The sequence below is a fragment of the Alosa alosa genome, chromosome 9 (genome assembly GCF_017589495.1).
Source record: "Alosa alosa isolate M-15738 ecotype Scorff River chromosome 9, AALO_Geno_1.1, whole genome shotgun sequence".
Taxonomy (NCBI): Eukaryota; Metazoa; Chordata; class Actinopteri; order Clupeiformes; family Clupeidae; genus Alosa; species Alosa alosa.
This window is the reverse complement of record NC_063197.1, coordinates 15536833-15681011: the sequence shown is the minus strand read 5'-3', so window position 1 is coordinate 15681011 and position 144179 is coordinate 15536833. Positions and strand designations below refer to the sequence as shown.

Here is a 144179-nt window from a genome sequence, read left to right as displayed (position 1 = left end):
ATATTTTATTCTGCAATACTGGAATGTATCAATTACACTGTTTATGTGTAGGCCTACTAGTTGTGTATCGGCTATTTAAGAAATCCAAAAAGGCATTGGCTACAGTTGCCTATGGTATAATAATGCTTGTATCATTAACCATGGGTTACACACACAGAGAACCGTCCAAATAAAGCATTACATGACTGAAGCTTGTGAAATAAACATAAAATCCGTCACTGATTTTGGTGAAAATACTAGACAGTTTAGGCAACACAGCCCCTAAGTGGTGTTAGAAAGTAACACAATTTGGTTGACATTTGGTGAAAATAGTCACTCAGCCTACTTTTTCAAATGGCAGCCCATCAATATCAGGTTAATATGAAATGGGCCTCTTAATTCTTCCATTTACTTAGCAGCTAAATTGCAGCAAGGAACCAATGTCCTCCATTTAATTTGCAGCTGTGCAACCTTTATCAAGACATAGGCTAAAGCACATTTAATTTTAATTTGACAAGTTATAATTAGGCTATGTCTATTGCCGAGTTGAAATTGTAATATCCAATTTTATTTAACACAGACTATTTAAGGGGTAAACTGCAACAACTCTCTGAAAGTTCTCATGAATAGGCTGCATTGTCAAATCAATGCAGCTGGGCAAGTGTGTAAAAGAAGATAAGACAATGACAGCACACATTCATTATCTAAACCTTTAAAAGTAGCCTATAATTGTGCGGGCTGAGCCAGACATGGATTTATGTGTTACACTGTAAGTTCTAAACTTGCAGCTGGTGATACTGACTTATGCCAAAGTTCCTTATCTGTGGGTAGAGATACTGTCTAGTAGAGCCAACCATGAGTGTAGAGTGTGTTACAACATTTAAATGGACTACAGCCTAGAGTGGCCTGAGGTAACTGTCATCAGGAAATAATAAGACTTTGATCATGTGCTGTCGAAATTATCAGCAAAAGGCTTCAGGACGTGAACTCACTGACCTATATTTCAATTAGTGCTGACTACTTCAGTGCATCCAGGTCCAGATAGCATGTGGAATTATTGATGGTTGTTTTCAGTTTAGCTTACTTCAAAGACATGTATTGCATGCTTCATGGCTTGGTAACACAGGATTGGCCTGCATGGACATTGTGCATTGGATATTTAAATCATGAAACATGGTTAATGTAATCATTTAACTTCAGGTGCTACCTGTCAGATTTTTTGTTTGTTTGTTTGTGTGTTTATCTCAAGAGAGACAATCTGAGCTCCTGAAAATGAGAAGCTGAAAATAGCTCTTAGCAAATATGTAATCACTCATTACTTTTCAGTACTTGGCTATTCTGTACAAATTAAAACTAATAAACACAGAGCCATTTACCACCACAAGAGGGCAGGGTAACACCATAATTTGTTTTAAATTGAAACTTCCATTCAAAAGACAATATATAAGTGACAGTATTTATAGGATTGAAAGTAGGAATAAGTACATGCTCCTGAGTCCTGTTTAAGACATTGTCAAATGCTAAGGGATACATGTCACCACATGTTTCTTTTATTATCGTTCTCTTCCAGTGATTTACAAATGAGAAGTGAGTTTGGGGTTATTTTAGGTGAATTATAGATTAGATTAGATTCGATTCAACTGTATTTTCATTGTGTAGAGTACAAGTACAGTGACAACAAAATGCAGAAAGTCTGCCTGTCTGAAAGACACTACCACAAATGGTGAAAAAGACTCCAGAATGGCCACAGTAAGATAACTCTCTGCTCAGAGAAGGAACTCTCATCTTTGACCAAAGACATAAAATGCTTTAGGAGGTCATAAATTCCAAAATATTATTAGTTACTCCTTTAAGGAAGACCTTCTCTGAAATAGATCAATCTTGAAAGCCACAAATCCAGCAATTGTGTGGGCTGGATGTGAAAACACAGAGGGATTGGGTGTGAAAGCTTTGTCACAAACAATGTGTCCTTTTCTACAGGCAATAAGCCAAATAGCCAACACCCTAAACAGAGGCCGTTTAAAGACCAAGAGGATCTTCAAAGACAGAATTAAGCCCATGCTCTTTCAGTTACACTGTGTGTGTGTGTGTGTGTGTGTGTTTGCGTGCGCGTGCGTGCGTGCATGTGTGTGTGTGTGTGTGTGTGCGCGCGCGTGCGTGCGTGTGTGTGTGTGTGTGTGTGTGTGTGTGTGTGTGGTTTGTAAAAAGTGATGAGAATGAATTATTAGAGATTTGGGTCTTATGACAATACTCTAATGAAGCTATACATATTCAGTCAAAATTGTAGGTTTAAATTAGTGTTTTTTAGTAAGTATTTTACCATGGCAGGAGTTGGGCCTATTTATTTTAAACTCTGCTTAGACTGATTCTTAATGCAATCCCCTGTTTAAATTAATAAGCAAAATGTTAGAGATTCTAAGGATCCCTATTGGAATATAAACTATCCCTGCATAACATCACATTGCTGCAGCATGTCTTCTAGGGCATGACTCAGCAGACAGCTGCTATGGTTAATAGCAATGTGTGCTGAGTGGCATGACAATGTATAGCTATTGAAGTGCTAATCACGACTCTCCAGCACAGGAGAAGAAAGTACAGAGATAGGCGTGCGCTGTGTGGACCGCCCAGAAGACCCGACCCCGATTGGCTCCACGAGATGGCTGCCACAGTCTTGGGGCTTATAATCTCTTTTTCCCAGGGTGCAGTGCTCCCAAGGGAGCTGAACACATTTCTGCTTTCAGGGGGCAAAGAGCAAGGAGGGGAGTGCAGGGGAGAGCACTGGCTAGGCTCTGCCAGACATCTGCTGTGAATACATTAACATTCAGCAGCTCTCCAAGTGGCTGTCCCGGTTCCCTTGGTTCTCTGTCTTGGAGGTGATGCCAGGGCATCTGAGGAAAGCACACTCGTTGGAGCGGGATAGAAGCAGATTGTAAGCCTATTTTTGACCCCAAGCAGAATTCAAGACAAAGGAGAATTGCAGTGATGATCAGAAATTGTTCAAAGCAAACTCCACCAAAACATATGTGCATGCAAAGAAAACCATAGCTTTTTTGTTGATTTTTACAAGATATTTATAAGTAGGTATGTGCCGTACCATTATGTACAATTACTTCTCTGAACTTGAATATTGATGCTACCAAAGCAGTTGTTCATGCATAATGTTTTAGAGGGCATTCAAATGCATATTTATTAAATTAAAAACCTGGTTTGCCATGGCACCCCACATGAATTGTGTGGCACTGCTTGAGTGGATATGCAGTGTGTTGTGTTATTGCAGAGGAGGACCAGCTTAATTAAAACAGTGCTTGTTCCAGAGACAGCGTTTCCCAACATGGCTGCGAGATAGAGTCTGAAGCCTGTGGGAGCCGGTTAATTACACACATATTGATCATAAATAGCATAAAACTAAAAGAAGTCATAAAAGAATTCCACAGATGAAAAATAATATCATTCAGTCCTTCCAATTTCATGCTTAACATGTTCTCTGTATGTTTTTTTGTTGTTGTTGTTTCTTTGCCAGCCTGAACTACAGTACATTTCAAATAAACTGTTGTGTTTAAATTAACCCTTCAGTTCTTCTCAGTGTTTCTTTATAACTGTACAGACATCACACTGTCTGTACACACAGTTAATCTCATCTATTAATTTACTTATTCACTTGGCTGACCTATTATCCAAAGCAACTTACAACCCGCAGTTAACAAGAATTTTGATTTCACAGCCTGATTTCAGAAACTGTGGGTGGAAACTTGGGGTAATAGGCCGCTTGAACAATGATTGCATTTTGGAAATGCATGTGGCATGCATGCAGTTTTGTGTGCTCATTTTAATTAGAAGGGAGAATTCTGTTAACATTGACTGTCTAAGTGCAGTGTCACAAATATAAATATATATGAAGAATGGACATTGTGAGTAACAGTAACTACAGGATAATATTACAAAATGATATAATATTTTTACAATAAATACATTATTATATAATAATATTATATATTATAAAGAAAATATATATTCACATTTAGGAAACACTTCAACTCTATAATGCAAGCTACAGTAGTGGTAAAGTATTTCCTTTTAAATGTACCAATACAATTACACTGCTAGAACTCGATGGAAAGAAAAGGCCAATCATTTCCATTCCCCAGCATTTCCAGGCTGTGATAGCATATAGCTTCCAGCAAATCTACAATCCCATGAGGAAGCCTACTGAACCATTTGCCATTTTTAGAGGAAGGACGGATGGGGAGAAAGTATCTTTTACAACATTTGCTCTCTCTGCTCCTGACAGTCTTGTACATTAGCTCTTGTTTTCATCAAGATGCATATCTTGATGCATATCTTGATGAAAGACTAAAATCACACAGAATTTTATTCAGTTAAAAACCCTGATTTTGTTAATTTTCAGGTTCACTTGTTTATGGTGTCCCTGAATTGCTGAAACTTTATGTGTCCCCCTGCATACCAATATATCAGAGGCTCTGAGGAGGAGTGAGGAGAGTCCATCCCTAATGCACATTATGTGTGCTTTCTCTGCCATGGCTCTCAGTCCTCCCTGTCAGTCCATCAGTACCCTCAACCCCCCTACCCCCTTCATCTCATTGATAATGTGTCGGAGATGCAACTCTGTACAACATCTGGAGCGTCATTAATGCAATGACAACGTGTGAGCCACTGGAAGATTACTTTCAGAACTGACCAGATGGTCCAGATTTAGTGTATGAGGACAGCTATATGTTTGCACCAACGTTTTTATTAGTGGAGCCTGGCAGATGATGACTGCAGAAGAATGCAGTAAACTCTTCAAATAGTTATTCTCACCCTCACAGAAAAAGAAATGGATCATATCTAAACCTTTGTGAAAACAGTTGAATGTAGATAAGAGAATTTTTCAGAGAATTCCCGGAAATCTTCACTTACAGTTTTAATGTGCACCACACAATAAACTCCAGACAGAGATTTGAAACCGAACTCGGTTCCTCCCTCCCTTCTCCTGTACTTATGATTTGACTGAAATCAAAAGGGCCCAATCCCTGACTTTGATTCTTTGATTAGCTGTAGGCAGTGCCTTGCTGAGGAACATCTCCTTAATACTGCCCTGACTGCATTTCCAGTCTTTGGTGGCAGCTAACCCATCTGGTGCATTCTGCTCAGAGCTTATTCCCCTCCACTGTTAAACTGTTATCTGAGATTTACAGTAATAGACATTGAAGAGTTGAGTCTCCATACAGCTTACACACACACACACACACACACACACACACACACACACACACACACACACACAAAATATAAAAGGGTATTTTTTTAACTCAAGGGCATACAGCTGGATGCATCATCTAAGTATGATATTCTACCTTTTTATCACACACTCACGCACTCACAACACAACAACAACACATTACATTTATATAGCGCTTTTCTCGATACTCAAAGCGCATCACATGGATGGGGGGACCTCACTAGTAACCACCACCAATGTGTAGCACCCACCTGGGTGATGCACGGCAGCCATTATGCGCCAGAACGCTCACCACACACCAGCTTGAGGTGGAGAGTGAGGGAGTGAATGAGCCAATTACAGTGGAGGATGATTAGGGGGCCAGATTGAATGAGACAGGTTGGGAATTTAGCCAGGACACCGGGGAACCCCCTACTCTTTGCGATAAGTGCCATGGGATCTATAATGACCACAGTGAGTCAGGACCTCGGTTTAACGTCTCATCCAAAGGACGGCATCTCCTACAGTGCAGTGTCCCGTCCACGGATATGGGGCATTGGGATCGATCTTGCACACACACACAGGTACGCACATACAAGCATGTACAAATGGAGGAGGAGATGGAGACAAATTGACAAGCGTGATTTATTTCTGCGGACAGGATACAGGACTAAGCGGTGGTCATATGTTGTACAGCTATGCGGTATATCTAGTATTTGTTTTGAATTGCCTTACATCCCTTCAACACTCATTTCTGAATACTGTAACCCCAAATTCTAGCCATATGATGTGTTACTTGTGTGTGCAAAGTTATTAAATATAGTGTGTTCCAATTAACCTCTTTCTTTCTGTGTCAAGCCCTTGATAATAGATCTGGGATTTGGCCAACTTTTCTGTACTGTGGCAGTGCTTGTTGTGACAACACAATCTAATTCAGAAACAGAATAATCATGGTAAATGGGCTGAATTTTACAAATGAGTACATGGGTATCAGCAATCCCTCTGTGATTTCACTTAATGAATAATTTGGTGCTATCAGAATGAGCTAATGCTTTAAATGTTCTGAGTGTGTCCTGAAGAATGTCATGCTGAGGATTAAATGCTTACTTTAGAGTCATGCCATTAAACAAACAGGCAGTGCAGAATGTTATTAGCAGTTTTGTCATTCAGAAATCAAATCATTTGCCTGGTTTAGAGTAATCCCCATTGACCCGAGTACCCCATTAAGTAAGGCTGTAAATAGGCTAGGCCTCTGAGGTCAAAAGCATTCGTCTGTATGAGGTCAAAAGCATTATTTCTGTCTGTCTCATGATGTTCACAAACAAGGCCTCATGGCACTGTGGCTCTCCTGCTGTTATCTCAGAAGATGACACACACTGATGAAAGTCCAGATAATTAATTATTTGGTGCATTCGGTAAAATATTGTATTTGTTGGCTTGGTCGAATTGGCTGAGATTTCGGTGAGGAAGTTTTTCCTACTCTGACCATTGCTAAGAATTAGAAGAAAAAGATGTTTGCATCTGGTTGTGAAATCTGATGTATTTTTTTGTGTAGGCCTATTTCAATAACTTATCAAACAATATCAAACCACAACTCAGTAGGTGGGCCTGCCTGGAATTTCCTTATAGGGAGAAATTAAACAGAATGAGAAAAGTACTGAGGTATGTTACACATGGACTTTGTGACTTTTATAGAAAACCCTTCACAACTCACATACACAATATGTAGCACATGCAGGGATGTAGGCGTGAGATATGAGGCAAAATAATTTGATTTTCAAACGCAGCAAAACGTCCTAAAATCAACAATATCATAGTGCGTCACATCAGAGTACCTCAATTCCGTAATGGCAGGGACGAACTGGGACTAAAAAAAGGCCCTGGACTCTCTTTCAAAAAGGGCCACTACCATCGTACTCGCACACACATTAGGTGTCTAAATGGCCTTGAGTGTATGTTCATCTTTTTAAGACTAACAGGCATTGCACATACTGTATAAAGCCTACAACTTGGTCAGGTTGGTGCACAGTATCACCAATATGTGTATGGATTATGGACCTAGGGTTAGAACTATTGCAAATATGTGGTAGTTGTGGTAGCAAACATCTAGACAAGTAAACAATGCAACTCATTCTTCATCATTCAATAATGAGGCATTGAGGCAACAACCTGTCTGTTTTGCGCAAGAACAGAAAACACTGTTGGTCACACTGAAAGGAGGTGCATTTCACTTTAGATAGCCCATTATCCACATTAATCGTAGACTAACATCAAGGGCATGCCAAATGTGTGTGTGTGTGTGTGTGTGTGTGTGTGTGTGTGTGTTTTCCCCCTCCAAACATGCCTTTACACAGTAAAAACTGAATTAAGAATGCTCTTGCTCTTTATTTTTATTCAGGTTAATATTTAGCTTCAAAATTCATTTTGACAGAGAGAAAATGACAGAGATCCGGACCTTGGTGACCCCATAGCTGGCCTGTTTACATGCTTATTTGCATCTCGTTGTCAGCTTAAGAAAAGGCTACATGGAAGGAAGCGAAAATAAAGTTGACATGAAAAAAGTCATGTGACGTGATTTGTCCCTTGTGCCTATCCTGCTATTGAAAAGGCGATAACACACATTTTGCTAGTTTTTTTGTTTGTTTGTTTTTTTAAAGCAGTGATGACTGATAGCGTAGATAGGTTACTAGCCTACACAGGCATAAGTGAAGCATAATATTATTTATTTGGAGAGCTACACTGGGCTGGCTGATAAAGTAGGCTAGGCCTACTGTATATTGAGCCAGGCCGACAGCCGTTGGATGGACGGCCGTTCTGGACATTACCAGAATGTCCAGATTGCCAGTCCACCCCTGCTTAATGGTAACCTCCTGACGATTACCAAAAGCATCCTCGGCATGCTTCAAACAGGACAGGACATGAATAAATGAAACAAAGGCAGGCAGAGGATTCAGATTTAGAACAGGCGTTGCCCATTGGGTGTCTGTGGTGAGATGACAGAAGCAAGGGCAGCCTATCTCAGAGACTGTGATCCCTAACCGCCTACTTGCACGCTTCAAATACTTAGTTCAAGTGTATAGTGCAGATATTGGGAGCGGCAGTGTAGCCCACTGTATAGAACACGGCGCATTTTAGGACCACGCTTGCACGCTTGCAAGTACCGAGCACTCGCTGTCGCTGCACGCCCCACTCTCTGATCTTGTTTTGCGAAGAGATTCCAGTTGAAGAGGGATGCTAAGCAAGTAAGACAAACGGATCCAGCATTTCCTCAATAATGAAAAAGGTAGCCTAATAATGTATGCTACATAAACGCAAATGTTTATGTGTGACGTTTTGTTGTGGCGTTGTTGATGTAGTTTGACAACTAGTGAACTACTGAATGCTATCTTTGAAGCTCACAGTGAGATGGTCAAAAATTCACATGTGACTTTCATTTCCTCGTGATTTTTTTATCAAGTTGGTAGGCCTATAGGAAATCTTAGTGTGTATTAAAAGTTAAGTGTTCTTGTCACGCTGCCTGAGCGAGCTGTCAGTGGGACTTCCTCGAAGTTTTTTTTTTTTTATGGACTGGTAGGCATGTGTCATAAAAGGCTACTTGAATAAGTAGGCTACATAACAATTAAATAGCCTACACTTACAATACAGGCTATAGGAAGGATTGTGTTTAGAATTCGTATTCTGTTAACCTTTAAAGACTCAGTGTATTGCGGTAGAACAGTTGTCAAAAAACATGAACGTATAAGCAACTGCTGAAAACAAAAATGAAAATGGCAATAATTTATCATAATAATTGCATTTTATAATTTTTAATTTTCTTATTGAACCTCAGTGTGTTTTTGCAGATGTTGGAAGTATGTCTGCATTGGTGACTGGTTGAGGGATATGCCAGCAGTGGCCTGTTTGCGAGCGAGTACATAAAGGCTACTGGTGTATCCCATTTATGCGCAATTAGATTAAATTAGATTAGATTAGATTCATCTTTATTGTCATTGTGCAGAGTACAAGTACAGAGACAACGAAATGCAGTTTGCGTCTAACCAGAAGTGCAAAAAGCAGAAAAATGCAATGTGACATAAAAAGTAGTTGGTGCATATACAGGACAAAAGATATAGTGCAGTGTAGACAGTAGTATACAGTTGTTTTCAGAAGGTGGTTTAGGGTAATATACATTAAATATAAGTATGTGCAGTGTATTAGCAGCAACTTAAGAAGAAGAACAGAATAAATATGGCTATGTAATATGAACAATGTATGAACAACATGTACAGATATGTGCAATCTAGTGGCAGTAGATTACCATTATAATAGTAGTAAGAACAATATAGATATGTGCAGTGTATTAACAGAATATATTGCAGAAAAACTGAATAAATATGGATATTTAGTATGAACCATTTAAACAGATATGGACAGCTATGTGCAGCGTGGTAACAGTACCAATGTAGTGCAGAAACAGTAACATTATAATAGTATTAAGAATAAGTGTATGTGTGATGTCCGCCTCCTTGTTGTCCCTTTCAAGGCTGCCATGGTCGTGGACACCTCAACAGGCACAGGCAAGGAGGCATCAGGCGGGGGCGGGGCGGGGGGTGATGGGGGCTTAGTTCGTTGGATGTCACCGGGATGCAGAGCTAGAGTTTAGTAGGGTGACAGCAGCTGGAAATAAGCTTCCTCTGAACCTGCTGGTTCGGGTGTGGAGAGACCTGTAACGCCTCCGTGAGGGAAGTGGGGTGAACAGTCTGTGGTTGGGGTGAGAACAGTCTTTGATGATGATGCGCGCCTTACGCAAGCATCGCTTGCCCTTGATGGCCTCGATGGAGGGGAATGAGGAACCGGTGATGCGTTGGGCAGTTTTCACCACCCTCTGCAGTGCTTTCCGGTCATGGGCAGAGCAGTTGCCATACCAAACTGTGACACAGTTGGTGAGGATGCTCTCTATCCAATGCCCATCTATATAATGCCCATCAAGATTAAAAACCTATGAACTAATAGGCCTACAGATCACACCATATAGGTTTTGTTTTCATTGTAGACCTATTGCTGTTTTTTTCCTTTGCTTGCCTTTTTGATTCCAGTGTTATGGATTGCTCCTTGCTGGGATCTTGCTGGGTACATACTTTTTGGTGAGTCAACATAGAGCCAGACTAACCAATCCTCGAGCCTCATCATGGAGATCTTCACCATTAACCTTGGATGGTTACAACAACATCGTTGATAATCAGGTAGTGTAAAACAGCTTAGTGTATTTGTATACCAATGTATCCAGTAAAGCAGCAATGGTAACATTTGGCAATGTAATTTTATAACATTTGTGAAATAGTTTAACCATATACCAGGCCTATTAGCCTTCACCAGACATCCTCTTAACAAGCACAGCCGCCTGCTGGCCCTCCGTTCATTACTCTCTGCTTCGGCTGAAGCACAGAGAATTGCTAAATTGATCTGGAGACCTTTCCGACTGGGATTAATCTCCAGATGCTGGTGAAAGCAGCTTCAGTCTCCAGATTCCCCTGTCAAGAAAATGCCCTCGAGGGGCTGAGGATGCTTTTAGTGGTATGGGGTGGAGGGTGGACAGTTTATTAGCCATTAACTCACACCCAGGAGTCATTCAATACACAATGGGAAGGATCAATATAAGAACCCCACTCCTCACTTCTTCACTTATTGAGCCTGTTCTAAAAGCAAAGATTCTGGGAAATCTGTGCTTGACTGTGTTTTCTATTGTACTAAAAGTAGTACTACATAATTTTCAATGATGTATCAAAGTCGGTATATTGTATGTTCTTCGCCTCTGTCCCCCCTACCCTGTGTGTTTGTTTTTTTCAATACACTATTTTTCTTGGCATGAGATATGTGGGCCATATTTGGATGTTGACTGTAGTTAGCTATGTCAAATGTGTGTGAAGATCCTGTTGTTGATAATGGTCCAAGTTAAGGGTTGTTTTCCTTTCTATGCCTTTAAGCCAGAGACATGCATCTTGAGATATTCCAGACAACAGTGAATCTAATAAACATTGTGGTACAGAAATACCAGTTCAAGTAAAAAGCATTATGGTAGCGGAATAGCTGCTACTAATAGCAACACGTAGTTCTTAAAACAGCTGTCTTAATGAATCAACAGTATGCTTTCATGGTTTGCCTATTCTGCCTGATAGAGTAACAAGGACTATAATGCAAACTCTCAGGCAGAGGTGTGAGTACATCTGATGAGAAAAGCAGATTAATTGACAGACACATGCTCATAGACAATAATCATTAATTATTGGCTTGGGTAAAGGGCAGAACAGATTGATGATGGCAAGTGAAAGCAACTCATTCTTTTAACTGAGCCAAAGTAGAGGAAGGCACAAGCATTGGGTTGTTTTTTCCCCAAAGGCCCTCAAATTTGAACATCACACTGGATGTTCTTCTCCCCTTGTAAGTTGTGAACGCTGTACTTATTATCTAACACAGCATGTCCTTAACATCCATGCAGGCTGGAAGTGTGTCTCTTGGGCTGCATGAATAGCTCCAGTCTATATTTTGACAATGTGAATGGTCACAAGAAGTAGGCCTTCTTTTCACCAGATCAGTGGTGCTGCAGCTGCATGTCCCTCTCAACAGGAACCCTGCCTGGGTGAACATAGACGAGCCTGATAGCAAATTTGAATTTGTCGTTTCCAAACGTCCGATTTTATGACTTTCTTGGGGCATAACAGCAATTAATTGAGCAAGGAGGAGGAACACATGCATTTTGCCCTGTGGAACCTGTAGATACAGAGCTTTTTATTGGCAGAAGTCGGCTTTATGTTTGAAAGGGGTTTGGAAATTGGGGGAGTTTTTTGTTGTGGCCATGGTGTGATGATCTAACCTGGCTAACGTCAGTCCTCATCTCATTGAGATGGGGTCTGGGAACTAGACATTCATTTTCTCGTATTTGAAACCTGGTTTACTAATGCCCAGAGCCGTTTATTGGGTGCTACAAATGTCTAACAAATGCGTCTGTACATAGCTCATAACGGCTTCGGTCTGTCGTCATCGTCTTGCTGCCCTCCTCCGTTTTGTGATTGGTTCCTTCGTTGAGGTGAAAACGAAGTCCATAGAATCCAGGCTGCCTAGCAGCGTGAATAAAATCGTGCGCGTAAGGCAGCATGGGAAAACCCAAGCTACTTATGATCAGGGAACACTGAACCATTCCTTGAGCGACATTCCATTCCTTGACTCCTTGAGTCAATCTTCCTGAACACAATGTTCATTATGTTTTGCCTAAATTATGATTATTTAATTAGATTTCCCCCTCTTTTTATTTTTAAATACATTTTGAGAATTGATATGTTATTTCATTTATCACTAAAATACAGTACTATTTAAATGCATCATTCCAGCAATCCCATAAACCATGGAGTTTAACCTGACATTTCATTTATTTTTGCTGAGTCATTCATGAGCACACATCATATTACTGGAAATGTCAATGGTGTCTAGAGGTAAAGGATAATGTGAGAACTTGCCACATGTAATTGTTCTAAAAGCTAAAAGTTTTTCCCATTCAGAGCCTTGTGTCGGTATGGATTGTAATGAAGTCCGATTTGGTGAGATTTGGTCCGATTTTTTGAGTAGCCCCTGAATCGCTATCTCCATTGTTTTCAATTCCATTTATTGACTGATGGGCAGAAACCAGGTTGTGTATGTTTACACACTGAAGCATTCTGTTGTGTGAAAGGCAGTAGGACATCTCCTAGCAGAATGTGATGTGTTCTCTGTCCTCCCCACACTTCCTTGTTCAGCCCCTGAGGATGCACTGCAACTCCTGCTCCCTGGTGACAAGCTCTGGGCACTTGACGGGCGGCAAGCGGGCAGAGGAGATCGACCATGCGGAATGAGTGATCCGTATGAACGACGCCCCGACCCAGGGCTACGAGCCAGACGTGGGCCGGCGCACCAGCCTGCGGGTGGTGGCCCACTCCAGCATGGACCAGCTGCTACGGAACCGCCACCACCTGCTCCAGCCTGGTCAGGACTCGGTCTACGTGTTCTGGGGCCCTAGCTCTTTAATGAGCCTGCCGGGATCAGGCTACAGGAGACTGCGGAATATGAAGAGAGCATTGCCTCAGCTCAAGATATACACCGTCTCCCAGCAGAAGATGCAGCAGCTGGACACACTCTTTAAAGACGAGACTGGGATGGACAGGTGACACACACACACACACACACACACACACACACAAATCCCAAAAACAGAAAACACCACCCCCCTCCACTATTCCTGCTACTGCAGGAATAGTTTACGCCCTGAGGTCTGTACAACTCCAACAAAGGTCCAGCTAATGGCAGCAGTTAATGGCAGTATCTGAACAAATATCGGTAATTAGAAAAAAGGAGGATTTGGAAAAATGTAGTGTGCAAAGTTTGCATTTCATATTTTTGACACACATGATCAGCGATCTGTGATCAGTAGCAGTTAGTTGTTGAGTTATACATTCCTGAGGCTTAATAGAAAATAAAAAGAACTGGCCACACAAACCCAGTCTTTAGTACTTTGGTATTGTGGATTTTATTCTGGCACCCCACTGCCACGCCAACTTCATCAGAGGATAGGGTTACAGCGTGTATTTTAAGACATGTATTAGTATGGAATTTCAAACGTGAGCTGGCTGGTTAAAGGTCAGCTACCGCCACAGAACAGGTCTCTACATTGTACAAACAGGAAACTAAAAGTTTAGAAAACAGTTCTGCCAATGTGGATGTCCTTCTTCATCTAGTTATATAGAAAAAAACAATAACATGTATTACCAGGCGAACTCCCATCCAAATAACAACCAAGCCTGATATTTCCTAAAGCTGCAAGATTTTTTTAATCATATTCACTGAAACCGACACTATGCTCCAACAGAATAACATAATTCTGTCTGTTTTAGAAAAAAAAAACCTGTGCTTTTACCTCCACCTTGAGCCTGTTATTTGTTTTTCAAAAATCCACCGCTCCCAGTTCTTCTGGTCCAATCAGTGAAGGGATGTGTGAGATCTGACTGTCAATCACAGTCTGGTGCAAACGCACTGACGAGCACAAACTCGATGATAGGGTGCTTGGTGGTAGTGGGGGAGGGGCGTGAGTTGTACACATTCAAAATTTTGGCTAAATCCCCTCAATCTGCCAGACTTGCCGGCTGCAGCTTTAACTTCCGGGTGTGCTCAGTGTGGTTCCAACTGAGAGTTAAGCAAAGTTGGGCCTACTTGATACTTTGATGGGAGACTACCTGCATGGGAATACCAGCCAGGTGCCTTAAAACATGTAAATTGTGTGAACAAGAAGATTCAAGTTGGCAGAACTTTTGTAAATCAAAAAAAAAATTTCCCAATCAAAAAAAAAAACTATTGCATCCAGATGTGTTTCTACAGTGCAGATGATTCCTCCTTGTCGAGCCAAACACCACATTGACAGATGTACACCTCGTGCCTACACTGACACTGTAATCCAATACTGTAACCTAGAATAGAGGTCCTCTTAAGTTCACTTTTTCTGTTTTTTTTCCCACCCTGCAGACGAATATCTCAATCCTGGCTGAGTACAGGATGGTTCACCATGATTCTGGCCATTGAGCTTTGTAACAGGATTGACGTTTATGGAATGGTGTCACCTGACTTTTGTCAGTAAGTCTCTCTTGAATTAAGTACTGCTTTTCGTTACCTCAGCATCCCAGGTGTCATACCTCCAAGCCAACTCTGATAATGCTGAATTAGATACATTAGTTCAGTACCATTTTAGCAGTGCTGCATAGTTTTCAGTGATTCAGTATTTTACCAATGTCCGTAAATATACATACACCTAGCTACACTTTCATACATTTATATTTTGTTTATTTTTCTTTGTTTATTTAATTACTGGCACCTGCTGGGTTCAACACGTGCAGCTGATAAAAATCTGCATGTTTTAAACCCACCAACATAATAACTTCCCACCAATGTAATAATTTCCCACCAACGTAATAAACCAATAATTATTACGTTTGCAGGAAGTTATTACATTGGTGGGAAGGTCAAAAACGTCATTACATTAACTTCCCACCAAGTTATAAAATGAAATCACTAATTTAGTGAAATTATACTGTATCTGTTTTATTAGTTGTAAGGGTATAGTTGTCACCATCTAAACCAATCTCATGACTAAAAAGCTTTGAACCCCCCATCCCCCCTTTTTTACTTTCTACCTTTATTTATTATTCACCTTTACTACCGTCACCATCTAAACCTCATGACCCCCGTTTTGTTGCTTTCTAATGTCTATGTGCAAATGATTCCACATGCACACACAGAACAACACAAACACACAACAGCGAATAAGTTCCCATCCGGACAGCACTTGTTCTCAGTTGCACAAAATGTTCTACCCCACACACTAAATATAAAGATCAGATCAAATACACAGATAATAGTTTGTGCATCAGCAGCATATCAGATCATTAGAGAGAGAGAACTTCAGAGAGGCCCAGTGAGAGAGAAAGAGAGAGAGAGAGAGAGAGAGAAAGAGAGGGGCTAGGCCTCGAACACACAGAAACAGAGAATCTCCCACTTCAGACATGTCAAAGACCTCTTTATATTCTTCTCTTACTTTTTTGGCACAGGAATCCCAACCAGCCTGTCTCCTATCACTACTACGGGCCATCAAATGTCTCAGAGTGCATCATGTATCTGTCTCATGAGCGTGGTCAGCGCGGAGGCCACCATCGCTTCATCACCGAGAAACGGGTGTTTGCCGACTGGGCTCAAACTTTTGACATCCACTTCCACCAGCCTGACTGGACTCCCATGCTGTCCACACAGAACGGCATGAGTTCCCCGGTCGTCCAAGCGTCGTGAGACTGTGTGGAGTGTCTGGTAGTCTGTGAACACTAGTACACTGTGAAGACACCTGGACAAAAGATTGAGTTTCTCCTGTACTGTTCATGCTGTCAAAGTAGCAGGATGAAGCCTACAGACCATCTGAATCCAATTACTGCTGCAGAGGACTCTGCTGTGTGAGGTCTGAGAGATCAGCAGTGTTGGAGCAGCCAAAGCCAAGGCACTGTTAGCTGTAACAAGCTACATTTTTGCTAAGGCTATCACAGTGAAAGAGAAGTGAAAGTTTGTATTGTTTTCACTTTTTACTTCAGGATCATAGTGATGCTGCTTTATGTAATCAACAGGAATGAAAGGATTGTTAATGAGGAAGTTTCTGGCTCAGATCTGTATTTTTGGGCAGCAGCAAAGAATAGAATGATTAGTGGTCAAAAAACATCAAATGCCGTCACATTTTTACTATACATAATTATGACCACCGCACTAGCGAAGCTAAAGACTGGGCTGCATGAAACTTGGTGGTGGATGACACGGAACCATTGATTTTCGTTTTGATCCATAGCCTACCTGCCGCACCGGACCCCCAAAAAGGAGGTAGGGCAGATACAGTTTTTTGTGAATATCTCGAGAACCGTAGGCCCTAGGATGTCCAAAGTTTTTTTGTATGTTGGTCTTAAGGCGCCATCTCAACTAGGGTTGGGCACCGAAACATGGTTCTAATATGGCACCGGTGCCGATGCACACGGTAGTAACTGCATCGAATAACAACGTGGATTTCGGTGCCTCATTTCGGTGCTTAAATAGTGTTTTTTTTTTTTTTTTTACGAGGCATCACTGCATGTCATGCGCCATCTCTAACGTCTTGCTCTGATAGCAACACATCTAGATACAGTTAGCTAACATAAACACTGGATGTATAAACCAGAGGGGTGCACACATAGGCGAGTAGACAGTGTTTGACAGCTTGCGTGAGCCAAAGTAGCTTACTTTAAAGCGATATCGCGAGCTCCTGTCAAAATCTAGCAGTGGGCCTAACTACACACAAGCAAAAGGCTATGAAACAACATCAACAGTAGCCTTTACGTTACACAATATCCTTGCTAATGCGCTAACTGACATTTTAAATGTTATCAGCAAAGTTGTAAGGTGAAAACTTTATTTCACGGTGTGTTCTAAACAACATAATGACATGATATTAACAAAGATCCTTGATTACTAGCAAGATAGAGCAACGTAATTCGTTACTATGGGAGCAAAACGGGACAATAAAAATATACATACACCCAGTTACACTTTCATACATATATTTTTTGTTTATTGAATTACTGGCACCTGCTGAGTTCAACACATGCAGCTGATAAAAATCTGCACATTTTAAACTCACCAAACGTAATAATGTAATAATGCACACATACACACATAAACACACACACACGCACACACAGACACACAGTCAAGTACGCATGAACGCGCACACACACATAAACACACACACACACGCATGCACAAGGGGCATGCACACGCAGGTGCACACATATACACAGACACACACACAGGCATGCATACACACACTAGCACACACATGCACACACACACACATAAACACACAGTCACACCCTTACCTCCACACACACTCCCAAGCAAACACACACACACACACACACACACAAAAGTTGCAACTGTAGGGGATGGAGTAGAAGACAAACTGACAAGCGTGATTTATTTTTGCGGAGAGAATGTGCAGGACTGAGCAGCAGTCATATTTTGTAGGTTACTGCTATGCAGTACATCTAGTTTAAATTAGTGATATGAGAACATGGTATCTAGAGAATGTAGAAAAAGATTTGTCAGTAGCAGACAGTGTTGGGGAAGTTACTTTTAAAAAGTAGTGTTTGCTCGTTACATGTTACTTCTTTAAAAAGTAACCCGTTACTTTACTTAGTTACCCTCTATGGAAAGTAACATTTTACGTTACTCGTTACTTTTATGTTACTTTTATGTTGCTCGACTTTGGGCAGAACCCAATATCTGTTCCTAAATGTGTAGGCCTACATAAAGTTCTACTAAGGAGGACATGACAGATATTTCTTTAGGACTCTTTATTAGAAAAAATGCCACAAACATAACACTTGACAAGAAAACATTGGGCTATTATAGGCTTCAACACCACCACTAAAGCCCTATTAAACAATATCAAATAACATAGCCTCGATGCATCTTATGCGCATATAGGTGAAAGCAAAATACTTAAGGGCTTATTTTATTTTATAGCCTTATACTCTTTCATTAAACAGGCTTCCCTGAAATTGGTGCAAAGCTAGTGCAAATCATATCAATTGGCAGGCAGTTGAGTTAACGCAGTGGACAAAAGTTTCTCACCAGGCACAGTGTACACCTTACACTCACATTCCTCCCCTTAGTGTCAACAAGTTTGAAGTAATGGGAATACCTCCATCCCTCAAAAGTTAGCGTTGTCTGCTTCTCGCTTGCCATGATTGCTCTTCATGCTACCAGCCTCTGTCATGTACATAGACAGACGTGTGGAGCTTGTGACTATTGCGCAAGCGCGCAACTGAGAAAGCAGTGTCGCTGTCAAATCTGTCCCTGGGAAAAGTAACGTTGCGCTGAATTGAAAAAGTAACTATGTTTCGTTACCAAATTTTCAGTAGTAGCGCCTTACACTACTTTTTACCCGAAAAGTAGAAAGTAGTTACGTTACTGTAACATGTTACTTTGTAACACATTACACAAAACACTGGTGACAGATTACCAATAATCATGAAAACTTCAACTAATCCTATAATAATCACCCAATAAAACTTGCCAAAAGAGATAGAGCACATTACACATTAAAAAAATGCTGGAGCCACATGGGATCACTAAAGGAGAAATCTAGCTGAGTCTTAAGCTAGAGGATATCCTCTTAGACTTTATGCTGCATACTCTAACTGATGCATACTGCATTGCTGTAGTGCTTTGCTGCATGATTTAACAAACCTGCACAGAATAGAGAGACCCAAAAATAAACTATGAATGTCCTTGTGCCACTACTGAAACTAAAGTGGTAAAGGGATGACACAGAGACGAGCAGAGAGCACTCATTCATCAAGGCCTTGAGGATATGTTGTGGAATGTTAAAACCAAAATTTGTACATATATTTCTTAATTCAATAAACAATTATTTATGGTCAGGAGCATTGCTTCCTGAAAACAATGTTCATGTAACATATGCCTGTATGTTGTCTATTGTTACCAAGTTTACAAAGAAGTGGACTAGTTGGTGGACAACAGTATCCAGGATAAAATTGTGTACTAAGTAACACACCATTGCTCATGATTTTAATCGATATCACATTTCTCTAACTCTGTTTCTGTTAAATTATTTGTGCTTTTAGATATTTAGAGATATTTAGGTCACATTGTTCTTCATATGAAAATGTAATTAAATTAGTTTTATACCTAGAGTTGTCATTTTGAATATAATATTGAGAAACAGCGAGACCTGATTCTGCCAACTCTTCCTTGTTGAAATAAAATGAGACATCCCTTAAAGAAGTATATGCCTCTTGAAGAACTGGACAACTCAATACTAACCAATGAAAATGCAAAATAGTGGTCACATGTCTCACAGGCGGCTATTTTGACCCTTCTTTCAGCACATGCACATGTTTGGCTGGGTATCATATTTTCTCCCTAGAAAAGTGTGAATTTCACAAATTTCCCTGAAGTTTACATTCTGCAAAAGAATTGTCAACCTTTATTGATAAGTAAAGATGTATTTTCAATCATTTTTATGTATATACAATAATGTATATTTAAAAAAAATAGCAAAAATCTGCACGTTGCCCACAGGCAACATTGTACCGTAATGGAATCACAATAGGCCATACTTGATATAATTGAGGGAATGGAGGTTTTTTTTACTTATTGTAATGCTTTTTACTACTGCTAATTTTAATCAACAGTCATTTAAAATAGCCTATATGATGATTTGAAGATATTATGATTTGGTTATGATAGTGTTCCACAATGGTACAATGTTGCCTGTGGGCAACGGGTGAATATGATACGATACATTTAGCAAAAAATGAATAACACTATGGGGCAAAAACTACATAATTCTGTTTTCTATGTCTTTGGTTAAATAAAAATATGTTAAACAAATATGCCTTATTATTTTGTATAAGAAAACATACATAGTTTAATGTTTTCCATTATGATACAATGTTGCCTACAGGCAACGGTTTTATAAAAAATAAAATATATACCCATTCAGATCATAATGCGTACCATAGATGGTTAAAATTAAATGGGTATAGATGGAAATGACTGGTGAGTTCTGTTATACAGCACCACAACACAATTCTACCCATTACTGTTCCTATATGTCCTATGGTATCACTTAGTAGAAATAATGTAACCCTTCCTTTATCTAACTTTACACTGAGGTATTAGTTCCTCTGAGTTGCAGCATCATGATCTCTCCTGACCAAAATTTGCCATTCAAAGCAGCTGACTTTGCTATAAATCTGGCTCCAATCCAGCACGAATATGTTTCCAATATGGATCAGATGCGGCTCTGTCCCTCGTCTTGGCCCTGACATGGTGCCAACCTGCTACAGACTTGGCTTTGATCTGGTGCGAACCTGGCACAGATCTCACAACCCCCCAGCCCTGATATTGACTCAAATCTGACACAGATTTTGCTCCAATCTGGCATGTATCAGATTCTGATCTAGCTCCGATCTGGCATGGCCCTGGGTTGGTCCTGAAAAAGATACGGAATCTGATGTGGATCTGGCTCTGGGAGTCTGGGATCATGGCCCTTGCTGGTCTGTATGCCGACACAGATCTGTTCCACACTCAGCTGCTACTTGTTGAGTGCCCAGTGACCAAAGCAAAGCATGAATCTTTGTTTAAATGGAGAAGAACATCTGATGAAGAAAACAGTCATGCGAATCATTGTAACACATAAACACATTTTTTAAGGAAATCTCAAAGTCAAAAGTCAAAATCAAAGTCTGCTTTATTGTCAATTTCTTCACATGCCAAGACATACAAAGAGATCGAAATTACGTTTCTCACTATCCCACAGTGGAGACAAGACATATTTTACCAATTAAGTCCACAGACAAACATAACATTCAAGTAAACAATAAAAATAAATAAGAAGGCACATACAATGAAGAAATAAGAACAGCAAAAAATTGGGTTGAAATTGTGCAATTGTGCATAGACAGTCTATATAATAGTGCAAAGTCAGGGCAATAAATGGCTGAGCAAATCTTGATCAAATACAAAGATAATACAGGGTTCTCACAGGTCATGGAATTTCTGGAATATCTTGGAATTTTGAAAAGTCTATTCCAGACATGGAAAGAATGGAAAGAATTTTATCATTTTTGGAGCAAAGTCATAGAATGTCAGGGAATTTTGTTGTAGCAGTTTAAAACGTATCTAGTTATTAGCTTTACTGATTGATTGAATAGCCCAACTTTGTTCATCTCCTGTTTTAAAAAAGTAAAATATTCTTGAACAATACTCATCTGCTCTGAAATCATTGGTCAGTATTATACCATTCATTATATAGTAAGTCATATAGTAAGTATATGCCGTGGCCCACTGGTTAGCACTCTGGACTTGTAACCGGAGGGTTGCCGGTTTGAGCCCCGACCAGTGGGCCGCGGCTGAAGTGCCCTTGAGCAAGGCACCTAACCCCTCACTGAGCCGAAGCCGTTGAAGCAGGCAGCTCACTGCGCCCGATTAGTGTGTGCTTCACCTCACTGTGTGTTCAGTGTGTTTCACTAATTCACCGATTGGGTTAAATGCAGAGACCAAATTTCCCTCACGGGATCAAAAAAGTATATATACTATACTTATACTTAAGTATGTATGAGATCATCAGAGAGAGAACTTCAGAGAGGCCGGCCTCGAACACACAGAAACAGAGAATGTCCCACTTCAGAAGTGTCAAAGACCTCTTTATATTCTTCTCTTACCTTTTTGGCACAGGGATTAAATGGAGAAGAACAATCATGCATATAAGAATCATAACACATAAATGAAATGTAAGGAAATCTTGCTTGGCAAATGAGTTCCCATCCGAACAAGACTGGTTTTGATTCATGCTAAGAGCCTCTTAGTAGAATTCTAATGTGCTGTCATTCACTTCTCACCTCTTGCCTTTCCGCAAATGCCATGCTGAGTGCATTCATTCTCTCCTGAGCACAATTGGTTCTACTCAACAGTGCTTTTATAAATGCGCAGTTACCAGTGGGACATTTTCGATTTTAAGGCTTCAAAGGTCAGAGAGGTTTGGGGACTGGTGTCTGAGTCCTTTTCCACAGCTCCCCTGCTAACAGACTGTGATTAATTCTGACCTTCCTACATTAAAGTGAGAGAAAGGATGAGAGCCTACTGGACTTATTTCCAGGTCGGAGACTTCTCCTTGACTGCCCGCGTTGGGAGTGGGAGTGGAACATTTCATTGAAACACCAGCTGCATCAACCTCTGTGTTTTCGTTTTGCTCCAAATTCAAGAGTGGGGTCAGTAGGAAGGCTCAGCGGGTAGAACCCAGACGGTTTACTGAAATACATTATTCAGAAAAGAAGTCAGCAATCATTATCCCTCAGATATCCATGCTGGAAACAGACCCTAGAATCGATAGTCCTGGCAGGAAACTGTTGCTTGACCACAGAACATAATGCAGGAGCACGTACTGCCTGTGCTGTGCACTGGACACACTTAAAAAGTACTGTAGTGTAGTGTAGTTCTGTGTTGCTGAGTGAACAGATGGCCTTCCGTTTGACAACTGTCCTAACACATTTAGCAGGATCCGTAGGCAACAGCATTAGCCTCGTAGCCTGGGTGCCAGCCGAACTTAGTTCCACCCACAACATTTGAGGTCGGGAAGTTCGGTCTGGCATTACTCCATTGTGGAGCAACTATGCTCGCCCCAAATCTGGCGGACCAATCAAATTGGGCTTTACGATGATGGACAGGTGAGCAACAACGCGTCATCTATCACATCATCTGAGCATGCTTAGGTTGATTATGTTTGCAACAAAAGCGCTGTGGCTAGCATGAGACAGATGGCTTCTAAGACCCCATATGGAAAATGCATATTATTTCAATGAGGTTTTATCACTGAAAACTATTATTTCTGAAAACTTTGGCCAAAGTTGAGATGTGGGAAAATTCATGGTTTCACTTTCATCAAGGGAAAACAGCGTGTTGCATTGTGACATGTTGTTCCCTCGTTCGCTAGAAATCTCTGATTAACCACCTGTTTGAGGGATTAGCGACAGCCTTTCCCAGCTGTTTGTAGCACATCAGTGTTCAACAGAATTATTTTTAAAAACGGAGGGGATATAGGCTATCAGTCTTTTCCTAATAGCCTACCCTACTACGTACTGTACCTCTTAGATTTCGCTAATGAGTGTTGTAGGAGATATTGACGGCACAATAACTTTTACAAAAGACCAGAAAACAATGTTAAGGCATAAGAAGGATGGTTTGTGTGTTTTCCTACACCTCACGGTATGCTATTTCATTGCTCTGATTGGTTAGGTCTATCCAATTGAGTGTAGAGGCCTTCCCCCCCTGTATCGGTTGAAACACACCCCATAATTGCATCCCAATGGAGCAGTATCAGACTCATATTCTGACTAGAATTGAGTATGGCTACGTGAGGCTATTAGCCTCGTTGACACCTGAGCAAATCCCAAATTTCCCAAGTTCGTATGGGTATTCCCAGGCAAGCCTATAACAGCATATTTGATTGATTGTAAATTGGACTTAGACTGATTACCAGCATACTGTATGTACAATAGTAAATTAAATATAAAAACAGGGATAGAAATAACATCTTTTCATTATGTTTCAGAGTAAGTTGAGTACAAAACAAAAATAAATAGCCAGGCAGCTATAGCCATTGCTTATTAAGTCGAAAATAACTGACGAGACAATTATCCTTGCATCAACCCACAGTCACGGGACTAGCAGTTGCAAATACCTCTGACATGTCAAAACGAAAGTAGTCAGCTATCGCAGAGTGTCCTTAAAGGTGCTCTAAGCGATGGTACGCAGTTTCTAAGCTATTTTTTTTTCACTTACTGCAAACATCACTTTACCATCCACTAGCTGCCTGTGCCCTGAATACACTGTAAAAAAACGCAGTCTCTGTGGACAGCCCTGGCTCCAAAAACGGCAACAAAAACAACTTAGTCCAGCCTGGACCATAAAAACAAAAAACATTGTCTGTTCCAGCCAATCACCGTTGAGATGTGCGTTTAGGAGAGTTTCAATTGAATGGGAGGAAGGGGGAAGTAGTAGAGAGCTATAGCTCTCTGTTTTGTTTGAACATCAACAGAAGTGATGTTACCCAACATCACTTAGAGCACCTTTAACTAGGCCAACTTAAGGAATGCAACACAGTGTCTCGCGCAGCTCACATGAACTTCAATAGGCCTACCCCCCAAATCTATTGTCCGAAATAATAATAACAAATGGCCGCCTTGTTTATTTCTGCCTTCTGACTTCTTCATTCACCTGACCTGAACAAAAGCTGAGCAGAAGTTGAGCAGACAAAGAGAAGGGAAGGTGAGAAACTTCATGTTTAAATACAATAAAGATACAATAGGGCTACCATGAGATGCTAACCTGTAGGCCTACTGAAAATGGTTTGCTGAAATTCAGTGGAGATGTTTTGGAGATGTAGTTAGCTAACCTGCACTGACAATTAACTAAACTATAGGTTATATATGTAATATAGGATGGATAATTCATGTTGTGATGGATAATATCTTTTATAAACATGGCCCAAACATATTGTGAAATGATGTCAATTGTTGGTCAGTTATTTAGAGTTGTTGTTTTAAAACTTCAACAGAGGAGACAGGGGAGCGAAATCAGGCAGTTGAGGAGAAAGAGTTAGAAGGCTGGAAATTGGGGTGGCGTCAAAATGATCTTCTGGGTTAGGCCACCTTGGTATTTGAAAAAGTCCTGGCTACGGCCTTGGCTACAGCGCTACAATCTGGGGACATGTTTGTGAGCCCCCATGTTCATGCCCCCAGAGTGTAGCGCTGTAGCTGCCTGGCTGCAGAAACTCGAGCTAGGTGAAATTGATTGTTTTCTGTTTTTTTTTTCTGTACCGACAGTACTCAGTGACCTCGAGAAATGGAGATCTATGTGAAAAATCGCTAGATTTCTCCTTTAAGTTCTGGCCTTTTTGTCTTCTACCAGAAACACAGCTGAACCAATAGGGGACCACACCCGTCTGCTAGTGTGCCTCGGTCCACACCCTCTGTGATCTGCAGTTGAAATAGATATCTGACTCTGGCACCATGCATGAATCAGATTCTGACTTTCTAATCATGTGTGACACACAGTTGGCACCAGGGGTGGATTCAACACTTAAGGCTCATCCCAAAACTGACCTAAAAAGTTGATGGCGTATACCGGTACATAGTGTACACTTATATGCAATACAAGTCTTTATTGGTTGGGTTAACTTTATGATGGTTTAACTGAATCCAAACATGTAATTGAGAATTATGCTGTTCAGTTACAGTTGATGTGTTTATCATTGGGTCTGACCTCAGGGAAAGTAGGAAGGGTAAGGTTATTGTTTTTTATTAAACAAATCTTAATAATCTTGTTAAACTAAATAGACCATAGCCTTTATTAAACTCAAGCCCATATGCCATAACTGCAGCATGTCTTCTCACATCATGCTAAAAAGTTTGATTGTACAATTTTATATTCAGTAGATGATACCACTACTTTGGTAGTGTTACAGTTGCCGTACGTCACTGAATACTTTATTTTAGATCAAAAGCGTTGCATGAAATCCAATCGCTCTGCCAATCCAATTGTGCTTTTAATCCAAACACTCTGAAAGGTTCCAACAATGAAGATGATGTGGTTATGGAAACACCCACAATCTTTCAGCTTGTTTGAACTGGTGAAAAGTTTCTAGATTCAGAACATTTGTTGCAGGAGCTCTTTCTCATACATGTAAGCCTCTGAGGCTGTGCAATTTTCAAGTCTAGGTTAATCTAGGTTTCATTCGTCTAGGTTCACCTTGAATTTCCCCTTGGGGATCAATAAAGTATCTATCTATCTATCTATCTATCATGCACTATGTATTGATATAGTGCATACAGTTCATATGCATATTTCCTACGTCAGTACACTCATGTCATATCTTGTCTACCTTAACATATACATAATGAACAGCTAGTGATGGCAGTGAGTATATTTCAGTTTGTTGAGATGAATATTTTCTACAGTCTTGTGAGCCTGTGATGGATGACAGATTCCCAAGGAGGGAGAAGGGGATCAGGTAGCACAATGCACAGGAACATGAAGAACTCCTCAGAGATATGAGTTTGCTAAGAGGACACACAGACAGATTGTGTGGTCTAGGAAGCAATATGATATTTACAATCATATCAAACATTCTATCCATCTATCTCCAACTCTCTCACTGTTATCTGTCTATCGTGGCCAAAAGTTTTGGTAGTAGTGACACAAACTTTGCTGCTTCAGTGTTTTTTGATAGTTTTAAAGGAACCGTATGTAAGAAATGTAATTCAATTAATCATAAAATGGCCCTGATTTGTCACTAGACATTAGGAAATCATGCTAATTTCAAATACTTATATCACTGACAACAGTAGTCTGGCCAGGATATCGTCATTTAAAAGTGAAGTTGCAGCCCTCAACTGATGTTGATGTTTACATATTTGTGTTTTAGCCTGATCCGCCACCTTCCACCTATCTAGTAATCACAAAGTCAGTAGTGTTTCGGCATCTGGGTTGCCAGCTCTGCTCTAGTTACCACATCTGCGGTGTACACCGCTCTACAGTATTTTGAAAGTGATTGTAGTACCAGTTTTGGCCAAAATCCTACATACGGTTCCTTTAAGATATGGTGAAAAGCAGTTATTATAATTTCATCAGTTTCAAAGGATTTTATTCACAAATACATCACATTTATGCAAAGAGACAATATTTACAGTGTTGACCCTTCTTTTTTATAACTTCTGCAATTCACTCTGGCATGCTGGATAGCAGCTTGCCTTATACATGCTTCAGTCTGTCCACCTGCGTTTTGAGGATTGACCAGAGACTCTCAGTGGGCTTAAGATCTGGGTAGTTTCCTTGCTACAGATTTAAAATGTCATTACATCACTTTTGCCTTGACATGGTGCCTCATCATGCTGGAAAACTCATGTATCATGATATCCAAATTGCTCCTGGATCATTGGGAGAAGATGATCTTGGAGGATATTTGGACTACCATTATTCATGGCAGTATTTTTGGGCAAAACTATGAATGAGCCCACTTCTTTGGTCTCAGGATGCTTCACAGTTGGCATTTGTCACCGGGTAGACTTCTGTCTTGTGTTGTTATAATAAACATGACCACAACGAACACAGAATACTGCAAGAAAGCTTTATTCTGCACACAAGCACATCAAAACAACCGTGATGAGATCTCCATACAGATATTAAAACAGGAAAGAGGAAGGTATAGATGGGGCTAAGAGAAGAGGGAAGAGAAAGGGATACCAGGGACCCTCAGTAGCAGTTTACCATCAGTCAAAATCAAAGAAAAACTATGCAATACACTAGATCTATTGTGCAATTATATTATTATGAGACAAGTGTAAAGTCTAACCTGTTACACATGACACAGCACTCATGGTAAAGTTCACCTTCTTGTTTCCAGACAGTCATTTTTCCAGATGGTTCAAACAATGTGAAGGGGGTCCTCTGCAGTCCGATCCTCATACTTCCTGCAGAATTACAGTCTGTTCTTGGTGTTTTCCTTAAAGTGGTGTGGCTTCTTTGCTGCCCTTTTGGACTCCCAGCCGTTGTCCAAGTCTTCCCCTCTTTGTGTACTGTATACAGATGCACTGGTGATAACATGACTCCGACTCCGATTCCACTGGAACGTTCATTCTCATGGCAATGAAGCTCTTTGCAGTTGATTGAAAGGCATCTGATCACAATAATCTAGATCACAGAAACTGAAGCATGCAAAGTTTGCAAAAAACAACATTTGTGTCACTGCTAATAATGGTTCATAATAGTGGCCTGGAAGAAGTAGCCCTCTGTTAAACAGTCGGTGCAGTGATTTACATAAAAATAAATAAATAAATAAATAAATAAATAAATAAATAAAAAAATGGGGCAGTGGTGGCCTACTGGTTAGGGCTTCGGGCTTGTAACCGGAGGGTTGCCGGTTCGATCCCCGACCAGTAGGAACAGCTGAAGTGGCTGCTCCCCGAGCGCCACTGTAGCAAGGTAGCTCACTGCTCCGGGTTAGTGTTTGCTTCACCTCACTGTGTGTTCACTGTGCTCTGTGTGTTCACTAATTCACGGATGGGATAAATACAGAAACCAAATTCCTTGTATGCGCATTACGCAAGTAGCCTATACTCGGCCGAGAAACCTGATTTACATTTACAATCATGCCTGCAGTGGAACTTCGCACTTGAAAGTGAAACTAGCAGACACTGAACGCTGAACTAATTTCCCCATCTAGTGGTCAATCATGGCTTCACACTGTTTATGGTTGCATGATGTTACTATATGTCTTGGTTGTATATATCTTGTCATAAATGGCATCAAGAGATATATCAATAACACAAGAGCCAACAATGAGTTTGAATAAAATGTACTATTCAGTTTCTAAAGTTCTTGTTTTTTTTAATAGAAAATGCCTTGACAGACAGTCAGAGAACTTGTTTAATATAAAATTATACAGCGCTTAATTACAGGTTGTAAAATCTTGAATCTCTTATTCACTATTCTTAGAGGACCATCCGCACATAGGCTACACAATGGAAAATCTCAGCATCTCATGGCAGTTTAATAACAGGCTGATGACATGAGCACGCGCACACTACCTTCTGTGCTTGTACGTTATGTAGTGCTGGGATGTAAAACCATTGAGGTTGAGGAGACATTTTCCAAGCAGACCTAATTCACAGCCATCTGGACATGTTAGGCAAAGTGACATCTATTTTATTATCAAAGATACAGAAAAAAAGGTAAGGCTGCTTTATCTCAGAAATTTGGTGACAGAATGAAGCTGACTGGTGATTTAGTTTCCATGTCACTGAACATATTTTGACCGTTGCCCAGAAAAGACCCACAACATGTGCTCTTATGGCAGCTGCTCTCCAGGCTTCTCCCTACGGAGCAGGGAAGAAGATGACACAGTTGGCAGGAACAGAGAAATTGAGCTTGGTGAGCAGACCTGATGCCATTGGTTCCGTAATGAACAGCAGCGAGCTCAAATTACGGGGCCATTTCTCCCACAGTCTCCAATCCCAGTGTGTCTAAGAGCATTACGGGGACCCCATTTGGCACGACGGAGAAGTGCTGTTGATTGCCACCTCGTTCGCAGCCGCTGCCGCCGGTTGCTGTGACCTCACACCCACAGGCTCTCGTGCCGGAGGAAGTGTCACATTACCCAACGAAAGAGGCCCGTGGCTTTCAGCAGGGCTCCACATCCCATGTTTCACACCAAGAGGAGAGAGAGAGAGAGAGAGAGAGAGAGAAAGAGAGAGAGAGAGAGATGGTAAGCTATCATCTCCCGCTTCTGTGCCAAAGACATGGCTCCCATCAGCCTCTTCAGAGGGAGGGAAAATTAGAGGCGCTCTCAGAGAGGACATTTCGGTTTTTTTTCCACCCTATCTAGAAAGGAGCCTTATGTTTCTGACAGATCACTTCTCTCCTCCAATTTACTGCCATCTGTGACATCCAACACCCTCCTAAGAACCAGGGTAATGATGACCGTTGTGTATGAGTGACAGGTTCTCAGATTGGGTAGGTCATCCTGAAACTGCTGTGCTCCAAACCTGACGGGGTCATCATGCAAAATGGGATGTTTTTCACCTTTATTAATCATTTTGTATAAACATGCTAAGTGAAAAAAAAATCTTGCCATTATGAAGTTTACATTTTACTAACGTTAAAGTTCTTAATTAAGCAGCCTACCTTAAATTTGATATTTTGGGAACCATTTTTACATGCTTTTAAACCTTATGAAGAACTGATTGAGCATTTAAGCCTAGCCCTAAACTTCTTACAACCGAGAATTATCTGTCTTGGTTCAGCAGACACTACACAAACACAATTTGTCCATCTCCATGGACACATTAGAACCTCTCAAGTTCATGCAATCTCCATAGTTACAATGCAATACAATTTCTTAAATTTCCCTGGGGGATCAATAAAGTATCTATCTATCTATCTATCTATGCAACTTGAGGTTGTGACATTAGAAGGACAGTACTTAGGCAGATTAATTATATAGATGTTTTCAACAGTTTTGACACAGCTGGAAATCTGTAATGACTAATTGACTTTTACTTCAGCCACAAGATGGAATACAAACACATATTTAAGAATACTTTTAGAAGCCACAAACCGCAAAAACCTTTTGAAAAGCACTGGCAGAGTTCTTCTAGCTAAGTGTTCCCTGTCAGTTACAAATCGACATTCTCTGTGCAGCTTGCCAGACAGCGTAATTAAACTAAATTAGCTTAATCTCAGACAATTACTCCTTATAACACACACAAAGATGAAAAGCAACAAGAGAATCCATCCTGAATTCCAGCCCAAGAAAGTCTCTAATCTATTAACACCATTAATTTTCAAGACAAATTAAAATGTAGGAAGAAACAACATGATTTCAATGGAAACAAAACTGAACTGTTTATTGTTGGCTACATTAGGTTAATGTTAATTACCATGGGAACATAACAGGATATGGACTATTGCTTTGTGAATTGTCATCATATATAATTGGGTTCATGTTGGGCTTCTGGTCTGGAGGAGGTACATTTTTGAAAGGTGCCCTTTGGCAGAACAGAATACCTACTGAGGGGACACTGATAATAACATTTGTATGGTAATTAATGTCTGTGCAAAACAACACAGGAAATATGCAGCTGTGATATTTTGCTGGTTACATTTATCTGAGTGACTGAGCCTTGTGGGTCGATGAACTGCTTTTTCTTCCCATAATCTGTGAGGGTGAAACTCCACCCAGAATTGATTTTATACATACGTAATCAAACTGTGTTCGAAGACAAGCATATCAAATTAAGACCAAATGTGATGTTAAGTCTTAGGTTGTGGTGCTATGGCCCACTTAGCCTATTGTCTTTCCATCATATCCACAATTGTAGGCTATGTACATGAGTATTCATTCAAAAGTATAGGTGGGGCATTAGTAACACCATATATACCAGGTCAGCTGGCTGTGCCTTTAACATAGGTGACTGTGGTTGAAACACTGGAAGTTAATTCAAAGTATTCAATGGCATTGACAGCTCTGCATTTTTAATTCAAGCCTACCTTTCTGTTCACTGTAGCCTAGCCTACTGCTGTACTGCTTGTATCAGTTTTGATTCAGTTTTTCATTTTAAATCATGACTTTGCATTGGATTACAATGCCATTTATTATTAGGCCTAAATGTTGCCAAATGTTATTGTGCATATAACCCATGCATACTTCAGATAGGCTACTTTTTCCTCCATGTGCAACCATAACGACAAAACAAATCAGCCGCTGAAGCCAGATTGCAGCACTAAAAAAACGCTGAAAGCAATGAATGTGGTGATGCATAATTGAGGGTCATAGCGAGAACATTAGGCTACTTGAGGGATAATAATTATCTTTTGGCAGCAGTCTTATTCGCTCACTCAGATACCAGGTATTTGTAACCGGGGAATACTTTACCGTGTCTAGCCTCAAACGCCGCCACTTGTTGACAGAGAACATGAACAACCAAAGACGGGCAACAGCACGTCCAGTCGCTCTGTGTGATGTGCTGTGTCAGCCGAGCATTGCGCTCCACAACGTGTTAAGGGATACAGAAGTTATAGGCTACTGTCTGTAACTGGCACCAGCCGGAGAGCATCAGGTGTGGCAGACGGATATCTGTGTAAGTAGGAGAAATGATTGACCTATGACTAATATACATTAATTAATTCACACAGGCAGATGGATATCGCACTTCAAGAAAAAATAACCCCACTTATATTCGGGTTTCACACGGAAATGAAACATTTATCAGACTTTTGAAGGATGCGGTGATTATCGCCTCGCCAACAAGCCACTTCTTGTGGACCTTATTTGGAATAGGCTATCGTACCGATGGTAAACTGCAGATTTGGAATCTCCCCGAGCAACATGCCAGAGGGTTGTCATAATGTTGTACTAGGCTAATACTGACATTTCAAAAGAAAATCTTCTGAAGAGACCCAGTCATTATTCAAAGGTAAGACTGATAACTGCTGACTGTCACGACCTTTCATCTACCTGGCTAAAACTTTTATTAATGTGTGTGTTGTGGTGTCTGAGGATGAAAATGTGCAGTTAACTCATTACCTTTCTTGAAGATCTCCTCACAGGCTACATGTTCTAGCCTGATAATGTGTTTTCAGTGTTTTGTCGTTGTTGTTGTTGTTTCATCATTGTGTTGTTATTGTTGTCTCATCACTGTGTTATAGATATGCCTCATCACTGCATACATACCTGACATAATGATTTAAACATTTATCATGGCAATTTTTTATTATATTATGGAATTATTATGGATTGATGGAATCTGATTTCAGGCACTGTCAGGTTGTATAACAAGTTGTGAATGTGCACTGTTTCCGGTAATCATTGCATGGGCATTTAAATTTAACCAATTAGACTAATTTCTCTTATGGATTTGTTTTTCCTTTGAATTGTTTGTTGTCTTAATTCTCAGTGTCTTTATTTTCAATGTGTGAAGCGCTTTGTGTGGAACTTTGTGCATGAAAAAATGCACTATATAAATGAAGGGTTCAGATGCAAAAGCCTCTAAATGCCACCTACGTCAAAAATGAGATAAAGATGGTGAGTGAATGCTCTCCTGACATAGTATACGTTAATCAAATAATTTAACTTCAAAACACACTAAATAACACTCTCGTCCTGGTCTGAAATATCGATTTCTATGCAAAAACCTATAGGAACCGGATTTTAAATGGTCATTTAAAAGAAATGTGGTCAGACGGATTTAGAGGGTTTTGCATCTGAACTCTTCAAATATATACCTACCAATGACAATTCAAAAGGGCTGGTTTACATTTCTATACTGTTTATATATCATACAGGGGCAGCCGTGGCCTACTGGTTAGCACTTCGGACCTGTTACCGGAGGGTTGCCGGTTAGAACCCCGACCAATAGGCACGACTGAAGTGCCCTTGAGCAAGGCACCCAACCTGCTCCCCGAGATAAGATAAGATAAAACAAAATAAGACTGTCCCCGAGCGCCGCTGTTGATGCAGGCAGCTCACTGCGCCGGGATTACTGTGTGCTTCACCTCACTGTGTGTACACTGTGTGCTGTGTGTGTTTCACTAATTCACGGATTGGGATAAATGCAGAGACCAAATTTCCCTCACGGGATCAAAAAAGTATATACTTACTTCATACCCTTGTAACTGAAATAGAAAAATAACAATCTTACCAATCTTGTCCATACTTCCAATATGTCCTCTGCAGGTAGACCTCTTGACTAAGAATGACCCAGAACAGGAGCTCAGAGGCCGGGTGCCTCTCAGGTGGTGGCCCGTCAAATGGCACCAGAAGCCAAGCCGAGGTCTCTGTCATTTCCTCTGTCATATCCATGTCTGTGGGCATCCTCTCAAACACTCTCGCCCTCTTCATCCTGGTGAAGGCCTACCAGCGCTTCCGCCTCAAGTCCAAGGCTTGCTTCCTCCTCTTCGCCAGTGGCCTGGTTGTCACGGACTGTCTGGGTCACCTTATCAACGGCTCCTTGGTGTTTTATGTCTACAGCTACCGCAAAGACTGGGAGGCCTTCGACCCCAAGCGCATCCTGTGTGGCATCTTTGGCACCTCCATGGTCTTCTTTGGCCTGAGCCCCTTGCTCCTGGGGGGCGTGATGGCTGTCGAGCGCTACCTTGGGGTGACCCACCCTTTCTTCCACTCGTCAGTCATCGCCTCATGCCACATGAAGACGCTCATGGGCGCCATCTGGCTCCTGGCTCTCTTTGTGGCCCTGCTGCCCATCCTGCTCTGCCGGCCCTACGAGGTGCAGTGCTCGCGCAGCTGGTGCTTCTTCCGGATGGTAGGTGCACGTGACTGGCTGGACACCGTCTCCCCAGTGCTCTTCTCCCTCCTGGGGCTGCTGTCACTGCTTGTGTCCATCGTATGCAACGCCATGAGCGGGTTCGCCCTCTTGCAGTCAAAGCAACGCAGCCATCGTGACCGCCACCATTGTCACCACCGAAAGAGCTCAGCCCACCACTTGGAAATGATCTGCCAGCTGTTGGCCATCATGATTGTGTCCTGCGTGTGCTGGGGCCCCTTTCTGGTAAGAGCGGGCTACTTTCTGAGATTCTGGGAAGCCTCATCTCTGGCATGCATGGGCACAATACCAAGACACAAACAACAAAATTAAATGTATGAGGCAAGTCATTTATCTTACTGTGATGGTATGAGAGATTAAAACAAACAAGATAAGACTTTTTTGACAATTTTTTTTACACTTAATATTTGATTATTCTCATGAAAAGTATTATGGCGAATACAATTCACGTCCTTATTTAGATTTAGATTATCTATATATACATGGAGTACATGACATTGATGTTGACAATCAGGTAATTGTGTACCTGAACTGATCCACAACTGGCCATAAAGAGATACTAATTTTGGTAATCCCTGTAATAAAATAAAAGCAAAGAGACTCCAGTGTATATCCAACTTTACTGCATGGAATACACAGACTCTATTGACTGATATAAAGATTTTTGTAATAAATTATTCAGTATACATTATTGCCTTGTCAAAACAGCTTATAGAAACAGGTGGTCACCTGATCTGCCTCTTCAGTTCTCTTGTGTTAGGGTTTTAAAGCCAAATAACCTTAAGATATGTAGAGGTGGTACGGAGTGTACAAGCCAAACAGTGGATGTTTTTCTCCTGAGGGGAAAGATTTACTGTAAAAAGACAACTGGCAGAGAGAGAAGCACAAGCCCTTTGCACTTCTTGCACTTCATCTGTATGTAGGAGGAGCTGCCAATGATCTTAGGAGCTGTTAGAAAACTCTGTTCCCTCTACTTGAAATGCCTGATCTGTATTATGTCATCTCAAAAATTGTCATTTTGTTTGATTGTTTGGCCTATACTGTACATATGGCTATATTAAACAGTGCCTAAGGTATTCACCCCCTTGGATATTTCCACTTTTACTGCTTTTAGAAATGGAATCTTGATCAATTTAATGTGGCCTTTTTTAAAATAATTAACAAAAATCCTCTCTTTAATGTAAAAGGGAAAGCCGATTTCTACAAAGTAATGTTAATTAATTTACAAATATATAATACAAAATAAGTGATTGCTTAAATATTCACCCCCTTCAAGTCAGCATTGAGTAGATGCACCTGTGGCCACAATTAAAGCATGGAGTCTGCATAGATAGGTCTCACTTGCACATCTGGATACTGCAATTTTACTCCATTTTCCTTTGCAAAATTGTTCAAGCTCTGCAGGTTGGAAGGGGATCGGGTATGAACAGCCTTTTTCAAGTCCAGCCACAAGCCAGCGGCGCTCGGGGAGCAGTGAGGGGTTAGGTGCCTTGCTCAAGGGCACTTCAGCCGTGGATGTGGGCATGGGAGAGCAGTGCTCAACCACTTCCCCGACCCACATTTTTCCCACTGGTCGGGGATTGAACCGGCAACCCTTTGGTTACAAGCCCAATGCCCTTAACCGGTAGGCCACGGCTATTGTCTTCACGGTGGAATTATAGCCAGGAATACTGATTGACTAGTGATTGGACCTTTCAGACGCAGGTATCTTTATATTATATACACATTCGTGCACTCAGGCAATCTCCATTTCACTAATTGTGAGACTATTAGCACCAACTGGCTGGACCTATGTTGATTTAGGTCAGTTACTTTAAGGGGGGTGAATATTTATGTAACTGCTTATTTTGCAGTATATAGGGTCATTCCACGTCAATTCAACCAGGGCCCACGCACTTAGGTCTCAAAAAATTCTGATACAATTACCAGGTGTACCTATGTTACCCAGGAGACACACTGTAAAATTACTCTTATGTAAGCCAGTTTTACAGGGGGAGGGGGGTGTCGATTTTGTTCGGCCTCTTTTTTTTGTCAAAGTTCACAAGCCCACAGCGCAAGAACTAAACCATGTAGGAGGCTCAAATTTTGCATGCTGGTACATAAATAGGAATAGTATGTAGCAAAATTGTCACGTTTGGTCTGGATAATCCTCCATGGTCATAGCTGTCCCTCAAAGTCGATACAAATTTTATTGGAGTTTTTGGCTGGGCTCTGTTTAAAAGCCTTCAGAAAGACATATTTGTACTCAACATAGGCTCTTGATTTATTTTTCCTTACTGAGATAAGTAGAAACACTCTCACAAAAACAATGAACAGAAAATAAATTCCTTCAGGGTCTGAACAGCAGACTTTACAAAGTCTAAAAATCATTTTGGTTCTCATTTTCAGAGCACCCAAACACCTTGTGGGAATATACAAAGATTTTTTTTAATATTTTTTTCTTTTATTCTCCATGATCTTTTTTTTTCAAAAACACCAATTTGACTTGTCTTATGCCAATCTTTCTTTTTTCACTTTCCACCCTGAACATGGGCAAAATGCACCATTGACATCAATATGTTTTGTATAGAGCTACCCTAGGTTACTCTATACAACCACAGGTGGCAGTGTGGTGACTCTATATAAAACATATTGATGTCAATGGGGCATTTTGCCCATGTTCAGGGTGGAAAATACAAAAAGAAAGATTTGCATAAGACAAGTCAAATTGGTGTTTTCAAAAAAAAGAAGGGATCATGGAGAATAAAGAAAAACATATTTAAAAAAAAATGTGTATATTCCCACAAGGTGTTTGGGTGCTCTGAAAATGATAACCAAAATAATTTTTCAGACTTGTGAGGTCTGCTGTTCAGACCCTGAAGGATTTGTTTTCTGTTCATTGCTTTTTTTGTGAGAGTGTTTCTACTTATCTCAGTAAGGAAAATAAATCAAGAGCCTATGTTGAGTACAAATATGTCTTCTGAAGGCTTAAACAGAGCCCAGAAGAGTAATTTTACAGTGTGTCTCCTGGATAACATAGGTACACCTGGTAATTTTTTCAGAATTTTTTGAGACCTAAGTGCGTGGGCCCTGGATGAACTGACGTGGAATGACCCTATATTTTTAATTAATGAACATTAATTTGTAGAAATTTGCTATCACTTTGACATTAAAAAGGAGATTTTTGTAAATCATTGTAAAAAAAGCCAACTTAGCAATAAAAGTGTAAATATCTAAGGTGGGTGAATACTTTTTATAGGCACTATGTGCTGCATAATAGTGTATCATGCTGTGTATAATATGATCTCTGTTACCACTATTGAAATAGATGAGTTTTGTCTCATTCATTGACCAATAAAGTAAGACCACTCTCCACAACAGCCCTATGGAAATGGAAGCCCTCTTTACCTGTCACTGCTGCAGGATGATGTTGGTATGATCTACATCCTGATATGCTGCGTGCGTTCCATCCCTCCAGGTCAATGTCATTGTCTTGAACATCAATGATGAGGACCAGCGCGCCTACACCCGCATGCTTCTTACAGTGCGCATGGCTACATGGAACCAAATCCTGGACCCTTGGGTTTACATTCTCTTGCGCAAGGCCGTCCTGAGGAAGCTGTTCCTGGTCACCCACCGATGCTGCGGCTCACGTTCTCAGCGGCTGTATACCTGGAGGTGTGGAACCCTGACGAGGTCAGTCGAGGTCAGCACATCTGTCATCAGCAGACCGGAATGTTGTAGTCCAGATGGGGGCGCTATACCTGAGAGCAACGCACAGTTTGTTGTCCAGCCAGGAAACAGGACATGAGAAGATATGGCCGCTGCAGAGATTAACTGCGTCAGTAAGGTCACAGCAGTGGGCTAGTGTAGAACCCATATCACTCTCCCTCTGAGAGGCTGAAGGGCATTGTGTACCTTGCGACACTGACATAAAGACATGAATTGCACAGAATTACCATTCTGCTATTTAGTAATATATTAAATATTATTTAATTATCTTAACAGACTCAAGATTTGTAGGTTATTGATATTATGAATATATTATGTTATTTGCTATTTGACTACTTTTAACTATTAATTTTAATGATAATGTAATGTTTGTTGATATTGTTGTAAGTTACACGAACATTTCACAGAGTTGTTTTTTGTTTTGTTTTTTTCTGTTTGTTATAGTTGGAAAGCAAACTGCTGGACGTTTGCTAGTCTGTATTACTCTTGTATCATAATTTAGTGAAATAATGACCTGTCAATGTTTATTACAGGAAATACCTGTGGCTCCAGAAATGCTTCTTGACTTCCACTAATGTATAAAAAGTAAAGACTGTTAAAATTCAGCAAGTAATGTAGACCTCATTTCATGTTAAGTATGTCAAAAACGTATTTTTTTTATTGTGTTGACTGTGGGAATAAATAAACATAAATACATGAATTCGGAGCCTATGTAAGAACAATGCTAGGCTTAAGCATTGTTGTGTTTAGCATACAAGGCACAACCAAACTGATCTTAACCTCGGGTTTTATCTTCTTAAAAGGCTTCTCATGTTGAAGTTCATAAGTGCATGCATACATCACAATGTAATTGACGCATCTGTATACCGCCAACAGGCTACTTGTAGCCTAACTCATAGGTCAATGTCATGTGGCATTCCTAAAATTGTGTTTGAAAGATTTTGCTTTGCATAATCAGCTAAATGTCTTGAGGAACAAACTGTTGGACTACTGTTGGACTAGGCCTACTGTTTTTTTGTGTGTGTTCAACGAATATGTACATTTAGTTTTATTCTTGATTGTTTTGGCTTAGGCCTGTTTTAAAGCATCATATTAGATGTGCTGAACTCATATTTTATCATGCTGTGTATGATATGATTTATATATTTTTGTTTTCTATGTGCTTTGCATTTCCCGTGGAAATGTGATTTCGGTGCATTGTTTAAAAAAATATATATATATATTGCCTGCTTAATTATTTCCAATAGGCTAAGTGTCTTGTTATGCACATGTGAAAGATCATAAAACAAAGTCAAAATAAATATGTGATTTAAAAACACACTCATTATCACTGTTATTTTATATAGGCCTACATAAGAGATATTTTATTACATCATAACTTCACTGCAACATGGGCAGGCCTGTGCCATGCACAAATCCCCGCATCTCGGCGTCTAAAAGAAGCAGTCACGTGATAACTAACGTCAACATTTCCTCATATCCGCCATCTTCCTCCGCCGCATGCTTTCTGGACTGACTCTGATACAGGTCTGTGAAAACAAAATGCTGTTGATGCGCTGTCATGTTATGTTCGAAGTAATTTAATGACAACAGCAATTTATTTTGCAATTTCTGGTTTCCTCGCGGCAGTGTCTAAAATATTTGACCAGTCAATCGAATAATATCACTGGATTTGTGTGTATTAGCAGGTACTTCACTAGCTAGCAACGCAGCTATCTAGCAAGGGATCCCTACAGCTGGTAATGTTAAGCAGTGCTGGGAGGTTAGCTAATATAATGTTGCCACTTGTGAGCTGACGTTTTGTCTTATTGATGCTGTATTTTGGCCAGCTGCTCAATTCGTGGTTTGGTTACTTAAATATTCATTACCCAGCATACTTAAAATATTAATTGGCAACGTTTTCGGAATCGAGACATCTTAAGTTAAATATCCTGATGTACTAGCGATCTTTTGCTAACTTGTTAACATTAGAGATTGTCTGATGTAATGGTAACGTTAGCTTGCTAGCTCAGCGAAGTTCCGAGCTAACGTGTTTGCTGGATAATCCTCTGCTTACATGCTTGTCAGCTGATTTTATTGTGGACAACCCGTTAACTGGACAGTGCTCTTCATTGCAGGTAACATCATGAATCAAGAAAAATTAGCCAAACTTCAAGCTCAAGTCCGGATAGGAGGCAAGGTGAGGCAACTCGAGCTCGACTGTTTATTAGCTGCCGAGTGATGAGCGATTTTTTTAATATGCTGAATTATTCAGCCCAACACTGTCTTATTTTACATATTTATAAACTTATACTTTAATGCTAATATAATAACAATTATTAAACATCCAAACCAACGGTAATTAGTTTAAAGATGCAGCATTCAGTCGTTTGAATACTACAGCTGAACGAGCGAGTTAGCATAAATCTTTTCAAAAGGATCTGGCATTGTTTGAGCAGCATATGGTTTCAGACGCTTCCGTGCTTCCATTTATTATAAATTAATGGACCATAGTGAGTTACTTTAAGCAAATCAGGAATAGTGAACTTTAATATAAAATAATATATGAAAATGAATAATGTGAATTTTATTATTTTGGCTAACAAGTTTATTGCGTTTAGGGCACAGCACGTAGGAAGAAGAAGGTTGTACACAGAACAGCAACTGCTGATGACAAGAAACTGCAGAGTTCTCTCAAGAAACTGGCTGTCAACAACATTGCTGGTATCGAGGAGGTAAGGACTTTAAGTTTGTTAACTATGACTGACAAAAAAGTGTTCTTGGTGTGAATTAGTAAATTACAGAGTAATAAAGACGTTACATTTAAATACCAACCTGTTTAGTGAAGTCCACACAAAGACCTTGGGCACCCTGAAAATCAATAACATATTTGTGTAATTCACAGCAACTTCAACCACTAGTGAACATATGATGGGTTTTATGTGGTTTAGTACAATGCAAGAAAAGTAAAAACTGGCATTATGATTGTAAAGATGTTTTGTGATATTTATCCATTTCACCACAATATACTTTTCATGACTGTTTCAGTCATTCAACATGGGATGAACAATTTTTGCATTTGTTTGACTTATGGGTTCATAATCAAAGCATTATTCCCTGAGATTCATTGCATCCAAATCCTTTCCCTTTTAGGTGAACATGATCAAAGACGACGGAACCGTGATTCACTTCAACAACCCCAAAGTGCAGGCATCTTTGTCGGCCAACACTTTTGCCATCACGGGCCATGCTGAAACCAAGCAGCTCACAGAGATGCTCCCGGGCATCCTCAGTCAGCTGGGAGCGGACAGCCTCACAAGCCTGCGCAAACTGGCCGAACAGTACCCGCGGCAAGGTGTGTTTTTGGAGGGCACGTTGGCACACTAATGCTATAAATGGACTGCAGCATGGGGCGGTGGGGGTCTGGGGGCATTGCTATAGACACAAGACTGAATTTATTTTTATACACTGATGACAATTATACTTTTAGGTTTTAGTCAGTGTGTGTGTGTGCGCGTTCGTTGGGTGAAAGCAGCTCAAACTTGTTCTTGCTCTAATTTTTAGGTCTTGACAACAAAGCACCAAAGGCAGAAGATATTGAGGAAGAAGACGATGACGTACCAGGTAATGACTGAATCCAATTTAGCCTTGGTGTAACAACTGTTTACTTCTATTCTCTTAGCAGGAATGGTTTTCTGGGACTTGCTTTATAGTCTAGCTGTACATTTTATTAGTTTGTTTACTCTGAGAAAACTCTGTACTCTGCAAAATCATGACATCAACAGCTTTGGCATGTCAGTAACTAGTTTAATTCTAGGTGTTTTAGAGGTTTCAAACATGGGTTTTGTTTTTCTTTCACTCAGATCTCGTGGAGAACTTTGACGAAGCATCGAAAAATGAGGCCAACTGACTCCCTACCCCAACGTTTTGAATGGGACTGCGCATCAAGTCGTTGCTCGTCATTCAGTGTTTTTAATTTAGATGAACGTGACGTCATTTCAACACTATCCAGCAAACCAGAGACTTTTGTATTGTGAACCAGGAGTCCTGACCCACATTATCCTCTTTAAAATGGTCTTATGCACTTAAAATAAAGACCAAGCTATAGCCGAGGGGGGCGGGGGGGTTGTGCTATTCCCAAAGATCTGGAGTGTGTGGGGTTTAGTGCACCCCTCTTGTCATTTGATGGTAGAAATAGTTTGGTGAAAGAGAAGGCCATTGCTTATTCAGGCCTTAATTGCTTGGCGACTTGAAGGTTACCCAGAAAACCAGCGCGCGCTGCAGTTGTCCGGAATAGGTTGCCCTTCCTTGGCCCATTTAACGGTTCAGTACCTTTTACCACGTTGCCGGTCTTGATTGCAGTGGTTATGAAATCTAGTCTTAATTTTTTTTTTTTTTGATTTATGAAACAAAATAAAAACGAATTAACCTTTTTTTACATGGTGCTGTGGTCATTATAATCTAAAGGGAAATAATAATAATAAAACAACTTCCAATGTATATTGAATTGTAGGAAGTAGAGTGAAGACTTATTCCCAGGGGCTTTGATAAGCGTCGGCCCGTAAGAGCACCTAGGGTTGAAAACCCGCTTCAGGTCAGTACAGATGTCTTATGCATTGCAGTTAATTTGTCCGCACAGAATCTGCGGCTAGCGTAGCCTACTTCAGCGCCACAGGAGAAAGTGTTTGGTACGATAATGATTCAGAGACGACTGAGCACGACTCAGTCCAGCGGATCCTGCGAAATCTGGTGGGAGGGATTGTGATGTGAACGCTTTCCGTCAGGTGTTTTGGTTTGTCGCCACTGAAAATTCACAATTCATTCGACTGCTGCTCAGAAGCGCCCGGGTGCTGGAAATGTACGAAGGAGAAGAGGGTAAGATGCGCGATTTGTTTAAAAAATATGACTTTGTTAGAGATTGTGTAGGTTGACTCACGATTATGTAGCCATCGCCTATGGAGATATTAATCGCATGAATCAGCATGCCGTAAATCATGCCGCTCATATTTCATATAAATCACTGGAAGTCAGTAGGCCTATTCTAATTCATGTTGAATTATATGTCTTGATCTGGACTACAACGATTGAAAAGCTTCCAGATGAAAATCGTAGGACTGACAAATTGTCGCATTGCCGTATTCAGTGGTCGATATAGCAATTAATTGCCATCGCAGCAATATAGGGGGGTTCCACACGTGCGCTAGTTATTTACATGCGCGTTACATTGCGTTGCCTTTCCGTATAATCTTTAATAAAAGCAACGTTGCGATGTACTGTGCATTGATCGATGAAATGAATAGCATGACAAGGTAACTAGGGGAGGGGGTTTCGATGAGAGGAAACGAGTCTGCAATGCAGTTCTGTCAGATAATTTAACACAATGCAAGGGGTAGCCTAATTTGATCAGTGGAAATTGTCCAAAGTGAAGGATTGACCAGTGTGACGACACACTTTGAAAGACGGTGGTGCTTTATCCTGTATATTTGCGCCGATTGATCGAGTAGTTTGACGACCAGTTCTGTCACTATAGCTAAGCTGTTTGAGTGGCGTGAGCTTAGCCTAACTCAGTGTTTTCGTCATCATAAACCAGAAATGAATTTTGACATAATGAGTCATAGCCATATGGAGAATGTTTTCCTTAATTAGTCGTTTAAATATAGAAGTGCAGAAACAGTTTAGCATTTGTTGGATCAACATTGCAATTAAACATTGTGGCATATGATGGAGCTTTGCACCCTCGGTGTTAGCCTACTGCAGTGGGATCACAGAGCGTCTAGGCTACAGCAGCTTCAGTGATTGGTCTTGTGGGGCTGAGCATCCAGCTTACTGCAGCTGCAGGAAGAACACTCGCAAACTCAGCAGAAACACCCACACAGACAGTTGTAGTACTAATAGTGTGTGGCATGCATGTGAGGAGTGAGTGCTTGCAACGCCTCGTAGGGTTGGCTGTTAGATGAGTGGGCAAAAAGAGTGAAGGGCTATGCCTTACTGGGGCGGAGATGATTGATGCTGGAGGAAGAGGAAGGGAATGAAACAAAGTCCACCAGGTATGCAGAACAATAAAATATCTCATCGTGGATGATCTCTCTCTCGCTCTCTCTCTCTCTCAACAGATTCCAGTGAATTTAATTGTGGAAAGTGATTTACAACGTCGAACATTTTCCTGGAGGAAAAGTGAGTTTAATTCCACTCATGCACTGCATCAACATGGATCCCACTGATACAAGACTTATAAATAGGAAAACCTTTAGCTTGTACCTTCAACTGAAAACCATCCAAAAAGTACAATGATTTGCTCGAAGCATCCCGGCCACTTTAGCATCGCAAGCAATGGTGAATAACGACCAGTTTGGGAAGAGGATGTGACTTGCCCCGCCGAGCATTATGAGACAAGCGGTGACCACGCTGTCGATGTGGGGAGAGAGGCACTTTGGCTACACCACCCTGAGGGACTCCACTGAAACGCTGGGCGACGAGAGGTGGCCCCAGATACCCCGTCTGAAGGAGGACTCCGTCATCGAGGAGAAGGAGGTGGAGGAGGACAGTGGCATTGAACAGACGCCCACCTCCGAGGAGCAGGACGCCATAGTGGGGCTGGCCTCCGTGTTGCCCGTGGAGGCGACCAACGGAGGAGGGGAACAAGACCAGGACCTCCGGCAGCGTCTGGAGGCGCAGCAGCCTAAAGTCTGCAAGCTTCCGTTTGTTGCCAAGTCTGAGAAGGAGCCAGGTGGAGATGGAAGGGGTGGAGGAGGAGGGGCAAACTCTCTGGCTACTCCCAGCCCTGACAACGACCACCCGGCTGGGAGCCTCGGTGAAGCCACCACGCCGCCTCCCGGCGCTCTCGGAGAGGTGGCCCCTGTGTGGGTCCCCGACTCACAGGCCCCGGCCTGCATGAAATGCGGCGCCAAGTTCACTTTCACCAAGAGGAGGCACCACTGCAGGGCCTGTGGAAAGGTCAGTGTGAGAGAGAAGCCGCAGTGAGATAACAAACCCACTTTGCCCAGTCAATTACACAGAACAATGGAGTCTAATGACTCTTGGGGCTAGCTGCTGCTTTTGTATAATAAAATCCTGTGGATTAGCATACTTATTTTTTTTTTGTGTGTGTGTTTTTCGGAGTGCGTGTATGTGTGTACACACATATCTTCGTGTGTGTGTGAGAGTAAGTGTGTGTGCATATGTGTGTACACACATATTATGTGTGCATGTGGTAGTGATGTGTGGAGTGATGGTTGTGTGCAGTGTGTGTGTTTGTGAGAGAAAGTGAGTGTGTGTGCACGGTTTTGTATTGTGTGTCTGTCCCCTCTGACGGTGCTTCTGTCTGTGGCATGCAGGTGTTCTGTGTAGTGTGCTGCGATCAGAGGTGCAGATTAACACACCTGGATGGGAAGGAGGGGCGTGTCTGTGTCAGCTGTCACTTCACTCTCATGAACCGTGGGTATTACCGGGCAGTGGTGGTGGTGGAGGAGGAGGAGGAGGAGGAGCTGTCACCCGTTTCAAACGCACACAGAAAAAATGTAGCTTGCAATTGCTTAAAGAGTTAAATGGCCTCTTTTGTGGGTTTTAATTTCATAAAATTAAAACATCTGTGTGTCTGTCCGTCTCCTCTGTGTCCCGCCCTCGTACAGGGTCGGCTCCCAAAGACCAGCGAAGGGTGTGGTTTGCAGATAGTCTCTTGCCTGACTCGGATGCAAGGGACTCGGCTGGAACGCCGGATCACAGACCCCCCAACTCCTCCCAGCCAAGCAGACCCTTGGTGCTGGGGACCGGAGGAGATGCTGTGGTAAACCATCTTTTTAATGTGTGTCTAATATCCTATAGCTGACCATATGGTGTACTCATATGCCAGAGTACACACCTTTTCTCTCACAGTGTATTGTCTAAAGCAATAGATGAGCAAGAAGCAAGTTATAAATTAATCACATACAAAACAGAGAGCTTAATTACCAGCCATTTTGTTTTTTTCTTCCGTGTAACAGGAGGTGGATGCTCCCTCTGGCTGGGGTATGGGGGCTCTGGTGGGAAGCCCCATTGGTAGTTCCTCTAACCTGATTCCATCTGAAGGCCTTCCTCCTATTCTTACATCAACTGGAGTCAAGGGAGGTATGAATACGTCACAGGCCAGGCAGGCAGGCAGGCTAGACAAGCTCAGGGGGGTCCCTTCCGGAATTCACAGAACTTCAGTTCTATAAATTACGTTAGACTTTCTCTTATGGTCTGTGTTGTTCTCAGGGTTTGTAGAGGGAAGCCAAGCCAAGCTGATGCTACAGCTGTGTGTATATTTGCTTAGCTCACTGTAATCTCCAGCTGGTACTTAGCCTCTTCTTGTCCTCCCCGCTCCAGACTACACGGTGGAGGAGAGGCCCTCTGAGACATCTCTCATGGTGGAGTTAGAAGGGGGCAGAGCAGAGCCACTCGTCTTCGTCCTCAACGCCAACCTGCTGGCCATGGTCAAGCTCATTAACTGTACGTCTGCTGGTGCATGACTTTATCTCACTGATTGACTGATTTAGGCCTACTATATTATCAAATAAGATGTATGATATGATGGGAAAGTATGCAGAATATAAGAGATGCTTCAAATGACATGACATTTCAAAGACTTTATACTATAATGTTTTTGTCGGCTAAACCACAACCAATACGTTTGCTGGCCCATATACTATCGGCTTATTTACATTGTGAAGTCTTCGTAGGCTGTTTCGTAGGCTTTTTCCCTATGAAGTAGTGACCCAGGCTTTGCTGTGTGCAGATGTAAACAGGAGGTGCTGGTGTGTCATGACGAAGGGGATGCACGCGGTGGGCCAGGCGGAGGTGGTGGTGCTGCTGCAGTGCCTCCCTGATGAGAAGACCTTTCCCCGGGACATTTTCAGCCACTTCATCCAGCTTTATCGAGACGCCCTCACAGGTAAACACTAAATGGATAGGACTCTTGTTGTGAAGATGGAATTGTCCTTTAACTGACTAATGATTGCTTTACATGCATTTCCATACTGTTACATGGATTTTGCCTTATGCTTTATTTTTGGCTGCGTTGTTTGGTTCAGTTCTCATTTTCTCATACTCTTGTCTCTGACAAAAGTGTCTGCCAAAAACTTAAACCTTTACCTTAACTCTGAATGTTAGATTTTCAACTTCTTATTGTTTGCAATTTTAGTGTTCTTTTCATTTTACACTTGATCTTGAAAGAATGGATCTTCATCAACTCTCCCTCCACCTCGATTTTTCCTGTGTCCAGGAAAAGTTTTAAATCACCTTAGTCACTCCACCGCGAGCAGAGGCCTGCTGGGCAGCAAAGAGCACGCTGGGTTCCTGTACATCCGCCCCACCTTCCAGTCTCTGGACGGTCTCCCGCTGCCCAGCCAGCCCTTCCTCTTTGGGCTCCTGATCCTGCGGGCGGAGACCCCCTGGGCCCGGGCCTTCCCCCTGCGTCTCATGCTCCGCCTGGGGGCCGAGTACCGCTGTAAGTGTTCCCGCCGCTTCGCTGGGTTCCCACGGGTCATGGAATTTCTGGAATATCATGGAATTTTGGAAAGTCTATTCCAGACATGGAAAGTCAGGGAATTTTATCATTTTGGGGCAAAGTCATGGAATATCAGGGAATTTCGTTGTAGCAGTTTAAAATTTACTTGCCAAAATACATAAATACAAATATTTCCACGCAGAACTGGTCATTTGCTTTACTGCTTCCTTGAGGATCCCCTTTGTTTATTCAATGCCCATTTATTCATCTCTCACTCTAAAAAGTAAAATATTCTTGAACGCTATACAACTACAATACCGGTAGTGTATAGGAAGTCGTGGAAATTCCTTTTTTTTGTCAGGGAAAAGTCATGGAATTGTACATTTGACTTAGAGTGGGAACCCTGTGGTAAAGACAGATGATTAAAATCATGGTTTTGGGTCCCACAGAGCGAGTACACACAGGCTACTAATGACAGGATTTATTATTACTGTAAGTTGCTTTGAATAAAATGGATGTAATGTGAATCCATGAGTCTGGTGCTCACTGAGAGCCTGAGTCATCACTTGAATTATGTTGTCAGATAATCCTCAAATGTTGTCACAAACCATTATAAACCAATCAACCGCAGCTACAGAAGGCCCAATGAGAGAGTCATGCCATAATTTTTTTCTATTCAGTTCCAAGTTCACAGTGATGTTTTGTACAATTGAAATTACTTATTTATTATTTATTACTTATACAATTATTGCTTGTCTCCTGTCTGTAGTTTACCCTTGTCCCCTATTCAGTGTCCGCTTTCGGAAGGCTCTGTTTGGAGAGACCAGCCACACTATCATGAGATTGCTTGTGGTGAGACACACTGATCTTCACTGACTTTGAGCCGTAATTAGATGTGTGTTTTTTAAAAGTGTATTTGTAAATCAAATGTCTCCACATCTTGTCTTGTGTCCATGCCTTTGTCATCGAAAGGACTTCCGTTTCTACCGCTACACGTTGCCAGTGGTGACGGGATTGATGGTGGACATGGAGGCTCGTAGCACCTGTATAAAAATACCCAAAGCCCGTCACAGTGAGGTAACAAGTAGCACTCACAGTTCTCTGTATAGACCCTTTCAATCTGTTACTACAGGATTTCCAAATTAAATGTTGAAAACCAAAGCAGATACTTTGAAATGAAAATGAATCAGACTTCAGCGTAATGCTCTACAACGTTTTATTATTATTATTTTGTTTGTCCTCAAGTTACCATTAGCTCAATGTTGTTTTCTGTGCCACTGGAAATGCGCACGTTTGTTTCTACAGTTGAAAGGGTCTATAATACGGCCAGAATGAGATGTTTGTCTCATGCTGTACTGGAAGAACATACTTTGAATTGTAGGTGTACTATTTATTGTGCTTCATGTAAAATGCTTGAAATGAAAGGCATAGGATAATCTGTGAATATAAAATAAGTTTTCCTTTTTTTCCCCCACAGTTGTTGAAGGCCCTGAACAAGTCGAATGAGCATGTGTTGGCCATGGGCGCATGTTTTAATGAGAATGCAGACTCACACCTGATCTGTGTACAGAGTGAGAACGGACAGTACCAGACCCAAGCCATTAGCATCCATAACAAGCCCCGGAGAGGTAAACTACCATGCACTTCATCTGACAGTGAGAATGAACTGTGCTGAACAAATCCCTTGATCTATTCACGAATGGATAAATTGACTCAAATAATTAAAATATATATTGAAGAATGAATGAAGAACTTAATGCTTTTACATTATATTTTTGCATTTAATATGTTATAAATCTTTTAATGTAGCAAGGGGGAAGGGGGAATGTTTTCAAGATTTCAATGACAAGCTGTTGCCACTAGAGGGTAGTATGTGCTTGTAGGCATAATCTATTCTAAAGACAGCCTGTGTTAGGAGCTATTGTAAACTGTGTGTTTTATTACTTCTTTCAGTTACCGGTGCCTGCTTTTTTGTGTTTAGTGGAGCACTTAAAATATCCTCTGGATACCTCGCTAAGTCAAGCATTGTGGAAGGTAACATTACAATCTGAATCTGTGATGCTGTTTGTTTTGCACCTGATGAAGCAGAACTTTCATCTTTTACACCTCTCAGCATAATGTGAATTAAATGCTTTTGAGATGTCACTGTTTTTTATCTACTAATATATGACTATGTACTTATATATATATATATATTGTGGCTTCAGAATATAAGCTCCTGTTTTATAATATAAATTATATAACCTCTTTTTTGACTTGTGGTCTGCTCCACACAGATGGTCTGATGGTCCAAATCACCATGGAGAGCATGGTAGAGCTGCGACGCTCCTTGCGTGAGATGAAGGACTTCACCATCAGCTGTGGGAAGCTTGACCAGTCTGACAACCAGGAATGTGTGTACATCCAGTGGCTGGACCAAGAGCCACGTTTCAACAAAGGGTGATCTCACACTATTCACATGATGAACTAAACACTGAAGTCTCACTTCCTGTGACCCTATACACACACACACACACACACACACACACAAACACAAACACTGCTTTTCATAATTCTCCTGTCCCTTCCTCCCTGTCCGGCAGAATCTCCAGTCCCATTGATGGTAAATCCATGGAGTCCATCACCAGCATTAAGATGTTCCAGCGCTCTGAGTACAGGGCCAACGGCAAGGTCATCCGCTGGACAGAGGTGAGCAAACTCTGAAACCTTACTATTAAATGAATCCATTATTCATTGAAATAAAACAGAAATCAAGTCATTCTTCATTATGTGATTTAAAAAAAATAATAATGACAACATTCTTTATCTAAATGAAAAATAACAGAATAGCACCATAAGAATGGAAAACCATTACTCCACTATGCTGGCAAAACACTCAGGCTGTTCAGTGTTATTGTTTGTCGTAGCTGGTGATGTTATCAGATGTTGACCTTCCCCCATTCTGCATGTCAAAAGAACAAACAATGGTAGGCTGAAGGCATAGCATCTGTCATTACAGGGCTATTAAAACTATTAGCATGTTTGTGCCATCCCCTTTATGTATGAATGGAGGTGTAACCTTGGCACAAGAGTCATGTTACAGCAGTGTACAATGCCATGCTCTACTTGTGCCAATGCCTTCATGCCTGTATGCACTTTTTGCACCATTTATTTTCCGTAAGCATAAGCTTTGAGATGAACTTTCATCTAGAAGTGCTATGTGTTGTGCTGCAGGTGTTCTTTCTGCAGAGGGACAAGCAGGCCAACGGGCCAGCAAACCCCACCAGCTACAGCCGCCTGACGGAGAGGCTGGCCCGAGCCTTCTGCCTGGCCCTGTGCCCTTATCTGAAGTTGCTGAAGGAGGATGGCATGGCCAAGCTCGGCCTGCGGGTCACACTGGATACTCAGCGTGTAAGAACCCCTTGCGGTCTGGATCACAGAGAGATTTGGTCACCCTACTGCATAGGTCGACAACAGGCGGCCCGCAGGCCAAAGCTGGCCTGCCAGCAATATGATTTGGCCTGCCAGATTATTCTTGTAGTCTGATTTTTTTTATTCCTTTTTATTTTACAATATCGATTTACAAATAGCCAATCAGACCGTGGGTGCTTAAACAAATATGAGAAAGAGCACCAGAACGCACTATGATCCGGTCCTATGATCCCTGATCCTCTGCCAGCGCATGTTGCGTTTTCGTGCCTCTGCCAGGCAACCTTGAAGCTTCGTCTTGTTGTGCCGTCTATCATATATTCCTTTCAAACAGTGACGGCGTCATTGCAGATCAGACACACAGGCTTTGTATTTGTGAAACCGGCTAAGATGAGCGCAACATTTTCTTTCCATTCCTTTTTTATAGGCTCCATTTTCTCAGTAAAACTTACTTTAGACTGTTTGACCAAGACATTTTCTCCCAGCTACCTTATACCAGTAGTTCACTCCTCACTCTGCACGCTAATATTTCTTGTAGGCAAACAATAAACATTGTAACATTGTCATGTCAGCAGGTGGGTTAACCAAGTATTTAAGAATAAATGTAAAATAGACTATCCAAAGTATCCTAATTAAGATAAGACAGGCTCCATGTTAAACAGTCCATCATTACCAAAATGATTGTAGCCTAGGCTACACATTTACTATTCACAATATTGAAATGGGAGATAAATCTAATCAGAAGCATTTAATTACTCAAGTAGACCATCAGTGTACCCATCCATGGTACATTTTTTCATGAGTTATTTTTATCCATTCTCCATGTAGATGCGTGCAGGTCATCCACCGTAGTGGCGTTTCAATATTAGTCTATCCTCTGGCCCGACATCCATTTGCCAAAGTCACTTGCCGACCCCTGCCCTACTGGTTAAAGTTAATAATCAGACAACAAGCTCACCTTTCTACAGGTGGTTGCTCCACTTGTGTAGATGGTTGTACTGTAGTAACAACAGCAGTTACTGGGTCTTCTATGTTCACTATACCTGTGTGTCTTTACAGGATACAGGCATAGATGTTTTATATATAAGACTAAATGTAAACATATAAAAATATAAATGCTAGTGACTCTTTATACTGCACAATGACAGTCATCACATAATACAATAATCCAGACTGATATGAAACAATTAAGAGATTGTAGGAATACAGAAGTAAGAAGTAAGAGAGTGGTGTAAAGACAGACTGATGGTGATGTTGATCTAATAGGACTTGTTTGCCCCTCAGACGGATTACGTTGCGGGCAGCAATGGGCAGCCCCTTCCCACTCAGTACATGAAGATACTGGACAGTGCCCTGACGCCAGTGATACAGGCGGGGACCCTGCAGCAGGGCGAGGGACCCCTGCAGATGGAATTTTTCTTCTACATCCAGGAGAACATCTCCTAGAGCCGGAGGTCACCCCCCTCACACCCAGGACTCCCGTCTCCTACATGCAGGAGAAACGTCTCCCAGAGATGGAGGTCATCTTCTGCATCTAGGAGAAACACATCTCCTAGAGATGGATTTTCTCCAGTCTGCCCCCCTCCCCCCAACCCCTCCTGCCTGCCTCTTTACTTTATGATTATACCTGCATCCCCCTACTCCCATAGAAGTCATATTAGTGCCAACTGCCCCATCGACGGCAATCACCCTGCCCCAGCTGGCAGAGAACATCGCAAGCATGGTGCCATTTTTCCTGCTCCTGACAAATCATTCCCATGAAGTTAGATGCCGCATGACCAGTGGCCATCTTGATTTTTATTTGGAAATACAATGCCAGTATTTTGAATAGAACCTCCAGCTGCAGTACTCAGCCTTTAAATAAATCATGGATTCTTGGTTGGGGGAGAATGGGGACACGTCCATTCACTTTCTCCAAGTTGAAAAAAAAGACGATGAGCGTTGAAATAGGTATTTTTTTCTTTTGAGAAGTACACGTAGAGAAAACAGCTTCAATGTAACTCCAAGGTCCTTTTTAAAAAAATGGACTTCCGATGCAATACAGTCTGTGTCTGTCTCTGATCCATGTATTGTAACATCTCATGCTGATGTACTACTTTCTCAACTGTGAAAACCTGAGGATAAAAATGCACACTTAGGCCATGGATGGAAAAAAATGACAAAATAAATGGCCATGAATAACAGGCAGCAGTTGTGCATGTTAATTGTGAGCCACTGAAGTTTTATATGGATGCATCCGACGCAAGTATGTATTAAGTAGAGCCTGAAACGGGAACGGGTATGACTTGACTTGCAAACCCTTGCTTGCATAGTAGGGCAAAAAAAAAAATCAGCTGTCAAACAATCAGCCAAACATTCACGCATGGCTTGAACAATCACTGTCTCTCAAACACAACGGTAGATCGTAAAAAGAAAAGTGGCAAAGAAACTAAGTGCGACTCACAAGTTGGTTTTGTTGCCGACCTTACGCAACCCTGTCACTGGTGGTTGTCACCCACACGCACGCTCTCTGGCGTAGGCCGCAGGATGCGGAGCGGATATACAGGATGCTTGTTCTCCGGCTCGTTACTCGCTAGCCGAGCCTGTCTCTCAGACAAAGGCAGAATGGGGCCCTTGTTTACGTTCGACATGCTCAACATTCTTCGAATCGCAAAGACCAACACTGCACAATATGCATACCCACGACCATGCTAACAGAGAGTATAAGCTTTCTTATAGTTTTGCAGGGAAGGGTATTTTAGTGCCATTCACCTTCGTGTCATTCACCTTAGACTTCAAGGCTGTTAAGATTCCATAAAATCTTTACTCATTGAAACAAGTTAGAAAAAAAAACCATTGGAAGACACTGAGTGAATGACTTCCAATCCAAGCAGAGAACTTGTAATACATATTGTCACCTCAACCCAATAACTACAGCAAGCAGGAGCACATATTTTAAAACGAACTTTATTCATACTTAATTTAGCATAGATACGGTAACAAAATTCTGCAGGACTTGACCATATGAATCTCCATTAGTCATGAAAAGTAAAACTATTTACAGGATGTCTTCAAGTTTGTCTGACTGTACAGTGTAGTTGGTCCCTTAACGGGACATGTCAAAGGGGAGAACTGAGCGGGGGCGGGACTCTGGAGGGGCTGTGAAAATAACAGGACTGACTGTTGACAAATTAACAGGTAGGCCATGGGGCAACTTCAGTGAACATACAAACCCAGTATCTCTTCATTTGTTGTGCTCCATATTTAACCTTGCCAAATTAAATGATAATTAGATTACCAATAGAAACACAAAAATATACAACAAAAAAACAGGTGGCTCATACTCATCTCCCCATGTTTTTTTTTCTGTGCACATTAAAAACAAATAAACGGAAAAAATCAACTAGTTTAGAAAAGAGACACGACCAAAACATTTCTTTGGAATCCATGGCTGGTTGTACAGGCTCTCATTTTCATGCGTTTTGGGGTGTTCTTTCCTGTGTGGGGCTCTAGGCCTTCTTCATCTTGCTGCTGTGGGTACTGCCATTCTCCTGATGGGCGCGGCCGTTCTCCTGATGGATTGTGCCTTTGGTGCCATTCTCCAGATGTTTGTGGCTACCGTTGGAGACTGCGTGACCATTGGAGCTGGCACCCTTGACCTTGCCATTCAGTTCCTGGACGTTCTTGGGCAGCCTCTTGCCCTTGGTGTAAGCCTGGTACCAGAAGTTGGAGAAGAGCACGAAGAAGAAGGTGCCATACACCCAGATGAGGTGGAGGATGATGGGTACCTGGTAGTCACAGGTCTTCATGAAGTAATACTGGGTGGCATGCAGAGACACCAGCACAAACTGGACCTGTGGAAAGGAGAAATGACAACCGGATTAGATTGAGATCCTTTAGTAACAACATATACAATCAGTGCCATAGCAAGCTTTTTGAAACTGGTGGGTGGTTCAAATATCCAGAATATTTCCAGCTATCCACCAACTGACCGAAATTTACAAACATGAACCTTTAGCTATCAATAGCCACCGATGGCCCTGACAATACAAAGTCATCAGAAACATGAGGGAAAACGTGTGAAACCATTTATTGGGGGCCTAGCAGCGAAGCTGCGAAGGCACCCATTGTTTTACTAGTTTTTCCTATTATTGGGAGCCAAGCATCGAAGCTGCGAAGGCACCCATTGAGTTACTAGCTTTTCCTATTATTATTCTGCCATTGGAGTCTATGGCAGCCCATAGAACGCCTGGCTAAAAAGTTCAGATTTTTTGGCAGAAAGTTTCGGGACACTCCACACACCATTCACACTCATTTACAGACCTCTAAACCCAGCCGTCTAGCGCCACCAACAGGTCAAAATCTGGCCGGAAATTGAACCGCTGGGTCTAAAGTTATGAAATTCGGGACACTGATTCAGCACCAATTTACAGAACTCTATGCCCAACACTCTAACGCCACCAATGGGTCGAACCTGGATTGCATTCACACATGTAACCATTGAACGGTGCATCCGATTTTCACATATCAAGCACCGTTGGAATCCCTGGATCGACCTAAGTTCAATGACCCCTATTACGTCACTTTCCGCCATATTGGATTTAGTCCAAACTCTACGAAAAGTTTCAGCGGTCACGGAACTTGGCGGAGATGATCTTCAGACCGAGCTGCACAAAAGATACTTGTCAGATTTTTCAAATTCCACTTTATTGGCCCATGACAGCCAATCAAATATGGCGATGAAGCCGCAAAACAGGAAGTGGGCTAACATCTCGGCGACACTTTAATGTATGAAGTCCAAACTTGGTACAGGGACTTCGTATCTGATTGTGAGGACACAGTAGGAAATTGGCATCATTTGGCCTCTATAGGGGGCGCTGTAATACAGGAAGCTCGTATCTCAGCAACTCTTTGATGTATGAAGTCCAAACTTGTTACAGGGACATATTAGCTGATTGTGAGGACATGCAAGGAAAGTGGTCTCATTTGGCCTCTAGGGGTGCTGTAATAAATAAAGTGAGCTCACATCTCAGCAACACTTTGGTGTATGAAGTCCAAACTTGGTAGAGGGACATGGTAGCTGATTGTGAGAACGCACAAGGACATTGGTGTAATTTGGCCTCTTGCTATGAGTGCTTGCTCATGCCATGGCAACGCTATTCCTGCTATAGCGCACTGCTAGGCCCCCGCATTGCTGCTTGCAGCTATATTCATTATCATAATCATTATTATGATAAATCCTTATTTTGTCATCATACTTGTGCATCATTATTTAAACATTTCCGTACCAGCTGAATGGCAGTCATGTACTTCTTCCACCAGAGGAACTTCTGGAAGCGCGGTCCAGCAGCGGACAGGCCATAGTAGAAGTACATGATGACGTGCACCAAGGAGTTCACCATGGCATGGAAGGAACCCATTCCACCTGGGGAAACCAGTCATGCATGTCCGTCAACACAAATATTTTCTTAAACACCCATCAACAGCCACTTAGAGAGGAAACTGATGGGAATGTCAATTTGTCATTCTTTAGCTCGTGTTAGTAACACACCAAAGGAAATTTCCGGTTTGTACAAATATCCAATGACAAATATTTTAACCAAGGCATTAAAAAAATATGTAAAACTTTGCATTGTTTTTTGTTTCACAATCTTTCATAAAAATGGGCCTACATGTTTTGCCTAAATGACTTTTTCCATTTAAGATATGAGCACTGTTTTTTAAAAACTAAAACAATCTCATGGCTGGTTGTGGAAGTAGTAGTAGTCAATACAGAGACTACTACATCGCAGGTCAGTATTGCCAAGCAACTGGGCCTCATCGTGACCGTAGACTCACCAGGGGCATGGCTGACTCCCCACCACCAGCTCCAGGGCATGATGGAGTGATGGAAGATGTGCAGGAAGGTGATCTGGCCGTGTTTCTTGCGCAGCACGAAGAACACCTGTCCACAGAGAACAGAAGAACGGAGAGTTATGGTGCTGAACAGGTGCCAGTGGTCAGGTGGTGCCCCCCCTTGTCTTAAAGACAAATAAGCAAAGAGAAGAAAGCTCATACCGTGTCCAGCAGTTCAATAAACTTGGAGAAAAGAAACAACCAGGCAACTTGGACCATCTGGGGATGAAAAAACAATTAAAATGTTAAAAAGAAATGAGCTGAAATGAAAAATTCGAAACTAGGACAATTTTAGATTTTCAGTTGATCTCATCGTCAGACTTACGCGCTGTCCCTGAGGGCTGTTGGAGTAGTCAACCGGGTCACATCTCCAGGTGTATGTGGTCGCCCAGCCAGACATCAAGAACTACAGGTAAACAAAACATCCCATTGCTTAGAGTATTCACCCCAGCACCATTCATTCAAGCAACCTCACTACTGTATAAAGATAATTTGGGCGCTGGTATCGTAGTGGTTGAGGCATACAGCAGCCTGAAAAGTTGTGGGTTCAATGCCCAGCTTACACCATTGTGCCCTTGAGCAAGGCACTTCACCCAGAGGGCCAGTGGCCCTTGTAATATTATTGACATGTAAGTTGCTTTGGATAAAAGTGTCCGCTGAATAAATAAATGTCTGATAACAAAATGTACCAACCCCCAGAATGACCGATCGCGTGTTTTCAAGGGTTCATTGCCCTCCTCTTGGCCTTGTCTAGTAATTGTTCCACATTACAGAGCCATTTAGGGAGAGACGGTACATTCCCCACTGAGTGGGTCACAATGCGCTCCCAACACAGACAAACCAGACTGGCACTCCTCATGAACAAGCACTGGGCCATGTTCTTGTGCCAATGCTGCTACTAATCACTTACAATTTCATATACAGTAGGAAGTACTTAAGACATTCCGTAACACATACTAACATTGATCCTCTTTCGACTGTGCCTCAGCACTTTATATTAAGGTTCTCAATAGTTTCCCCTTACTCTGTTGGCTTATAATTGCAAAAAATATCATTACAAATCTAATATTTGTACAATCTAAAATATTTAAAAGACGTGTTTGGGCATGATGGGCAAGCACAATGGCAATATAGGCCAACAAAGTTTGTTCAGTTACAAGGCATGTTGAGATAGCTTACCTCATAAACTATGTATATGGACAGGGCCACCAAGGAGAAGTTGTATATGATCATGACCTCCTTGAGCTGGTAAGGTTTCCGGTTAGCCATGTAGCGTGGCCCGATGTACAGCACGAACGCGAGGTAGGCGATCAAGATGGCCGTCATATTCACAGGACTCCCCATCAGAGGGTATACCGCCACTCTGGGGTCTAAAAACATGAGGAGGATGATGAGGAAGAAGCTTACCCCAAACACTTTCTTCTGTATCTTCAAATCTTCAATTCTTCAGGCAGTCATAATTTAGTCAGCTGGTCATATCCGAGTGACAGTACAGTACACGTGACGTACAGTAAACAATATGCTATGGCAGCAAGTTATGACTGTCCCAAGTCCAGGGCCCATAACTCTTTCCCAAAGTAGACATTCATCAGAAACATCCTTACCTGCGCCTTCCAACAGGGAGTCGTAGACCTCCATGATCCTCGTTCTCGCAGCCTCAAGCATGTTGACCTGCCTTCAACACTGATCACGGCAAAAACACCTGCAGAGAAAACAGTGACAACAGGCCGTCAGCTCAGTTCCCCTTTCATAACTATAGCGACCAAGTCCATTGTACACTTTTTATACAAAATTACTGGCATAAGACGCAATGACAAAAACACTCACTCTTAAAGAGTGAGAATAATAAAAGGCCTCAGTACAAATGGAACATATGTGACCTAGAAAAAAGGGTTATATGTAGAGATCAGGAACACATACTCTATTTCTATGAATCACCGAAGACCTGGAAGGAGTCCGTATTAAATAAAACAGTTGCCATGTGAGGCATGTGATCCATGAGGTTTTCCTTTCGGCTATTTAGCCTTTACTCCAAGTCAGCTGTTCCCTTGACAGACATGGCCTGATGAGGGAAGGGATGTAATAGTGCCACAGGGAGGAGCTTCCCTCCAGATGCAACAGTTAACACCCCAGCCGAAGTCAACAGAAAAAAAAAAACTTTAACCATGTGCCAACCAAGCTACAGCTAAAGGTATAGCAGAGTCAATGGACATGGGGTGTAGGAAATACTAACATAGATGAAACACAACCTTTTTTGACAGAGAGACATTTCATAAAATACACTACCGTTTCTCTAACCCCAAGTCGTAAAAAAAGTCGTAGGGTAAAGGGTTGTTCAATGTCAAATCCCTGACCAAATTAGATTCACCAAAATAAGGAAATGAGAAGCCAGATGCAATTGGTCAGATGCCATTTTCGCAATTGGTCAAGACGTCTATCCTGTGGTTAGTCACAAGTTTCAGGTCAAGTTTAGTCATTGACATCAAACCATTCTTCCTTTTGCCTGGCCTTTGACACACCCTAGCATAGCACTAAGCTGAAGAAAAAAAAAACTGATAACACAAAACATAAATGTAGATCACATAAGCGGCAACACTTATCACCCACAAGCTTTACTTCAGGTGAGTCACAGTGCCGCTAATTATGAGCAAACAGAGGAAGGGTACAGGTGTGGCGCTCTCATACCAGGCTACAGGGCAACACCAATGTCTGCTATAGGGAACAGAGGGACCATTGATCTGCAGGAACAACAATGCTTTTTTGGTAGTAATGTAAAATGGTCACTTCTGACCAATTGTCAAAGGACAGGAGAATCAAACATCACTTGAAGGTCAATAAGTTCACCAAGTAAATATCATCTTAAATGCATGCGACATACAAACCACAAAGCATTTCTTGTCAATTTCTCATGTCAAGCCTTTGAGCTATTTGTTATACAGATTATACTCATCTCACACCTAACAAAGCCCAAATCTAAACACTAATGCACAACATTAAACAAATCCTCATTGAGCACTTTCAGGATGATGGATGATTACCTTACTAAACTCCCAAAATAGAAGCAAAAGACTAGAAGTTACATACCTCGGTTCTGAACCAAAAAAGAGCCTTAGGTCACACAATGTCTTCCTTGCACATTAACTGGCTACGCCAAAAGGAGATGGATACCTATTGCCAAGTGATGATCATAGCCTTTTCACAAATCCCTGAAGAGCCCAACTGAAACAATCTGATGCAGGGACATTCTACAATGGTAACTAAGGCAGGCGATATCAGGTTAAACTGCTTTGCTCCACTATGCCCAGATGGCACGTGAGATTGAATGGTGATGGCGGCATACCTGTGATTTCTATACAAGACTAAAATTATGCAACGTGATGCGTGGATTGTGAAAACGCCTCCGATGGGGTTTGTATGGGGGCTGTCAGTGAGATTAGACACCGAGGTGAGGCTTGTTGCGTCAATGATAACAGCTTCAAAAAGGCCATGACCTGTTTCAGTCACCGCTGCGTTGGAGAATATAGGTGAAAATTCACCAAATGGAAAGGCTTGTGGCAAACTAACCAAGAATATTCCTTACATTAGACAAAAACCCACCGCCAGCACACATGACACCAAACAGAAGGCTCATACACAAACAGCATGCAGCATCCAGGCAGGACACTAGAGAATGAGGCCATTGAGGCGGCGTGCCCGTCCCATATCAAGCCCAACACCAGCACCAAGCCCGTCAAGGGCACGGGGCCGGCTGGCGGCCGAAGCCGGCAGGCCATGACACAATCAGACATCGAATGTACCATGGCAGCAATCTTGTTCTGAGAAGAGACATCACTGGCAGATTAGATAACATGAGAACGGCATAATTCCTGAAAACCTGTCTGCTGCTACAGCAGCCTCTCTGGCGACGGGCACTCGGCTCTGTAGTTTCACTTAGGAAGGATCAGTCAATAATGATCTGAAAACAGCCCCGTGAAGACTATTCTACCTAGTGACAGTATTACATAAAAATAGCACCTATGAAAAAGGGGGAAAAAAACTCAACTTGAGCCCAATCCAATATCTTACTAAAATGATAGGGTATCCAACAATAATCTATTTACATCCCCCGTCATGAGTACGAAGGATCATTAGATCAATGCTGGACTAATCATACTCCAATCATATTTTCTACTCTGCCTGCTGATGACTTACAGCACAGAGTCCACACCTGGGCCATGTGGACAGAGGAGGGCGGTGTGGCCTTCACTACAAAAACGCCTGTGTAGCAGAGCAAGTGAGAGATGGAATCTTATCAGACAGGGCTTAAGTGGACTTCTTAAGTGACGGCTTCTATCTTTAATCCACGTCCCAAAGCAATAAGAAAGCAATACCACAGTATAAGACCTAAGGAGAAAATGCGAAAATAGTGGTTGGTAGTAATGGGTTGGAAAGGGGGAGGGGTAACCAACAATGAGAAGTATAACTAAACATACAACATGACCACCACACTCACATGTTTGATGGTAAACCGCCATCTCAGGCTACATCTTCCCAAGAGCCGCCTCGGCTTCAACCTGGGGGGAGGTGTGTGAGTGCACATGTCAAAGTCACACCGCTGTGCAGTGCACGAAACAGCCCGTGGTGAACCTTCTCCTGACCCAACCAGGCCCCAGGGTCCCGAGAGTGAAGCCACCCCCACACAAAAACACCAAAGCCCTGTGCAGTCATGTGAGGACATACCCCGAGGCAATCACCGCATGAAGAAGGCACCAAGTGCATGGGATGGCCTACGTATGAATCACATTTTACATCACATGAGATCTCCAACAAGGGGATCCCAACCTCTTGGGTCCCCAAAGTTCAAAGTATTTTTTATAAATGCACTATAGACCACCCTACACACTACTGTTGAAAATACAGTTTTATATGGGCCTAATTCAATGAAACACCCATGAAAGAAGGTGCCTGCTTGATAACCCCAATGAAATGCTCACAAAGGCTGTTCTGTTGGTTATATTTTTGATAGTAAATAAACTTGATTGTTGATTAGCCGCTGTGTAAAAATCACCTACATGTAGCACTAGGAATTTAACATCTCTCCTGTGTATATCTAAAATTAAGATAGGTCATTGGGGTCCCTCCACTATGTCTCTGTCAGCCAAGCGGTGTTTGGCCTGAAACATTTCCAATACCTCTGATGATGTAACAATAAACTCTTCTTAACATCAGTATCCTCTGACACGGAGTCGAAAAGTCAAGGAGAAGCTACCCTCATGCCACTAATGAACACCTAAATAAACTTGGTCAGACTCCAAACAAAACAGTCATTACATTCATCACTCCGATGGTAAACTATGCCAAATCACATTCCAAATCCCAGTCTGTCTACTTAGTGGACCAGAAAATGCCATTTGCCTGCCACTTAGTGGCCTTATGGTGTCTAACCTCTTACAACAACAGGCACTCAATTAGGGCTTTCTACACTCAATCCAAGAGCATTAAGTCTTAACAAAATAATAAAGAGCATGGGAGTTAAAAAGTAGTAAATAAAGAACACCCAATCGTCTGGATTACACATCATGTCTAGTATGTTGAACCACATCTAACACCCCATCTTGCAACACTCTTCCTTGGGTATCATTTTCTCTGGGTGGGAGTCAATTATCTAAAACCTCGGCCCAACCTGCAGACCTCCCTGCAGGCTATATTCAAATCTCTTAAACACAGTGTGTGTGTGATGTGGCTGGTACAGATGAGATGACAGGGCTGGTGGGGGTGGGTATTAGGGAGGGGTGCAAGCACTCCTCGTGTCGGTAGAGAGGGACTGCCTGCTCAGGCATGGACCATGTGAGTCATGTGAACAACCACTTGCCATCCGCTCCACTGGCTTATCCGTCTCAACATATAAAAAAATAAGGGTAGAGCCCAGTTATACTGGATACAGACACACATGCATGCAAACAGACACACGCCTTGTGCCATCAGAAGGATCTGATAAAAGCCTGGCTGGGACCAACGACATCGATCGAGGAGTTTTATGGCTTGTATTTGGATAGGACTAATGGGAGAGTGTTCCTGTATACTCTGCCCCTGGCATTCCAAAAACCTGAACAAGAGGAAACAGAGTTCAGAGAGACATGGAGAGGGAGGGCCGGAATGAATGGAAATGGGGTGGTGTGCGTGGATTTGTTAAGGCTGTGAATGAATCATGGAAAAACGGGAACATGTTCACGAGGTAGGAGTTAATAATGAACAGAGAGCAAAGGGAGACGAGGGGGAAAAAAGAAAAGACATTCCAGCCTCAGACCCTATTAGGTAAACCCTTAGCCTAGCATCTAACAACTATTTTTAACAAGTTGTTAACAAAAATTGTTTGCCTTTGTGTATAAACATACACACACAAACACACTCTGTGAGACACCAAGTTGTAAGGTAGAGTCCTCTGTCCCAACACAGAAACCACGGTCCATGAAAAAGCACCAGAAACTTTGGAGGTCATAACGGTGTTATACAGCAATCTCAGTTGACACCTACTTGGCTCAGGTCTTGAGAATGGAAAAGTTTTTGTGGAAAAACAACCCCGGCACTTAAGAACAAGTTTCACCCGATATCTGCCCAGTTAGAAAAGGAGAAACGTTAGTTGGCTCGACTCACCTTTTTTTCCTTCAGGAACTTTCTTCCTCCTTGGGGAGCGACGGTCCACGGCTGTGCAATCAAAAACTCTTGCTTGCCAAGACGACCCGTCTCTCTCAAACCTAACGAGAGTAGAGGCCAGACCAGAAGCCGGCACGAAGAGATGGGGGGAGCCAAAGTAAGGAATGAGGGAGGGAGAGAGGGAGCAGGAGGGAGAGACACACACACAAACACACACAAGGAGGGAGAGAAAGAGAGAGGGAGGGAGAGGGAGGGAAAGAGTGAGCGGGTTGACGGAGTGTGACTGGTACTGCTGTCCTCCAGGGCCCCACCCTCCCTGACTCACACCACACTGAGATGAATAACTGGCTCAGATACAGAGAGGGGGGAGAGAGAGAGAGAGAGAGAGAGAGAGAGAGAGAGAGAGAGAGAGAGAGAGAGAGAGAGAAAGAGAAAGGGAGAGAGAGTGGGAGCAAGCACTGGCAGAGAGTGAGCGAGTGGGAGAACGACAGAACTGTGTCCCTTGGACCACCATGGCACAGTGTGGCTTTAGATGGGAGGGACAGGTGAGTCTGGACCAGAAACATTCTCACCTCTCAGGACCACTGTTGCTGTTAATCCAACCCCTGATTACAAAACCCACCTCCACCTAAACCCCCAGTTTCTCCTGAGCCTGATTATATTATTCACAGGCAGAGGGCGAGAAATCAGTGGCGACTCTGTTATCATGAAGAGACCCATTGTGAAGCCACCCTCTCGCCCTCACCCCTATTCCACCGCTGATACCCCCCTCTCTCTCCCTCTACTTCACTCTCTTTCACCCTCTCTCTCCCTCTTTCTCCCTGGGCAACATCACAACATTCCCTCAAACCGACACAAAACTATTCAGTTTGCCCTCACTGACCCAAAGAAAATAGCACAGAGAAAACATTACATTTTGTCACCTTAAAAATAAGGTAAGAGAGTAATTTATGGCATGTGGTACAGTTGGGCAGTGTGTGTAAACAAATGCCTTCCCCATGATATAAAACACAACGGGGGGGGGGGGGCATAAGCATCATAAAACATATATTATTTACTCAAGGCAGGCCACTAAAACTAACAATTAAATTCAGCCGCTACCATTGCAGACAAGAAACACTCACATAGTAACTCTGTGTATATACACACACACACACACAGACCACGTGTATGTGTTCAGTGCAACACTGGTGAGCCACACCCTATTCTGTGCTAGTAACCGAGATATTGCCTCATTGCAGAGCATTCAGTATGAACATGCAGTTAAAGGAGAATTCCGGTGTGATAGTGACCTAAAGTGTATTGAAACATGATACCGAGTGTGAACGTATGTCTCATAGCCCATCTCGGCTTGTCCCCTGCACTCCAAAATCTGGCTTAGTTAGCCGATGCTACCAACAGCTTTTTCAATGGTGGTGCTTTGGCATCGGCTAGCCATGCAAATAAATCACTGTTTTCCACCATTTACGAGGCTCAATGTATCTCCACACTTCACACTTCAGAAGCGGATGGGCTCCCCCTATTAAGTCAGGTTCTGCTCAAGGTTTCTTCCTGGAATATGGGAGTTTTTCCTTGCCACAGTTGCCATATGGCGTGCTTGTGGGGGTAAGAGGGTTAAGGCTGCCAGTCTTATGACGCCATTTTCTATATTTTGATATGTTGCTGAGTATAACATAAACAGCAAAGAAAAGTGATTGATAATGACTGACTGACTATTATTGTGTTACATGTTTCAAATGTAAAAGCACTTTGAGCTGCATTCTGTGTATGAAAGGTGCTATACAAATAAAGCTTTATTATTATTATTATGCTTTATTATTCATTGGTAGACTTCCGAGGGCCCTGACATTTAAAACGAGACATTGAGAACTTTGAAAAAGCACTGGTAGTTTACTTACAAGACGATTTATACAGACAGTATCTTCACGAAGTAGCGTTTGCAGCCATCTTGAATTTAGTCACAATAAGTCGAGCAACGAGTAAGAATGAACAGGTATGATAAGGGATCAGATTCCAAAAATAATTCAGTGGAAATGCATGGATTCCAGTTGCTGCTACTGGAAGATTTTGGAGTGCAGGGGACAAGCCGAGATGGGCTATGAGACATACGTTCACACTCGGTATCATGTTTCAATACACTTTAGGTCAATATCACACCGGAATTCTCCTTTAAGCCTACCATCACTATACTGCCAGGGCTAACCTGGAAAATTTTCCAGTAGGGGTTTAGGTATGTCTGACATCTTTGGTAGTTTCCTCCACCTATACCTGCATACCCTGTGGGCAGCTTGCCGCTGGCACACTGACGTAGTGACATACAAAAACAAATGGCTTTGAGTGGCTAGACCAATCTTGCCTTACTTTAAATGTAAGCAAAACAAACAGGCTCTGAAAGTATTTGACAAAAAGCCATTAAGGTATCATCATTGTGAAATACTATTCAAACACAATCTAGGGTGTGTGTGTGTGTGCATGCGTGTGTGTGTGTGCACGTGTGTGCATGCGTGTGTCTGTGTGTGCACGTGTGTGCATGCGTGTGTGTGCATGCGTGTGTGTGTGCACGTGTGCGTGCGTGTGTGCATGCGTGTGTATGTGTGTGTGCACATGCATGTGTGCATGCGTGTGTGCACATGCGTGTGTGCATGCGTGTGTGCATGCGTGTGTGTGTGTGTGCATGCGTGTGCATGCGCGTGTGTGTGTGTGTGAATGGGGGCTGTTGAGTGGTGTGGGGGCTGTGGTACACGTCGCTACACCCCTGATCATGTGATGCGTATATGTGTACCTGTGGAACAAAAGTAACTTATTGATATTTGCTACATGTTTTTTTTTTACTTATCGAGCAATGTTTTGTTTTTAAAATGTTGTATTTGTATATTGTATTTGTGCTTCCTGTGGGACTACAGATGTAAATTAGCCCAAGGCTAACTCTGGTGCAATGCATCAAATGTTTACATTTATGTTTTAATTGCACACTGTCCCTTACAAATAAATTGAAATTGAATTGAAATTTTGCAATAAATGCAATGACAACATGAATCATCATAAAACAGATGTTATTAAATAATTACTACTCTGAAGAAACTGATTCACTGATTATAGTTTGATGATTTATAAAAAAATATATATATATATGGATAGTTTTTTTACACTTCTTTTACACTTTAACAATTCTGACGTATGGTATTAACTTTATTCTGCATAGGTGAACTTGTCTCAAGGTGCACACGCTGTCAGCACCTGGAGCCAGTTTGACGAGTTCCTCAGGCCTATAAGGATAAGAGGGGCAGAAAGTCCAGGATGGGGGAGGGGGAGAATAATAAACGGGACTCACACGCTTTCTCTCCCCCCTCCCATTCAGTTGCTCTCTCTCTCCCTCTCTGTTCATTTGGTGAAAACTAGTTAATTTCGACCAATATAGAAAGGCTTATGCATTGTAGAAGCTGTGCTCAAACAGCGAGTTGGTTAATGGAAGGCCTGGCAGTCAGCGCCTGACACTAGAGTGTGAGTACTGCAGCCCCTCTGCCTCGGGGAGCTCCTGTTGACTTGTGACCACTCCATAGAAACAGCACAATGGCACATCAGGTTTCATAGGACAAGCTAGCGTTACCATCAGAGTCAATTACAGGCATGATGATTAGCTGAGCTCCTGTTTGTGTCTCCAGCAAAGAAGAAATGGTTTCAGACAGGCATGTTGGACATGTGTGTCTGTGTTGTACATACACAACAGCAAATCTCGCCAAACTAAATACAGAGTCTAAGTGACAGTGGTTTATACAACTGAACCAAAAGAACACTTATCTATATACTCAATCTGTGGAATAAATGCATGCAAATTTCCTCTGCATGTCCAAATACATTACGTAAATGAGTAATGGCTTGGTCAAAAAAAACCCTCTCATTCCAAACAATCCACAATAATGTAAAACTTGCTTGACTGCAACGGATGAATCAGTCAAGTAAATTTCAGACATGTCCACGTCAATCACTAAGCGCTTATGTGTAACATGAAGGGTTTCCTAAATGCATAAACACTCTTAAAGCACCATTTCTGAAACCATTGACACTTGACAATGCATTAGCTAGTGTAACAAACCTGAATGCACATTTTATGCGTTATTTCCATTTTGCATTTACAAAACTGTGAACATGCAAACTGCTTTCCACTGTTTCCAATTTAACATTAGCAAAACTGAACACTGGTCTCTACATTGCTACATTATTTCAAGGGCTGCAAACGATTATTTTCATAGTCGATTAAACTGCCAATTATTTTCTTGATTAATTGATAAGTTGTTTGATCGATAAAATGCCAGAAAATAGTGAACAAAAATGTTGATCATTGTTTCCTAAAGCTCAAGAGTATGGGTGGATCCAAAACATCTATTTGTGTGCGGCCTCTCTCTGCGGTCCAAGCTTGTGCCCCGGAAATAGTCATCGAGGATGTCTCATTTGTCTAATTGCAACCAGAGGAAGTGAGAACGGGAGGAGAGGAGAGGAGAGAGGTGGAAGGGCTGATGCGTGAGGAAACAAGAGCATCTTATGCGGTATTCATTCATGTCTCGATAATTATCAAATATTACCTCATTATCAGGCTCAATAAGTGGGAATAATGTGCGTGATATTTTTTAGGCTTTGATATAAGTTCATAGAGATGATGCACCACATTATTAGTAATTGACGTCTCTAAGTGATGTGTGTGTGATCAGGGCATCTCATATCTTCCTCTCCTTCATTCCTCCATCCCCCTATCGTTCCTTCCTCGTTTCCTTCACAAAATTAATTAGAAGGAGGGATTAGGACAGGAGGAAAGAAGGAAGGGAGAGACGAAGGACAAATAGAGACATTATCTGCACCCTGACTATGTCTCCAAATGCTTTGTGTTGTCCACATACCAAAGATATTTAGTTCAGTTATAGAGTAGGTAAAGGTGAAAACATTCAAGCTTAAGAAGCTGCAATCAGTAGATTTTGATGTATTTTTCCTTACAAAATGACACAAACCATCAGAATTAGTTATCAAAATAGTTGACGATTCACTTAATAGTCAACAGCCCTAATTATTTTTGTCAATTCTTTATTTTTCTTCTTCTTCTTCTTATCTCTCCAAATTCCCTACGCAACATGAGGCTGTGATATCATACGCCATTATCATAATGTGATACTGATAAAAAAAAAATACTTTCAAAGCATTGTTGCCATGTTTGCCTTATTCAAACTTAAATCAATAAAGAAAAATATATGAACCAAAAACAAAAATATTGTAGATTGTAGAGCCTGATATTGGGAAGAGAGCAAGAGAGATGAAAACTAGGAGGAAAGGAGAAGGAAGAGGATGAGAACACATAAGTAAGAGAAGTAAGTAAGAGAAGGTGGTAGAGGGTCAAAGATATAATTAATCCTTTTCTTTCATATACTCAAAAACCATAACACATGAACAGACCATGAATACGGAAGCCTACTAAGGTGAACCATGCAGTTATCCATCATCGGTAACTTTGATTCTACAAACCGTAACACATGCCAGAGCAATAACTTCAGGAGTGCCTCAAGGAAACATTGGCTTTGAGTCTCCCCTTTAAAGCCCTGTGTTGTGTTTACAGAGCAAACACATAAATCAACATCAAAGTGGGAGTGGGGGGTGGGAGGGTGCCTCAAGCCAGCCTGCCGCCCACACACACACACACACACCTTGTCAACATTCAACACTCCAATATGACCCTCCTGGTTACTTCAGTCAGTCTCCCAGTGTCGTAAATTTTCCACTGCGTTCCCACACAGGGGGGTGGGGTGGTAGGTAGCAAACATATGCATGTTTTAATGTAGCCCTGCACAAAAGAACACCTGGATGGCTACTTTCATGGCCGTGTGGGGGTGCTGACTGAGGGGCCGTGCACACGACGACGGTTTTTGTGAAACCGGTGAGGTTTTGTTAACGGTTACGCCTTGCATGTACACGACGCCGGCAGTTTAGGAGACTGAAACCGATAGCTTTTGAAACCGGCTTCCGGCGGGAACTTTGAAACCGCCGGCTAACTTTCGCCGTGCCAAGACGCCTGTAGGTGCTGAAGCCGGCAACTTTATGACGACATAGCCCCACCTCTCAACTCAGCCACGGCACTCGACCTGACATGTTGCTTGTCAAAACAAACCAAACCATTTATTTATCATATTAAAATGTTTTTCTTTCCCCTGTCGTGATTTATGTGCACAATGTAGCCTATCAGCCTTTAGTGGCTAAGTTAGAAGCACACGTTAGCTTAACTTAGTTAAACATTAGTGCATGTTAGTGTTTTCTCCAGTGGTGCTCAGACCTAATGCAATGCGTAGGCTAAGCATTTGAAATTTCACATAGCAGTCACATACCTTGAAAATGAACTTTATTAGTTTAACAGTTGAATTGAAAACCGAATTGTCTGTAGTCTCCTCATTTCATGCAACTGCTTAACCAGAGCACTTATTAGACATTCTCTGGCTTAACAAACTGTTTCAACAATGTTTTCTTCTACGCGATTCACGCGAAATTATCGTGAAGCTTCTGCACAGCGGCGCCATCGACTGGTCTGGCATATGCACTACAGCACATTTAGCCGGTTACACCTCTGTGTGTACACGCAAGTTTTTTTCTTGCCGGAGTCGTTAAAGGTGTGAAAGCGGTAAGAGAAAATCCACGGCGGTGTCGTGTGAACGGCGACGTCTGGGGGGGGAGCGGGGGGGACAATCACTGACTCCTTCCACACTCTTATAAATAATAAGCATCTTCTGTTGCTCCGGTCAGGGACAAAATAAGGGTGCCTACAAAACAAGAGGAGGGTAACAAAGGGCCTCACATATATAATGGACAAAAATACTGTGCTATGAGCTTTCCATCAGCCATCACATCTATCTTCTAGAGATGGATGAATGGGTACCAATGGGACAAGTCTTTTCATTAAGATAATGGTTATGAATATACTATTCATTTCTAAACTTTCCCCCCAAATGAACACATGAGAGCAAACAGAAATCTCGACATGACAAAATAGATCATGCCAAAGTCACATGTGGGGCATGAAACTAAATGTAGAGGTCACAGTAATTAGCATATATCTATTTATCTAGGATTCACCCTAGCAAAAGAGAAACAGGCTTTTCGCATCTGATAAAACAGAGACATACTCCTTTAGATAAATTTTGTCTTCAACAAAATCAATGAGAAATATAGCTGCAAGCAGCAATGAGGGGGCCAAGCAGTTGAGCAGGAGTTGTCATGACACCCCAATTTTGCTACATTATACACACACCCAATTAACCCCCCGTCCCACACACAGACATAAACACAGATAAACTTCCTCCCCCACACAACCCAATAGCTCCCCACACATAAGCACACCTCAAACATCACCAAATTGATTGTGCGTCCTCAGGTTGTAGTCACGAGTCCACATACCAAGTTTGGTGTTGATACGAGAAAGTGTTGATAATTATAGCGCCTCTAGTGGTCAAAGGTCACTAAATATATTGAGCATCTTCAGGATGTGGTCCCGAGTCCATTTACCAAGTTTGGTGTCGATACGAGAAAGTGTTGCAAATTATAGCACCCCTAGTGGTCAAAGGTTGCTAAAATTATTGTGCCTCCTTAGGATGTTGTCCTGAGTCCATATACTAAGTTTGGTTTCGATACGTGAAAGCATTGCTTAAATATGAGCCCACTTCCTGTGATTATAGCGCCCCCTAGTGGTCAAAGGTCATTACATTTATTGAGCCTCATCCTTATTGGGTCCTGACCCCATGTACAGACTTTGGTTTATCTATGTCAAAGCGTTGCTGAAATATGACTATACTTCCTGTGATTATAGCGACACACAGTGGTCAAAATGCACCAAATTTCTTGAGCCTTCTCCTAATTGGGTCCTGAGACCATGTACTGAGTTTGGTGTTGATACGCAAAAGCCTTGCTTAGATATCACTTCCTGTGATTACAGCGCCCCCTAGTGGTCAAAGGTCATTACATTTATTGAGCCTCATCCTTATTGGGTCCTGACCCCATGTACAGACTTTGTTTTATCTATGTCAAAGCGTTGCTGAAACTTTAAGCGCATAGATGTAATGCAAAATCTGACACATTGGGGGCGCTAGAGCACTTGACATGAAACTTAGTGAAATTAATCATATGACTATACCGAATCAATGTGCCAAATTTCCCAACTTTTCACTGTATGGTTCAATGGCAAATGAGTGTTTCGTTATAATAATAATAAGAACACATAGAATCACTATGGGTTGCCTCGCAGCTTCGCTGCTTGGCCCCCAAATATAGCTGCAAGCAGCATTGATGGGGCCAAGCAGTTAAGCAGGAGCTGGGATTGGATTGGATTGGACTGGACTTGACTGACTGTGTTGTGTTAGATTGGATTGAACTTGTTTGAATTGGACTGGACTGGATTCGAAGGTCACCGAATTTATTGTGTGTCCTCAAGATGTACTCCTAAGTCCACATACCAAGTTTGGTTTAAAGTGGTGAAAGTGTTGATAATTATAGCACCCCTAGTGGTGAAAGCACACCGAATTAATTGTGCATCCTCAGGATGTAGTCCAAAGTCCAAATACCAAGTTTGGTTGCGATAGGTGAAAGTGTTGCTAATCATAGAGCCCCTAGTGGTCAAATGTCACCAAATTTATTGTGGGTCCTTAGGATGTGTTTACGAATCAACGTATCAAGTTTGGTGTCGATACATAAAAGTCTTCCTACTTATAGCGCCCCTAGTGGTCAAAGCATACCAAATGTATTGTGTGTCCTCAGGATCAGGTCCCGAGTCCATGTACCAAGTTTGGTTTTGATAGATAAAGGCGTTGCTGAGATATGAGCTAATTTCCTGTATCTCTAGCACCCCTTAGTGGTCAAAATACTCCAAATTTATTGTGCATCTTCAGGATGGGGTCTCAAGTCCGTGTACCAAGTTTGGTTTCAATATGTGTAAGCATTGCTGAGATATGAGCCTACTTCCTGTGATCATAACGCCACAGAGTGGTCGAAATTACCAAATTTCTTGAGCCTCCTCCTAATTGGGTCCTGAGCCCATGTAACAAGTTTGGTTTTGATACGTGAAAGCAGTGCTGAGATATCCCTTCACTTCCTGTTTGGTGGCTTCACCGCCAATTTTGATTGGCTGTTACGGGCGAACGGTTTTAGGTTTGAAGACAAAAAGGGATAACTTTTTTGAGGCTTGGACTGAAGATTATGTGTGTCAAGTTTGGTGTCAATCGGACAAACTTTGTGACCTGTGAAAACTTTTAGGTGTTTTTGATTAAATCCAATATGGCTGAAAATCCATCATGGCGGAAAATGACGTCATATGCGTTGAACTCGGCTTGGTCCAAGGATTCCAACGATACCTCATATTTGACAATCGAGCCAACAGGTCAAAAGTTACTTGTATGAACGCATGTCCAACTTTGGCCTGTTGGTGCCGCTAGAGTGCTCGAGGTGCCAACTTGAAAGTTGGTGAAATTAATCATGGGACTGTGCCTAATTTGTGTGCCAAATTTTAACCAGACGGTTCTATGGGCTGCCATAGACTTCCATGACGGAATAATAATAAATATAACCGCAAGCGGTGATTTACGGGGTCCGAGCAAAATGAACATGAGGTAGCATAGCTTTTTAGTTTTACATATGCTTTGATTGTTTGGGCCCAATTGATCGGATTTCGGTTATCGGATTTCAGTTACCGGATTTCGGCTATCGGATTGGATCAAATCTTGAAAATGGGTTGTTGAAAGGGAAACAAGGGTCCTGAAATTGGATTAGATCACATAATCTATTCTTGGTTTTGATCTGGATAAAACCTTCACTTAGTGTTGTTCAAAACTTTTGAGTTGGATTGGAATAAATTTGATGTATAAAATTAGGATTACCCTGTGCTGTCACATTATAGTGTGCTAACCTCCACTACCTAATAGTATTCTAACAATACCCTATTCTAGTGTGCTAACCTCCACAACCCAACATAAGAGTTTCTCATTGCAGCATCCTCATTTTGGGCTTTCCCAACATTGTGTTACCTTTTGTTTCTTCACATATGAAACAAGACAGAGGCAAACACACACACACACACTAACAGAGAGAGAGAGAGAGAGAGAGAGAGTGTGCTCACACTAACCTCAAGTTTTTCAACCTCACCTATTCACAACACCTCCCCAGATGAGAAGAGTGTACATTGTAATCCACACTACACAGACTAAAACTTCCTTTACCAATAACCTTCACAAATGTGCTTAAAATATTTAAAATATGAGAATGGTTTAGGAGGAAACTCAGCAGGCCACAACTGTAAAAACAGTCATTACTCTACTCAAGGCAGTGAGCAGCATTCAAATGATGCACAATTGGGCAAATCACTCAGTCAGGTGATTTAGTCAGAACACAACCCTCAACAGATGATTTTCAGTGTCTTGGACAGGCAGACAGCCCATGCCCTTTTGTGTAATCTCCAATCCTCACTCACGAGTTGGGAGAAATGGGCCAATTCAATTTTACCATCACATGATTGAGGAACATGCTGACTGAATGGCAGCAATGGTATGAGTACACACACAAATTCAGAGTGAGTCACATCAACTAAATCTAACCAAGTTCCTTTGTATATAAGTATAAGTATATACTCGTTTGATCCCATGAGGGAAATTTGGTCTCTGCATATATCCCAATCCGTGAATTAGTGAAACACTCAGCACACACTAATCCCGGCACAGTGAGCTGCCTGCAACAACAGCGGCGCTCGGGGAGCAGTGAGGGGTTAGGTGCCTTGCTTAAGGGCACTTCAGCCATGCCTACTGGCCGGGGTTCGAACCGGCAACCCTCCAGTTACAAGTCCGAAGCGCTAACCAGTAGGCCACGGCTGCCCCAATTTGCTTGATTATGGAAGTACTACAGTCATCAATTTCAATCATAACAGTATTGTGCATTGATTAATATAAAAGAAACTATATATTAAAACTGACTTCAGTCGCATTGTGTCATGGATATAATAAACCACCTTAACCAATAGTTTTGTATACTTGCATTGTACTCTCATCAGCCTACTTCAATTAGAGGTGCCCGGTGGAGAAAATATCTAATTGAGGGATAATGACCGGTATTGTGGTTGTCATTTGATTAATGATTTCATTTTTTAAAGTCAAGCTTTGGTTCAATATGCCAAATTACGCTTTAAGTTGAGCCACTTCTGACTGGGTAGTATGCCTAGTGCTTGAGAAGCACAGGACTCCTTTTAGTTGAGCTTCACTCTGTCACAAAAGGAGGATGACATGAATAAAACACTTTAACCACCATTGGGACAGAGTTGCAAACAGCACAATTATTTGCAGCTTTTGTGATTAGCTATTGTATTACTTCAATTGCAATTTCGACTAAACATTTATATCTAATAGCCCTATAACCTAAACTAGATGTACCGCATAGCAGTACAAAATATGACTGCCACTCAGTCCTGTACATCCATTATGCGAAAATAAATCGTATTAATGAATTTGTCTCCATTTTCTACTCCATCCCCCACTCTTGAAACTTTTGTGTATGCTTGTTTGGAATGTGTGCTTGCAGGCCGCACACAAAGTAGCCTACTGGCGCTGCAAAGGTGAAAAATTTGTAGCATTGTTATAAAACCTTTAAAATCTCTAAACAATCACAAGTAGGGCAGTTCATCACAGTCCATCCACTGCAACTGGACTGATGAAAGGTACACCTGTAGGCTACATTGTATTTGGGAAAAGCAGAAGGTAGCAGCATAATGTATTTATTTATTTATTTATTTATTATTATTATTAAACAAAACAATCCCTGTCAGTTCCATGCAGTTTTCAACAGCCATCACGAAGAGAGGTCATGTCATGGATTTTTGTGAATGTTTCTTCTTCTACATATGCATAAGCTTAGTCATCTAGTTCATATGATATTCAGCTTTATTGTCAATGCACAAATTAAATACCAGTAGTCTAAAACAAAATGCAGTTTTACCCAAATAACTGACATGTCCAAAAGGGCCTTCATGAAATGCGTGCTAGACTGTTCATACACATTTTAACGGGCCAAGTTGAAGAGCTACTGTCCGTTGTTGCTCGTGCAAATTATATGCCGATTCATGTTCCCTTGCATTTTGCAACTATGAGGTCCATGGTTAGTCTGGCGAAAGCTCAATCTTTTAAGAAATCGAAAATGGCAAAACCGTGACTGTTAACAAACTATAAGCTATATAAGGTAGGCCCTATGCTACACACAGTGGCGATTGATGCTCTTTGGAACAGGGGAAGCTCTGATAAAAATGGTCGATTATTAAATTAATATAATTAAGGTGCTATATTGTTCTTTGAGGGCAAAAATGACCCCAAAACCCAGAATAGGCCAAACAGTAGGCTATAGAGTTGGCATGGCAGACATGGCATAATGTAGCCTACACCGTTATAGCGCGCTACCTAACTTAGCCTAAATACACAACTGAAACAAAGGCAAGTCACAAACTCTGTAACTTCACATTACGGGTTTATTTACATTATGCTATTTACAAAGACAAATAGAAACGAACTGTATTGCTCCTAAATTACGAGAATTTTAGCTGCAACTTGCCTTGCCTCTCGACTTCACCTGCCAACACCATAGACAGTAAAAGAAAGACCAACACTAACGTTAACGCGTTCCCTTGAACTTGAACCACTTCCTGTCAGATCGCGACATATGCTGTCAATCAAAAAGAGTCCAGCCTCTATAGAGCTGGTAAGTCCCGCCCTTTCCGCTGGACCTCTAGATTGAAAAATCGTCAATGCAAGTGAATATGAAAAAATAATTATTTTCTGGTCCCGTTTGATTTGTGCCATGAATGTGAACATATGTCGTCTGTGAATTTTTAATATAATTTTTCATGTTACGAGTTTGACAGTATATTATATGATTCTTCGGCTATCAGTTGTGGAAAAGACATAACGAGAAAGACTACATGTAAGCCTGTGGCGTGAGCTAGCTCTAATCGCTAACATTAACTGAGATGCTAGTTTTTTGTAACGGCAGGAATAAACACACATGGTAACAAAAATAGTTGAAACATGTCTAGCTTCACTCAACACATTAACACTACGATACAGTGTGATTGTAAAGTTGTATGGTTCACTGTGTTCAAAGTCGATCTTAATTAATCCTCTACATCTCGACCAACTGATGGTTGTTATGGGAAACTAGTTCGCTGTCGTCTAGCGGAAAGTTGTAGTCCACAAAGTGCTCTCACACAAAGTGCTCTCACACAAAGTTTAACCACATAAAACTTCTACTCGCTCTATTGTAGCAATATTTACACGAAAATTTATATTAAAAATTCACAGACAACATATGTTCACATTCATGGCAAAATTCAAACGGGACCAGAAAATAATTATTTTCTCACATTCACTTGCATTAACGATTTTTCAATCTAGAGGTCCAGCAGGCATAGCGGAAAGGGCGGGACTTACCAGCTCTATACACGGGTTTCCCGTTTACCAACATAACTAGATCTTGTAGCGCAGCCTTGAGGGCAGAAGGCGGCGGTGGTGGTAGCCCCTAGCGTTATAAACTTAACCTAAATGGTTGGCTGCTGTAAGCTACAATCGGATTTTTTTGTATACCCCTGTTGTCTCAATGATAATAACATCTCATTTCAGACTATATTTCAAAGTTTGACGTTCATTTGGATTATTAATATCGTAATTTGTCATTTTTGGCGAAGACATGCATTCCGTTAGGGATATTGAACATATTTAACATTCTCTAACCATCGTGATTTCGAATTGGTGCAGTTTTCAGCACAAAAACTCATTTTATTCTTTTGCTCTTTTGCATTGCTCTATGCTGTTCTATGGTGCTTTCTGCCTCTTGGTTGCGCAAGCATGTTTCCGTGACGTTCCATAGAAATCCATGTATAGTTAACTAAGATGAATCATAAGACGATTCACCAATGGAACGCAATAATAACATTTACATATAATTTTGTATACTATTTTACAGTCATTGTTTGTGTGTGATGCCAATGAAACACTCTTTCGGACACGGAATGAATAATTTCATTTTGCCCCGTTAATCGAGCTAGCTAGCTAGCTAGCTAACGTTAGCACAGTAAACGGAAAGTGAATGGGAATGTTCGCTAGCTAGCTAGCTAGCAGCTAAGAACTTTGGTTAAACTTATATATTGTTGCAAACAAACCTGAAGTAACATATGTTCAGCAACTTTGTGGTAGTCTACTAGTTCTAGCAAAAAATATGTTAGGTTAGTTTATCAACCATCTCTGAGATTAGAGCATCTGAGAACAGGTGGCTGTGCACCAGAACTTTGAGGAGACAGTGACAGATCATAAACAAAGCTATTTTTGTCTTTATTTGTTTCGTTGGAAAATACAATTTCAATGTCTGAATGTTAGGGAGACATGTGGCTTCTAGAAAATGGGTTCAAAACTTACATCGCTGAATGTAGGGCTAAGGGATTGGTCATATTCCGTGAAAATGTTCATTTCTCCCACAGGAGTACATAGACACTGGACCTCCTGCTAGACTCCTAAATGGGCGTGACAGCTTCGAACCCCACGTCACAACGTGCCAGAATTTACCCTCTTATGAATCGTCTCGCTTTATCAACCGTCTCTGCTACTACCTCGTCCATTTCTATGGAGATGGGTAGTAATCAAATCATCATTCTGCTCGTGGACGTTGAACAATTTTAACGATAGTTGTCAACCAAAGACTGTAAAATAGGTTGTTTGTATTAGGGGGGGTTGGGGGGTTTCCCCCCCAACTAATTTTATTTATATCAACTTATTTTTTTAAATTCCCTACTGATAGGTGTTCTATATATATCTATGGGTAGTATCTAAACTTCGTGAGCCAGAATCTAACTGACAACTAGCATAGCAACCTGCTAACAAGGATTGCATTGAACAAGGTTAGGGTTACAGTTGTCAACCAAATACTGTAAAATAGCTTGAATACAGCGTGCAAAAATACATAAAATACAGCGTGCAAACAGTGACTATAAAAAGAGGTGTCTCTGATGAGTCCCATATAGGATAAATATTCTGCATTGGTTTGGAGTCCCTAAGTCACATGATGTCAAAGCTATTGACAAAAAAGACTATGAAGGTAATTCAGAAGGTACTTTATAGACGGTCCCTAAGTAGGTCGACTGGGAGCAAGTAGACAGGTCATCTATTTGTACATTGTCTGCAAACACGGGGTGAAACCGGCTGCATTAAAAAAAAAAAATATTTGTCGAATATCAAATATCAAACTAACTTCACCTCGGTTAGTCAATCTGGCTACACAACATAAATTGTCACTAGGCTATCATGGCGACCCAAATAAAATCTCCTTTGGGAATCGATGGCTTATCAGTATCCAGCGGACTTAGCTGCCACCTCTTAGCGAAAAGTTAATAGTTTTGCATATCAGTAGTAATACATTTCACGCAGCTGTGTGAATCACGGAAAGCGACACCTCTAAATGGAACCCAATCCACTGTACAGTAGCTCAAGGTCTGTGGCTAAAGCAGACATAATGAAAGCGTTATCATTGTTTTGATACTTCACACACACGTGTTTTTTAATCGCATAGACTACAGGTACAACTACCAAGCTGGAATCAAAGCACATCGACTCCCCTCTCACACCCTAAACACGCACTTCGAACAAACAAAAAGCGTCTCAGTCTCACGGTATAGCCATAGGCAAAAATGTATCGGACCGGTGTAACGTTGGTACTAAATCATCCATCGGAAAAATTGATTTTTGTAGCACGTGCAACAAATGTGTAGGTAGCCTACAGCCCTGCCCTGGATACATCTCTCAACGTGCGCTCTAAAACATTTGGTTTAAATGGAGATGTAGATCACGGGTGCGTTAATAAATCTACATTGCGGCGAGTTGACACAAATTATTCACTTTGACGAATTTACGTAGTTTCTCCATAGAACTTGGTATCTCCATAGAACTTTTTATTTGTTTTTTTTTTTTATTTCTCCATCTATCTACCCATGTCCTTGATTGCCTAGCCTTTCTGCCCTCTCCCCCCCATCCCCAACACACACACTCTTACATCATCACTGTCATCACCTCACATACATAGGCCTACAGCACACTGCTTGACTGTAAGCCTCCTCCTACTAAAGACTAAAGTCAAGTCAACTGTCAGACTCTGAAGACTTATTTGATCACTTTAATGCAAAAATGGCAAACATTATGGATGACATTGCTCCATGACAACTCAAGAAAGTTAAGGACAAACAGAAAGCACCATGGAGGCAAAATCCAGCAGTTAAACTTCTAAAAAGAGAGTGTAGGAAGACTGAAAGAAAATGGCGTAAATACAAACTTCAGATCCACTATGAAATCCATAAAGAGATGCTCCGCACATATAACTCTGAAATATGCAAAGTAAGACAGTCTTTCTTTTCTAACATTATCAATAGAAGTTCAAATAACACTAGTATTCTATTTTCAACTGTTGATAAGTTAACAAATCCCCCCTCACAATTAAGCCTGAACTTCTCTCAACTAATAAATGCAATGAGTTTTCATCTTTTTTAAAGGTAAAATTGACAAAATCAGACTCAACATATCTGCTCAATTACAAATTCAACAACCTGAACTTCCAGCAACAAACAGAGGGAAACTAAACTTGATGTCAGAGTTCAGCTTGATGAACTTCTGAAACACTTGAAAAAAGCGGTACAGAATCTCAGCCCTTCCACATGTGTCTTAGACACTCTGCCTACCAATTTCTTCAAAACTGTTTTTCACCTCATAGCGGCCCGGATGTCCTTCAAATTGTAAATGTATCATTGCTGTCTGGCACTTTTCCTAAGTCACTGAAAACAGCTGTTGTAAAGCCACTTCTCAAGAAGAATAACCTGGATGCCTCCATGCTAAACAATTACAGGCCCATATCAATCTACCTTTTATTGGCAAAATTATTGAAAAAGTAGTCTTTAATCAATTAACCACCTTCCTAACATCAAATGGGTATTTTGATTACTTTCAGTCTGGTTTTCGGGCAAATCACAGCACTGAAACAGCTCTCATTAAAGTTTCCAATGACATACGCCTCAACACAGATTCAGGTAAAACATCAGTCCTAGTGCTACTGGACCTTAGTGCAGCATTTGACACTGTTGATCACAATATTTTACTACACAGACTAGAACACTGGGTTGGATTTACAGGCATAGTTATCAGCTGGCTAAAATCATATCTACAAGAAAGGAGCTTCTTTGTTGCCATCGAAACTGTACCTCAACACCAACGTCCTTGTCCTGTGGTGTTCCCCAGGGGTCGATCTTGGGGCCACTATTATTCAACCTCTATATGCTCCCACTTGGACAAATCATTCAAAATAATTTGATTTCATATCATAGCTATGCAGATGACACACAAATTTACTTAGCTCTATCACCAAACAACTTTGGTCCTCTTGAATCTATGTGTCAGTGTATAGAACAAATCAACACCTGGATGTCTCAAAATTTTCTTCAGCTGAACAAAGAAAAACTGAAGTAATTATATTTGGTAAAAATGAGGAAAGACTTAGGGTTGCCACTCTCCTTGACACAAAAGGGTTGAAGGCAAAGGATACTGTTAAAAATCTTGGTGTATTAATTGACAGTGATCTAAATTTCAACAGCCACATGAAAGCGATAACTAAATCAGCTTTTTTACCACCTCAAAAATATTGTCAAACTCAGAGGGCTGATGTCAAAACATGACTTAGAAAAACTCATTCATGCATTTATCTCCAGCAGGGTTGATTACTGCAATGGACTGTTCACAGGCCTTCCTAAAAAGACTATTAAACAGCTTCAGGTGATACAAAATGCAGCAGCTAGGACTCTAACAAAACTAAAAGAACTGACCACATTACTCCAATTCTTAAGTCCTTGCACTGGCTTCCAGTAAGTCACAGAATTGACTTTAAAGCACTATTGCTTGTTTATAAATCAGTAAATGGAGCAGGACCTAAATACTTGTCAGACATGCTTCAGCAGTACACACCTTCTCGTCCTCTCAGGTCCCAGGTGAAAAACCTGCTAGTAAAACCTACAGTTAGAACTAAACATGGTGAAGCAGCTTTTAGCTGCTATGCGGCTCAGCTGTGGAACCAACTTTGGGATGACATTAAAAGGCCCCAACTGTAGCCAGTTTTAAATCTAGACTTAAGACCAAACTGTTCTCAGGCGGCTTTCTGCTAACTGTGCGAAGTTACAAATTCTGAATCTGCCTCGATAATTATTCTACTTTGTCTTTTATTACTTTTTTTTACTACTTTTGCCTTTGTTTTTTGCTTACTAATTATTCTTTGTTTTAAATGATTTTACCTTGTGTTTTATGTTTTCTTTTTATTATGATCTTTACCTTTTAACTATTCTTTGACTATATTGCCCTTCTATGCTTTTATTTGTTATTATCGTTTGGTTTTGTTTATGTAAAGCACATTGAATGACCTCTGTGTATGAAATGTGCTATATAAATAAACTTGACTTGACTTGACTTGACTACATACTTGCTGCACACTGCCCCCCCTACATACACAGCACATTGTCTTCAGGATCTTCTCCAACACACATCCTCTACATACTTACAGCACACTGCCCCCACCTACCCCCCCCCACACACACACACACTGCTCCACTCCCCTCCCGCCCACACACACATCTTCACCGTTATCACTCACATACATCATACATACAGTACTCTGCTTGCAATAGTAAGTCCCCTCACCATACTTGCAGTACACTGCCAAAACATACACAGCACATTATTTCATCAGGAAGCTTCTCCAACACACATCCCCAACATAGTTACAGCACACTGCCCCCCCAATACACTGCAGATTGTCTCATGACATATTGCACACTGCCCTCTCCCCACATACACAGCACACTATCCCATCTCCCTTGTCATCCCCCCAACACACACACCAAGACCCCTGGCAGTTGAGTTAGCCCCTTGAGCCGTGGATCTGCCCAAGGTTTCTTCCTTAGTAAGGGAGTTTTTCCTTGCCCCTGTTGCTCTTGGGTGCTCCTTGTTGGTCCCCCCCCCCCACCTTTCTTATGCAGCCCTTGCCACTTAATCTACTAAACCCCTCTTCTACTGCACTTTTCACCCCCCCCATAAATGCACAAATAGGCTGACACCAGACATAATTTCACTGCATTTCTTACATCCAGTAACTATATGCATGTGACAATAAACTTCCTTGTATCTGTATTCTTGTATTCAGTCCTAGTTACTTTACTTTGAGCCATGCTCTTCCTTACTTGAATCACCTTTGGAAATAGAGGTTTGAAGTAGCCTACAGTGTATATGGGTGTTTGGGAATGAACGTTGACTCAGATGCTTTTTGAGACTTTGAGCAGAAATGTCCCAGCCCGGTGTTTAGGATGCATCATTGACAGGTTATCTTTCAGATAGCCTATATATTTTCCATTAGAAAACCATCACGTAGCGAACGTGTTGTGGCTAACTCACTTAGCTCCTGTTAGTAGCCTAGGTTATGGTCATAAGCAAATGAGATGACAGTCGAACGATGCAAATAGTGCTGTTATCAATTTGCTTGGTAGCCTATAACCGCATTTATGCTTTTCTACAAATAAATCAATAATCAAATTGGCCTCCATCACTCAACCAATGCTAACAATAACATTATTTTACCTACTCTAGGCTATTGATATAACTTAAGATTAAGGTAGCCTACCTGCAGTAAAAACCAAGCATGTCCGATAAACATTCTCAGATTTATTTCGGCATCAAGAAGAAATGGGAAGTACATGTCATGCAGAAATCATCCTACCCTTATTAGACGTTCTCTGCGGTAAACTATAGTCTTGTCCTTGTAGGAAGCGTAGTGTCTTTCCAACCCACTTTAGATTCATTTCCAACTAAATTACGTCTCACTGCAACAATGCACCATCTGGTGGACAAACGACTATGTGACGCCAATACTGGAAATGCAGCCAAATTATTATGATGAATATTTGGTTTTCCTTTAATCCTACTGAATTTGTAATTATGTATCGGCCGTTCTAATTGCAGATACCGATGGTATGTGCGTGCCTGTGTGTGTGTGTGTGCTTGTGTATTATGTGTGCACCACCATCTACAGGCCAATGAGTGTACAGTCACTAAATGTACACATAACTTAATGTTTTTAGACCCCCCCATGGATGAAATTCTACAAAACTTGGCATACCTCCAGAGAATGTCATTTTAGGCCGAAAAAACGTTTTTGAAAAAAAATTCAGATATTAGGCATGGAAATCACTTGGTCCTGTTGTACTGACCCTTCCATTCCCAAAAATATGTATGGTCTTTTAGATTTTGTGTTGAAATTCATATTTATTCACTAATTAGTAGTGGTAGTGACTAAAATTGTCATATGGTGTGACATGAAAGTTATTGTGTGTAAAATTATAATGGGGTATTTTGTTTCTAATGTGTGTCAATGTATTATAATTTTCTATCATTACTTCATCAAGATCTAGCATTTCCTTGTGCAAATTTATTACATTTTACAGTATATTTCTTCATCAATACACAGAGTAAGGCATATGTCCTCAATCTTTCAATAAACATCATATTCATTTTGACAAACCTTGATATAAAAGAAAGAAAATGCTTGTGACTTTTGCTGACCCTATTTTCCATCTGTTCCATTGAGATTTGTATGATTTAGACCCCAAAAAAGCCTTTTTATTTTCATAATTTCTTGATGTCACACCATATGATATGGTGTCACGCCATATGATAAATAACACCACATAACAATCTGTTAATACACAAATGTGTATTATATGTATTTCACAAGCAACAAAAGACAGTTTAAGACAGTTAGATCATGTAAAGGTTCACTTTCAGAAATCACAACTATGTAAAACAGAATCCCACCAAATATTGTATAGCTCTTGGGTTCCCTGAGTTTTTCTCTGCTCAATGGTGGGCTTCAATCTGAATGTTTGTAGTTCCCCTTCGAGTTTATTCACTTTACATCTGTTAAAAGACAAATTCAACAATTTATTCAGATAATTTAAAAACATATCCTGCATTATAATCAGATTAAATTGTTGCAATTACTTATAGTGCTAAAGACAACATTAATATTACTGTTTTCTTTAACACCAAAAATTATTTTCTCAGACTATTGATATGTAATATGTATCTTTTGTATCCAAGGCTGTAGAGTGAGTGAGGGGGTGATTTCTGTGTTTTATGTGTGTGTGATTCACAATACATGCAATAGTTGCACATCTTAAATAATAAATGTTAAATCATGTTAAATGTCAAAATATATATTACACTTAATTATGAGTTAAACATATGTATGAAAAAACATCATTTATGTAGGAAAATGCAGTTTCTATCATATAGTGTGACAAATAAATCATATGGCGTGACGAGAAAACCCGGTCACACTATATGATATGGGGTCACACCATATGAGGTTTAATGCACTTAGCATGACATTAAGCAATGTGCTTTTATGCTAACATCCTAAAACCATGCTAACTGCAATATGACAATATAGTTTTAAAGGTAATATTTACTGAAAAGTAATTTCATTTGGCCATTTTTGTGTAAAATGCATCACACCAAAAGACAGTGCAAAAGGGAACTGAAGCAGGAGTGCCGGATATACTTAATTTTTTTAAAAACATGAAGAGAGAAAACTCACCTTGTAACTTTCAGTGTCCTTCTGAGGTGTTGTTCTTCCTCCTGAAAGAAGGAGGACCCCTACTCCCCAATGGTCTCCAGACAATTGCCCATTTAAAAAAAGTAATATGGCGTCACACCATATGATATCCATTTCTGGGACAAAGTGTTTTAGTTAAGGGTGGCTTCACAATATTATGCCTGAACTTTTAGTCAAGCAGACGCACAAGTAGGCATCTGGGTTATCCATATATGATTGAATAAACAGAAAATGAATTCATTTTCTTGTTTTTATTCAAAATCAAAATTTGTGAAATGTGCTTGGGACAGTCATGCCCTATGAGCTTTTTCTGGTTTGGCTGAAAATTGTGAAAAAATGGTGCTCTGTATGTTCATATAAAACAGCATTTTCTGAACAATATCACCATAGTTTTTTTTATAATTTACCTATCTTTGACACATTGGACCAAAAAAAGGCCATGTCATGTCAACCACCCACCAACATACCATACCATAAAAATTTCTTCATCCTCGGTGCCACGGTTTAGGTAGTTATTTAGGAAAAACTGCATTTTTTGGGTTTCGGGGGGCCCAGCGCGGAGGGGAGGTGGCCCCCGGGGACCAAACGAACATTTTCCGTAAAAGTCTAGTGGGGCTACATACCCACCAAATTTCATGTGCCCTGGTGGTTCGGTGTCCCGGGTATCGTTGACCAAAAATTCAGGAAGTAGATGAGGAAGAAAAAAAAACTTTGACAATCACTATATGACCGCTTCGCTAGCGGCGGTCATAATTATACATTCACCAATAACTCACCCTTTGCTTTTGCTTAGATGTGCTGGATATAATGGACCCATTTTTGTCACTAGAAATGTGTAGTGGTGCAGTTGACAGTTCTAGGATATAAGAGGGGTAGCCTATATAGTCATCTATTTACTATTTATACTTTTGTACAGAATTAGGATCAAAATAAGCATTTGGCTCTTTACTGGACCAAAACCATTTGGACCTAGCCTATGGTCTCATCATTCGGGTGCTTTTGTTTTCATGATCTCGTTCCCAAGACTTCTTTGCCATTGCCTTACCATCAGTTAAAATTAGATGAATGATGTGTGGTTGTTCCCACCGCCAAAAATGTGAAAGCTCATTTCGATCTAAAAGATAACTTAAACTCTAAACTATCCAGGTCATGCGGGTTACGAGTAATTTCACACAGGAAAGTAGGTCTGCAGCCATCTACAACAGGTGACGCTAGCGCTTTTCCGGTAGTGTTTGCTTACAGTATATTCAATTCAGTCGCTTCCCTCCTCTTTCTCGACCCTGTGTCGTCTCTTTTACTGTGAGAAAAGATCGGTGTCATAAGCAGCGATAGCCTATGATGGATGACAGCAGATGAATTCTGCACTAGTTGGCGCACCTGAAAACGAAGACAGGTGAACTCATTCGAAAGAGGTGTGAAAAGCTTGCTTATGTCTAAACTAGAGTTAAACAGCTAGCACAGAGATGCCAAACCACATTGAACGAAACGCTATGTTGAATTATTACCGTTATTTATTTGCATTATCAACAAACGCACAAACACACCCCCCTTCTTAGAGATTTGGAAAGCAGAGTTTTAAATATGTTCCCAAATTCAGAGATGACCTGAACAAGATTATTCATCCTTTATATGAAGACGATTGGTAGCCTACCTTGATCAGACCCTGTTAACTTAGGTGACATCTAGCAGCGAACTCATTGTAAACATTACGTTGGCTGGTGTTTTAACCACAATCCGGACTAAACAACAACACAAGTTTGTGCGTAATAATTGATAATTAGCCTACATTTCAAAGATGCCACGTACCTTGAGTAAAAGCGATGCACTTGGGGTGGAAACTGTCGCGACAGGTTGGCCTACGTAATAGCTCACTTCCTTCTCACAAGTGATTCCCTGCCTCCACTTCCCTTCACATTTTGTAGCCTCTCAGACCCATAGACAGACCCAACCCTTTGAAACAGGAAAGGGCAGCCAACACAGGAAGCCCAGGAGCCATTCAGAGTTTATTTAGGTAAACAGAACATTTATTGAAAGATTGCCTACACGAAATATGCATAACAAATTTATTCTATAACTCTTTTGAACAGTCAGTGGTACAGATTTAATCTTTTTTTTTAACGGTGCACATCTTGTATCTGATATATAAAGAAATTCAACAGATAATTCTGAAAATGAATGTCAACTGAATGTGGTGCTTTGCAAGTTCAACATACAGTTGGTAATGTATGTTTATCTTTGGATGTGTTGCCCTCCAAGGTTGCTTTGTTGATAGTTTTGAATGGTAATACTTGTAGGCTCGGTTGTTGATTGGTTGCTGTGGGAAATCCCCTACCTATAACACTAGAAATTTAACACCTCTCCTGTGTATATCTGAAGTTGGACTGCATTGTTGGAGCCGCTCAGAAGCCAGTGTGTGGCTCATGACACCCTGCATTCCATCCTTTGGTAGGCCTACTGAACATTAGTTTGGTTGACAAGGATACTTTAAAGGTGAGGTGAGTGAAGGAAGTCTTAATTTATGTTTATATTTAAATGTATTAGCAGATGCTTTTCCCCCAAAACAATGTTATATTTTAACCAAGGACCAAAATACACCAGGGAGGTAGTTCACCCCTCCCCTCAGTATTCCCAGAGAAACTCCACACAGCGTTTTGTTTTTGTTTGGGGGACAGGCTGCCCCCACTTTGTTTGTTTCCAGTTTTCGGAGCTGGCTGCCTTCAGAGACCGGGGTTCTATGAACTCATGGAATGGGCAGCTAGTGGGTCGTGAGAAGACCATTGCTGAATGTTGTATGCTTGAAATCGAGTATGATCGATTGCTGACTAGACCTTAATACTTGACCTTGAAATTAATTTGATTGTGGGCCGTCAGTCCTCCTGGCTACTAGACAATGACATGTCAAACTCAGCATTACTCTTTTGGACAAAAGTTTCTGCCAAATCCCATAACCATAACCATACTCTCTCATTAGGCTGGTTGTAAATAGCCCTAAGCAGGTAAGAGGTTTGGAGGCCTGTTTCCTCTGCTTTAAACTATAGACCTAAATGCACTAATCGGTCCGGTTCCTCAGAGCAGACAGTGCAGACCCTGAAGCAGATGTGGAACTTTTAACCTCACACATTATGAAACAATAATTGTATGTATGAAACAATTATGCTGTGCTGCAATTTGCACTGCAATAAGCAAATTCAATAAAGATTCCCCAAGTGATATTTGTGTAAGTAGTCATAGTGGAAGCTTTATCCAGTGCTTTATATTAAGGGCCAATATAATCCATTTCCTAGAGCAGCCTATTAAATTTGGTCATTAGTGCGTAATTTGGTGACATTTGGTTTAGATGACTAATGATAATAACCCAGGCCGAGGGTGAGAGGGAGTGAGTGAGTGAGTGGTTTAATATGATAGGAATCAGTACGAGGCCTAACTGCCAGTGTATCCAGGAGGTGCAGCATTAAAATCCAGGAATCAGTTTGAGGCCTAACTGCCAGTGTATCCAGGTAGTGCAGCATTAAAAGTGTGACTGACACCCCCAAGGAGGAGGGACCTCATTTTGTGAACCCTGGCATGCCCCCTTTTCTTTTAGTGTTTCAAATACCTCAGAAGTTACTGTGTCAACTGATGGATCTCAACATGAATTATTGCAACCCTCTTGTGTCTTGCACCTGTTAAGCACAGGTAGGAATCCAGCCCCATGTGTAATCGCCCTGTCAGCAAGATCGCTAATGTGCCCTCGAGATGGAGTAGGAGGTGGAGTAGTGGCTGATGTTCAACTATGTGAGTGATGGGAAGCATCGGCCAGGGTGGGCACACGTGGTGGCCAGGAGGTGCGATCAAAGACCCAATGGGCTGGGCTGAAGGCCTGGGGCCAGACTGAGTCAGGAGGACAGAGCTGACCGACTGGTTTCACTTCCTTCTATGCTGATAGCAGGAAAACTGCTCTGCAGGTTGGGATGCCACTAACCTTTCTCATAGGGCTGGGCGATATGGACCAAAAGTCATAGCCCTATATATTTAGGTTGAATATCGATATACGATATATATCCCGATATTTTTTCCGCAAAGTTAGAGCTGTAAAATGAAATGTTCAGTCAAATAGGAGTAGTAATAGGAGTACACATAAAACTGGAGTGCCTTTTTTGAAATCAAAGCTCCTTAAGGTGCACATTTAAATAAAAAAATATCTTAAAAAAAAAAAAGCCTATAAAATACAATAGGCCAATCTTTTTCTGAAATAAATATATTTATATGAGAAAAGTAGCGTGCAGTTTCACAGCAGTGCAGAGAGCTCCGGTCAGCAGCTTGCGTGGAGCAAGGATCACGGCGCAAATTTGAACTATATCGATATATGCGATATGGTCTAATTCCATATCGCATTTTAAAATATATCGATATATCTTTTATGTAAGGGATAATGTATAGAACGCCGGTCATTACTGGGAAAATAAGTCCCGACAGGGGCGAAACCGGACGCCGACGCCAAGAGCGGTGGGGTCTTGTTCCGCCCTGAAGGGACTTATTTTCACAGTAATGACCGGGCGCTCTATACATTATCCCGCTTTATTATAATGCGACTACTTGCCAAAACGAAATAATAAACTCCCCACAATATGACTTTAGCCTACATAACCTAGCCTATTTGTTACCGTTCATCGTGGCATTTGCTGAGAAACAAATAGTTCGCAACAACACACGCTCCTGAACTTGAATCAAACATTCTTTAGAACACAGCTGATCAACCGTCTGCTTTCACGCTTGAATGAAGTTCCAGTCCTTAGCATTAGTGATATGAAAGACGGATCAGAAGCACAAAACCCGTTGCCATTGACAGCGGTAATTATATTTGCAGCGGTAATTACATAAATTTATTTACCGCTAGAACTTTGGGAAATCCCATTCAAGTCAATGGAGCGTTCTACTAGCATTGTGATGAGCCGTATAATAAATCGATATATCGCCCAGCCCTTCTTTCTCACAATAAAAGCAAGCCAAACAAAAAGTAGACCAAAGGTAAGACGACACAGGTGTACACACAGACAAAGCTTATGCAAGCGTGTGAGTGTGGCGGTAACACACCCCGCAGACAACACTGTAAACTTGTTCAACACACAACACATTCATAAATACTAAGTAAACATAACTAAGGAAATGTTTTCTTTAATCCAGATACTTTGTTTTATATAGGTGTACAAAGCTTTGTTTACATTTTCATTGAAGCACCATGTTTGACTATGAGGAGCATTGATGCTGATATTGATACTGATCAATAATTTGTAAGATGTATTGTTTTCATTTTAGCCAGAAAACATTTTTTTTATTTTTCTCTGTGTTGATTGACATGTCTAAAGTATGAGTATTATTGTTGCCATAAACATACTGTAAACTGTATTGGTAAACACACCAGACTACAGTTTTATGCAGGAACTAATTTTGCATTATACTGCACCCGTGCGGACAATAGTATCCTTTAATCCTTCAGAAATTGAAAATAAAAGAGGCAATTTTCTCTTCTCTTCTCTTCTCTTCTCTCTTTCTCTCTCTCTTTCTCTTTCTCTCTTTCTGTGTGTGTATAAGTATAAGTATATATACTCATTTGATCCCGTGAGGGAAATTTGGTCTCTGCATTTATCCCAATCCGTGAATTAGCAAAACACACTCAGCACACAGTGAACACACAGTGAGGTGAAGCACACACTAATCCCGGCGCAGTGAGCTGCCTTGCTCAAGGGCACTTCAGCCATGGCCTACTGGTCGGGGTTCGAACCGGCAACCTTCCGGCTACAAGTCCGAAGCGCTAACCTGTGTGTGTGTGTGTGTGTGTGTGTGTGTGTGTGTGTGTGTGTGTGTGTGTGTGTGTGTGTGTGTGTGTGTGTGTGTGTGTGTGTGTGTGTGTGTGTGTGTGTGTGTGTGTGTGTGTGTGTGTGTGTGTGTGTGTGTGTGTGTGTGTGTGTGTGTGTAAATGGACAACAAAGTGTGTAATTAAGACACACCAAGCATAGCGAGCAATTAATCTGTTTGGGTCATCATGGCATTCGAAGCTTGTGTTTTTGTGCAGATCTCCAACATATGATTTGAAATGAGGGAAAGTCAAATAATGCCTTCAATGCCACTAATCAGCCGTCATTTGATAGTGTTTATGTCCTTGCTGACGTTGTAAAGTGTTAGAACTAGGCCTACATATAGCTCTTTTTATACACATAAGAAAGGAGTCATCATTGCTTGTGGACATACTTAAGCACGTAAAACAGCCTCCATTTATAGTTACCACGCACACACTCTCGTCAACTGTTGATGATTATCAGACATTGAAGTCGCAGGCCATAGTCAAAGTATGTGATGAGGAAATGACTCCATCTAGTGAAATGTTTAGGTATGACATGAAGTAATTCTACAATGACCGTGAAATTAGTTACTAATTTCAGTGGAATTAGTTATTTTAACATTATTTGATCATTTGTTCATAGTTGCTGATATCATTCTTCTGGTAACCCCAAAGACTGCATTTTTGGGGGAGCCAGTATTCAATTTCTACAGTACTCAGTAGAAATCAGCCATCCACTCTCTTATCTCACTGTACAACCATTCACTTGCAGTTCGGCCAGCAGTTATCAGTGCACACCTGGTCCAGTTGTGAATAGGTGTGGTATACAGCAAACACTTTCAACTCAGACACAGGGCTGGAGACTTCCTGAAACCCATACAGAAATACAGAAGAATAGGCAGGTCATTTGAACCATAGTGACCAGAACGTTGATACTATCTTTTCTTATCGTTTGTGTTGCTCGATGTTCTCGGAATATTTGTTCCAAAAAAGGGATAAACAAATGTACTCTTGACAGATTTTAGAGAGTTTATCTGATGTCATTTCACAGGAAAAATAGATGATGACTGCTCATATCTTCAGTTACATTGAAATGTGTTTTTTTTTTCATAATGAATAGTCACTGTGTTGGTGCTGAGATGCAGCAAGCGAGACATTCATGTTGCTTTAATCAGTATTCCTGTGAAGCCTGTGGAAATAACTTTCTCTGCCTGGGGAAGAATACTGAAAACTGAGTCTACTTTGGGCTCTGTGTGTGTATGTGCGTGTGTGTGTGTGTGTGTGTGTGTGTGAGAGATAGAGAGGAGAGAGGGATGAGAGGGGGGCACTAGAATGGGAATGAGTAAGGAGGAGCAGAAGGAGGGTCTGGGACGGCCTCTTGGTTTCACTACCCGCAACTCAGAGTTCCTCCCCCTCCCCTCCTCTCAAACTTTATAGTTCTTCTCAAGACACACACACACACACACATACACACACACACACACACACACACACACACACATGCGCGCACACACACGTACATGCACATGCATGCACGCAAGAGCACACAGTCACAGACAGTGGTAGAAGGGGGCCAACCAGACAAAATCAGGATATGACATCATTCCCAGGAAGAAAGGCCAAACAACTTTTTTTCTTCGTCTTTAACTTTTTCCCCCTCCTTTGCTGTGCTGTGGTGTGTTGTGTTGTGTGCCACTGAGTAAGTTCGGAGCCTCCTGGTCTGGTTTAGTCTGGTGCTGTCTGAAAGGGAGGGAGTGTCCGGAGGCACAAGAGGGGACAAATCAAATCAGTCTCCCGTTCGTGGGGAGTTCTATTTGAGCCACTGACACAGGAATTCTCCCGAGCCTTCCCACGACTCGCCATAACATTCCAAACCATTCAAGTGGGACTCAGGCCAGGTACTGTAGGAAAATCTCTTTTATTCTGTCTCTCTCTCTCTCTCTCTGTCTCTCTCTCTCCATCTTGCTTTCTTTGATGTCTTTGTCTCAACTAGCTTATCTGTTGCAGACTCACTTTTAAGGCAATAGTATGAAAGCATTCATTAACCAATGAGATTTATGAGACCTTTCAAGAATCTATATAGCTCAACTTTTGAACGTGACCAGATAAGTTGATGTCACCTCAAGAGGGACATAATGGCTAAAACAAATGCTACTGAGGAAGAAGTTGGTCAAACTAAGACTGTTTTTATAAGGTGCAGGACGGCAACATTGACCCCACTCATAGCGTCAGTAAACGTGTATGTCAGAGGAGTATAACCATTTGTATTGTGGGGGAAAGAGTAAGTTTGATCAGCTGTCTGTTTAGAAAGGTTCTACATTCTCAGGCCTCCGGCTCCAGACCAGTTTCAAGATCTGGAGTTTGCAGAATCGGCGAAGACTCTTCACGAGGCTGTCACAGTGTCACTCCTCCATAAGGCTTCAGTGGAGTGCAACAGAGGGCATCACAAAAATGTATGGAAGACAGACTGTAGATGAAACTGATGAGAATTCCTTAAATAGCATACATTTGTGGAGAAGACATTATTCTGCGCAATAAAGCATTGTCCTTTGACCAGTAATGAGTGACAGAACTGCCATATGGTATGCGTCAGATAGTTTTTGTTTTGGTTGCACAAGCATGTCTTGCGCTGTTGTGGATGACTGGTCTGAGGCAGGTCTGCAGCTGATGACTTCCTAATGCATGAGCTCTCAATATCTGAATGAGTTTGAAAGACCCCAGAGAAACAAGGCTTGCTAAGGCTTTTCGGACACTCGGGCGATGGGAGAACAAACACAGGAAGTGTCAGAAAGCCGCGATGTAAAACAGGACATGGGTCTCACATGGGAATGTAGCTCTAGTAACTGTAAACTGGGGAATTTGTCAGGTCACAGTTCTCCTCCAGGATGCTGTATGATAGCATCTTTTTGTCTCTGCCATTTATCCTTATCACACAGCACAGTAGTTTGTTTATTGTTTATCTTATCTGGATTGTTTTCTCCTTAATATCCATCTGATGGCCCTAGAAGGCAGTACTTGTTCACATACTGGGGGCTTTGCTCTATACATACCACCCTATCCATCTTACAGGTCCAAAGGGTACCAAATGGGTAACTGGTACGTACACCCCTCCAGATTAAAGCTTATTTGCTATCTCAAAAGAATTAGACATTTCTCATCCCTTTCCCTGATTGTAATCTAATGATTTCCCTCTTTAACATTTGCTGTGCCATGCAGAAATGTCAGATCCATTTGAGGCGATTTGATTGCTGTTGATCCCTTGGGAAGGCTAATGTGTAGCCATTATCTTCCTGATAGACTCCAAGCTAATTGCTGTTCAGAAAGGGCCCATATCAAGAGCATCACGGCTGTTTTGTCATTCAGCCTTGCCTTCTTTGCTTTGCTGTTTTCTGCTGAGGTCTGTAATGTAATGTAATGTGTTTAAGGTTTCTGACATGTGCTCTGTACACATAAACACATCACAGCTTTCTGTGTGAGCTAATACAAAGGAGGTTAAGAGAGAAGACAGAAGGGAATAAGATATATTGTGCTTACAGATAAAAACAGCTTACTCCATGGGTATTCATGGACACATAGCTCTGAAAAGCATGCCTCTAATTTACTAAATTACGTATGAAGCCCTGTGTAGATTGGACAGCTCTATTTTTGTGCTTGGAGTTATATCCTAATTTCATTTCAGATCTTGTGACAATCGCAGAAAAGATGTTTAGGGTAATCTACTATAATCCTTTAAAACATGTGAATACCATCTGATTCTCAAGACACAACCTTATATTAAGCTATATCATAAACTTTATTTTGTTGGTATAAATATAAACTATATTTATTTGGTACTTTTAGGTTGAAAAAAAAACAATGGATGGCATCAGTAGTGATTCAAACATATTTTGACTTTTGTCTTGATTCTTGACTTGCAAATTAATCATTGAAGGAAATTATAGAACTTCAAAATTGTTTGAAGTTTATGTGATACTGTGTTTCTTTCAATGTATCAACATGTGTCTTATTTCCACTTAGGGAGGGTCCTGTTGCTTCCATTGTCCACAGCATGAGATAACATTTCTGAAAGCGCTCTTCACAACATTCCTGTTGTTCTACTTTGGCAAAAAAACAAGATGAACCTCTGCCTTGGGCAAGTGTTCAGCAAAGATAAGACATTCAGGCCACGGAAGCGCTTCGAGCCTGGCACGCAGAGGTTTGAGCTGTACAAGAAAGCCCAGGCCTCACTCAAGTCGGGCCTGGATCTGCGCAAAGTGGTTCAGCTGCCTGAGGGCGAGAGCCTCAACGACTGGATTGCCGTGCATGTGGTGGACTTCTTCAATCGCATCAACCTCATCTATGGCACGGTCAGTGAGTTCTGCTCCGAGCGCACCTGCCCTATAATGTCCGGCGGCCCGCGCTACGAGTACCGCTGGCAGGATGGTGACCACTACAAAAGGCCCACCAAGCTACCCGCGCTGATGTACATGAACCTGCTCATGGACTGGATCGAAACGCTCATCAATAACGAGGACATCTTCCCCACAAGAATAGGTGTGTGTGTGTGTGTGTGTGTGTGTGTGTGTGAGACGTTTACAATTTTGTTTTTGAATTTCCAATTAACCTCGGAGGTTGGAGGCTTGTCATGGCAGTTGACAAGTGGACACAGCAAATCACTGATGGTCAAGCCCCAAGAGGCTGCTGTTAGCTCTGAGGCACTTGACGTCAGTCCAGCAAAAGGCCAACAGCACATCAGATTGGTTATGTAAATTATTCCATGAGTGGGCTGTGATGCTTTGGCACTGAATGAATCGAGACTGACAGTCATGTTCCATGTTCTGTGTGTGTGTGTGTGTTTGTGTGTGTGTGTGTGTGTGTGTGTGTGTGTGTGTGTGTGTGTGTGTGTGTGTGTGTGTGTGTGTGTGTGTGAATGACTATGTATGTCAAAGTGGAGTCACAAAGAGGTTAATTACACAGTGGTCAAATGACATTTGAAACAAATTGTCATCTAGGAGTCAGTTACAGATGTGACATAGAGCCTATTTTTATGTGTTTGTTTGTTTGCTTGTTTGTTTTTCATTGCATTCCTCCCAATGTAAACATGGTATTCTCTTTGTTTAGGTGTTCCTTTCCCAAAGAACTTCCAGCAGGTGTGCAAGAAGATCTTGAGCCGACTGTTCCGAGTCTTCGTCCACGTGTACATCCACCACTTTGATGTTATTTGCAGTATGGGGGCAGAGGCTCACATAAACACCTGCTATAAACACTACTACTTCTTCATCTCTGAGTTCAGCCTCATCGAACACTCAGAGCTTGAGCCTCTGGTGAGTGGGATATGAACAATGGGATATTTAGAGATTATTGTACCATGGGCAGACATTTGGGTTTAGGTGCAGACCAGACAAATTACAAAAGTAATTATGTTTATTGATAATTGTCTATGTTTATTGTATAAAAGATGATTTTTGAACATTTGCCTTACTCTGAAGTGAGTAGCTGTTCAGATTATTTTGATGTTGTTTCTAATCTAGATTTATCCTATATCTTCCAACAACAGAAAGAAATGACAGAAAAAATCTGTAACTAATGAGCAAGTAACTCATGGAACCATTGTACCAATGGACCACCAGCATCACACCAAAAAACGAAGATCCAAGCAAGCGGACAGTAGGTCTAGCATAGGCCTATACTTCAGGAGACCTAGGCTAATTCATTCTGATGATGGCTTGCCTTTTTCTTGACTTTCTTATTACAGTGATAATACTTTATTGATGCTGTTTCTGAAACTGTGGTATCCTCTGCTGTTTCTTAAACTTTGGTGTCTTTTTTCCAGCTTATTTATGCATGTTAAGTTTCAGTACATTTTTGGACAGCAAATGTGATTTAGTTTTTTTCATATAAAATGTTTTTTTTTTCTGCATGACTTTTATAGCAGAAATGATGAGCCGAAATTCTTTAACTACAGAGCCTACACTTGAATCATTAACATTCCAGTGTTGTATGACACCATTTGGGATAGGCACAGCGAACAGTGACAACAGGCTACCAAGACAGTTGTTTCCACTTAAGTATTCATCAATATGTACTTGTTCTAGAAGTGCCAGATATCCAGTAGGCTGGTTTTATTTATTGTTCAGATTAAATCTCAGCTAACCTTCAATTGTTGATTTTGGTACCATGCTTAAAAAGCAGTGTATAGGCCTAATGTATAATTTGTCATGTTGTTGTTGTTATTGTTGTTTTTAATAATAAATGCAGTAGCCTAGCCTGTTAATTGTATTGTCTGAATATGTCTACGCACACACACACGACTGAATTCTTATGAGGAAGAAGAATGGGGGTGGTGACATGTTGATAAACATTTTACGTTATAGGGCGGTTTCACTGCCTTTATTTAGCACTGAATCAGTTTGGCCTACGTGTGAACCTTTTGTATGCTAGTGACACCTTAACATTCTCCAATCCCATCTCAACAACACCTGTAGAAACCTGTCTGTGATGATGTAATGTAGAGGTCTGACTTGCAACCTTCTAGCGACATCGACGTGTACTTTCCCCAAATATGACGCAGAATCATTCTCTGTGTTGGACCAATAGGAATCAGGAATTCTCCACAGGGGTGGGACTGAATGATGTTTTTGCTTTTGCCGTTCATCTGCAGCGCGCGCCAGGAATCACGAACAGAGACGCAATGCACAGGGAATGGCAGAGGGGCTCACTATCGATTCATTTGGACATTCCATATCTCAGGTTTGATTTATAACTTAAACTAAATAAGTATATTATAATAAAGCAGACTTATATTATAAATGCAATTGTTGTAAATACGATATCTAACTGTCGTTGTGACTGATAAATCGTTGATATTATGCTATGTTATGCTAACGGCCGTTATGAGGACGGACGGACAGACTTCAAATTAGTCGGTCATCATTTGTTCATTGGTTATTTTATTTTGGTTCAGATTTACACTATATATACTATGTAGTGATTTTCATACGCGTAGTTTATTAACAGTTCATGTAGTGGTCAGCAATGCTGCTCACCAAAGCTAATGTTTAGTAGAAGCGCCCCGCTCTAGCAAATCCATTTACTGGGCTATTCATTCTGAGATTAAAGAGTCCGTTATCTCCTAAACCATATATTCTTAGGTAGTCCAAACCTCACATGGGGGAAAAAATGTAGCTAGCCAGCAAACATTAAGTTAACTTACCTACCTAACGATCGCCAGTGCGACAAGTGGTTTGAGAGGTTAACGTAACCTACCAAGTTTGCTAGCTACGGGATTACTATTAATACATTGCCAGCTAACGTTACTTGCTACACTGAGCTAATTTACATGTTTATTCTCAGACCCCTGCCAATTCTTAGTTTGGTAGGAAGGTTTATAGAGTTTAATTCAAAAGTTTAGCATATCTCGCGGGAAAGTGTTAAAGGGTTAAAAGTCAGTTATCTGTGAAATACTTTGCATTGCAAAGGTTGCAAGCCAGTGCCTGCATCACGGTAGTAATTTATCTTCAAATCTCCCGTTGCCTGTGGCTGATTCGGGACTGTTCTTTGTGTTGCAGTTAGCAGGGATGGTGAGGCACAGCCAGATTGCCGAGCTGCAGGCTTTCCAGTATTCCCTTCAGGTAACATTCAGTAAATCTACTGTGTGACATTCCAGTTTTTACCATGCCCATGTCAAAAGTGTATTTGTTGGTCAATGTGTAATGTAGGCTAGTTCTACTAACTCTAACTGCTAACTGAATTGTGGCTGCCTAACAGTATTTTACACTGACAATCCATTCAATCCACTACACAAACCTGTAATCTAATGTTTTTATGGCCTTGGTTGGCTTTTAAACAAATATTGATTGTATAAATCAATCTTTGAAGGTATCACCTAATTTTTCCCATGGAAAGGTTATATCATAAATAAATAACTGACTTGGCCAGAGAGCCTCTGTAAGTTCACTTTATCTGGCGGCCCTGTCTAACTTCCTGTAAACTCACGCAACACTGTGGCAGGCCTAACATACTGAGTTTGAGGAAAGTATTGCATCAGCAGAGGTCATCAGCATATCTGAGCGGAAGTGTTAACACACTCTCTTTGATGCCCTGAAAGTGCAAATAGTACCAGGAATCTCCCCGGGTCAATTTAGGACTGACTCATAATCTCCTCCTCACCTCATCTCCCATCACTTTACTGCCTTTGGATGGCTGCCATGTAAATAGATGGTCTTCTTTTAATGTCACAGACTGGGCTGTGCTGCTCTTTGTAATTACACAGCTCACTGGCTGTTTGTATCCAGAATATAGCTCCCCGCAGTTTATGAGTTTGCTGCAATACAGAGCTGGAACTTTGTCGTTTATTGTTCGTACTATGAAACCTCACACAATGCTGGCTGTTATTCTTGCTCTTTATTTTCACTTTTTGTTTCCCCCCTCTCACTTTTTAACACCATCACTCTCTCCCTCTCTCTTTTCTTGACTTGTTATATTAGGGCTCCCACATATGTGTGTAACTTGCGTTTACTTTCTCTCCTGCATCCCTCTTGCCTCCTCAGAGCAACTCTGCGGCGTCAGGCTCAGTGGGGGATTGCCTACAGGCCGGTGGTCCCTCTGCTCAGGAGCCAGCTTGCTTCCCCCAGGCCTCCACAGGTATCCCCTCACACCAGCCAGCTTCTGAAAATGAGCTTTTACCTTTGCCCAGACACATCTCAGGGCAGACTCTGAATGTTTTCTTTTCTTTTCTTTCTTCGTCGTCTTGTTGTTTCTAGCCATGGAGGCCAGCAAGCCTGTGGACATTGCGGAGCATCCTATGCGGAAGAAGAAGAAGAGGAGGACCAGAGCCACAGACAGCTTCAGTGGAGCATTTACTGGTACGGATTTTAGGAAAGGCTATCATCTCAGAGATTGGACTGGAAATTTGTTTTTTTGTCAATTTGCACCATGTTCACAGTTGGGTGCTTAAGAAATGTTAACATTGGAATTATGTTCCCTTATCCTGAAGTTCTTTTGAAAGGTTAAAGGTCATGTTTTTTTTGCCTCCTCTCTCCCCTCCTGTAGATCTGTACAAGCTGACTGAAGAGATGCTCGGACAGGGAGCCTACGCCAAGGTGCAAGGTTGCATAAGCCTGCAGAATGGGAATGAGTATGCTGTGAAGGTGAGCGTCTATTTGATCAAGGCCGTAGGTTCCCTTACATAAAACATGGCACCTATCTTTCTTTCGGCGAGTGGAAAATATGATTATTTGTAACCCTTGATCCTCGTACTAACCAGTGGTGTGTCATTGCCTGTTGTAGATCATTGAGAAGAAGGCTGGACACAGTCGCAGCCGGGTTTTCAGGGAGGTGGAAACACTCTACCAGTGCCAAGGCAACAAGTAAGAGCTCTTTAACTGTTTACCAAGATAAGCTAACTCTTAAAGCTGTCACATTCATTGGGGATGTGTTTATTCATGCTGAGTTTTTGTGGTCCTAGGAACATTCTGGAACTAATTCAATTTTTTGAAGATGATAATTGCTTCTACTTGGTGTTTGAGAAGTTAAAAGGAGGTATGTTCTATGTTAATTCAGGCTACCAGAGACACTACTTTATTACATATCACATTGTAGTACTGTACTGTTTATATAACATTTAACTTATTTTTTTCTATGTGAAGGATCTATTCTGACCCACATCCAGAACCGTAAGCACTTTGATGAACGGGAGGCCAGTCGAGTGGTTAGGGATATAGCTAAAGCGCTCGACTTCCTTCACACCAAAGGTAGAAATTGTGCAAGTTTCCTGTGTGAGCTGAACATAATATGCAACATATATTTGCAATCTTCAGTTTTGTAATATGTGTGTGTCATATACACAGGTATTGCTCATCGTGACCTCAAGCCTGAAAACATCCTGTGTGAATACCCTGACCAGGTAAAAGGCTTTCAACTGCAGATTGCTAACTCCTATAAACTATCCAACTGTCCTCTCTAGTAGTAAATGTTGCAGAGTTCAGGTGAAATACAATTCAATTGATACTATGGACAAGATGTGACACGACAACATTTTGCTACGAAGTCGGTCACAGCACTTCTGAGGAATTTTGGGCTAGTTGAAAGGCTTGGCAGTTACCCTCATTCTCAGTTTCAGTTACACTCTTTCCAACCACACTCGCCACATCAGAGACAACTGCTGCTTCATCTTTTGCAACTGTAATCTGTCTTACACAATTTGAGCATGTTGAGTAGGGTGGCAACTGACAGTATTTTCATTGTTGATTTAATCTGTTTCTTTTCTCAATTTCCTCGATGACTCAATTCATTGTTTGGTCTGTAAACTTTCAGAAAATGGTGTAAAAGTTCAATGATTTGAGTGATCAGTGTTTACAAAAACCAAAGAATTGGCCCCAAAGGTTTTAATTTGCCAACAAACCAGAGATATTCAGTTTACTGTCACAGAGGAGTAAAGAAATCAGAAACTATTCATTTTAACAAATTTAAGAAGCTGGGATCATTGTCTGATTAATCCATTACCAGAATAGTCAGCAATTAATTTAATAGTTCATTTTCTACACTCTAATTGTTGAGCATGTATATATTAGTGTGTAACTCCATGTGATGTTCCCTTCTCGCGCAGGTGTCTCCAGTGAAGATCTGTGACTTTGACTTGGGGAGCGGTGTGAAGTTGAGCAGTGCCTGTACCCCCATCACCACCCCTGAGCTCACCACACCTGTAAGTCCCTGCTTTCTGACTGTAACGAGGTTTAAAGGAGCTATGGGTCGAATTTAAAGTAAAGGCCGCACAGGTGAAGTAGTAGCAGAAAATTATAGTCATTCTGTGTAAACTAGCAGTGACAATGAAAAGGCAGAGGTTATACTGTCGTTTCTCAACTATTAGCTGCGGCTTATACATTGATTTTGCAAAATGTCTTCAGCTATGACGTTAATAATACACGGGGGGCAGTTAACCCATTCGTGCTGGATGCTGCACGACGCAACATTCTATCTCCCGTACGGTGTTCATTTTAGGACATCCTCAGACTCAGGTGTCAGACTCAGAAAAACATCGGTCATCTTCAGACAAAACTGCCTCAGCGTCAGAAAAACCTCTGTCATCTTCAGACAAAACTGCATCAGCGTCAGAAAAACCTCTGTCATCTTCAGACAAAACTGCCTCAGCGTCAGAAAAACCAGACTCCGAAAAACATCTGTCATTTTCAGACAAAACTGCCTCAGCTTCAGAAAAACTTCTGTCATCTTCAGACAAAACTGCCTCAGCGTAAGAAAAACCTCTGTCATCCTCAGATAAAACTGCTTCAAACCAAACTGCCTCAGAAAAACATCTCTAAGGAGTCAGGTCTCAGAAAAAAACGCTGTCAGAAAAAGTGGAGTCAGGTCTCAGAAAATCAGGTCTCAGAAAAGTATTAAGTATTAAATAAAGACAAATGTGCTATGCCATGATGTAATACCATATAATACCATTATAAAACGTTAGCAGTTGTCATTGTCATTGCACAACAATAATAGACAGACATAAAGATAGACAGGTACTTGAAATGTAATCCCCAGGGGACAATAACTGCAGCGTTGTTGAATTCATTTGATATGAGATGTTATCTTAACTTATTTAGAGAAATGTGCCTTGTTGTTGGTACCTGCTATTTCATGTATTATCATAATGGTATTATATGGTATTACATCATGACATAGCACATTTGTCTTTATGGGGTTTGGGAATAATGATGTGATGATAATGATGCAGGTTTCTTACTGGTAGGTAGTGTACAACTGGGAAATGGTTAGCAAAAGTAAGAAATAATGGTCCAGGTGTCGCTCTGGACTTTCGTGGGTGGAAAAATGTTTAACCCACTTTTCCCTAGCTCATTGAATGTACCGTAATCCTACCTAAAAACAAATTATTTTGCTGTATGTAGTAATGTGAAGCTTACTCGAATGTGCCTTTACAGCAGCTGCTAATGTTACTAGCTAAGTGAGGTTAGCTAAGTTACATCCATGGATTTCCTACAATGTGTATACCATTGATCACTTTCTACCTTTTACTTATAATTTCTACATCTAACCAAGCACCAAATATAACATGCCAGTGACCAGGCTTGAATTTCACCATTCTGGGGGCAAGGCCACTTGGCCTTCAGTTGGGCATATTTGGTGGGGGGCACAAAGGCCACATGGGCACCAAGGCCAAAGTTAACTATACAGTAGTAGGCTATAAAAATGATCAAAGTTGTATTTAGCCTATTCACTGCAGTAGACCTGCATCATTGTATGAAACATAACAAAAACATGAAACATGACATATTACATATAACTGTAAATCATCTGATCATCTAATAAAAACAGATATCTAGGCTATATATAACATTTATTTTATATTTGGCCTGTTATGAAATCATGTATTGAACAATTTAAATTTAAGCACAGCTCATCTTTAAGAAACTCAAATAGCCTAGATGCATGCTTAGCATTTTGTGATCAGGCTACTTTCATAAACTCTTAGTCAGCTGTCCTCTGATTTACCAATATCTAGGTGATATTTGTAACATTTATTTTGTATTTGGCCCGTTATGAAATCGTTTAGTGGAACAATTTAAACACATTGTAAAACTTAAAGCCCAAATTTGGAGACATCAATGCATGCCTAAATTTACTGCAAATTCAAAACTGGATTACTCTGGAACGCTAACTGTACAGGGGATTGCTTTACACCTTTATGTTCGGGTAAGGTCTGCTGTTTATTCTGATATGTGGTTTGTCATGTGTTAAAAGAAGGGTTCGTAAAGTATTCCACCGAGATGAATGGGTAGGGAGATCATGGACGAAAAACCTTCAGTAGAATGTATGATTAAATTGAATTATATTATTTACTTTTCTCATGAACCGCTCAACACAGCAATTATCGGCTAACATCGCTTAAAAGCTGAGAAAAAGTTTTTCATGTGACATCACTTGTGATGTCTGTGTGATGAATAGGCTACTTCATGAGTAGTTCAACTGAGAAGAATGGGTGAATTTGGACGCACTTTCTTGGCGATGTCACTTTCTCCACTGCGTAAAAGACTAAATTAATTTGGCGCTGTGAATGCTAAGATTATTTTGACAGGCCAGCAGCCTAAATAAAAATCGCTATTAGTAGGACACAAAAAGAATATTGAAAAAAAACCAAGGCCACCGGGCCTGTAAACCTATGATTTTCAAAGGGGCTTCACGTCGGCCGTCGGTGGCGCCGGAAATTCTTACCCTGCCAGTGACAGAATAACGATTAAGCATAATATTAAACTCACCGTTCTGTATCCGTCGTCTTCTTCTGTCCCCACAATAACTTTTCATTTGAGACTTTTTCGTCTTTTTCTTTTTTTTCTGACAGCGTTTTTTCTGAGACCTGATTTTCTGAGACCTGACTCCACTTTTTCTGACAGCATTTTTTCTGAGACCTGACTCCACTTTTTCTGAGGCAGTTTGGTTTGAAGCAGTTTTATCTGAGGATGACAGAGGTTTTTCTTACGCTGAGGCAGTTTTGTCTGAAGATGACAGATGTTTTTCTGAGTCTGACACCTGAGTCTGGTTTTTCTGACGCTGAGGCAGTTTTGTCTGAAGATGACAGAGGTTTTTCTGACGCTGAGGCTGTTTTGTCTGAAGATGACCGATGTTTTTCTGAGTCTGACACCTGAGTCTGAGGATGTCCTAAAATGAACACCGTACTCCCGCCTGTTGCTGCATAGCGCAACATTGACTCTCCCGCTGGTTGCTGCGTAGCGCAGCATGCTTTTTATTTCATGTTTATAGGTGTGCAGAGGCTTAGATAGTAAGGTTTTGGTAGACGTTGACAATTCTTTGTATTTTTTCAGAAAACCCTCAGGAAATAAGGTTATTTAGTCTAGAATGCCACAGGATTCTATAGGCGTTTTTAGCAGGCATTTCAGGAGTAAATGGGTTAATATGGTATTGATATGGTTTTGTTTCTTTTAACTTGCATAAAACACTGTCCTGCGGCTTATACACAATGCGGCTGATACACAGGAAATTACTGTAGCCTAATTATGGGAAATGACATAAAATATGGTATGCGACCTACATATCTGCTGTATGCTTAAATTTAGCAGATGATGTTTCCGTTAATAATAATAATAATAATAAAGCTTTATTTGTATAGCACCTTTCATACACAGAATGCAGCTCAAAGTGCTTTACATTTGAAACATGTAACACAATAATAGTCAGTCAGTCATTATCAATCACTTTTCTTTGCTGTTTATGTTATACTCAGCAACATATAAAAAAATATAGAAAATGACGCCATAAGACTGGCAGCCTTAACCCTCTTACCCCCACAAGCACGCCATATGGCAACTGTGGCAAGGAAAAACTCCCATATTCCAGGAAGAAACCTTGAGCAGAACCTGACTTAATAGGGGAGCCCATCCGGCTTCTGGCTGGCTCGCCCTCAATAGTAGCAGATGTAGAATAATCTGAAAATGTAGTCTACAGGATAAGATGAGTTAACTAAAAGCTTTCCTGTACAGGTATGTTTTCAGATCTTTTTAAAATATTTACTGAACTCGCCTGCTTGATGTACAGAGGCAGGGTGTTCCATAGTTTGGGGGCATAATGGATAAACGCAGCTTCTCCACTTTGTTTGTGGAGCACTTTGGGGTGCGATTAAAAGATTAGAATTGGATGATCTAAGTTTCCTTTGTGGTTGATAAGATATTAAAAGCTCAGAGATATATGAAGGTGCTATGCCATTCAGAGCTTTGTAAGTAATTAACATAACCTTAAAATCAATTCTATAGGAAATAGGGAGCCAGTGCAGTTCAGCCAACACAGGGTGATGTGTTCTCTTCTTAGTCTTAGTTAAAAGTCTAGCCAAGAGTTCTGTATGAGTGCCAATTTCTTTAGATGTTTTTGGGAAGACCAGTGAAAAGTGCATTGCAGTAGTCTAACCTGCTAGTGATAAAGGCATGAATTAGCTTTTCTGCATCTTGTTGAGTTAAAAAGGGCCGCACTTTGGCAATGTTTCTCAAGTGGAAATAGGCTGTCTGAGTAACTTTACTGATATGGGGCTTAAAACTTAACTCTGCATCTAAGATGACACCGAGGCTTGTTACTTTTGGTTTGACCTGGTGTGCCAAGTTCCCCAGATTACTAAGAATAATATCTCGCTTTAGTTTTGGTCCAACCAGAAGTACCTCTGTTTTGTCATCATTTAGTTTCAAAAGTTTTTGCTCATCCACTGATTAATGGAGGTTAGGCATGCAGTGAGGGAGCAAAGGCCATCTGGGTTAGTTGGCTCCACAGAAAGATACAATTGGGTATCATCTGCATGAGCTGTGGAAGTTTACATTATGCTGACTTATGACGTTTCCCAATGGGAGCATATATAGAGAAAAAATAGCAGGGGACCAAGGCAGCTCCCCTGGGCCACACCAAAAGGCAAGTCATGTTTTTCAGATACATGATCTCCTAGACTGATATAAAAATCTCTGCCAGTAATGTAGGTTTGAAACCAGTTTAGAGCATTATCAGAGAGACCCACCCACTTTGCAAGGCGGTGAATTAGGATGCTATGATCAATGGTGTCAAATGCCGCACTCAAATCCAGAAGAATAAGGATTGAGACTTTGTTTGAGTCGGTAGCTAGTCTGAGATCATTGACTATCTTTTACTAGAGCCGTTTCTGTGCTGTGATTTGATCTAAAACCTGATTGGAATTTTTCAAGGATACTGTTTTCGTTGAGGAAGGTATTTAACTGATTGCAAACAACTTTTTCAAGTACTTTGCTCAAAAAAATATAGATTTGATATAGGCCTGTAGTTGCTCAGATTGGTATGGTCAAGTTTTGACTTTTAAGTAAAGGTTTCACAACAGCGGTTTTAAAAGCAGTTGGAAATATACCTGTTTCTAATGAGGTATTTATTACCTTGAGAAAAAAAGGGAGCTAAGCCTTCATATACTTTTTTGAGGAATGTAGTAGGGATTGGATCTAAAACACATGTTGAAGAGCGGTTTGAGTTATAATTTTACCAAGCTCAGATTGAGTAATAGTGCTAAAGGACCTTAATTTTGGGGGCTGTTTTTGGGTGTACTATCAAACATATTACTTGTGTTACCAATAGCCTCCCTTATAGAAATGACTTTGTTTTTTGAAGAAGTCTGCAAATTCTTCTGCATCTTAGAGAGGATGCCTGACTGAGTGTGTCAAAAGGTGTTTGATGCAATAGCCTATCAATGGTAGAGAACAACACCCTAGAGTTTCTACTGTTTTCAGCAATTACCTTAGAGAAGTGGTTCCTCCTCTCATTCCGAATAGCTCTATTATAATTTGCAATTTTTTCTTTTAGAATGGCACGGTGAACCTGTAACTTAGTTTTTCTCCATGTTCTCTCAGCTTTCCTACATGATCTTTTTAGATCATGGATATTTTCGTTCATCCAAGGTGTCAGTTTGCTACAGGGCCTTTTTTTTTTAAGTAGTTTCCTCTTGCAGGACTTGAATTTGACTTGCTGTACGAGTTTGAGAAGCAAAGGTTTTTGGTCAGTATTTTAAAATCTTAGTCATTTTGTGAGGACAGTGAAGCTAGTTAACCAACAAAAAATGTACATGCTCCTGGATACATGCAACAGAAATATTTGATATTTGTAATATATCATCTGTTCATATGAATGACCGGAAATAAACACTTGCCCCTTTGCTCCCTCAACCATTCGTACTTCCTTCTGCCAACAGTGTGGGTCTGCAGAGTACATGGCCCCTGAGGTAGTGGAGGTGTTCACAGACGAGGCCTCGTTTTACGATAAACGCTGTGACCTTTGGAGCCTAGGGGTCATCCTCTACATCTTACTGAGCGGGAGCCCCCCCTTCACCGGTCACTGTGGGACGGACTGCGGATGGGACCGCGGAGAGGCCTGTCGCGCCTGCCAGGTATGATGTCCTACTTTTGACCTTGCGTTGTTTAATCATGAGGGAGAAAATGTGGATTTAATTGTGGGTTTAAGTGTACGTATAAATGTGGATTTAGGTGCAGATTAATGGGATTTAAAATTCCTTCATCAATCATAAACGCCTGCCAAAAAGCCGAGCCGGAAAAGGGATGGGAAATCTCTGGCTAAAAATGTCCCATCTGGCTCTGTGTGGTGACTCTTTATCTTCCAAGGTAGTGAGGATTTGCTACATAGCAACATCTGTGGGGTATACCGTTATAACGTCAAATAAATCGATTGTCATCAGATGGTATGCATGTCCATAGTGGCATATTTGCACGCACAACACTGTTAAAGCGCCTGCGAGATCCAAAGTGTTTGTAGAGGCGGAGCTCCACCTTTAAGATATATGACAGAATCCTACACTTGAGAACTTCGTTTTTTAAGATAATTGATTGGTCAGTAGGTGGTAGTTTTACACCATTTGAGCTATAACTCAGCACATAACCTGCTCCCGACCAGGTTTGGTTGGCAGCATAAGACACCATGGTGATACAGCGACGCTAAAACAGAGCCACTTTCGTGTCACAGCATACCCTGGCTTTGAGCGCAACATACCTCGCTAACCCACTAATTGAGATTCGTAGTATAGCCCACTGCTGCAAAGCATCTTTTCGTATTCAAGATTAATGTTTTTAATTCAAGTCTCTGACTAATCTAGCTCTAAACTATACTCATGAGGCTTGCGGCATAAAAACACAACAAGCCACAGGGTCTGGTAACTCAGGCAGACTGTGTGAATTTGGTGAAAGGTTGATCATTTTGCTCAATAGTCATGTTTGGCTGGAATCATCAATGGCTCGATTTCAGCCCCTATGTTGTTCCCGGAACATTGTGTTTCCCAGAACACTTACAAAATCATGACTGTGTATGAACAGGTGTGGTGTTTGTTTGTTTGTTTGTTTTTAAAGACAATAGTCATTTGCCAGTTTTCTGAATTTGCCAAAAATTGTACATGATTATAATCACGGACCGCACCTTTTATGTGGACTATCGTTTCTTTTTCCAGAACAATCTGTTTGAGAGCATCCAGGAGGGGCAGTATGAGTTTCCAGATAGGGACTGGGCCCACATCTCTGATGGGGCCAAAGACCTCATCTCCAGGCTGCTGGTGCGAGATGCAACACTGCGCCTCAGCGCTTCCCAGGTCCTACAGCACCCTTGGGTGCAGGGAGTGAGTACAGAGCCTGGCTTGTGCTTGTGTTTACATAAACACCGGGCATTGCTGTAAAAGAGCTTAATGCTTAGTCAATTTTCCCTGAATAAACAATGGTTGATGATTATGATGATGATAATGAGTCATAATTGGCAGATGCCAGGTCCAATTTGTTCCCAAAGCATCTTACAATATTAATTTGTTATGTTATCTATGTACCTTCCATTGAATCATTCCATAATCCTTGAACTGTCACTGTTTCTGTCCCATTGTGTTCTAGACTGCTCCAGAGAGAGGCCTTCCAACTCCACACATCCTTCAAAGGTAATTTTGATACTTTAACATTCTTTGATTTTGGAGTTCATGCAGAAAGCATGCTCATTTTCAATCTGACTCTTCATGCTATCTTACAACTAGAGACTTACAACTTTTTTTTTTTGTGGTGTAAAAATTGGTTCCAAAATGTGGTGTTTGTGGGTCTACAATAGCAAACAAATGTGTAATATGATCTGAAACAGTTGAATTGCAATTTGGATCTAACGGAGTTGCGATAGTTGCTAATCGTGACTGCGAACAAAACCTTAGATGTTAAAAACAAAAACGGCAGCAGTTTCTTGACCTTTTGGTCCCTGTTTGTGTCAAATGCCCACAGGAACAGCAGCACCAAAGACCTGACGCAGTTCGCTGCGGATGCAATCGCCTTCAACCGGCAGCTGTCCCAGCACGAGGAGGAGTGCGAGGACGCCAGCGCCTTGGTGGTCTGCTCCATGAAGCTGTCGCCCCCCTCCAACTCCAGGCTGGCCCGCCGCAGGGCACAGTCCAACGCCCTCCGCTCCCGAGACTTCCTGCCCACGGCCGAAGAGCCCACAGCGTGAGAGGCGACCCCCCCCAACCCCCCCCCAAACACACACACACACACACACACACACACACACACACACACACACACTTCAGCCTCACCAAGTCACTAAAGAACCCCACCCAGGTGTCCTCTGCCCCTCTTCCATTCCCACCTTGCCCTGTTCAGAACTGAATTTGGATGATGCTGAGCTCAGGTTTGTGTTTGTGGGCCCAAAAGTCTTATCAGGAGACAAAAATGAAAAACAAACAAACAAAAACAAAACAGAACAACAGGTGCCCTATTTGAGCAGCTCAGTTGCTTTACACCATCTTTACTCACCTCAGGTTCTAGAATATTCTTCTCAGCTTTCATGTAAAAGGACTTAAGAGACACCTGTCGACAGTTATTTGACAAGCATTTTGATTACAGTTACTGAATGATTTTTTTTAAATTAAGCTATCTGTTAAGCAATGATCTTTATTAAGCATTGTTGCAATTGTCAATAACAGCTTGGTTTTAATGATATGGCCAGTATTTGTCGGACTATTAATTCAGAAAATCCGACTGCTTTTGTTTCATATTTATTGATTTTATATAAGAGGTAAGAAAGGTGCTTGCAATGTTACGGTTGAAACGAGGAAATGTGTTTATTTTTATATAGTTGTGTTAAATTGTGTTTGTTTCTGTTACTCAAAACTGTCTGTAGCACCCCATGTTTCCAGTCCATATCATACTCCTATTGCTGAGCCTCTAGAGGGTGGCAAACAGGCCACCGTAGTCACAGTTGATGACATCAGTTGGGACAGGTGTCATTATTGTCAACCTACTCTACAACTCTTCAAAATCATTACCTCAGAATCAAATTGCACACAATTTTTTGCACATACTTTTGATATTCAAATTAATGTACAAATGTCGGCTTACTATTTTCCAAGTGGGTTGCATATTTAAGGAAGGACGGTGCCACATAGTCTTAACTGTATTTGCACACCTATGCTCACCACTAGTTTTATCAGAATATTGGGTTGTATTAGATCATAGTATGTGTTTTTACTTTATTTTTTGGTAATGGCAGTCATGGAAAGCCTCAGAAAGGCACTTACCCCACCCCCACCCCACCCCCCACCCCTTCTCCTCTTGAACCACAAACCTGTTTGTCTTTCCTATGTTTTGTATATATGTGTATTAGTGACACATTAATGTTGTGTCTTTTAATTTTAGTGCTATTTGCACACAACAAAAATTTGCCAAAGTAGGATAATTCATCTACATGGCTTCAATATTTTTTTTCTTTCTTTTATCCGAGTTATGAATGATGAACTCCACTTCTAGCTCCAGTGAAATGCTGTTGTCAACTACATTGAGCGAAGGGATGAACCATGCTATTGGCCCATGTTTTACCTCTACACTAATAAAGAACCATGGGCATCAGCTGGTGAACATGAATGCACCAGCTGATGTGCATATGTTGCCTTGTGCATATGTTCCGTTTTTTTTTTTTGGCAGATTGGTGATACTAACAGGAACCCCTACGCAAAGGCAGATGTTTTAAATGTCATACGAGTTCTCATCCTGCTCTAAATGTGCTCAAACAAAGAACACAGTGGCCCCTGCTCTGGGTCCTCTTCCGACGTTCCTCAAACAAGGTTACAGGGATTAGGCTTACACTCTCCTGAAGTTAAGTGGTCATGCCAGAACAAGTGATATTTAAACATTATTATTTGTATGTAGGCCTATTTTTATTTTTTCAAAGCCCCCTGCAGACTGGAGAGGAAGAGAGAGTTTAGAGTGTAGAAATCCTGAGAAATCCCCATAAGAGGAGTCTGATGAACCATGACACTTCCAGACGTTTTTTCATTGAAAGGTGAGGCATGACAACTGGTATTGCACTTTTGACATGGAATTATGAATAAATCATTACATCTTTTTGACAGATGCTGTATGTGTGTTTTTTCCCATTGTCAAATTGAAGTGAGAATGGGCTGAACTGCAACAGTTTGAGCAAATCCGTATTTGAGGGGAAAAGTCATTCGATTGTTGAGGGCACTGATAGGAAATCTCATTTCCTACACCCAATTAATTTTATGTATAACCCACTAATGTGAACTCTGTGTACGCGGATGTCTCCCAGTTGCCATGGATACAGAATCCCTATTGCAACTAAGCAGCATTCATGGCCAGCCTCAACCCAGCAAGAGAAGGCTGTCTCAGCCCTACATTATCAGGTAGGTTATCACTATGGTGCATGTGGCTTTTCACTAAACACAACGTTGAATGAGACCAAGCATGGCTGATTTGGAAGGCGCACTCTGAACTCAAACAGTGCGTCACATGCAGAAGACTGCATGCTGGCAACGTAGTGATCCTGCCTCAAGTTCCAACTATGAAGATTATCCATTTCTCATATATGCCTATACCACCAAATCAGCCACGGATTATTTTAGAAAGCTCACTAATATAGGGCTTACAGGTGAATTTGGTGCCAAAGTGTTGGCTAAGGCATAAGCTATCTGAAAAGGGCATAGACCGAGTCTGAGTAGGCTACCTGGGATAAAATAGGCCTACTGCAGCAGTGGTGGGGAGTAAATAGTTTTGCTAAAGAAAAAAAAACTTATTGAACGTGTTTATTTTTGAAATAATCTTTCATTCGGCTGTGGTTTTGTAGGCACACTCGATGAATGAATGGTGTGAGTGTTGTGAATGGACCAAGAACACGAAATGACTCACCTGCCCACACACGGATGAGGCAGCGGGACTGTGCAATCTTCCTGAAACAGAGTGAAAATACAGACACATTGACGCTGTCCTTGAGAGGGGTATACATAGAACACTAGCTGGTGATATAACCGGAGATGCTTTGTTCATTTCACAGTGCATGTTCCCATGACAGGGCGGCCTTGCAGCTTACAACCCGACATCAGTCCTCACCCTATAAGCTGGTCTAAAATGGGTGCTTCTGGACTGGTCACTATGGATGCGACACGGACCTCTTGATATTGACATAATATGATCAGATCTCAGAAATGTCAAAAATATTTCTACAAATGTGTTCAGACTGACGTCAGAAAATTCTGATCGGTTGCCCAAAGCTTCTCTGTCAACGCTGTAAGACGGCGCCTCAAGCGGTAGGTGTACGTTTCATTAATAAGGAACTCGGCGCGCGGTGAGACAGAGGCGAGAGTATTTCAGTGGATCAGATGAATAGACCGTGAGCCGTGACCAGCATCTTCATCCTCAGAAATGCACATGCTATCGCTGGAGACACCTTGAGCTGTAGCTTCACTCGTTTTCGATCAAGAAGCAAGTAGGCTATAGCTGCTTAATGGTTTGGTGGCATCATTTTTGCTGTTCCACGGTAAGTCAATAACTGACCGTGATTCTCGAGCTACTGGTGTGAAAAGAGCCTACATCAATAATTGTTGCTTCATTGAACGTTGATGTGAATTGATAGGATGTGAAGTTAGGATGATTTTGATGATTATTTTGAACTAGAGCGTGTTTTCAACATGATTTGATTTGCATATTGAATGGTGACGATTTTGCGTAAAACTGTCAGTTACGAATTTTACCAATTAACTTATGGACTGACAGACGTCCCCGACAAGAGGTTCAGGAAATGTATTGATTTTACAAGTGTGATAACACTGATGGGCTGTTGTCCACGAGGTGTCAGGTAACTAGCCTATAGTCTGACGATGAACGAATTTTCCAACTTTGAAGAGCGTGATAAATCTGATGTCAGTTGAACAAGCTATTTTCTGACATTTAATTTGAATGAAATTGTGTCATGTCATTTATTCTGAAGTCTCTTTTTAAGTGTTTAACTAACCTATTTTCTCTGTGTATGCAAAATGATTATTCTGTTGTGCCCTCATTGAGTGTCATTGATTTCTGAAAGTGAGGATACAGCAATCAGTAAGATGCTATCTACACGAACACTTGTAATCTAGGACTTTGACCTCAGGAGGCTGTCAATTCTTGTATTGTTTGCATATGAAGTAGGCTAGTTACCAAAGTGACATTACCATCCAGTCCCACACTAAATAAGACTTTTATGGTACCTAATTGACTCTCCGGTTGTTCCCTTATCCAGTTATCTTGTAGTAAACTGCACTGTTATACGCCTTTCCTTTTTCTTCCAGCTTTCAATATTGCTGCATCATAAAATATGCCAGCTACTCTAAAAGGTCTCTCAAGGATAATTTGGTAGAGAGGCATTTGTTGGCTGATCTGGCTACATTGTTACTTCACGCTGTGCTCTGCCTCTGTCAGGGACTCCCACTGCCTGCATCACATGCCCAGCTCAGCTAGTCCAGCATCACATGCCCAGCTCAGCTAGTCCAGCATCACATGCCCAGCTCAGCTATTGCAGGCCATTGAGAAGATAGCCACATACTGCTACCACCATGGTCCATCCTGACAAGACCGCCCGGACCTCAGTGCCCAAGAAGGGCTCCAGGAAGCGGAAGCTGCGTCCCCAGGGCCTGCCCTCCCCGGCCCTGTGCTGCGCCTGCGGGCTCTGCATTATGCTGGCGGGCATCAACATAACCCTGGTGGGGGCCTTCGCGTTTGGCAAGTTCGTGCCCACCAAGAATCCGCCCATCATCATTGGGCCGCTGCTGCTGCTGGTGGCGCTGTCATTCTTCGCCGCGTGCTGTGTGTGCAGCCGCCGACCCCCGGCGCACGTGTCCCGTGGCAACACGGGCGGCGGGGGCGGTGGCGCCGACGGCTGGGGCCTGATGCGCATGGGTGGCGCGGCCTTCGAGATGGAGACGAGCGAGCACACGCTGCAGGACACCACCGCCGTGCAGCTCAGTCCCACCAACTCCCTCAGCTCCTCCAACAAGTCCAGCCCCGGCCACGACACACCTGCTGGCGACCCACCCCACCAGCTGGTCGCCACAGAGCTCAACGACTCACCGACGCCCACCGATGGTCTGATTGGCGGAGCCAACTGTGTCTCAGCCTCGGTGCCTCTCTGTCAGGAACACATAGCCGTTGAACTTGGCCCCACACATGATGCTTCTGACACATAAAGTGGTTACAGTTGCATGGGTGTCTGACATCCAGGAAAAATCACACTGTTCTCAAGCAATCTGGCTTAAAGTCTTTGGCAAAAGAAAAAAGAACTGTGATGGTTCTTTAAACATCACAAAGGTTAGGAGCAGTTGTAGTTTGCCTGGGAAAAGTACACATAGTTGCTGTAAAAATAAAATTACTTATAACACTCGTTTTAGGCAGATTTCAAGTCTCTTGTTTACAGGGATACAGAGAGATATGCTGCCTGAATTATCCTCAGACATTTTCAAACTTGCCTTACTAAGCCTCTTTCTTCTGTTGTGCTGCTGAGAAACAAGTGACTGGAGACCAGTGATATTTTCTTGTTTGGGAGTCATTGGCTCACCATGTCACCCTGACCCCACAGTGGTGAGGGGAAGAGCATGGCTCAGGAGAAAATAGTCCTTCAACAATGATCATTCATGGACACAGGAACTGAATCTGATACAAGCCCTTTGGAAATAGGGGACATTGTACATTATGTGAAGGGGACAAAAAGAGTTCCTCTGTGCCTCCTCATTGGATGCCAAGCATTGTGGTGAAATTGGTGACACTGCTAAGCAGATATGACATTATCTGTCTGTGTCACTTGCAGCAGAAACAGAGAATGCACTTCTGTGGAAGAAGCAGGCAAAAGACTATTCTGTGTTAACACAATATGTGATGCCCATTGAAGCAAAGATTGTAATTTAACTCTATTTTGAAATGGAGGTGACTGTAATCTCAAGGTATTCACCTTAAAAAAAAGATAAGTGTGTCCTGTTTTCATTTGTGGTGAAGTACTGCCTTGCTGTTGTGAAAGCATTTTCCTCCTTTTCATTTGTTTGCCTTGTTTCATTTATTTATTTATAAATATTTTTTACTTACTATAGAAAGTGTGCTGGCAAATATGTGATGGTGTGTGATGGTCATATGCACTTCTAGTTCTATTATTGATTATGCGTTGATTAATCTAAAAATGTCCTACAAAGCATAATTGCTTAAAGCATGCAATGTCTATGTATATGTTAAGTTCTTTGTTTCAAAAAAGCTAATAAAAACACTTTCAAATTATTATTAAGACAGACACTCTTGACACACTGAGCTCTGGTGATATAAGTCTTGTCTGCTGAGACAAAGAGAGAGAGAGAGACATAATGATGAAATCATCTCTAGTTATATTGACAAGACCTAATAGGCAGAAATTGTGTTAGGGACAATCATTTAATTGAATGATGGCATAAATGATAGTGTGAGTGAAGCTGAGTAATGAAAGCTGTGACATTACCCACCCACACAATGGATTTTCCACAAGGTCAGATTGCAGCTTTATCAAATTTGTCACAAATGAAAAGGCACAGTTGTATAGAGAGCATCCTTAGAGCGAGAGCTGTCTACGTCTGTGCGGGATGGGCAGAGGCTCGTTTTCATGCTAGTCTCATCTTATCACGGAGAAACCTCTGCGGGGACGGCAAACACAGCGCTGTGTTTACCCTCAATTACGCCAGCAAAGCCCCCATCTGCAAACACTGTTAAATAACCACGCGCTCGACCAGACCGAGCCTCTGATCCACCAGCGCCTGCTAGTCATCAAAAATTTTCGACTAGTATTGTGTCTTCGCAAACTTGCCAGCTGCACCTTGAAAACATCCCCACATGTGTTATCAAAGATGATCAATTAACACACATATAAGAAATAGTTAATAATAGTAGTTACAGTTTTTTTCAATCGCTAACAAGCGCTTACCCATACTTCAGATACTTTTTCTAAACTCTTAACACAGACTCACACCTACAAAACACAATTGGCCAAATTGAAAATTTTCTTTTCATAAACACATTTTGTTAAATATATACTAACTCTTCATTTCAAAACAGAAACTGCACACACTAACTTTACCAAAACACTGGAAATCTGACTCAAAATTAAATTATTCTGTCAAAGAATAACACTTGTTTTCACTTCACAAGGTGCATGTAGTCAATCAAAGTACACTAGGTTTCAAAATACTGGCTATTGTTGACATTACAAAAATGGCATAGACTTTTATGTTTCAGCTTTACATGTACTGCATGCAAAATATGCTATCCACTGTTTTTACACTAAATTTCTTGGTTGGGAACTGTATGTCCACATGTAATGTTCACATTCAAAAGCATTCCAGTAAAAAGCAAATAATTTTTTCCCTTTACTGTTTACTACAGGAGGTACAGTAGAAATACTGTTTACAGTATGATAAAAAAGAAAAAGTTTTTCAGTATTGCTTAAAGTGAACAAAATATCCATGAAACACACAATAGCATTCTGAACAAAAAGCAACAGCAAAAAGCCCAGATAAAAAGGGGGGGACTAAAAAAAGCACAAAAATACTGTAATCTCTGCAATCTTTAGAGTTAGGCCACATGTTTTCATCAACATCGCATCTGATATTATCCAAGGCGATGCACCTGGGATAAAATCATTTGGTAGCAGAAGCAGAGGTTATCTAAGGTTTGGAATATTGTGTTTGCTATTGTGGGATGTTGAGTGTTACGTAACATTCGTAAATACTACAAAAACAATCCATAGTTTTTTTTGGAGGTATAGCTTGTCTGTTAAGAAAATGTTAGCATTGTGGAAATGTGTTCACTGACTGCATATTGTGTGAAAACGACATGAAATGTGTGAATGGTATGGCCACAAAAGACCGATGATGTGCTAATTGTGTTTAGAGTTTTGGAAATGTGACAACTGGTTAGACAAACGCTTGTTAGCGACTGAAAAACACTGTAATAGTAACACCAGTAGTTAGTTAAAGGAGAATTCCGGTGTGATATTGACCTAAAGTGTATTGAAACATGATACCGAGTGTGAACGTATGTCTCATAGCCCATTCGAAAAATAATTCAGTGGAAATGCATGGATTCCAGTTTCTTCCAGTAGCAGCAACTGAAATCCATGCATTTCCACTGAATTATTTTTGGAATCTGATCTCTTATCATACCTGTTCATTCTTACTGGCCGCCGACTTTATCGTGACTAAATTCAAGATGGCTGCAAACGCTAAACTTTGTGAAGATACTGTCTGTATAAATCGTCTTGTAAGTAAACTACCAGTGCTTTTTCAAAGTTCTCAATGTCTCGTTTTAAAGCAGGGCCCTCGGAAGTCTACCAATGAAGTGTGGAGATACATTGAGCCTCGTAAATGGTGTAAAACAGTGATTTATTTGCATGGCTAGCCTGATGCCGAAGCACCACCATTGAAAAAGCTGTTGGTAGCATCGGCTGACTAGCGCCAGATTTTGGAGTGCAGGGGACAAGCCGAGATGGGCTATGAGACATACGTTCACACTCGGTATCATGTTTCAATACACTTTAGGTCAATATCACACCGGAATTCTCCTTTAAGGTAAAACTATCTCAGTTTCAGCTGTTGAATCAAAGCCATAACGTTGATGGCAGGTGGTAAATCTTACCCTGAGTCAAATGTTCTCACTCTAAACACACAAATAGTAAACTTATACAATTGCAACAGCATGACAGGAAACTGCGAAAGATGGAGGATACCATATAACATATCAACCTAAACTTTAGACACACTCTCTGTGTCACATGTTTCCAAAACATAATCATGAGAGACATTGTTCCTAAGTGCCACACTGTAGTGTTCCACTGTGGTTGTACACAAGTGAGGCAGGAGCTGGACTATTCTGGGAAAACAAAGAGCTTGGCATTATTATTATTCATATGCCCCCCCCCCCTAACCATGGGTGAATGATAGGATCACCGAAGAATCAGATTTCCCTGGGGAGCAGGTAGCCCTTTCTCTCCCTGATCACTGAGACACCTGCACTACCCCTATACCTCCAAAAGCACACACACACACACACACACGCACACACAGACACACTCACACACACAGACACACTCACACACACACACACACACACACACACACACACACACACACACAGCCTCTCGCCCTCTTTCTGCGTTTGGCTTTTAGTCTGCTGGCTGGCAGGAACACTCCGGAAACTACAGTCGCATGAAGCCCCCGTGAATAAAGCCAGCCGTTTTTTGATAAAGCCAGCCGTGTTTTGATGTGAACTGAAAAGAAAATGATGGGAGTAATGAATCTGTTGTGCGCTCCGTAATGACAGCAAATAAATGTGTTTACCTCGGAAAGGAACCAGTATTAGCATATCCAGCAGCAATGAAATTTGACCCTCCCAGACGGCCTTGATTGCCTGTAATAAATTCATGAGGCTGTACAGTGACCCCTGCCACCTGATGTTATTTGCTTTATTACAAAGCAGTGATTTGTGTTTTTAATAACACTGGGAAGTCTCACGGAAGGGCCTGGGCACGGCTGGAGAATGTGCCCTCATAAAGCGGTAGTAATAGCTTGCTTTGTGTCAGCCATTTGGTCTGAGTCTGGATCCAGCTGTGAAGTCCAATCAACAGTCATTTTGAATGACAGGAGCGTTTTAGGCCATAGACACACATACACACACACACACACACACACACACACACACACACACACACACACACACACACACACACACACACACACACACAGAGTATATTAGACGTGTGTGTGTGTGTGTGTGTGTGTGTGTGTGTGTGTACTTTCTTCAATATGTATAGCAAAGACTAAGCAGAAACGTAATGAGCAGATAGCAAAAAACAAATGGGATGTACAACTAATGTTGTAAATTCTGTAAGCAAAGTAAGCAAATTATTACAAGGAAATACACAGTCTTCTGATGACAATGCATATCTGTACTGGAAGCCGCTTTGGATTAAAGCATCTGCTAAATGAATCAATGCAAATGTAAGTGAAATGTAAGTAAATGTCACCTGTTGAATAATAATAATCATAATCCAGCATGTGACACCATGTAGCCTGAAATACTTTACGCACAACTTGTAGTACTTAAAACCTTCCACTAGGGAGCAGTATATCTTTTCTGATGCATGCCAGAGGACTTCCATGTTCATCAGATGTCCATCAGTGAGATAGATCTCTTGACAAAATCCCCATCCAAATATTCAAGACAAGCATAAACATAAGTCCAGTCTTTCTGTCTATTACCCAACTTCTAAAAATAGCGGAGTCTGCCATTACATATATTCATGGCAAAACTACATGCACAGAATGGGAGGAAAAGTAATTAACGACACTCTTCTTTTTGTCCACAAATATCAGAACATAACTGACTGACATCCATCCACTGTCACTGTTTGTAAAAATGACAGAGGGTCATTTTTATTATTGCACAATCCTCACTCACTCACTCAGTGTTTGGACAGTGTGCACCATAAGGACTCTGGGTAAAACCAGTGCCTGATGAGGGCCAGCTCTGTTTCAATGTCTGGGACACGTCCTCCTCCTTCTGGCCTTCCTATTGATACGAATGTCTCAGCTCCTGTCTCTGACCCCCTCTGGGTCATGTGCACATACACACACACACACACACACACACACACACACACACATTTTCATATTGTATTATCTTCACTCAGAACACACTGGCATAGCTCTGGGACCGAAATTCACACAAGTTCTGTTTCAGTCCCTATTGTCATTCAGCCCTGGCATATATCCTCCTTGTTTTGACTTAAACATTTGAAGGGCTTCTTGCTCATAAGAATTGGTTGTGTGACAAAGGCATTTAACCCACGCATATATACACACACACACAGTCTTTATTTTCTCAGACATCTAGATGGTTCTACAAACTTCCAGCTCTCTCTGTCTATCTTTCTTTTCCCGTCCGCCACACAACGCTCTTCCCATGGGAAATTCAGGACTGACGCACTGGAATGGAACGATGGCAAGGTGAGGAGTGTCATCGCTGAAGCGCCGTGGACACAATCAGTAGCGCAGATGAGCTAAAACAGTGTCCATTAAGTTCCCTTAATGTGTTTTATGGTTGAAAGTGTAACCTAAATGCCCAGGTTTCAGTGGCACAGAAAGCTCAGTGCGGCTCACTTTTAACCCATAGAGGAACTGGCATTTCTATTTACCTCTAATAGGCTTTAGAAGGGCCAATCTCTCAGGGGCCTCCAGAGTGGTGCCAGGGGGATCCGTTATAAAATTAGGGGAACATTTTCCTTCCAATTAATTCCTTAGTAAATTAAGCACAGGAACATTTTAAACAGCTAACCCAGTTCATTTCTGGTGTATGCACTGTGTAAAGAGATGATATTGCAATACTCTAATTTAAAGTAAGAGTATACATGATATACATATGTAAAAATACAATTCCTAGATCTCCAGACAGGCCTTGTCTTTTGTGGAATGTATTTACAATGAGAAGGTTTAAATTCATTCACTAAATTTAGTAAGTATGAATTATATACCGCTTCACCTCCGACACAGAATACATTATTATTTAATCATTAATTTGCTTTGGGAATTCTTTATTCTGTTCTGTGAATTGAGTTTTTTCGTAGCTAAAATAGTTTGGCTGTAATTGGCTGTAATCATTCCAGTTTTGTTCATTCTCAATTATTGCAATGAGCAATTGCATGACCATTTTCCTTTTCAGACTTTCCTCATATGTTTTGTTTTGCATGATTCTTACTATTGTGAACCCATACAAAGGGGTACTTAGACATGAAGTGTATAATTAATACATAACAGAGACATTTTACAGCACATTTAGGCAAATCACCTTTAATTTAGTCAGGATCAAGCAACTGTGTAATTGTTTTTAATTGTAACTGTGACTCCATTGTAATTTTATTGTAATTGTGATTGAGACTAATTTAAGGATGAGGATGACTTTGCAAGGCAAAGCTGAACTTTCATGTTTGTGTGTGTGTGTGTGTGTGTGTGTGTGTGTGTGTGTGTGAAGGTATTTGGTACAGTGAGCACTGACACGCCGGTTGTAAAAACAAATGACACCTTTGTCTTGTCACAATAATCCTAATCTATCTCTCGAAAAGAAGGGATATTAAATTGTGCGGGGGGTGGATTCTGCCAGCTCTTGATAAATGTACCAGCGGTCACCAAAACCTGAATCCGACATTATGTTCCAATAGCTGATTGCTCTATTAATTTCTTGCCTCGGCCTGTCCCCTGCCTCCTCTTAATGTGAAACTAGTAATATGTTGTCCCCGATTAGTATAGATACAGAGTGACAGTTGCCTCTGCTCAAGGTATTCCAGAGACATAATTCATTCATAAAGCCAGAAATGCGCCCATTTGTCACCCCCATTTTCCTGTCCTCTCCTTTCACAGTCTCCGACTCCTCCGGGGAGGGGGGGTTGTGCAGAGACGGGAGGTGGGAATTCAGGAGTGGGATGGGAAATGGTGGTGCTGTGTGGGTGTGTGTAGAGGGGCTGGATGGGGGGGGGTTGGTGGGGGTAGGTGAGTTGTGTGTGTGTGTGTGGAGGGGTGTGTGTGTATGTGTTGGGGGTTGGATAGGTTCTCTCGCTGATGTATTAGTTGGCATATGCAAGCAATGAATTATCAAGGAAAAGGAGTCAATTATCCACTCCTAAAAAGGAGGTCTGGGCTTGGGTGGCCTAGGGGGCCCTTCCTGAATTTACAAAATCATTTCATGGAGAGGCGTGCATAGGAACTCAGGGACTATGGGGGAGGAGAGGTGTGTGCACAGCCGCACACACACACACACACACACACACACACACACACACACACACACACACACACACCCCCTGGCCTTCTCCTGTCTCCACAGCTAACCAGGGCAGGAGGAACGTTTTGAACTTCTCAGTAATAATCCATTTTTATACACACCTACCCGTCTGACTGATTCGGCTGAGCTGGAATAGCCTCTCCGTGACTGGCAGCCATTTTGCCATGTCCCAATTCTCTCCTCTGCTTTCCATCAAATCAAAATGGGGCCCTGATTGACTGCGCCCTGCCTAATGGAGTAGCTGGCAAATGGAATATCGAATAGCCTTTTTTAGCCTCTTTTCCCAGGGTCCCCAGTTACCTTGCCTAGTCATTTTCTCCGTTATTGGGCTGTTCTCTCTCCCTCTTTTTTTTCTCTCAACTTTTTTTTTTATCATATCACAGGGCAAGTGGCTACGCTGAAGTGGCCAGCCCAGCTTCGCTGACAAGCACCTCACATGTGTGTGTGTGTGTGTGTGTGTGCTGTGTGTGTGTGTGTGTGCGTGTGTGTCAGTGTGTGAGGTAGGGTGAGGGGGGGTGGGGGCACGGCCCCTTCACTGACTGACGCGGCTGACACTTAAGGAAATGAGGTCATTAGACAGAATTACAGGGGGTTTTGATGGCTCTGTAATGGGTTTTAATGCTGGAATTTAACATGGGAGCCCACCGGGGACGGGCCTTGATGCGTGGGCAGACAGGTCTCCTCGCTACGCTGAATAAAAGGTGTCAACTCTCCTGGGCTCGCCAGACGAGAGCGCCGCAAGGAGATGGTGAGAGGAGGTGAAAGTGAGAGAAGAGAAGAGGAGAGGACATAGCTCTAAAAATAAAAAGCCAAGAAAACAGCGGCGGATAACCCCCCCTCACATACACTGAGCAGCTAAGGCCCTGGAAAGTTCTCCGATGGACAAATGACCTCATTATCTGACCTTTCACATCACTGCCCCTGTGTGTGCTGTCTGGGACTGGGTCGAGCCGTTTTCTTGAGAGCCTGTTATGCTATGCTGAATGAATTCATCACCATGTGACGTGTCTCTATGCGATGAGACTGTTTACTGAAACTGGCAAAATATCCAAATGCAAAGAGCCAAAAAATTGAACGTTTAAGACTGTGCACAGTTGTGTCATTAAAAACCGAGTGGATGATTGTGGGGGGAAAAAAGTGGAAGATGCTAAGAGGATTGGGCTTGAGGAGGAACTGAAGTGACCTGACAGTACGGAGAATCCCACTCTTACCCTACATTATGGTATAGCTGTTCGCCACGTTCCCCAAGTCAAGATGCACCCTATTGTATGATTTTAACTTTCAAAAAACTGGATTTTAAAAGAGGCAATCAGATCACAAAATCTTAAGTAGTAAGGCATGGTAATAAAAACACACTTGGAGAGTTTGTGAGCGAATTTTCAAAAGTATTAAAAAAAATGAGTGAATGAAAGACATAAAACAAAAGCTTGAGTCCAAGTTCAGCCAGAATATCGAGGCGTCTGCTCGATGAGGATCAGTATAGTGTTTAAGCCAGGGCATTGTTATGCGTTTGCCTTTTATCAGGCCTGGCAGTCATCCAGCATCCTTATCCTGCTGCCGGTTTCTCTGAGACAGATATAGTTCACCTCAACACCCGTCTGATTCCCCATTAAAACCAATGGCTCCCTGTACAGCCCTCCTGAAACCCACATGAAAAGGTAGTCTGGCAGCCAAGACGGTGGTCCGGAGGAAGAAAACAGCCCATTTCGGCCTCGGCCGCATGATATAGGGCCTGTTTTCAGAGCCGCTTACGGTGGCCATGCATGTCTGCTTTACAGCTCCTCTGCTCCAGTGAGATCATTCGGTGACCAGTGACACAAATCATCCTATAAAACGTCGACAGCCAAGGCAACATCCATTCCTCCGGGCAAACATGTGTAACAAAGGACACCTATTAAATTGGCACAAAAATGATTGCACACTGTCACCCCATTGACTAGTGATGGTCAAATATATGTAGTTGACAGAAGAGTGTGTAAAAGTAAATGATTACATGTAATGATTCACAGAGGCTAATTCAATTGATCACTAAACTTTCCCTGCACTGTTGATAATTGGCTTCAAATCCCAGCCATATTGCCTATTATTTGGCATCACTTGTAAGCTTGTAAACACATAACACTCAATGATATCTGTGTCATATCCATACCATATCCAGTAAGTTCATTGCCAAGAGTGTCAAAAAGACAAATGATATTCATTGCTCATGCTAAGTAATTGATTGTAAAGGTGTTTATTAAGGCTTTTTAAATGCTATGTACATAATGCAGAACACATGCTAAACATTTATTAAACTACTGCCATGTGGATTATTAACAAGTTATAAAGTCATCAAATATTATTTCATGTCGATTGAGTATAATGAATGCATTGAGTAGAATGTTTATTTTTGTGCTTAGACTTTTTGGCCCTGTTCCTCTCTCTCTCTCTCTCCGGTGTTTCAGAATGTGCTGACAGCAGAACCAAGAACTGCACACCGTCCTAAACGCCGCCGATCCTGACGAAATAACATACCTTGCAAAATGGAGCAACAAAGAGAACTGTGGTCTGGCGGGCCACATTTGTGAGGGCTTATGCTGGTGAAAGGATGCTGAACACAAGAGACAGTTACACATATGAACGGGGACAATGCACAGAACTATGGAACAATTATAAGCATTTCATTTTGCAAATGTTAGTCGCGGCGGTTTGCATTGAGAGGAGATTTATGTAAAATACCCTCTCTGTGCATTCCTTCATTTGTCTTAGGGGTGCTTCTGCGACGATGCTTTTTTGATTGCATTCAGAGGCAGATCGGATTTGTTTGTTAATCCATTTCCCTCTCCTCTTGTACAGTGCACACAAAGCCCTCATTGAGAAGCCCAGCATAGAGGAAGAGAGAGATAGACAGAGAGAGAGAGAGGGAAAGAGAGAGAGAGAGAGAAAACCACACACTCTCTCCTACAGTGAAGGTGTGCCTGATTGCTGCAGAGGGCTTAAGTGACAGGTAAATTGCAAGTTAAGTGGAGAACACAGGCTCTTAACAAGAGGCTTCAGGCTCCTGCAAATCCTCCTCAGCCTCTAATCTGAATACAAAAGGTAGGGGCGGAGGAGATTAAATTTGACCCCTGAATGAGGTGTTTGTTGCAGCCCAGGGCCCGCTTTAGCCCAGGATGAGGGAGCGCAGGTTTACGTTTCCCCATTGTGCCGTGCCGCACCGTTTAAAAACAACGGCTCACAATGAGGCCTCTTCACTCGCTAATTTTCCTGGAAAGGACAAAAGAAAACCTTGAGCCGTTGGCTCCATCCCTCAACAACCCCCCTCCCCACACACACACACACATACCATCGTACACCCACCCACCAGCCCTCCAATTTACAGGGGTCTTGAGAAAGCTGCAGGGGAGGTGGCAGGCAGTAGAAGAAGAGGGTGACAGAAGGGGGGGGGTGGCATAAGGAGGTGTGTGTGTGTGTGTGTGTGGTGGGGGTGTCAGGGCTTCTAAAGGACTGTTTATTTAATTGCGGATGAAGTGCCATAACCCGGCCCTATTATCGGCGACGGCTGGGAAACAAATCCAGCTTTCTTCCGCGGCGGCATGAAAGAGGAGCTGGGCCCCGGGTGCGGGAGGCGGGCGAGCGAGCGAGTGAGCAGGCAGGCAGGCAGGCAGACGACGGGAGCACCCTGCGAGAAAGGCGCTTTTGGCTGTCAACGTTTTAGAGGCTTAGAGTCAAACCTATCCGGGCTCAGGAGAGGGAAGTCGGGTGTTAGGGAGGCAGAATGACTCGTGATAGAAGGTGTTTGCGGCTCAAGTCGAGGGGAATCGTCTTCGCTCGTGGGATGAGGCACGGCCTAATTGATTCTCTGAAGTTTGCTGTCGCTGGCTGCGATTACAGGTACGTCTGGATTAAAAAAGAAAAAAAAAAACATGGATCCAGGTTAAGAGATGTAAAGGATTCACGGCTGGGGGAGACGAAGGCCTGCCATACATGGATCAGAGAGAAAAACACACAAGTGGTGGTGGAGATGTGTGTGAGTGTGTGTTTGCACACATATGTGAGAACGTATCAATGTCTACCTGTTTGCGTGTGTGTGCATACGTGTGTGTGAGATGGCAGTCTCTGCATGAGTTAGAGTCAGTCAGTCATCCATGCATCTCTCTCTCACCATGCCATTGTCTCAGAGCCTAGGGGTGCCTGTCACCTCTCCCCATTGTCTCAGAGCCTAGGGGTGCCTGTCACCTCTCCCCATTGTCTCAGAGCCTAGGGGTGCCTGTCACCTCTCCCCATTGACAGCACTGCTAAGACCGAGTGCAGAAAAACAGCAAAGCCACTACCTCGCCTTGACGAAGAGGGGGAAAGCTTCTCTATTTTCCTCCACCTCTACCTCCACCTCTCCTGCTTCTCTCCTCCAAGTCCAGGCCCTCGGACCAGAAGAGTTAGAGCGCATATCCTCAGCTAAGCTGTCATGCAGCCGGCTGTAAATGGCTTGTTTAGTGGCAGAGGCCAATTTGGGAAGCGGGCGAGCCATAATTCAGGCGCTATCGATTGGCCCCGGCTGCTGCGGCCGGAGCGACCGGTGCTGCTGCTGCTGCTGCTGCTGCTGGAGCCCATGCCCCCCAGCACTCTCTCCCCTGGCCCCTGATCCTGTAAAGTAATAACGGAACTCGTGTCAGGGCGGTAATTACCATTGATCTGCAGTGACGGTGACAAGTCGGCCAGACGCAGCCGCCGTGATTCATGCCCCCCGCACCGGGCTGGGCTGGGCAGGACGGACGGTGCCCAGGTCTGTTTGCCGCTGACGCCAACCACAACCACCACCCTATGTTTTGTTTTTTTGTTTTCAGCTTTGGTGGTGGGCACACATACATACACACACACACACACACACACACAGGCATATAACTCAACAGACGGTGGAAGTGGTGGTGGAGGTGTGTGTGTGTGTGTGTGAGAGAGAGTGTGTGTGTGTGTGTGTGAGAGAGGGGGGGGTGGCAGTCCCGTGGGTTCGGGCATGGCAATCCTGCAGCTCCAGCTCACCTCCCTCTCCCATCAACCTGGCCGCTGTCAGCGCGTTCGGGGGCACTTTGTCTTACTCGCGGTGTTTTACTGTCAGACTGTTATTAGCTGCTGATGGACTCCCCGTCCCCCCCTTCCTCCCCCTTCCTCCCATCACTGCCCCCTCACCCCCATGACAAACACCCCGTGGGGGAGAAACGACCTCATTTTTAAGAGCATGATTCTTCCATGTTATGGGCCCATAAAGAAGCCAAACTTTCTGTTCTTTTCCGTCGAGGCTGGCCGACACCTTTGGATGTACTTGGACGTTTCGGCGCATAACACTGATTTACTGACATAGGAAGGGGAAGGAGGGGGGATTCTCCCAGCAGGACCCCAGCTCTGGAGTGGAAGTGGCCCTGATCAGACTCTGGTCTGCCCCAAATCAGAGGAGTAGATACATCTATTCCACTCCTGTCTGCCAGATCTCCTCGTTGCTCTTCATGTGTCTTCACTAGCGCACACTAGGGCTGTCTGCTCTCTCTCCTTCCCCCACACCCCTGCTTGGCATTCCTCTTTAAGCATAGAAATGATTACTGGTTCTCCATCATAGATTATCTCTGCTGGATCACCTACACCTACACCTGGCCTCAGAGTCCCAGCACTTGGCCCCTGTGTGGCCGCCCCACTGTGGGGGGTTTGTCTGAGCTGGCCTTCTCTGCTGGGGAGGTGGTAGGGGGTAGGGGTAAGAAATCATCTCTCTTTGCATCTGCCTGCTACGCATCCAACCAACCAACCAGCCATCACCAACCTCCATCCTCCCTCCACCCCTATCCACAGCCCCCATCCGCTCCACCACCAGTGCTCATTTTCACTGGATTTACAACCCCAGGCTATACTCCCCCACTTCACACACATGCACACAGACAGACACACACACACACACACACACACACACATACACGCGCATGCAAGTATTCACACACACAGACATTCACAAACCCATACTGCACACACACACAGACTCCATGCTGTTCCAGGGCCGGTGGCTTCATGCGGTTACCTGTGGAGAGAACTTAAAATGCCCTATATCAGTCTGGCGCCTCAAAACAGACACACACACACTACAATTAGACTATAATATCATCTATTTTTTCATTTAAATCTATTAATCTATTATTTTTGTTTGTTTCTTTTTCCCCTTCTTTTTCACTTTGTCAAAAAGAAAACTTTCGGTCTTGACGTTGACCTTGGCCTTGAGACTATTATCATCTATATAATCTATCTAGGCATACACACCTCAACTCATAACAATGTAAATAGCCATGTCTTCCCACCTCACTGGTGAAACCTGGCCCTTCATCTTACCTGGCTTATGTGATATAAGCATTCCAGTACACTAGTTTAGTGCGAGTTGCTACAACCGTTTTGACCCACCGATTTTTCTTTTCAGATTTAAGTGTTGACATTGTGATGGAAAGGGCTCTGACTCAGCAGTGGTGCATTCTGGGACCTCCGAGCCCCCCATGGGGTTTGAGCTACATAACACCCCGTTAATGCATATGCAAAACGCCTTTTAACTTGCACACACACACACACACACACACACACACACACACACACACACGCACACGCACACACACAAAGTGCTGAAGTGTTACCCCGCTTGAAAATAGAGTATCTTAATAGTTTTAGAAAAGGACACAATAAGCTATCACAAAAGGAAATGACTGGGAAAGCTAGCATTAATCTTGTTGACTTGTGGACTTAATGGCTCATAAATATAGACTGTGGTCGTGGCTTGCTCTCCTCACCACGAGACGTTGTTGATCTGTGTTGTATATAGTGGGAACAAGAACAAACGATTACTTTGAATATTTCGCGAATAAATAAAAATACAATATCTTTTTTTATGGTCGTCAGAATGGGTATCATCCATGCACCTCTGACATATGGGTACCACTTAGACACCTAGATAGGTTGGGGATGGGGTGGCGGGGGTAAATATTTGAATTTAAATTTCACCCATGGCATTTTGAAAAACTGATGTGGGGGATATTAACCTATGTAGCGTGTGCATTATGTTTAGATGCATTATGATGGGATGGAGATGGGGGAGTGAGAATACACAGTCATGCCTGGCAACGTCTCTCTTTCTCTCCCTGCCCTGGCCCTAATGAACCTGATTGATGCTACATCCCTTTTGTAACCTCCCGCTCCGGAGATGAAGGGAGAAGAAAGGGAAGAGAGGAGAGAGGTGGAGGTGGAGGTGGAGAGGTGGAGGAGATGGAGGCAGGCAGGCAGGCAGGCAGGCAGGCAATCACTTTTCTCTTTGTGGGCGTCGGAGCAGTCGACGTGTCACCTGCAGATGAGACCCCATTTCCTCTGATTAAGTCCTCCGAAAATATTCTATTTGTCAGTGTCACGGCCCCTGAGAAGGGCCGCCACTTGCAGCCAGTCATCCGTATCTGTTGACTATGTCGCGCGCCAATTTACATCAGCTCCTGACAACATCATCTCCCTGCTAATGTCCTTCTTGCCTTCTCCGCTCCTTCTCTCTCTCCCCCCGTCTCTCTCTCTCTCACTCACCCTCTCTCAGTCCCCGCATTCAGTGTAGCCTATTTCTCTCTCTCTCTCTCTCTCTCTCTGTCTCTCTCTCTCTCTCCCTGCCTCTCACATATTTGCCCTCATTGCAAGGTTGGCTGCTGTTGTGTTGGGGGAAAAATGAGAAGGGAAAAGAGATAAGACAGCTGGCCTTGTCGCCTTTGTCATTGGTTCTCTTAATGTCATTTTCTCCCTTTGTTTCATTTTTTTTGTTTATTTCTTTTTCGCCCCTCTTTTTCACTCTGTCAAAAAGAAAACTTTCTGTCTTGACGTTAGGCCTTGAGACTATTATTCGCATTCATGGTTCACTGAAGATAATGTATGTATGCGTGTCATCTTCTGTGTCGATTGTTATCATTTCAATTGTAAAATTTAATTGAGGCCCCTGAGCTTGGTTGTACATTCAAATTCAATTTGATTCCCTCATATGATGTAATTACAGTAAGGAATCATTTGCAGCCAGGCTAATGAAATAATAATAGAAAAAAAACTTCCCTGTGAACGGGGAAAGAATAACCTAGAGTTAACAAAGCAGTTCAGCCTTATGTAAAATGAAGTCAGGGAGAACAAGAGGAATGAGGTGTAATGAAAGCCAATCAGTAGGCCTGCTCCCCTCAGAGGAGGGTGTGTGTGTGTGTGTGTGTGTGTGTGTGTGTGAGAGAGAGAGAGAGAGAGAAAGAGAGAGTGAGAGAAAGAGAAAGAGAAAGAGAGAGACAGAGAAAGAGAGAGAGAGAGCATGTGTGGGGGTTGGTGAGAGGACTAGTGGGGGGCACAAGTTTTACATCTCCTCCTCACTGTGACAAAACCATATCTCTCCACAGGCTCCTGATGTGTGAGTGTGTGTGTGTGTGTGTGTGTGTGTGTGTGTGTGTGTGTGTGTGTGTGTGTGTGTGTGGTGATTGGGCGGGAGGCGGGTGGGGGGGGGGGGGCACTAATTTTTCTTCCCCTAATAGTAACAGAGCCATGTCGCTCCACAGGGCTCCCAGTCTATGTATGTGTGTGTGTCTGTGTGTGTGTGTGTCTGTGTCTGTGTGTGTGTGTGTGTGTGTGTGTGTGTGTGTGTGTAGTCACTGTTCAGCCAGTGTCTCAGCCCCGGCAGTCTCACTCGCTGCTCCCTAACTAAACTTTCCCTCCTCTGCCGCCAACTGCCGCCGCTTGGCACCACTCATTAGCATCTCATTAGCATCCTGCTAAGCAGCAGCGCCCGCGCTCCCACTCCCACTACCCACTACCCAGCCGCCCCCTGCGCCATCCCCCACGCCACTCTCGCCTCGTTCTCCTTGCTAGTTTGACATTCATTTGTTAGAACAAAAGAGAGAGCGCTCTTGCCAAGGGAGCCAGAGGTCCTGGCCACGTTCAGGCCCACCTGTGTATTCGCTGCACCCCATGTGGCGTAATGTTCACTAAATACCGCTTTTTTTTAACGGAAAGAGGAGGGGTAGAGTAGGGTAGGGGTAGGGTGGGGTAGGGTAGAGTCGCTGGTGCTGCCAAGTGCCCACACAACGCTTAATGACCGTTGAATACACGAGCTGTAAAATGGCACAAAGACATTGTTCCGTTCACACGCTGATGGTGATTTTTCTTCCGCTTCAAATGCATCTAATCGCTTTTAAATTCCTTTTTAATTGTTCAGAGTAATGACAGACTAAAGGGGCTCAATTGCCTATTTATAGAGGCCTATTTATGGGAGTCGTAAACATGTAATGCTTAAATCCTTTTAAGCCTCAGGGTATATGTCCATATAGACATCTGGAGCAATTTATTTGTACTTTATTTAAAAAAGGTAGTCAGCAAATTTGATAAAATTAATGAATTATACAATATATTACAATAAATTCCTGAGGAAAAAAAGGAACATGTCCTATGTTAAAATGTTGTGTGCTGCATCGTAATGGTGTTTATCAGATAGAGTCGCTAATCCTTGGGTGGCATGGGATCACAGCATTAAAAACAGTATTGCATGTAACTGAGATGGTGTCTGACAGATACTCCCTAATCCTCAAGGTCACAAAAACAACGTGGCACACACCATCTCTGATCCTTGGACACACTAAAATCACAACAACAACACAGTTGTACACTATTCCTGAAAAGTGTTGGTCATCTCCTCTCTGCCCTCTAAACTCCCCCTGGATCACAACAAAAACACAGCCGGCACTTCCCCTAGGAGTGTTTTGAACCAGTCCCATAACCCAGGGGCACTCAGGATCACTTACAAAAATCATAATAAACAACAAAACCGTGCGGGTGTTTGTCAGCTATCTTGGACGCTGAGGACCACAACAACAACATGACTAGTATTATTCCTGAGAGATTGTTTACTTGCTCACTGTCTCTGATCCTAAGTCTTGTAAGATCACGCTGAAAACATATTGTGACCATAAGCTAAAACGGTGTTTATTTCTTGGCAAATCTTACTTGATCTTTGTGCTCATAGTATCACATTAAAAACACAGTAGCCTACTGGCACTTTAAGTGTTGGTATAAAAAGACAAGAGTTTGGTTCCAAAACACTATATCCTCTATTGTAATGAATTTTCATGAATCATCTTTTATTTTGTTTTCCAGGTATTATCAGTAGAACTGCTATTGGGTTATTGTTATTTACTCAATCAAAACAACATAACTGCAATTTCATTGATATTACCTGAAATACACAATTATGACTTTTTAATATAACTAAAAAAGAGATATTGGATTTTGGAACCAAATTCTTTGTTCGTGACTTCAGTGATCCTCGTCGGGCCCTGGTGATTGTTTGTTGCAAAAGTCGGTCAGTGATATGAGTTTTGGGAAGTGAGGTGAGGTGGGTTATCTCTAGTTTTCTTTTCTCTCTCTCTCTCTCTCTCTCTCTCTCTCTCTCTCTCTCTCTCTCTCTCTCTCTCTGCGTGGTCTTCATTAGCACCCAGTGTCTTTGCAGGGCCGCAGTCAGCACGGTTCAGAGGAGGAGTGGAAATTTCAATCTCCTTTCTATCATTTTCACAATCATTACTTCAAACAAGCCCATTTTCCATGCTTGCAAACCAGGGCCTCGAGAGAGAAAGAGAGAGAAAGAGAGAGAGAGTGAGTGAGTGAGAGAAAGAGAGTGAGTGAGAGAGACAAGCAAGGGAAGAGAGAACGAAGAGAATATAAACCCAAAAGCGCAAAAAAGGGGCAGCTCATATTCTCCATCTCTCACTGTCCCCCAACTTGGAAATGAACGGAGCGCGCGAGGGAGGAAAAAATGCAGAGGAGGAAAAAAAGTGTTTATACATTATAAGAAGTCTATTACAAACTGGAGTCGCAATCCCCCTGTCTCCCTCACCCTCCATCTCTCCCCCTCCCCACCCCCCCACTTCCCCCCCCGTGCTCCTGACAGGTAGTCTGCGCACTGTCTTGATGACTAGACTCAATCACCTGTGACAGTTTTGATTTGATGTCACTTGGCGGGCCCCCTCTATTTGTTTGAGCAGTTAAGAGGTAATTGTGTGACATCCGAGGAGGGGAAACACTTGCTTGGGAGAGCGCAGCGTGGCCGCTGAACCGAGCCGCGAGGTGGAGGTGCGCCGACCGGTTATTAATGACAGCTATTTGCCCAAACATCCTCTGATTGTGTGGCGGAGGGGCTGTGTGTGTGTGTGTGTGTGTGTGTGTGTGTGTGTGTGTGTGTGTTTGTGTGTGTGTGTGTGTGTGTGTGCGTGTGTGTGTGTGTATGAGTGCGTGCGTGTGTGTGTGTGTGTATGTGTGTGTGTGTGTGTGTGTATGTATGTGTGTGTGTGTGTGTGTTTGTGTATATGCATGTGTGGAAAGAGAAGGGAGCCGACGAGACCCCCTACCCCCCATCCAAACCCCCTGCCCCAGGGTAGCTCACCCCACCCTGGTGTGATATGGAGAGAGACTCGTATTTTGGTGGCCTAGGTTGGTCAAAAGAAAATAAAATCACATCTGCATGTGTTTTGTAAATGCTTCCTTTTACTTGCATGAGTCAGTTCTATTATTCTTACACCTCTCTCTGACTTTGGAAACATTTCTCGAGAAACGTCTTCTGAAACACTCCAGAACATACCCTGCCATCATCTTCGGCCGGAAACTTATCTAATAATTTTACACCCCGGCAGCCATCACATTTTCTGCATTACTAGGGGGATAGCACGGCTGGGGAGGATACTTGCATAAGTCAGCTGAATTTGCCTGCAGCCATCGATCACTGTCCATGTCCACAACCCAGTGGAGAGGAGAGCTGATGAGGCTTATGAGAGCTGATTTGAGAGGTTATGAGGCTTCATAGGAGATGACGGGAAACTCCTGGGGCAGCCAAGGACGGGAGCTACTCGACAGAGGCAATGATTCATCTCTGACATCTCAGAGTTTAATGGTAATCGTACTTTGCGGGCGGAATAAATCTGAAATCAGAAAAAAGCTTGAGCAAGTGAGATGCCTAAATGTGTTGATAACTTCTGATACACTGTGCTGGATCACTCACTTTCTCTCCGTAAAAAAATACATAAAAAAACAAACAAAGGAATGCTTAAAAGTGACCTGAAAAAAAATGTTTGTGTATACACTTAAATATGCACCCTGTTTCCAGGTCTAAATTGTTCTGCCTCTCTCTTGAGCTTTCTCATGGCAACAAAGACAGGGGACTGATCTGAAGGCTCTGCTGTAAATCTGATAAGAATGACCGCTATTGTGAGACAGTTTCACTGGAAAGTCCATTCATCGTACAATACTTCCAAGTCCTCCGTATTTCAGCTTGGAATGCTGGCGATAATCTCCAATCCTCCTTTTCTTCTTAAAGAGAGAGAGAGAGAGAGAGAGAGAGAAAGACACAGAGAGTTAGTGAGAGAGAGAGAGAGAGAGAGAGAGGAAAGAGAGAGAGAAAGCCAGCAGATTCGAGGCACGACGGGTGCAAATCTGTGAACAAGCTTTTCTCCTGTTTTCCAAAGCGGCCCAGCCTGTTGCCCCGTAACGGAGCGGGATGCCGGAGGTGCGGCCCTGAGCCGGGGGGAGGCTGCCGTGAGACCCTCTTCATCCCCTGGCATCAGCCCGCTCTGACTGCTGTCCAGCAAACAGCCCCCAAACTCCCCTTACCCCATCTCACTCTGCCCCCCTCCCCCGGCTCACCCACCCCCTCAATCCCTAAACACTCTGGAATGCCAAAGAATAGTTTTGTTGTTTTTTTTTTTCTCTCTCTCTCTCTCTCTCTCTCTCTCTCTCTCTGTCTCTCTCTCTAGCACGTTGGGCTGATCCATTTGTTTGTTATCTCAATCCTGGATTTAGGGAGATACAAAGCTGATTAGACAACAAAAGCATATGGGGAGATAAAGGACACTTAGGTAATGGGTTTAGCCTGCCTCTTTAGCACGAGCAACTCATCCTCTTTCTCTCTGCTCCAAATGCGTTTGTTTTTCTCTCTTTCTCTTTCTTTCTCTCTCTCTCTCTCTACTTTTTTTGTTCACTGTCTCTGTCTCCCTCTCTCTTTCTTTCTTTCTTTCTTCTTTTCTCCCTTTCTCTGCTCTCTTGGAGACATGCTTTAGGGGGGGGAAGAGAGGGAGAAAGAGGATGATAAAGAAAAGCAGGGGGAAAAGTAGAGACTTTGGGTGAGCAATCTCGCGAGTGGCTGCAGACTCTGTCAAACAACTGCAGTAAAGTGCTCCTGAGAGTTGCCTGCAGTTGGCGCTGGTGCTGGGCTAGTATTGGGCTGGTGCTGGTGCTGGGCTGGGCTGTGCACGGGCAGACTGCACTGCAGAGAGACGTGGCCTGCAGCTCTAAAGAACGGCACCCATGATACCTCTCTTCTGTAGACGACTGGAGGGGAAAAACTTATAACAACCCCGACAGAACGACAAAGCCAAGGCAGGTAACAGGTAACAGCAGGTCAAAAATCAAGAGATATTGTGTTCAGTGACCTTACAGAGAGAGAGAGAGAGAGAGAGAGAGAGAGAGAAAGAGAGCGAGAGAGAGAGAGAGAGAGAGAGAGAGAGAAAGGAGTAAGAAAAAAAACAACATAAATTCCAAAACGCATTTCATTTAATGGGCAAAAGCAAACTAGTCTCTACACGCACACACACACACACACACACACGCACACACACACACACACACACACAGGGTCATTCAGGGATCTCTGTGCATCTCATAACTTGCCAGCCCCTCCTGTGTTGTCATTACTCTGTTTGCTCGCCACTCAATACACGGCACAGCATGTGTTGAGCTGTCAGTAAACATGCGCAAGGGGCTGTGCAGAAAAAAAAGAAAGACTCTCCCTCTCTCTGCACCGGCCACGGCGAGAGCCACTAATAGCAATCTGAAGGCTTAAGGCGCCACTCGGCTCCTAATACCCCTGGGGAGGTCAAGCAGGCCGGCATGACGCGGTTCAAACATATTTATGCTCCTCCCGCTGTCAACCCCCCCCCTTATGGAAATAAGCATTGAGAAAGGTGCTTACTTAGGAAAGATAAAGAGCAAGATGAGAAGGTGAGGACGCGGATTAGGGAATGGAGACGATTACGGCCAAGAGAGGAAGGTGGCGGTGGGGGAGGTGGAGGTGTGAGTGTGTGTTGGGGGGGTACAGGGGGGGTTGTGTATGTATGTGTGTGTATGGGGGGGGGATGGTGGAAGGAGAAGGTTTGGGGGCGTGAGTTGATGTCTGGGCTGGCTGGATATGGAGGAATATTAATCTGGGTTTAGTGTGAGCAGGACCCCACAAACGGCTCAAGCAAACAGAGCTTAGAGGAGGCCAAGCCTCGGAGAAAGTCCCAAATCTTCACATTAGCTCCCCGCGTTTCTTCTGCTGAACCCGTAAGCTCTTTTTCTAAAGGACAGCACAAACAAACCACAAACCCCCAATACTACCCCTTGCCAGTCTTGCGCCTCCCTCTGTCTCTCTCACTCTCTCTCACACACACACACACAAACACACTCACTCCTTCACGCACACACACACTCACAAAATCAAGACGGATTTCAGAATCCAGATTGCTGAGAATTTATAAATCCAAGAGGACCCAAGTGGATAGAGAAAGATTAGACGGGTCCCCCTCTTAAAGCTACAGGATGCCAGTGAATTGTGCTTTCTCTTTCTGTGGAGTGCCCTACTTCGGCTCTGCTCTGTCAAGAGAGACCATGAAGGGACATGGGGTGGAAAGGGGAGAGAGATAACCCGACTTAAGAAAGCCCTGTACAGCCCTAGTCAGTGCATTCACATGACAGGAGGCTACACAGTATAGAACAACAATGCCTCAGTCTGTCATAGGGTGGCATTTGAGGAAATACATGTCTACTCTCTAACCCTGGGCATTTGAAAGTACTTGAAATGAGATCAGTGCGTTATGACTGAATGTTTTATAGTGATTTAATTTGCACTAGTGGTTAAAATCATGTATCGCACCAGAAACATTCCCCATGGATGCATGGTTTCCTCTTTAGGCGCACAAAATACATTTAGAAGACGTTGCACTTACACTTCTGCTACCTACTGAAGGTTACTCAATTGTTAAATTTTTACTGTATTTAATTACATTGCTAACTGAATTATTTGTAATATAACACAAATGTAAATGAACACAAACAAGTAAATAAGAAACAAGTATGAACTCTGAAGTTGCACAGCCAAGAAGGGGAGATAGAAATAGAAAGAAAGTCTGTGGTTTGACGACAATGATGTGTGTCAACGTTGTTGCTGGTAAATTAACCTGGAGAGTGTCAGCGGCTTAATCAGGGATGGATGTGTTGGGGAGATAGTGCTGGGGAGTAGTAATATTACAGTGGATTGGCAGGATGGTCAGGCTATGGCCCCGTCACGCAGGCGAGAGAGGGGAGGATGGAGGTGGGATAGGGTGTGCTTCCACAACCTCATCCCGTCGCCCGCAGCTTCCAGGCGGGGAAGGAACCGAGAAAAGCTCCCCTCCCCGCCGAGTTCCATCAACCTGACGGCATGTCCCGCAAGCCCGGGCATTAGAGCTCATCAAACAGAGATGGCGATGCTCGGGCCACTCTTTGTGATCACCTGGGGAAGCCCGGCGAGAGGCCCCAACCTCTCCGGCACGAGGGACGCACAGTCTCATCTCTGTGGAGCCGTCTCCCCGGGGGCCCGGTGCTGATGCTGCCGACGTGGCTGCGGCTGCTGATGTTGATGTGGCTCTCAGTCCTCTGATGACTGCCTGTGCGGCCACGCAAACCATCTCTCTGAAATTCTACTTCATCTATAACCTACTTTAAGACCATGATTCATTTCATTTATGGAATCTAATTAAACATATAGAGTATATATATATATATATATATATATATATATATATATATATATCAGATATATATCATTATATTATTTTTTTTTTCAGTGGATTAATTGTAATGTGGTTAAGTACTTTTATTTTTCTTGCTTAGTTATGGTAAAATTGATTATAATTAATCCATTTACATTTTAAAAAACACAATGGTGAGAGTTGGGACTTTCCGGATGGGGGGAGGGGTAATAAAAGTGAGCGTTAAGTTTCCAAATATGATATTTCAGCAACATCAAGGAGCGAAGGGCACTTAAGTAAATCTGTATTAACTATGAAAATATGAAGCTTGCGAGGACGAGATCTAATGCATTTTGGCTGTGCCACATCTCCTACCCACATTTCTCCCCTCAGGTAGGCCTTCCCTTCCCAAGGAAATAAATATGCAAATGAAATACTATGATATGGTTGACTTCTCAAGCCATTAAGTTATTAAGGCCGGGTTCATCTGACCCTGTAGTTATTTGGTTACTTAGGAGTGTGTCCAATACTTTCAGCCGGGTGCCTAATACATCACTTGGGTGGCACTGATTTAAACATCAAACAGTGCAGTAAAGGGCTTTCTCCTGCATGGATGTGCCCTGCAACTTTCTTGGAAGTCTCTGTGTGCAGCTGAGGCTGATATAATAATTTTTAAAAATATAACCTGGAACGCTTCACGCTTTTTACCAGTAATCAGTGAAGGTCACCCACACAAGCACAGTTTGGCTCTGACCTCACTCATATACTCATATGAAACACCTGCACTGTTTGAACAGGTATAGAGATTCCCCATTGTGTGTGTTCCAAACAGGCCTGGTCCTATGTTATTGCTATGCAGATGGTTACAGGTTTTGCTTGCAGGATTTATTATTGTATGAGTTAAATATCAATTTAAAATTCACAGGAGGGCCTCGATATGTGCCTAATAACAGTCTTAGGACTAGTACATGGCCTAAAGGGAGGTGTCTTTGGATGGGAGATGCTGTCGGTGGGGCTGAATGGGATTTTACAGATGTAGTAGGAATGGCTGCATCAAAGCAGCTTGCAGAAACTGCGGCAGCATTATCATCCTCTCCAGTCTGTCAGACAACAACACGCACGCCGCCACCGAGCCCACAATGTGCGCTCATCAAAAGAGAAGCTTTTCCAATCACAGAATGTCATTCCGAATAATCATAATAATCATAATAAAGGTGTCGATTTTTTTCTTAGTAACAAAAAAAAAAAAAAAACCAAATGCAGAAGCAAATTCCTCACTCTCCAACCTCCAACACCTTGTGCTGCTTTCTCACTCTGGATAAGATATTAAATTAAAATATAAAAGAAGGAAACAAGACTAAGAAGAGAAATTAAGACATGAATTTAAACACGCCGCACACTCACACTCACACACACATTCACACACACACACGCACACATGCACATGCACACACACACACACACACACACACACACACACACACACAGACACAGACACACACAAACTGGTGCCTCTGCAGGGTGCCTTTCCCACACACGGGCTGGTCAAACAGCTGATGCCCCCGCCAGCGAGCCCCGCCGCCTCTGCTCTGCCCTTCAGAAGAAGCCCCGAGGGCAGGCAGGCAGGCAGGCAGGCGTCTCTGGCCCACGGCTGGCTGGCTCAGACGGCCCCTCATCAGCGCAGCGGCTTCGGCAGATCAATCTTACTCTGACACTTCATTTAGACTGAATTAATTTGGAATTAGGGCCCATTATGGCTATTGGCAGGCCCTGACAGTCCCGAAACGCGAGCAGTTATCCACCCCTCCTGGGAGAGAAGCCTGCTTGAATGGAACAGATAAGGCCTCTTTTTCCCCTTCCAAACCCCACACCCCCCACCCGCCCCAAAAAAAGCTCTGCTACAAAGCTGAATAAGTGATTTGATTTTTTTCTCTCTCCTCATTCAAGCCCAGTCATCATTATTTTTAATCAACTAAAGGAATGCGTAAGGATTTTTTCCCTGCCTCTTTCTCCTTAAACCCGGAAGACGTGGAAGTCCGTTTTAGTGCCAGGATCAGCTCTATTGACCTGTCTGCGGACACTAATAGCTCAGCTCCAGTTAAATGCCAAAACTGACACCAGTGACAATACTTAGCTGATACTAAACACCTTACCGGCAAATACTGCTTCCACTGCAGCCTAAATAATGTTATTATTAGTCAGTCTATCCACCCATCAGTCAAATACATTACTCTATTTTGTCATGGGGTGACACAGGGGCTATTCATTACTGCCTGTGAGGTTTTTGCATGTTTATCGTTTATGTAGCTTTAGTCCATTAGATATGGGTTTACACAGATTCCATTTAAAGTTACCCTTGATGGATTTCACATCATTGTACACATTTGACATTTTTTGTCCTTGTTTATGGTTTATGATTAATGTCTCCAGTACCTCCTCTATCTCTATAGAACTCTCTCTCTCTCTCTCTCTCTCTCTCTCTCTCTCTCTCTATATATATATATATATATATATATATATATATATATACACAATAGAAAAGTGAATAGAAAAGTGATCAGATGGAGTTAGAGGGTTTTTCATCTGAACTCTTCACACACACACACACACACACACACACACACACACACACACACACACACTGTATATATATATGAATAAATGACAGGCAAAGTGCAAAGGCTAAAGGTAATTTAATAACTTGGCAAAATCTATTTGCTAAGTCAATACTATGAGCAAGATCCAGCGCAAACATTGGTGGATCAGCTCAATTTTCCCACACAAAACCAAAACTTTACTTCATGCTCAAGACCCTGCTCATCGCCTGTTTTTGCCCTTTGCCTGTTGTTCAAATTAAAGTCCTTAGTGTATACAAATATCCAGAGATACTCTATGTCCACTCTGGTATAAGAGGAAGCTGCAGCTTTCTCTAGGGTTGCAGCAGGTCTAGCATGGGAAGCAGGGGGAGTCTGTGCACTGTAGCAGCCCGAGACAAACACAGTGTGCACGTCACCTCGTCGCTCGGAGACGTGGTTAACACCCAGCCACCAAATGTGGAGCCCAACTTTTACAGCTGGGAGTCCAGGGCAGCCACATACACACACATACACACACACACACACATACACACAAACACACACACACACACACACACACAGTATGTATATGCATACATATACACACATACACACACACACACAGGCATATCCATGAGGTCATCTACTCACACATTACCGAGATGTGGCAGTGGCAGTCCTGACCTGATCTGGCCTAGATCTGGCATAGGTCTGGCCTTAATATGGAATGGATCTAGCCCTGTTTTGGCCCTGATATGGCCCTGTTATAGCCCTGACATAGCCGTGATATGAGTTGGATCTACTGGATCGGGGCCACATCAAGGCTCGTCAGTCCCAACGTCAGCCCCCTATGATGAACTCATCGTCATCCATCATCCAGCTTTCATGACAGTTACTGTACATTCTGCAGGACTGGCTCTCACGCAATAAACCCTTACAGAGTCTGGAAACATACACAAACAAGTAATCAAGGTTGAAGTAAAGGCCCAAATTGGCCCTGATGTGCAATAACCAGAGTAAAATGATAGAGGGAGAAACACTTCTCTTTAATTCTCTTAGTTCCAAAGGTCATAGCATAAGAATAGAATGCTTCTTAAAGGGACCGAAATGCGTCATATTTATGCCCAGATATAATTTCCAATGCAAGTGGACCAAATGTAATCAGAGATTAATCTGTCCATAATAACTAAAATATATAACCCCATTGCCCTTTAAGTTATGCAGGCATCCATTGATGACGTTATACATGTGCCTCATAACTTCCACAGGCCCACTAGAAGAGCCCTGTGAAAAATCACAAACTAGCTTAGACCATGAAAAGTAAGCTAGCTGTGCATGTTTCCACCGTCTAAAAAAAAAAACTGGTATGAAAATTTCTCACCCCTGGACCTTTTAAAATGCTCGTGCTTACTGCTCTCAGCATTGCGTATACGGCCATACGGCCGTCAGCTTTTCAAACTTAGGTGTGAGAAAAGGGAATCCATTTGGACATCTGTATCAGAGGTGAGGCTTTACAGAAATGACCCAAAAGGAGGTTCTTTTTCTCCTTCTCCTCCTTCTTTTTTTTGGAGGGGGGGGTAGCAGTCAGGTCACCCCCCTATAACCCCACGCCACCACCCCCGCCTCCCAACACCTCACAGAGGAGTTCACCGAGCGAGTAGCCCCCCCCACCCTCACCCACCCCCTGTGCACCGTTACTGACCAGGCGGGCAAGAGGTACACAGATACCCCCTTAAGGAGCTTTGCTCCCCGGAGGAAACTTAATCTCCTTTTTTAAACGCCATCCCGAGGCTCCGCGCGGCGTGTGAATAGAGATGGGGGGGGGGGGGCTCCGTGCTGAGTATCGCCGTCCCCACATGGCAGCCGAGTGGAAATTGAATATTCGGAGCGCCGCTGCTTCACTCCCGCTCCACTTTCGCCACGCCACACCACACCCCGCGACCGCTGAAGCCCAGCATCGCGGGGGAATGAGCTGTCCGGTAGGTTTGCTAAATCCACCCCCCCACCCCCCCAAACACTCTCAGCTCCTCCGACTCCCAAGCGCCCCCTATCTCCCCACCACACCACACATACACCCCCCTACCCCTACCACCACCTCCAGGGAGAGAGAGAGACAGGAAGGGAACATGGAAGGCAAAAATAAAGACAGAGACAAAAACTGCAAACACACATATGAGTGTGTGCATGTGTGTGTGTGTGGGGTGTGTGTGTGTGTGTGTGGGGTGTGGGGGTGTGTGTGTGTGTGGGGTGTGTGTGTGTGTGTGTGTGTGTGTGTGTGTGTGGGGGTGTGTGTGTGTCACTTCTGCCACTTCTGCCATCCAAACACACTACTCCTCAACACCTCTCTGTACCACAACAACTCCATTACAAACATGCCCTCCTCCTCCTCCTCCTCCTCCTCCTCCTTCTCCTCCAAGAGACATCTGGTCCTTTGACAACGGGAGCGGGTAAGGGAGGATGAGGAGGAGGGATAGGAGGAAGAGTCAGTCGAGGAGCACAAACAAGCCTGTCTGTGGCTCTCCATCAATCACGTCAGCTTGGAGCATGAGCGTGCGTGAGTGCGGGCAGTAGAGGCTGCACGGAGCCCCTTTGCAGATACAAAGACGCCACATGACCGCCCCCCACCCCCCTTGCTTCCACCGAAGGGTCAGAGCAAATATTAACTCTGACGGACTTGTGCGAAACTCTGTGCGCCATTTTTATAGGTGGTGGTGGTGGTGGTGGTGGTGGTGTTGGGGCGGAGGGGTTAGGTGTGACAGATTATGGATGAAGAGATTCCTCTTGAAGTGGGGTAAGAACAGCTCTCCCCCCCCCTCCCCTCCTCCCCCCGAAGCACTCTTGGAGCGTCACTTTGACAGGCTTCTTTAGCACGCTGTCACAGGACTATTCCCAGTGCAAACAGTGCCGAAGGTTTCACTTTCGGGTCAGCTCCACCAGAATCTCCATGAAAAGGACTCTAGGATGTATGGCTACCGAAACAAGACGCGGGCTGACCAAACCCTACTGGTATCTGACCCCAGGCCCTTCACTGGTCGTATTCACACTCAAGAGTGCATGAGTGTGTGTGTGTGTGTGTGTGTGTGTGTGTGTGTGTGTGTGTGTGTGTGTGTGTGTGTGAATGTGTGTGTGTGTGTGTGCGTGTGAGTGTGTGTGTGTGTGTGTGTGTGTGTGTGTGAGTGTGTGTGTGTGTGTGTGTGTGTGTGTTTGTGTGTGTGTGTGTGAGTGTGTGTGTGTGTGTGTGTGTGTGTGTGTGTGTGTGTGTTTGCGTGTGGGACAGGCACATTAGACTGATCAGGTCAGGGCACAAACACACAACCTGAGCTCCGGAGCCTTCAAGCTCCACTTCAGCTGAGTCTGCTGTTAAAA

The 144179-nt window shown here is 42.3% G+C and overlaps 8 protein-coding genes across 16 annotated transcripts in view; 7 read left to right on the top strand and 1 right to left on the bottom strand.

Moving 5' to 3' along the window:
- Positions 1–16691, top strand: part of st6galnac5b (ST6 (alpha-N-acetyl-neuraminyl-2,3-beta-galactosyl-1,3)-N-acetylgalactosaminide alpha-2,6-sialyltransferase 5b) — a 31590-nt gene extending 14899 nt beyond the window's left edge. Inside the window, 4 exon segments of the mRNA XM_048252042.1 lie at positions 10273–10419; positions 12964–13367; positions 14720–14827; positions 15799–16691. Of these exon segments, the coding sequence (XP_048107999.1) occupies positions 10273–10419; positions 12964–13367; positions 14720–14827; positions 15799–16033 (894 nt within the window). The 3' untranslated portion in view covers positions 16034–16691.
- Positions 16692–33597: 16906 nt separating this feature from the next.
- Positions 33598–37975, top strand: ptgfr (prostaglandin F receptor (FP)). The gene is made up of 2 exons (XM_048252067.1): positions 33598–34410; positions 37643–37975. The coding sequence occupies exons 1-2, from the start codon at positions 33598–33600 to the stop codon at positions 37973–37975; spliced, it is 1146 nt and encodes a 381-aa protein (XP_048108024.1).
- A 1353-nt stretch (positions 37976–39328) lies between these two features.
- On the top strand, positions 39329–42308 carry btf3l4 (basic transcription factor 3-like 4). Of its 2 annotated transcripts, none has more exons than XM_048251822.1 (6): positions 39329–39423; positions 40014–40075; positions 40497–40610; positions 41029–41230; positions 41440–41499; positions 41739–42308. In XM_048251822.1, the coding sequence occupies exons 2-6, from the start codon at positions 40022–40024 to the stop codon at positions 41783–41785; spliced, it is 477 nt and encodes a 158-aa protein (XP_048107779.1). In that variant the 5' UTR covers positions 39329–39423; positions 40014–40021; the 3' UTR covers positions 41786–42308. The 2 variants fall into 2 exon arrangements, with proteins under 2 accessions (XP_048107779.1, XP_048107780.1); XM_048251823.1 differs by lacking the exon at positions 39329–39423 and adding an exon at positions 39467–39584.
- Positions 42309–42468: 160 nt separating this feature from the next.
- On the top strand, positions 42469–52929 carry zfyve9b (zinc finger, FYVE domain containing 9b). Its single transcript, XM_048251817.1, has 16 exons — positions 42469–42750; positions 43989–44829; positions 45210–45309; positions 45504–45658; positions 45855–45978; positions 46219–46341; positions 46628–46783; positions 47114–47338; positions 48108–48190; positions 48311–48415; positions 48816–48966; positions 49292–49372; positions 49615–49777; positions 49921–50026; positions 50552–50728; positions 52031–52929. Exons 2-16 carry the CDS (start codon positions 44260–44262, stop codon positions 52190–52192), a joined length of 2481 nt encoding a protein of 826 aa, XP_048107774.1. The 5' UTR covers positions 42469–42750; positions 43989–44259; the 3' UTR covers positions 52193–52929.
- A 747-nt stretch (positions 52930–53676) lies between these two features.
- Positions 53677–86807, bottom strand: elovl1b (ELOVL fatty acid elongase 1b). Of its 3 annotated transcripts, XM_048251818.1 has the most exons (9): positions 86789–86807; positions 63254–63354; positions 58225–58322; positions 57800–57990; positions 56946–57026; positions 56783–56839; positions 56564–56669; positions 56014–56150; positions 53677–54579 (listed from the first exon to the last, which is right to left on the bottom strand). In XM_048251818.1, the coding sequence occupies exons 3-9, from the start codon at positions 58283–58285 to the stop codon at positions 54235–54237; spliced, it is 978 nt and encodes a 325-aa protein (XP_048107775.1). In that variant the 5' UTR covers positions 58286–58322; positions 63254–63354; positions 86789–86807; the 3' UTR covers positions 53677–54234. The 3 variants fall into 3 exon arrangements, with proteins under 3 accessions (XP_048107775.1, XP_048107777.1, XP_048107776.1); XM_048251820.1 differs by lacking the exons at positions 63254–63354; positions 86789–86807 and adding an exon at positions 59705–59851; XM_048251819.1 differs by lacking the exons at positions 63254–63354; positions 86789–86807 and adding an exon at positions 58541–58671.
- A 5523-nt stretch (positions 86808–92330) lies between these two features.
- Positions 92331–97053, top strand: mob3c (MOB kinase activator 3C). 5 transcript variants are annotated; one of them, XM_048252473.1, is made up of 5 exons: positions 92331–92698; positions 93127–93253; positions 94818–95333; positions 95901–96103; positions 96337–97053. In XM_048252473.1, exons 3-5 carry the CDS (start codon positions 94916–94918, stop codon positions 96364–96366), a joined length of 651 nt encoding a protein of 216 aa, XP_048108430.1. In that variant the 5' UTR covers positions 92331–92698; positions 93127–93253; positions 94818–94915; the 3' UTR covers positions 96367–97053. The 5 variants fall into 5 exon arrangements, with proteins under 5 accessions (XP_048108430.1, XP_048108428.1, XP_048108429.1 ...); XM_048252471.1 differs by lacking the exon at positions 93127–93253; XM_048252472.1 differs by lacking the exon at positions 92331–92698 and having other exon boundaries at positions 92708–93253.
- Positions 97054–97415: 362 nt separating this feature from the next.
- Positions 97416–111677, top strand: mknk1 (MAPK interacting serine/threonine kinase 1). Its single transcript, XM_048252470.1, has 14 exons — positions 97416–97529; positions 98348–98410; positions 99329–99422; positions 99542–99643; positions 99831–99928; positions 100068–100147; positions 100246–100319; positions 100427–100531; positions 100628–100683; positions 101386–101481; positions 107494–107688; positions 108757–108921; positions 109184–109227; positions 109556–111677. The coding sequence occupies exons 1-14, from the start codon at positions 97482–97484 to the stop codon at positions 109776–109778; spliced, it is 1443 nt and encodes a 480-aa protein (XP_048108427.1). The 5' UTR covers positions 97416–97481; the 3' UTR covers positions 109779–111677.
- Positions 111678–112633: 956 nt separating this feature from the next.
- Positions 112634–115782, top strand: tmem275a (transmembrane protein 275a). 2 transcript variants are annotated; one of them, XM_048252854.1, is made up of 2 exons: positions 112634–113099; positions 114017–115782. In XM_048252854.1, the coding sequence occupies exon 2, from the start codon at positions 114151–114153 to the stop codon at positions 114778–114780; it is 630 nt and encodes a 209-aa protein (XP_048108811.1). In that variant the 5' UTR covers positions 112634–113099; positions 114017–114150; the 3' UTR covers positions 114781–115782. The 2 variants fall into 2 exon arrangements, with proteins under 2 accessions (XP_048108811.1, XP_048108812.1); XM_048252855.1 differs by having other exon boundaries at positions 113887–115782.
- Positions 115783–144179: the final 28397 nt, after the last annotated feature.

Excerpts from the sequence above, each read along its gene's own strand:
- mob3c (XM_048252471.1), top strand. The coding sequence starts at position 94,916 with ATGAACCTCTGCCTTGGGCAAGTGTTCAGCAAAGATAAGACATTCAGG. Across the intron at positions 95,334-95,900 it reads CATCTTCCCCACAAGAATAG|GTGTTCCTTTCCCAAAGAAC; the intron begins GTGTGTGTGTGT and ends CTCTTTGTTTAG. Across the intron at positions 96,104-96,336 it reads ACTCAGAGCTTGAGCCTCTG|AAAGAAATGACAGAAAAAAT; the intron begins GTGAGTGGGATA and ends TTCCAACAACAG.
- mknk1 (XM_048252470.1), top strand. The coding sequence starts at position 97,482 with ATGGCAGAGGGGCTCACTATCGATTCATTTGGACATTCCATATCTCAG. Across the intron at positions 99,644-99,830 it reads CTTCAGTGGAGCATTTACTG|ATCTGTACAAGCTGACTGAA; the intron begins GTACGGATTTTA and ends CCCCTCCTGTAG. Across the intron at positions 101,482-107,493 it reads CCCCTGAGCTCACCACACCT|TGTGGGTCTGCAGAGTACAT; the intron begins GTAAGTCCCTGC and ends TTCTGCCAACAG.
- elovl1b (XM_048251818.1), bottom strand. The coding sequence starts at position 58,285 with ATGCTTGAGGCTGCGAGAACGAGGATCATGGAGGTCTACGACTCCCTG. Across the intron at positions 56,670-56,782 it reads TTATTGAACTGCTGGACACG|GTGTTCTTCGTGCTGCGCAA; the intron begins GTATGAGCTTTC and ends CTCTGTGGACAG. Across the intron at positions 54,580-56,013 it reads ACATGACTGCCATTCAGCTG|GTCCAGTTTGTGCTGGTGTC; the intron begins GTACGGAAATGT and ends TCCTTTCCACAG.
- ptgfr (XM_048252067.1), top strand. The coding sequence starts at position 33,598 with ATGACCCAGAACAGGAGCTCAGAGGCCGGGTGCCTCTCAGGTGGTGGC. Across the intron at positions 34,411-37,642 it reads TGTGCTGGGGCCCCTTTCTG|GTCAATGTCATTGTCTTGAA; the intron begins GTAAGAGCGGGC and ends CCATCCCTCCAG.
- btf3l4 (XM_048251822.1), top strand. The coding sequence starts at position 40,022 with ATGAATCAAGAAAAATTAGCCAAACTTCAAGCTCAAGTCCGGATAGGA. Across the intron at positions 40,611-41,028 it reads ACATTGCTGGTATCGAGGAG|GTGAACATGATCAAAGACGA; the intron begins GTAAGGACTTTA and ends TTTCCCTTTTAG. Across the intron at positions 41,231-41,439 it reads CGAACAGTACCCGCGGCAAG|GTCTTGACAACAAAGCACCA; the intron begins GTGTGTTTTTGG and ends TCTAATTTTTAG.
- tmem275a (XM_048252854.1), top strand. The coding sequence starts at position 114,151 with ATGGTCCATCCTGACAAGACCGCCCGGACCTCAGTGCCCAAGAAGGGC.
- zfyve9b (XM_048251817.1), top strand. The coding sequence starts at position 44,260 with ATGAGACAAGCGGTGACCACGCTGTCGATGTGGGGAGAGAGGCACTTT. Across the intron at positions 45,979-46,218 it reads ATCAACTGGAGTCAAGGGAG|ACTACACGGTGGAGGAGAGG; the intron begins GTATGAATACGT and ends TCCCCGCTCCAG. Across the intron at positions 46,784-47,113 it reads TTATCGAGACGCCCTCACAG|GAAAAGTTTTAAATCACCTT; the intron begins GTAAACACTAAA and ends TCCTGTGTCCAG.